Here is a 141,779-nt window from a genome sequence, read left to right on the forward strand (position 1 = left end):
TAATTGCTGTTTTAAAGCATACTATTTGGAAAGAGAGTCTGGTACAAGGTGCACAGGTCAAATAAACACCACATTTGCTTATCTTTCAGAGTAATTCATTTTAAAGAAAAAAATAATTAGCCACAATCTGGAAGTGTTTTCTTTCAGCCTCGAGGACCTTTCAGCACCAGTCAGATTTCTGCATCTCCCTCTCATTAACATACTGGTAGATACAGATTAATTGGGCAAAAAGAACTTAAACCAAATTTGAAAACATTGACCTATATTTTAGGTTGGCTGTCTTGGTGTCCTCAGGCAGCTGTTCAGGCCTTACTGTGTTGGGCTGTGCTGAATGCATCAGAATGTTTTTGTATCACGTTGCTCACTATCTGGGACAAGTCCTTAGTCCCTGGGTCAGCCAACTCTCTCCTTGCAGGGTCACCTCATTCTCTCCCATGAAAAATAAATAGCCCAGAAACACAAATGCCCGAATCTGTTGGGTTTCTGCAGCCCCAGGTCTCAGCTGTGATACTCTTCAGCCAGGCAGTAACTCCATGGAAGCTGCTGTGCTTTGTACCTGAATGCATGTCTTCAATAACAGTGCTCAGCACATGCACCTGGTCTGAAATCTGTATTTCCCAACATCAAGGTATAAAATAAACCCTGAAAATCACCAAATCTGAATGTTAACAGGCTGTTCCCGGGGCATCATGGCATCCCTGTATCACTAGTGCTGAAGAGTAGGACTTTACAACACTGTTACTACAGGCATAGCTATTTATTGGGGTTTGAGACACTGGAAAAGGGACCCCTGTGCACATAAAAATCACAGTGATTTAGTTTAACACATTTTGTAAGTAAATTCTTAACAGATGGATGAAGCACCAGAAGGGTGACACAAGGGAGTCAGCAGGTGGACAGAGAAGCCAAGAACGGACTGGCACTGATAAGATTATCCACTCCAAATATCTTGAGACAAGCACAAGCTGCCCACACAACAGGCTGGCACTGACCAGATAAACAAGCAAAAGTAGCTGCAGCCCTCCCCAGCATCCTGCCCCAGACTCAGCTCCTTCCCACGAGTGATGCTGTGCAGAGACCTCCTGCTTTCTGATGTTACCTGTGCTGTTCAGCCTGTGCTGACTCCTCCAACCCCCCACGCCTCACACACAGCTCTTACCCAGGCCCAGATGCCACTCCAGGTGTGGGGCTTCACCTCAGTCCGTACCAGCAGCACCAGGTGAAGGGACCACCCCCTGGTCTGGAGGGCTGGCCAGGATTCAAGTCTGCACTCCTGCAGAACTGAATGGTTTGAAGGATATTCCTGACCTTCAGCCTCCCCTCAGAACAACCACATACAGCATGTTTAGGTTATTCCATGTACACAATATACTATGGCCCATATCAGGTCCCATTCACAGCTTTCCCTACTGAAAAAAAATTAACTTTTCCCTTCCCTGTAACATTATGTTTAAAACTGAAGGAACACTACATGGGGCTCCAGACCAGAGGAGCCCTTGTCTCCACTCAGCCCTTGTCATGAGTGCTGGACTCAGGCAGAGACTCGAAGGGCATGAGGCACAGCAATGGCCTGACCAAGAGGCAGGAAACTCACAGTGCTAACTGTTCAAAATAGACTCGAAACCTGCAGGGGAAATCAATCCTCTGGGTCTCTCTTCCACTGTAACAGTCACAGGTGGTGATGTAACAATTACAAATAAAACTCTCCATCAAAAACCTGTACTGCACACAGTGGTGCCTTTTAACGAGCTCAGCCTGAGGGGCAGCCTGTGAGCTGTTCCCCTCACTGCCTCATGTCTTCACAGATGTCTCCTGACAGGCCCTTCTACAGTTGAACAGATTGTTTGTGATGTCCTAGAGGAAGAGGAGCTTTGACTGGTGAAATGAAAATCCTAACCAGACCTGAAGGTTTGGTTTCTTTTGTAATCTTTGAAAAGAATCATTTACTCAAACTCATTTCCAGAGATTGTTATGTCCACATTGCACATCTGCAAAAACTCAAGGAGTTTTGCTTGCCAAGAGAGAGGGAAGAGCTTCCCACACTAAAATGCACCTGAAACAAGGTTTGGCTATCCTATAAACATTTCCTGGATTGAATCTAGCCTGCTGCCATGCTGTTCTGAAGGCAGTGCACAGTTCAATAACACCTGTCTGGGGTCACTGTCACTCCTGGTTGGCAGCCCCAAGGGTGCAGAGCTGAAACCACAGCTCGGACCATCCCAGGGTGGGGCTGCCAAAGACTCTCCCCTTGCTGCAGCACAACTTGCCTCAAGTTTTCCAGGCAGAAGGAGGCTTGGGAACAGATCACCAAAGTGAATTTTTAGCTGCACATTAAGATCATTAAGGTCTCATATTGCAGCCAGATGAGAACCATTAAACACCAGTGAAGTCACCCACAGGTCGGGTGCCTCAATTCATCGGGGCTAAACTACTGCTCACCATCAGTCTTCAATGAGGTGGTTTGGTCAGTGCACCTCACCCTTCTGGTTTGCAGACTTACTGCCTTCTCATGGCTCCTTCTCCAAGACTTTTTGTCCTGTTTTCTTTATTTTTCTTTTTTAGCAGAAAAACTGGCCTCGGATGCCTAAAATGCAATTTGCAGCCACAAATTATTCACTATTTTCAACATGATTGTGAGAACATTCTCTGAGGGACAATAGAAATAAATAAATAACTTTTCATGGTGCTGTAGGGACTGATTTCTCCCCTTGGCTGAGTTCTCTGCATTCATTTATTGACTTAGTTCTCAGTGACCAAAGCACTCATTGGCTTCAGAACACACCACTAAGATGTGTAAGTTGAGTGGGGCCAAAAAAGGGTCAAAATGGGCTAAAATGTTGCTAGTCAAGGTCTCCAGAAATGACTGGCTGCTTTGTGTGGTCAGCTTGCAACTTTTTCTACGTGTCATTTTTCAGTATGCTTTTTTCTTGTTTGTTTGTTTGTTTGTTTGTTTGGAAATGGTGGCCATCAAAATAATTATTTATTTCAAAAGAATTTGGCTTCCCTCTTTGTGCAAGCAGCGTTTCCACAGGATATGAAACATAAGCAAGTGTTTAACACAAGCTTTAATGTACACCAATACCTGAGAACTGAGACACGAGCTGGAAATGCTACTTGTCACCACTTGGGGAAGAGTTCACTGGCCTGGCCTCTCGCAGGGGCTGGAGTGGATCACTGTGACCACTGTGATCACTGTGATCACTGAGTCTGGAAGCACCACGTTCCCAGTGCTCCTGTCCCAGGGTGTTCCAAACCCCACACTGGAGGTGCAGGGAAAAGCTGATCCCACGAGTACAGGCAGGAGCAAGGTCAGCATCAGCTTTTGCATCTGATTAAATCAAAAGTGCCCCCCAGCAGTTTGTGCCTGGGCAAAATGCAGCACCAACCCAGCACCTGAACTCACTGATTTCTGAGCACCACAGTAGTTACATGAAGTGTCACTGAGGGTCTCGCTGGACCAGCCCTTCCCAGCTGGATCTCTCCACGGCTCCAAGACCACAGCCAGACAACACAGGCAGAACAGCCCCTCAGCCTTGGCTCAGAACAGTGGCAGAGAACAGAGAGCAGCCTTCAGCTGCTGCACAGTGCAGGGGAGTGAGATGGCACAGAGGGAAAAGTCAACCAACTGTGCTGCCAAAGATAAGCTGCCAGGACAGAAGTTCATCCTGGCACCTGTGCTGGGCATGCAGGGAAGCAGGGAATGCTTGTGGGAGGCTGGAATACACACCTTTGAGATGACAAGCCTGTCACTGCTTCCAGCCTTGGAGATGTGTCTGCTGGGATTGCGGCCAGGGATGCCATTTAATGGATTAGAGTTGAACATGTTAGTGGTGGACTCACCAGGGCACCATCCTTTGGAGAAAGAAAAAAGGAGGAAGAATAAACATTAAAAAGAAGAAACCTCTGTAACCACTGTGATGGGCCAAAGCCCAGCAGGATGTGTGCTGTCCCTGCACTGTGCAACACAGCATTGAAAGGTAAAAAAAGAGACTGTTTTTACAAGATGAAAGTCAATGGCTGGAGATCCCACTGCACAGTGACCCACGGTGTGGAGCCCCACACTGCTGATAGTGCCACTGGCACTGCTGGGCAGTCCTGGGTGGGCAGTGCCCACCAGCCAGGGGCTGGGGTCAGGGACTGAGGGGTTGCAGCAAAGACCTGGCAACTTCTCACACTGCCAAGAGCGAGACAGACAAGGAGCAAATTCCCAGTACACCACAATTGCAATGTGTTCCAGCTTTTACTTAACACCTAAATCCCAGCTCCCAGGAGGCAGCATCCTGTATCAACAATAATGACTAAAACTATAGAAAGTCCTTAAAGAACTTGCTAATCAGTCTCTTAATTGAGGCTATCTGTTTCCCTTTACTCAGAGACAAATTAAGCAGGTTAAAGCAGCTCCCAGCAAACATCTGTTGAAGCAAATCAGAACTAATGACAAATACAACTGAGTTCCCTTTGTGGTTGATTTTTCTCCCAACTGTACCCATAAACAGACTGTCATGAGTTGTCAATCCAAAACAACTTCACAGCACATTCCCCTACCCTCACAACATATTGGAATCACAGAATGATTTAGGTTAGAAAAGCCCTCTGAGACCATGGAGTCCAACTGCTATCCCAGCACTGCCAAGGTCACCACTAATCCATGCACCCAAATGCCACATCCACACAACTTTAAATCTCTGCAAGGGTAAAGACTTCACCACTGCCTGTGCAGCTGTGCCAGGGCTGGACACAGGAAAGAAAGTTTCCCTGATATCCAACCTAAACCTCCCCTGGTGCAGCTTGAGGTCATTTCCTCTTGTCCTGTCCCTTGTTCTCTCTGAGCAGAGCCCAACCCCAACCTGGCTCCCTTCTCCTGTCAGGGACTTGGAGAGACTGTGAAAGTCCCCCCTGAGCCTCCTTTCCTCCAGGCTAAGCCCCACCAGCTCCCTCAGCTGCTCCTCATCAGACTTATGAAACCAGACCCTTCCCTGGCCCCATTGCCATGTTCCAGCCCCTCAGAGCCCAACCACTGGATCATGTCCAACCTTTGAGTCCACCTTCCTGACAGCCCTTTGATCAAAGATGACCATAAAGTGAAATGCTCCTCTCCCCACCTGGACACGTTCACTTGAGCACTTGCAGACACCAAACCCCTCCCCTGCCTGGCACTGCCTGGCAGCTCTGGCTGCTCCTGCCCGGGCAGGTCTGTGGGGCAGCACCGACACGTGGCCCTCCCAGGTCAGAGCCAGAGAGACGTCAGGATGTGAAGCCTTAAACCACAGTGGGTGGGGAGGTGTGTCCCAGTGCCATCAGTGCCACGCTCCTGTTCTGCAGGGAGCCTTCCCTCTCCACCCCAGTGCTGCACACGTGCCACGCTGCAGATGGCTCAGCAGCCCTGGGCTGCCCCTCACTTGGGCAGCAGCAGCCAGGCAGGTGCTGCAGTGGGAACTCTCCAGCTGGCCAGCAGCAGCCAATGAGTTTTCTGAAGGAAAGCAGCAAAATCCCAACACCAAACCCAGTAAGAAAGCACAAGGCAACATTGGCACTGCTCAAGAGCTAATTGGTACCTCGGAGAGCCATCTGCAGCTCACCATCTGGGCAGACCTCGGAGGCATTTCAAGAAAGGTACGTTCAGCCCCACATGTACTGGGCAAGGCTCTTCCCTGGCCTCAGCACTACCACCCTGCCCCATGTGCTGGCAGGTGCCCTGGCACACCGTCATCAGCCTCCTTCCCTTGGAAGCAACTTCTCCAGATTCAGTAAATTAGAGAGTCTCCTTGACACTGATAGACAAGTTGTCATGGAGCTGTTTCTCTAAGGGAGCTGCAGAAGGGCTCTGCCCACGTAGCTGGCTCATGACAAACAGCCTGGGGTGTTCATTTGCTTGCTTGCTGATTACTTTGCCCACTAATACCTTTGCTCTTCATACCTGCCCTGCTGTGGCTGTGCAGCACTGGGTCCAACACGCCGCAGGACAACAGCTGTTCTGACAGAAAGAAACTCAAACAGGCACCAAGATCAGAGACCTTCTGCAACAGAGTCTCTGTTCAGCAGACAGCAACACGAACATTCCCCAGCCCAGGAGGAACTTCTGCAGCACCTCCAGCCTCCCAGCAGCTCTCCTTCCCCACAGGGCAGTGCTGCCTCTGTCCCAGCTCAGGCAGCCAGCTGGGGCCAAGCCTCCCCCGGGGCATGGCCAATCTACATGGGTACTCACCACTGCTGTCCCTCATGCAAAGCCTGGCCTCTCAGGCAGTTGGGGATATTCCTTGCCCATAACCACTCACATAAATTTTCAAACTAGACAGATGCCCAGCTTAAAAGAAAGTTCATAAAACACTATATTAATAAGAATTAAATGTATTTCCAGAAAACATAAGCCTTGAGAAAATCCCAGTGGGCACCTGGCTGCACTTCAGGAGGCCAACATCTTTTACATCATGTCTCTGTGACAAGATCTATCTGCCTTTCCTTAGCACACTGGTACAAAAACCCTGATAAAATTCCACAGAAAATGATGGGAGAAAAATCACATTCAGAGTGGATTGGCTTTAGTGAATACCAGCCATTGGACCTGGAAGGTTGCTGAGACCACCTGGCTGCCAGCCCACAGTTCAGTCCAGAGCAGTGGGGGGGGACAGCCCAGGCATGAGCACAGGCTGACCCACAAATCCAGCCAGGGCTCTCCTCTGCCAAATGGGATGAACTTATCATACTCACAGGCTGATAAACTGGGAATCTTATGGTTGGTTATTGCTGAAACAAGGTCATTCGAATCTCCCATCCATTACAGAATTCTGGCATTTACATTTTAATAAGTTTTCCTCTTCCCTCCATGTTTCACGTGTGCAGATGGATCTGACACATGCTACTAACCACTTTTTTGTAGATGTAGGTTTGGTGGTTTTTTTTTTCCTTTTCAAGCAAGAAAGCTGCTCTAGGAAATCTAATGCATGAGTTGTGTGTCCTCCAACTTCCTCGGTGCCAAGTTCCCAAGCAAGAGCCATCAGGAAGCTTTCAACCGTATATGCTCAAGACAGAGATTTTACATATAAAATAGGACAGAAATCCCAACGCTGGCCCAGCCCAGCAGGGAGAGGGGAGGCTGTGGGCACTGCTGGCAGCACTGGCACGGCACCACCTCGCTGTTTGGCAGAGCTGTGGGAAGGGCAGGAGCCCGGAGCATCATGTGCAGCTGTGCAGCAGGAGGGCAGCGAGAGGGGCACCGGGGAGCAAGCTCAGGGCTCCCTCTAACTGCACAGCCTGCAGTGAAGCAGCAGCAGAGCCCTGGTCAGGCTGGCACAGCCCCAGCCCAGCGCTGTGACTTCTCATCAGGGACCTCCCGCCAGAAGGAACCACTTCCAGCACCTTCGAATCTGAGCCCAGAACGTTCTGTCTTCAGTTACTGTATTTCCTTAACAAACACAGAAATTCAGAGGACGATTCCCTAACCAGTCTCAGCTCTTGCCAAGACATCCCAGCAATCCAAGTCAGGAATGTCCCCACCAGTCTCGTGCAAATGCACCTTCAGGCTGGTGCTTGAACATGAGCTGAGCTCACCTCTCCCTTTCCTGGGAGAACAGAGAGGGAAAGTGCTGGGAAGCAGGAACTGATCCCAGTTCTGTTGCTGCTCTGGGGATTACCTCAGAATGCAGCCCTGCTGTCTGGGTGATGATGGAGCAAACAGCGAGTGGGGATGCCTGGATGTGACTCCTGCAGGGACAGGCAGAGCAAACCCTGGGGCTCTGCTGGAAAGGGCTCTGGGCACCCAAATCTCAGCTGGAAATAGGCCAGAAAGGGTGTTCCAGAGACAGGAGTCCAGACAAGAGAGGAACACCTTTTTCTTTTGATCTACCACCAGCAGAGCACCAGACTGACTTCATGCTGCTGTTGTGTCGTATCTTCCTCCTCCTCCTCCTTCTCCTCCTTCTCCTCCCAGATGTGAGCAGGGAGGGGTCTCAGTCACCTCAAACATGTATCAGTGACATCCCACCTTGACTCCACAGCTGAGACAGGATTTCCTACAGTCAGAAGCTGCTTGGGCATATCAAACTGAGCAAAATAGTAAGAGAAAATCACTTAAATGGCAGAAATTCCCTAGTTGGAGTCTCTGCTGGGTCTTATTACAGCCTCCATGTCTGAAGAGTTTTGTATTATCATGTTTTATAGAACGTTGGATAAAGGTGAAAACAGGAGAAACAGTGAGGAAAATGATAATAACCCCAGAAAAAATGACAAGCAGATTAATGATCAGACAACCGAGTGAGTTACAGATTTTAAATGGAAGTTTGGTTTAACTTCTCCTATTCTCCAGACTCACAGGTCACAGAATGTCTCTTGGGTTATCTGAAATATTTGATTGTTGAGTTTTCCAGAAAAAGACGAAAAATACTTAGTTCTACACTTATCCAAGAGATATTCTTTTACCTCCACAGTGAAAATGCAGAAGATGGAAACTGTGATTCAGTTCCAGTACAGCACAGCAGCCATTCCATCTCCCACAGAATGGTAAAAGGGGTTTTGGCTCCATGAGCCATCCCACTGGAATGATGGGGCAGACGTGATGTGTCCATATCCAGTACTTTTGATGGATAGAAGTTAATTAGAAGTTCTGAAACAATGAGACATACAATTTTTCAAATATGATTCATCCTGCATCTTCACTACTCTCCTGAGGGTCATTTTCATAGTAAATTAATCTCTCTAATGTCAGATTGAAGTTATCAGCAGTGACACTGTGGCCACAGTGGTGGCGGCAATCGTGGCTGTGCTGCAGAGGTGTGGGGGTGGTGCTGATGATATTGAGCCTGACAACCCAAAAAATTCACTTAAAGTAACTCAAATGACATCAAATGCAACAGAGGCTCTTTCAGTCCATGGCTGTGTCTCTGTCCCTTCGTCCTGGAATGGACGGAGATAACGCCACTGAACTGCCCTGCTCCACTCCAGAGGTGCTGCTGGAAGTGCTGCAACAGGGACAGAATCCCCCATTCCTGCTGCCCCCAGCTGTGGGGACAGGATAACTATTCCTAGGACTCCCGATGGAGGGAGGGAAGGGAGGAGGGGGTACCAAACCAGCTGGCAAACCACCCCTGGACCTGCCCTGCCCACGCTGCCTTCCCGTGGCTCCACAGCAGAGACGGGCACTGGCGCTGCTGAGTTAGGCACGATTGTCTGTAGCTTGTCTTCAAACACCAAGTGCTGCAGCCAGAGCTTCTGAGCTGTGTTCAGCTGGGCCATGTCAGCAGTCACAACATGCACTGTGAGCTGGGAAAATAAAATACAGTGGGTAGGTGTTCTGACTCCTCAACAGCCTCTGCCTCAGAACCACCATTCTTTCATGGAGCTCTAAGCCATACCCTGAATAAATCCTGGAAGTAATTTTGCCTGCTGCCTCCTTGCAAGCAGGTTACATAATATTTAATATTTTTCTTGGCAAGATGAACTTCAGAACTGGGTTGAGGCACCCTTATTTTGTATGACATCAAAATTCTACATTTGACCAAATTTTCCTTTTTTTGGCAAGTACTCGTGGCAGGAAATTCATTAGCCAGGATTTGCAAAACTGGAGGGAAAAAATCAATATTAGCACAGGTAGAGCAAATTCATTTGCTGATTAATGCAGGGATTGCTGGTGTTTTCTTTACCTCTAGTTATCACTGGCAATACACAGGATGTGGCCACTGTTGAACCTCAAAGCCTTCGGCATCACTCACAAACCAGGCTGAAACCATGGCCAGGCTGGGACTTCACTAAGGCCAGGGAGGCGTTTTGCCAAAGAATCCAATTTTAACACCCATTAAAAATATATGACAGTTGCAAATAAGACATGTGACATTTTCCCCCCTGCATTTCCTGTTTGAGTGGCAGGCTGTGTCCCATTCTCCCCAGTTCTCACCTCTCCCAGGGGCAGCAGCACAGGATCCCTGCAGATCTCTCATGGTCTGCCTTGGTCAGATGTGGGACCTCCCTGGGCAGCTCAGTGTAGCCCTGAGCTCCTGTTTCCCTGCTCAGTCACCTGTGCCCCCCACAGCCACAGAGACTGCAGCCCTGGGGTCAGCACCGTGCTCTGGCAGGGGTGGGGATGTGTCCATGTGGTGTTATGAACCTGCCAAGTCAGTGAATAGACAGAGGTGCTGGGGGTCCAGCCAGTTCCCCTTGCAGGAGTTTATTTTATCAGGCTCCTGCTGGCAGGGTTGGCAGTGCCACGTCAGAGACTCCATCTCCCTCCTGGTCTGAAAGGGTGATGCCAGGAAGGCAGTGGAGCACCAGCACCATGATCACACATGCAGAGATATTTCCACATTCAGTGCCAGAAACTTCCTGGCAGCAAATGCCCAGTGGACAAAACATGAGCAAACCCAACCTCTCCCTGTACCAATGTGCTGCCCCTCAATGTGGGGCTCAGCAAGATCTGATCTAAATGAACACTAACTGAGACATTGTGCCTGTGTGGGGACACTTATTCAAAGCTAAAATTCTCATTTGCCTTAATTCTCTTATGAATTGTAGTGCAGTAAAGTGGCAGCTTTCAGCCTTCATAGGATTTGGGGATACCCAAGAGCTGTTGGGACGGAGCTGAGCCCCCCAAAGCTGCACGTTGCTGTGGGCAACCAGCTTCTCTTGGATTTGCTTTCTGAGCAAGCCCCAGGGCTCCTGAAACAGAGCCTGGAAAAGGGCTGGCTGAGGCAGAGGAAAGCCACAGTAGTGCTGCAGGGCAGGAAGATGAGGTGAGGTGGCACCAGGTCCGTAGGCAGTGGGCAGCAGGTGGCAGACAGACAGCAGAGGGTAGCGGGCAATGGGCATCCTGAGGAAGCCACATGCCCGCAGGGATCTGTCCTGAGCTCCACTGCTGCTCCTGGAGGACTAACTGAGCCATCCTCAAACAGGAGCATCACCTCCCTGAGTGCACTGTGTGACCCTGGACCAAGGGGCACGAGGAGCCCACAAACAGACAGGTGGTCAGAGCCCTCACCTGCACAGCACCCTGGGGCTGGGGAGCAGAGCACTCTGTGCCTGCCAAGGGCAGCAGGAGCACAGCAAAAGGGAACATCGGGACAAAATCCTGGCAGGCCAGAAGGATGCTGGGACTGCAGAGCAATGCAGCCAGAATGATCCTATGAGCCTGGAAAGCACTAACAGAGAAGCTGCCTGAAACACAGAGCTGTGGTGCAGCCTCTGCTGTTTATAAAGGTTTGCACTTCCCAAAGGGCTTTACTCGGGGTGATCCCACACCCCAAGGCAGGATCACCCTCCCTCTGTTCTGCTGAGCACACAGCCCTGAATGAATTATTGAACTCCTCATTTGCTGCACCCTGGGTAACAGCAATCTGTGTGCTGAGAGGACAACCTGCCAATTCCTCAGTTTCTGTGTGTCTATTAATGTGGCACACTGAGCACACACACATCAACAGCCCACAGAAACCCTGTGTGCTGTACATCATGCAAAGCAGAGAATTGTTACAAAGAGGGCTTCCCCCATTTGTTACCAGGTTCAATTACTGCGCCACTTAACCTCTTTTACTGCTCTGGTCCTTCCTGCTCCACATGAAAGCTTTATTGCCAGCATACAATGATAAAAATATCAGCTAAAGCCTGAGACTGCTGAAGAGTTTTGGTTTCAGAGCTGAAGTAGAGGAGCACAGCAAGAGTTACTGAATGGGAAGGAAGTCAAGATGCACCGTGCTGGTGGTGATACATCTTCAATGCCATTGCAGAGGACAAATTAACTCCCAAATTTAGCTGAAAGTGAAACTTTTGACCTAGCTTGTCTGATACCAGCACAACACAGAGAGGTTCAGCATGCCCAGGTCCCCCAGCACTGCACAGGCAGCTCAGTAGGAGGTTCTATTTTTGTTTGTATTTGCCTTAAACATCACACATATTCAAATGGCTGGTAGAAAATATGGCCACATCTAATTTGTTTCCAGGAATCAAACAATAACTTTCATGCATGCATCAGGAAGCAAGACTGCCCAGGGCACCTCCTTCTCCTGCCCACAGCATATGAACCCACACCCCCAGTATCACCACACCCCCCCCAAAAGCCACTACAGGGGCCCCAGGGAAGGGTCAGCCCCAGGCTGGTTTTGTTATCAGGTGCAGTTGGGCAATTAAACACATCAGACATCAGCACCACTTGAATCATACTAGTTTGGAACAGTCACTATGGCTTGGTCCTACATAAAAAAAAGCATGGAAAAACTTCAGCAGACTCAAAGTAGCACCAAAATTTCAATCTGATTTTGTGACCTACATGCTGTTCCTTGATTCTCTTATAGACTTATTCTTCCAGAGATCTAAACTGGCATTTAATGAAGTGCATTCAAGGGAAGCAGTCAGGAGGGACTGGGAGACGTGACTAACCTGGGATGTGCAAAGCACAGCTGACACATGGGATTGCTCATGTATGTCATGCCAATGGCACATGCAGGAGTCCTGCTGGATTGTAGCAACACACTGAACCCACCTGTCCAGAGCAGGCTGCTCCTAAGGCTGCTCTGAGCAAGGATGTGCTGCACGAGCTACCCCAGCCTAACAAGGCACAGCCCACACAAATGCACCAAAACTTGTTCCTTAATTTGAAAGGGAAATGCATTCAGTGAGATACAGAGGCATGTCATCAGGAGTTAGGAAAACTATTCACAAAAGATCAAATTTTTCAGTATACTTACTCAGTCACACTCTGTCTTTACTTATAGAGAAGAGAAAGATCTACGGATTTGTTCGACACTTCACTTTTCACAGAATAACATAATAAGTGAATTGATAAGTAATGAAAGCATTAACTGTCATGTAAAGATTATGGTTCTTATAATTTAAGGTTTATTTCTCTGTCCCTGTGAATAATGTTAAGATTTCTTAAGATTTCTCTCATGAATACCCAAGCAGTGACTGATAACATGAGGACAACTGCTCTGGTTGGCCAAAGCAATTCATTACTAACCATGTCATTAAATCTAAATTTTGTAACTACCTTAAGTGACCTTAAGTGCTAAGCAAGAAGGTAATGTTTAGGTGTGGTTAGAATAAACATGCATAAAAGTATCCCCAAACCAGATTACCCATACAAACAAAAAAAAAATCAGAACTCATTGGAGTAATACTGAGATGCAAAGCTGCATTCATTTTTTGTGGCGTGTTCTGTGATGGGCTCTAATAAAGGTGTGATTACATCCAGAAATATGAATTTATAGTTCTCATTTCTTGATAAAACAGCCAGGAAGGCATTAATAACAACTGAGGATCCATCAAAATCAGAAATGCTTTCTGAAATGGGGATAATTGAGAAACAGAAAACTCAACGCCTACAACAAATAGTTCTTAAGGGAGAGCCATTATTTCTGAAATGTGTTGACTGTTATCTAATTAAATAGAGGAAAACATCTCAGTGGCTGGACTCCCAGAACCCACTGCAGTTGCTGTTCAGAAGTGCTCATTAGCGAGAGGAGCCGTGTTGTGTTGGCACAGCTTGTGTGCCATTGGGAGCAGCTCAGTGGGACTCAGTGACATCCACCCCTTGGGAGACAACAGGCATTTCCAAGGGGAGCAAAACCTGGAGACTTCAGGGCTGCATAACCAGCCCAGCCATTTAACAGGGATTGTTTCTCTCGCTCCCATTGGAGTGGCTGTGGAATACATTACTCACTGTTTGCACGGGTTGCTTGACTGTGCTCAGTGATGTCCCGGACGTCTGGGTGTGCCCAGTAATGACAGCAATGGCCACCCTGTCCCCTGCTCTGCCAGGCAACGTTCCACCAGTTCACACAACAACCTCTGACAGCCCTGGCTGTAGCTGGGGCTAGTGAGAGATTAGGGGGGCCCTGACAACAGGAAAGTGCTGCTCAAATTTAAGTCAGGTCAGCAGTAATTGCTCTGTGCTGATCACCAGGCTCCTCCCAGCAAAGCCAAGTCTGTGTCCTGCCCCCTGTGCCTGCCCCTGTGCTCTGCACAGGCAGAGCTGCAGCCACATCCTGAGGAACCAGGCTCTGATGTAACACCATTCCTGCCTGGTTTGCCAGTCCAAGCTTCTCATTTTCCTGTCTGCTCATTTTCAGCATCACAGCTCTGTTTAACCTGACCCCACAACAGCAAACCACCGTTCCAGACACTGCCCAGCACCACCATTCCCACCGAATCCACACAACGATCACCTGAATTCTTGGGAATCCAAACTCATTCAATGCCCCTCGAAGATTCAGTTAGTCAAGGTGGTGCAATATGTGATCTACAGGATGTGACTGATGTTGAATTGACTACAAGATAATTAGATGCTAATGTCACCTTTGTGTCAGGATGACAGGAATGTCACCCTCTGCCACATCTGTGTAATTTCTGAGTGACTGTGGTGTCACTTTGGAGGTTGTTTAAGGTACCTGATGACAGGATTGCAGGGTTGCCCAGGCAGGGTGGGCTGTTTGGGTATGAGCAGACCCCACAATTGCTGGAGGGGCGTCTGTCTCACCTACCATGTCACCAAGCCAACAGCCAGGGGTGAGGGCATGAATTCTGGCCTCAAACATCTTAGTTAATTGTCCCCCTGAAGAAAGAGAGCACAACCTGGGATATTCTTCTACAGTGCCTATTTAGAAGCCAAACAAACACAGAAATAGAATCCCAGACTGGTTTGTGTAGAAAGCAGCCTCAAAGCTCATCTCATTCCACCCCCTGCCCTGGGCAGGGACACCTCCCACCAGCCCAGGGTGCTCCAAGCCCTGTCCAGCCTGGCCTGGGACACTCCCAGGGATGGGACAGTCACAGCTTCTCTGGACAAATTGTGCCAGGGCCTGCCCACCCTCATAGGGAAGAACTTTTTCCTAATCTCCCATCTCAGTGTACTCTCTGTTGGTGTGCAGCCAGTCCCCCTTGTCCTGCCCCTCCAGGCCCTTGTAAATAGTCTCTTTCCATCTCTTTTGTCAGCTCCCTTCAGGTGGTGGAAGGCCACAACCAGGTGCTGCAGCCCCAGAACCCCAACACCAGCCCCAGCCAGGGGGAAACAGGAAAGCCCAGAGAGCAATGACCATCTGGTGTGACAAGGAGAGGCTGTGCACAAGGAATTCCACACCATCTGCATGGAACTCATGTGGATAATTCCATTTCTGACTCCTCAGAGAAGCAGCTCAGCATTGCAAGACTGCAATAAAAGCCTTCAATGGCCTCTGCAGCATCTGAACCAAGGCCAGCTCTCACCCCAGACAATGTAATGAGAGGGTAAATGAGAGTTCAGCACCCACCACGCATCCATCCCTCCTGCTTTTATGAGATCCAATATGGAAAAACTGTTCTTGTCTCTACCCAAACCCAAAGCCATTTTAATCTCAGTTGGATGTTATCAGCCATGCTGTACCTATCGGCTCTTTGACACAGAATCAAAGAAAATACTCAAAATAAAAGTAGGCAGAATACTATGAGAGAGGAAGAGGTTATCTCTAAAATATTATTAATTTTAAACACACAAAGATACTTCAGAATCCCCTTTCTTTTTTTTTAAATAAAGAGTTGTTGCAGAGAGATGTCCAATTCAGAGAAAAGACCATCAGGAGGAAGGAGTCCCATGGCCTACAACAGACCCATTCCCACCTCCACTGGCCTTCAATTTAATTGGAAAGTCAATATTGGTCTTGGTGTTTTAATTATACTCTGGAAAGTTTCTTAGTTAGGGACATTCAGAAGGGATATGGGCACTCAGGAGTGCCAGGGGCATTTAGAAGTGCAGACAATCTCTGGCTTGAACAAACCATTTTCCTGTGCTCTGTGAGATCTGGGCACATAACCCCTGATGTTTCAATGCCTTGTACTGGGAATGCTACAGACAACCCCGTACTGAAAGTGCAGCTTTTGAGGCACCAAATGGTTGAATTCTGACCAGTAGAGGTCAAGAAAATTAACGTTTTTCTTTTTGCAGCTGTGCCAGGAGTTGACTCAGAGTTCAGCACTGCCTTCCCCAGCACAGACACAGCTCCTCTCACACCTCCCGCTCCCAGGGACGTGGCCTGTGCCTGCAAACTCCATTTATCCAGGCGAGTGACCAGTTAGGGACATAATTGCCACTTTATATTCACTCTCAGCTGGAGCTTCTGAGTGCTGGGCATGTTCAGAGGCTTGACACTAAAACATGCAGAGCAGTGCATTAAGGCATCAAAAAGGGTAACTTAAAAGTCATTGCCATGGCTACATGACAACTTATTTTGCAGTATAATATATTCTATGAAATATGTATGATCCTATCTAATACATACCATTTGTTTTTAGCATTTCATTTCTGATAATAGCCTTTTAATGATAATCATGGTCTTTTAATGATTGTAATAATTAGACTCTTATAAATCAACATGTTTTATGTTAAATATGATGAAATCCTTTAAAAATATTTATTTTCCTCTGCACTTTAAAAGGTGCTTTGCTCTTTTGCAGTGTCTGGAATCTCTTGAGAGCCACATTAAAAAGTCTTCCTGAAGGCTCATTTCCCTCCCTGGCTGCCAAGGGCTCCTCATGCCTCTTTCTTCTTCCCTTAAGGATGTGATAAAGAGGAAAAAATCAAACATCAATTGTTTGCATCTAAAGTGTAATTGATCACATTCTTCATCTTTTTATTAACCAGAAACCATTACAGGACTAAATCTTGGCAATGAATTTGTAAACAAGGGGCTCAGAACATCAACATAGCACTGAAGTTGCTCCATACCCATCAGCTCCCAGCCTTGTCAGCTCCAGGGTGCCCCTAACATCAACAATAGCTCTTTGTAGAATTTGCTGCTTTTTTTTTTTTTATCAGAGCCAATATTAGGCAGCTTTGTGGCCTACAACTTCCCCTTTCTCTGAAAAACACACATCCTTTTGTCTTTCTTGGTAAAAAATATTGACAGCTTTCAGTAGGGTCTTATATCCAGAAGGGAAACCTCATCATTCATTCAGTCTTGCACGGCACCAGATTACACAAGGAGGTTTAATTAGACAGCTAACACTTATTCAGCTATTTCAACATGACTGCATTAGACCTTTATTAAGGACAGGACTGGGAAGAGAGAGAATTATTTGTATTTCTTTTTACTTTTTCCTAATTTTAAAGGGAAAAGCAGATGCTGTGAAAGTGTTTCCACTTATCTGCCCACTGATATGGATCTGACCCATCTCCTCTGTTGGTTACAGAAAAGTAAGATTAGTACTTTTCCGAATAAATAGGAGATTCAGCAAAAAGTTTGAAGTGGGCAGCTCTGTGCCTCATGCCTCCCCTGCTGCCTGTACCCCTGGAGCCTGCCCTGCACCCCTGGATCCTCCCCTGCTGCCTGTACCCCTGGAGCCTGCCCTGCATCCCTGGATCCTCCCCTGCTGCCTGTACCCCTGGAGCCTGCCCTGTACCCCTGGAGCCTGCCCTGTACCCCTGGATCCTCCCCTGCTGCCTGTACCCCTGGAGCCTGCCCTGTACTCCTGGATCCTCCCCTGCTGCCTGTACCCCTTGAGCCTGCCCTGCATCCCTGGATCCTCCCCTGCTGCCTGTACCCCTGGAGCCTGCCCTGTACTCCTGGATCCTCCCCTGCTGCCTGTACCCCTGGAGCCTGCCCTGCATCCCTGGATCCTCCCCTGCTGCCTGTACCCCTGGAGCCTGCCCTGCATCCCTGGATCCTCCCCTGCTGCCTGTACCCCTGGAGCCTGCCCTGTACCCCTGGAGCCTGCCCTGTACCCCTGGATCCTCCCCTGCTGCCTGTACCCCTGGAGCCTGCCCTGTACCCCTGGAGCCTGCCCTGTACCCCTGGATCCTCCCCTGCTGCCTGTACCCCTGGAGCCTGCCCTGTACTCCTGGATCCTCCCCTGCTGCCTGTACCCCTTGAGCCTGCCCTGCATCCCTGGATCCTCCCCTGCTGCCTGTACCCCTGGAGCCTGCCCTGTACTCCTGGATCCTCCCCTGCTGCCTGTACCCCTGGAGCCTGCCCTGCATCCCTGGATCCTCCCCTGCTGCCTGTACCCCTGGAGCCTGCCCTGCATCCCTGGATCCTCCCCTGCTGCCTGTACCCCTGGAGCCTGCCCTGTACCCCTGGAGCCTGCCCTGTACCCCTGGATCCTCCCCTGCTGCCTGTACCCCTGGAGCCTGCCCTGTACTCCTGGATCCTCCCCTGCTGCCTGTACCCCTGGAGCCTGCCCTGTACTCCTGGATCCTCCCCTGCTGCCTGTACCCCTGGAGCCTGCCCTGCATCCCTGGATCCTCCCCTGCTGCCTGTACCCCTAGAGCCTGCCCTGTACCCCTGGAGCCTGCCCTGCATCCCTGGATCCTCCCCTGCTGCCTGTACCCCTGGAGCCTGCCCTGTACCCCCGGATCCTCCCCTGCTGCCTGTACCCCTGGAGCCTGCCCTGTACTCCTGGATCCTCCCCTGCTGCCTGTACCCCTGGAGCCTGCCCTGCATCCCTGGATCCTCCCCTGCTGCCTGTACCCCTGGATCCTCCCCTGCTGCCTGTACCCCTGGAGCCTGCCCTGTACCCCCGGATCCTCCCCTGCTGCCTGTGCCCCTGTGGAACCTGCCCTGCACCCCCTGGATCCTCCCCTGCTGCCTGTGCCCCTGTGGAACCTGCCCTGCACCCCTGCCCTGCACCCCCTGGTTCCTGCCCTGAACACCCAGGGCAGCAGATTGACCAGGAGAGGGAAGAAGCATCTCAGCCTGACCCAAACCCAACACATTTGGTCAATCTATGAACCCATTATCATGCACCCATAGATAGCTGAACATTTTTAATTAAGAAAAACTCAGTTTAAGCAATAATTACAGCAGATTCCCTCTCTACAGTAACAATGGAAGGAGAACATTATCACCACTGCTCGTGGCAACAACTCGAACAAAAATGGGTTAGAGGGGAAAAATCATAATTAGGATGAGACATGCATGCCTGACTCTGAAAGAAAGGTTGTTCATGCCTGTTGCATGAGGGAAATCGCTGAGAAGGGCTCAGTGGGCCCTGGGCTTATCTGCCAGGCTCAGGATGCTGCCCGTGGGCACTGCCACCTGGAGCAGCCCCAGGCTGTGACAGGAGCGGTGGCAGCACCAGGAGACAGCCCCTCCGAGCAGGGGTGTGAGATGCACCTCACCTGTATCCAGCAGGGATCCTGGGGCAAACAGAGCTGGGCAAGAGCACGGGCATCCCCTGGTACTCTGCCCTGGGACTGCCCCACGCCACTCCCCTGCAAACAGCCAGAAGGGCAGCACTTGGCTCCCTGCCTGACTAGGGGCACCACAGATCCACAAAAGCAGAAGAAAAACTCTCTGCTTTCCCTGTTTCCTTCCCTGTCTTTGAAGGAAAAAATTCCCAAAAGACATTTGTGCAACCTGTAGACAGTAATATATTTATAACAAATAAGTGCAACAGAAACAAAAGCGATGTATTAAAGAAGTGCAGTATTGAAAAGGGAAAGTGCTGGCAATGAACAGAAAATAAGAACATTGAAACTGCTGCCAAGAGCAGTACAAAATAATCATTCCTGTCTTCCTGCATCATCATCACTGTTCAGGGAGCACATCTGGAGAATGCAAAGCACACCAGGTTTTGTTACAGACCTCTCATTTCCATACAAGCACAAAGCTCCAAGGTCAGGCCCCAGGGGGAGTCAGGAATTGGTGTCAGGGTCCCTCCGGGTCGGGGCCAAGGTGAGCCCCAGAGCTGAGCCACAGCCTGAACTCCCCACACTCAGCACAGCCACCCAAGGGGGATCCACAGGTGGCTTTAAATAGCCACTGAAAAAACCCCAAACATTAAAAAAATACCAAAAAAGTAAAAAAAAAAAAGACATGAAAACCCCAAACATTTCACAGATGTGTTTGCTTCCAAGGAACTTGGGCCCAATCATATCTCTATCATCACTTTTAGAGTAAATCCTGGGTCACAGGCCATCATGTTCCTGTGGGAACAAACTGGACCAACACCCCTGTCTTGCTCTTCTGTGTTTCAGGCTAAAAAATACTCTACAGTCAGAGATTTTCTCCCATTCACTGCACACACTACTGGAGTCTTTCTTCTGAACTCCTCCACTCTGCTTCTTATTAGCCAATTTTTTTAAGGATTGACTAATGGCAGGACTAATAGTCATCAAATATTTGATTATTACAACAAAAATAGAAACAAGGCACATGACAATTTAAGGATCATACACTGGACTTTTGCAAGGATTTCCTTCATACTTTCTGAAGAATTTTACTTGGTTGGGGTTTGTTTAGGTTAAGGAAGACTGAATGTATGGTGCCATCTTCTGGACAGTATAACTTAATCCACCAACAGTTAACTGTTTTTCCCAAAAAAACTGGACAGGGGGAATGACTTTACTTTCCTACAGTTCATGGAATCCTAGACTGGTTTGGGTTGAAAGGGGCCTTAAAGCTCATCTCATTCCATGTCCAGCCACAGGCAGGGACTCCTCCCACCAGCCCAGGGTGCTCCAAGCCCTGTCCAACCTGGCCTTGGACACTCCCAGGGATGGGGCAGCCACAGCCTCTCTGGGCACCTGTGCCAGGGCCTGCCCACCCTCACAGGGAAGGATTTTTTCAAATGTTCCATTAAATATCTCCTCTTTTAGTTCAAAACCATTCCCCCTTGTCCTATCACTGTCTGCAAATGTAAAAAATCAGTCTGGCTCTTTTTTATAAGCATCTTTAGGCACTGGAAGGGGCTCAAAGGTCTCCAAAGAACCTTCTCTTCTCCAGGCTGAAGACTCCCACCTCTTCCAGCCTGTCTCCAGAGCAGAGGTGTTCCAGCCCTTGGAGGAGCATCTCCAGGGCTTCCTCTGGACTTGCTGTAGCAGCTCCATGTCCTTCCTGTGCTGAGGCTCCCAGACTTGGGCACAGCACTCCCAGAGCCCTGCAGTGCCAGAAGGGTGCCCAGGCCTGGAGCTTTCCCCATTAAAATAATGCAGGTTTTTGACACTGGAAAACACCTCTGTTTACCACGGGTGACCATGAAGCACATGAGAGACAGGGCAACAGTGTCTAGAACTGACCAGCACTAACTGAAACACAAGGCATGATGCAGTAAAAAGTGCTTACAGAAACCAGAGCTGCCTGCCTACAGCTGCCCCTGCAGTTTCAACATTTCTGAAAGCACAGCACTGGGGGAGAAAAATCCTGTCTTTCATAGAAATTTAGGAAGGAAACAGCAGAGGATGAGACACAAAGATGGAAAAGGGAAGTAAAAGGAGTCCTTCACTGGAGTGTTCATTGCTGGCAACGACAGCCAAGTGGTTACAGAGGGAATTCAGGCGAGAGCATCCAGAAAGTATCCACACAAAGAGACTGGGACCAGCAGCAAGGGGAATTCCAAAGCAAGCTTTGGGAACAAATCCTCTTATGCTGCAAAGGAGCAACATGCAGAGAGAGAATATGGACTGATGGAAGCAGGGTCTGGGCAAACATTTGGCCTAACACTCTTTAAAAAGGGAATTATCTCTGCAGCACTCGACAACTGGGACACACTAGGCATGATTTAGCCTTAAAAGATCATTATCAGGTAACTTGATTTACTGGGAAGAGAAACACAAACTGTAGCCTGAACAATTCAAGAAAAAATAGGACCAAGAAAACCATCATGAGCAAGTAGCTATTAACAGGTAAACTACAGAGACTGATTTCCTCTGAGCAGGAAGGGCTCTGGAGAGCTCAGCCCTCAGCACACTGTGCTGCCCTGGCAATGGGAAGGACAACCCAGATCCTCCCATGAAGCCATGAGGGTGCTGCCCTGGAGTGCACCCCTCCCAGGGAAGCACAGTCTCCAGCTGATGGAACCACAGCCCTCACCAGAATCGCCATCTCTTGCCTGCACATTTGTCACCACCCAGTGTTTTTCATCACTGGGATGTCCAAGCTGAGGACCAGCCCCAAAGATGCCAAGGGGCCAGATGCAGAATGCACAGGGAAAGGCTTCAGTGACTGATACGATCAAACTGTAGGACTGAAAAAGCCAAATTACAGTTACAACTATTTATCACTGAAAATTAGCTGAGCGTGTCCTTCAGGGAACTGTAAGCAACTTCATACTCACAGGTACAGCTGCTCAGTGGGACAGATAGATGATAAATAGATGATAGGATAGATAGATAGATAGATAGATAGATAGATAGATGATAGATAGATAGATAGATGATAGATAGATAGATGATTGATAGATAGATAGATAGATAGATAGATAGATAGATGATAGATAGATGATAGATAGATGATAGATAGATAGATAGATAGATAGATAGATAGATAGATAGATAGATAGATAGATAGATGATAGATAGATAGATGATTGATAGATAGATAGATAGATAGATGATAGATAGATAGATGATAGATAGATGATAGATAGATAGAAGATAGATAGATGATTGATAGATAGATAGATGGATAGATGATAGATAGATAGATGATAGATAGATGATAGATAGATAGATGATAGATAGATAGATAGATAGATAGATAGATAGATAGATAGATAGATACATACATACATACATACATACATACATACATACATACATCCTTTTTCTGGGCTTGCTTTATTTATTTCTAGCAGGTTCCAATGTCTGTTTCATTCAAACATACTGCCCCGTGGGACTCATTAGCAGTTTAACAAACTGCCTGGGTATAAACACATGGCAGATAAAAAGACAGAATTTTAAAATAGTATATGTATGCCTAGAAAAATAATCCAGGTGAAGGATGAAGGGTGTCAGGGAAGTGCTCGACCACATCAAACAGTGAAAACATTCCTGAGATGGACTGTTTAAATATTAAATAAATACTCAGAACTTCTGTAAATGTCGAATAGGAAAAATGATGGAATGCCATTTTTCCTAATCTGTTCCCACTGTAATTATGGACTCTATACTCCAACTAAAAAGATCATTTATCTTGTGCTGAGCATTTCAATTGCTTTATCTCCAATAAATTGCAGATGTTACCTTTGATGGGTAACTAAGCCCAGCACAGGAGCTGCAGGCATGGCTGATGTGCCTGGAAAATATTTCACTTTTGTCTTAATTTTTTTAATAAAATGTTTTATCTCTATTTTTGTGAAAGCTTTTTTACCAAAATATATATTGCTAAAAAAATTAATTGATTCTCTTCTGAAAGAGTAATTTTAGTGGGGGGAAGGCTATTTACGGGCAAATAATCTGAACTGTATTCATTTTTTTAATACCATCGGTGTAACAATATATATATCAATATCTAGTACTATGCTGATAACAGCACATATAAGTTATCTTTCCATGAGCTGACCTGGGCCCTGAAGGAGGGGTCCTGCATCCTGGCCACCAGCATGCAGTGGGGACACTTCCACAGACACACAGAAAATTTATGCAAAATACACCCAAAGCATAAGTAGCTACATGTGTGAGAACTGGGAAACTAATCAAGTGGAGACGGCACTAACGAGGGCTGGCAGCCAGGAACAATAGCTGTGCCAGCTGTGGGGACAGAGGGGAGGGGAGAACAAATCCCTGGGAATGGAGGGGGGCCAGGCACTGCCAACCCTGGGCACAGAACCAGAGAATTCCAGAATCATTCAGGGGGGAAAAATCCTCCGAGATCATCGAGTCCAACCTGACACCCATCACCACCTTGTCAACTAGACCAGAGCAATGAGTGCCACATCCAGTCATTCCTTGAACACCTCCAGGAATGGGGATTCCACCACCTCCCTGGGCAACCCATTCCAATGCTTGTCAACCCCCTCCATGAAGAAATTCTTCCTGCATGGCACAGTCCAGAACTGCACCTGGTTGTAATTTGCAACCTGAACCATGTAGGCATTTCCTACATATTTTTGAGAATTCAAAATCCAGTTCTAAGAAAAAGGACCAGTAAGGTCACAGATTTGCAATACTTACTGTATCAACACATTTGATTCACCCTGAAATACCAGATATTTACTCTTCTGGATGGGATTACAGGAACTCTGAGCTAAACCAGAGACTACGCTATAGCAATTTTTTGTTGCTGCTGTAGTCAGGCAGAGCTGAGTAGGGGGTCTGGTGTTACAGGTCCATCGGTGCTGAGAACAAGTGGATTCTCATTGTGCTTCTGTGAGAGCTCAGCTCAGGTTACAAAAGAGACATCAAATCTCAGCACTTCCATAAATATTCAGAGCCCGGGCATGTTACATCCGAGGCATTGGAGGGACTCGGCTCTCCACTGGCCTCACAGGTCACTGCTGCTCACACTGCAGGTGTGGGAAACCTCTTCCTGGGAGAGACACACAGTTTGACAGGGTTTGGTGCAATAACCATGCCTGTGCTTGTTTTATTACTGCATTACTCTAGTAAAGCAGGGAGTGAAGGGATACCTGTTTAGGGATCAGTCTGGCTCGGGCTGTGGCCTGTGTGATCACAACAGTGCAGTGCCAGTGCTGTGGGCCCTGTGTCAAGAGCAGCACTGACAGCAGGTGGGGGAGCCCTGGGGTGTTGGGTCCAGCTCCCAGTAAAGAGAGACAGGGACATACTGCACAGCCCAGCAAGGGGCCCCAAAGACGAAGGGACTGGAGCATCTCTGCTCTGAGGAGAGGCTGGGAGAGTCAGAACTGCTTTACTGGGGCAGAGCAGGCTCAGGTGGATCTCACCAATGTGTACAGACACAGGCATGAGGGGACAGAGCCAGGCTCTTCAGTGTTGCCCAGGGCCAGGGCCAGAGGCCACAGGCACACACTGGCACACAGGAGGGTCTCCTTGGACAGACACCAGGAGACACTTTTTCACTGTGAGCTGATCAAGTACCACAGGGAGGTGGTGGAGTCTCCAGTCTTGGAGATACTCAGAATCCACCTGGACATGGCTCTGGGTGGCCCTCTCTGAGCAGAGCACTGGTTTGGGAAACCTCCAGCAGTCCGCTCCAGCCTTGACCAGTCTGTGCCTCTGTGACCATCTCCTACATGTAGTCTGTTGCAGTCAGACTTTCCCAGAATTCTCAGAAGGGTTCTTTCCTCTCTTCACAGAGTTCTTAGAAAGGAATGTTCTGCCCAGTACACGCCCGGGTTCCAGCCGAGTGTTGCTACCCCTCAGTGTCCCGTTCTGGTTTAACAGTGCGGCACAGGGAATTTTTCCTGTCACAGACTGGAGCTGCACTTGACTGTTAATTCCTTTATCTTCATCCCTGACATAACGTCTTCATGTTCAGGAACTAAGTAACTCGTGTAACGACTGCCCCTGTGACTGTTTCACAGGGTAACAGGAGTTCGCAGTGCTCATAATAGTAATGAAGAGAGTTAAATCTTTTTGTGCAGCTAAAACTAAGTGAACCACCATGTGCAAATATTTAACATTACTGAAATGTTAGAAAACTTAAGAAAACCCATATTTGAACTCCTCAAAGCTTATTTAACGTATCTCAGATGCTGTCAGCAACAAAAAAAAACATCAGCTGCGTGACTGCTGCCAGCCGTTAACATACAAACCCCGGTGATGCCTGCGATGAGTTAGAGTGAGGTCCGCACACCCTTCCCAGCCCCGCCCCGCGAGCTCCGGTGCCCCGGGGCAGCACCAGCACGGGGGTGTGGGCAGGGCAAAGCTCAACGGGAGAGCTCGTGTGCGATTTCCTGGATTGTGTTCCTAACGGGATTAACAACCCGAGTATTCAACTCCTCCTGCTTCCTGTGAGACTCGGAGCGCTCCCGGAGCCGCCGCGCGACAATCCCCGCCCGCAGCGCGGCGGAGCCACCTCTCCCGCACCGCCCCCGGGCCGCCCCCGCACCGCCGGTGCTTCCGGGCCGCGTTCCGTCGGCGGCAGCGCCGCTTTCCGCTCCGGCCGCCCCGGCCATCCCGGCATGGACGAGCACAGCGCGGCGCGGCGGGCGGACACGGGCCGGCGGCTGGCGCGGTTCGCGGCGCTGCGAGGTGGGATGGGCGGGCAGGGGCGGCGGGTCCGGCCCGCGGAGCGCTCGGGGCCGTGCGGGGCTGCGGAGCCCCGGCGGGGTCTGAGCGGGGCCGTCCCGCAGGCGCGGCCGCCCGGCCCGGCGAGCTGTGGGACGTGGTGGTGCTGACGGCGGCGGACGCGGCGCAGGCGGGCGCGTTCCGGGAGCAGCTGGCGGAGAAGCTACGCCGGGGGGACCTGCCCAGGGGCGTCCGGTACCTCGTGTGCCCCGACCCGCCGGGGCCGCGGATCGGTGCGTGCGGCCGGCCCGGGGCTGGGGCTGCGGGGGGCGAGGGGCTCCGTGCTGCTCACGCCCCCGCGGCTCCTCCCCGGCCATCGGGACCGGGAAAGGCTCGGGGTGTCCGGACGGGGCTCGGGGTCGGGACCGGGAAAGGCTCGGGGTGTCCGGACGGGGCTCGGGATATCCGGAAAGACTCGGGGTGTCCGGACGGGGCTCGGGGTCGGGACCGGGGAAGGCTCGGGGCGTCCGGGCGGGGCTCGGGATATCCGGAAAGGCTCGGGGTGTCCGCGCAGGGCTCGGTGCGGCTGTAATGGGCAGGAAGGGACGGTGACCTGAGCCTCCATCGTGATGCTTGTGACTGAGCTTGTACTGGGGAAACTGAACAGCTCCCCAGAGTGTGTCCGATGGATACAGAATAGCACTGACTCGTGTGTTTTAGAAATTCACGCTTAACCTGATTGTTTAAGCAGTTTGATTATTTTTAATATATGACCCAATGGGCAGCAAAACCCTGGAAAAAACTAGTATGACTACCCGTAGTACTCTCCTGGAATTCTTAATTCCTGTTCCATTTGAACAAAGTAACTGATATTAGTATTATTTGCAGTGTAGAGTAATAGGCAGAAATTAATTCTCAGAAATCTGGCAGGTTTAACTTGTAGAAGCATAAAAAAGATCCCAAGCCACTTCCTCGTATCACAAACCTTCCTTATTTCCATACTGTAAATGTCAGAAGTACTTCTGAATGCTGCCTTGAAACCACTAGTGAGCTTTTCTGTGACCTGTTTCCTACAGGAGCTGGTTTTTATGGCTGGGTCGTGGCCTGTTTAATTGATTAAATGCTTTAAATGTTTGGGCTGTGCAGAGGTGACTGAGAGGGAAAACCAGAGTTTTCCCAAGAGCTGTCTGCTCAGGATGCCCTGCCCTGGGAGAGCACAGACTTGCAGAGGAACTGAACTGTCCATCAGCTGCTGTGCATGATCTCACCAACCCCAATAGGGTGGACAGGCTGTCCCATCAGCGTTGGTGTGGCAGGTTCCAGCTGGGCACCATCACACCTCACCTGGCAGAGCAGATGTTATTGCAGCTCTTCTCACACATGCTAAAATACTTCTTTCTTTAGGAAATGGTGGATCAACTCTTCATGTTCTTCAGTACTTGGAAGATCTCTATGGTGATCAGTGGACTTCCTTCACTGTGCTGCTAATCCATTCTGGTAAATTCAGTTTTATATTTCTCACTCTGAAACTTTTTTTCCTTTCCTTAAAATAATATGATTGCAGAGGAGTCAGAGTTCCAAAATATAGTTCCCTCAGAAAAGTCACCCTGATGATAATTTGAAGTCAGGTTGGTGTTTAGAAGATGTTACTGTCACATCAGCATCTCTTCTCAGCACTCAAGTTGCTCAATCAAACAGTGAGAAATAGATGTAATTCAGAGTGTCTGATTTAAGATTCTGCCTTGAAATACCCATCTAAGGAACGTGGCCCTCTCTGGGGGGACCCTGTGCTCCTTATCCCTCTGGGTAGGCTAGTACTTGCCCTCTTATCCTTTTAGTCAGGACACTTCCATAAGTGGAAGAATGTCAGTTCTGTAGAGGAGAAAGAAACCAGGTGATGTCTCCTGATCAAACCTCTGCTTATTTGACTCATCTCTGGCTTAAAATTCCCATCAGGAGTGTGGGGTCCTCCTCTTTTCCAAGCCAAAAGGAGGAGTGATTTGTTTTCAACATTTCAGCAACAAACAGCTCTGAAACAAATTAAAGGTAACAAAATCAATCACAATTTTCATAGCTATTTAAGGCAGGCTGGGTTTTGGACTTAAGATCAGATCTGCTTTGGGAAATGTTTGAAGCAGAATGATTGATTTCTTCACATCTGTTATTCTTTGAAGAATACTTGGTATGTGACCAAGCTGAGGGGTTTTTAGTGCCTATGTGAACCTGTATAGTTCAGTTTTTTGCTTGCCTACATACAGTGTGTCTGTGTAACTAAAATTGCCTTTCTCTTCAGGTGGTTACAGCCAGCGTTTGCCAAGTGCAAGTGCCCTGGGGAAGGTCTTCATGGCCCTGCCATTTGGTGATCCCATTTACCAGATGCTGGAGCTGAAGCTGGCCATGTACATCGACTTCCCCTGTCACATGAAACCAGGAATCCTGGTCACGTGTTCGGATGACATAGAGCTGTACAGCACTGGGACCACAGAACCCATCCTGTTGGACAAGCCTGGATTTACGGCACTGGCTCACCCCTCGGAACTGGCTGTTGGGACCACTCACGGGGTGTTTGTGTTAGATCCGTCCAGTTTTTCCGGAACAGGAGGACTGGAATATGCGTCCTGCCAACGTTTCCTGCACAAGCCTGACATGAGGACGATGCGGCAGAGCGGTGCAGTGTGTGTGAGGGGGCATTGCTCCCCTGGGAACCACAGTGGGAGGGGGCATTGCTCCCCTGGGAACCACAGTGGGAGGGGGCATTGCTCCCCTGGGAACCACCACAGTGGCTCGGGGGCAGCCTCAGAGTTTGTGTACACTGACAGTGTATTCTACATGGACCACCACACTGCAAAGCGGCTACTGATGTTCTATAAGCAGATGGGTGTACTTTGCTGTGAAATAGATGCATATGGAGACTTCCTCCAGGCCCTGGGACCCAGGGCCACTCCAGATTACACCAAAAACATGAGTAATGTCTCCAAGGAGGAGTCGGGGTTGGTAGAAGTGCGGCAGCAATTGTACTCCCTGCTGCAAGGAACTGCCCTCAATGTCATAGTCCTCAACAACTCCCAGTTCTACCACATTGGGACTACTCAGGAGTATTTGTTTCATTTTACTGCTGAGAACAAACTGAGGTTTGAGCTTGACTTGCTGCCTGTGGCTTTTAGCATTTTTCCTGACGCAGCCAAGACCTCGGATCAGTCAAGTGTCATCCAGAGCATCCTCGAGCCCAGATGTGTGATAGGGCCTGGCTCTGTCATTGAGTACTCCAGAATTGGGCCTGAGGTCTCAGTAGGGAAGAACAGCATTGTTAGTGGGTCCTACATAAATTTCAGTGTAGACATTCCCTCAGACTGCTTCCTGAGTTCAGTAGCTGTGAAAATTAAGGATCAAGTTGAGTATGTCACCATGGCTTTTGGTGTAGGAGACAACTTGAAGAACAGTGTGAAGGTGCTGTCGGATATACAGTCACTCCAGTTTTTTGGAGCCAGCTTAGCAGAATGCCTCGGTCTCTGGGGTCTAGAGGCTTCAGACCAGCTCTTCTCCAGCAGGAACACAGGTCTGGGGCTGTGGACTGTGAGGATTTTCCCTGTTTGTTCTACTCCAAGTGAATCCATTAGGCTGTCGCTGCAGATGTTGCATTCTGTGCAGCACATGACAGCTTTCAAACTGAGCAGCTTTCAGCTCTTGTCTGTTGAAGAAATGCTTGCCTACAAAGATGTAGAAGACATGCTGAGGTTTAGGAAGCAAATTTATGATGAAATCTGTCTACAAAGAAAAAAAGAGAAGTCAGACTGTAGAACGAACTGTACTTGAACAAATCTCCTGTTTTCATTTGTGGATGATTGATCACTTCCCAGCTTGTAAGAATCCCAAGGAAAAAGTACACAGATCATTTCTCTAATCTTATTGAAGTAAAAATAAAGGAATTGCATTAAGAACGTTGTTGTAGCATAACACTAATAATGCAGCAAATGCAGATAAACAGTTCTTTTGATAAAAGGAGTGAAACATTTCAGATCTGAAAGCACTAATTGGTGACTTTTGTGGGGTTCTTGTTCCTATGTCTTGTAGTCCTTGTCAGTGAGAACATGATGCAGAGCAAATTAATTAGAAAATTGACAGAAAGCTGCTTTAAAAACTTTTACAGGGTATTATTACCTCTAGCAACATGGAATAATACAACAATAACATGTTTCTCTGTTTTCCTGCTGCCCTTTTGCAATAGTTTCAGGTAGAGGTAAAAATTATTAAAAATGCTTTTATTTCAAGACATCTTGTCTTAAGTATTAATATTTTTCTCTTTTATTTTGTAATATTTTTATTCTTTCCTCTTTCATCAGAAGGAAAAGGCCTAGAGATCATTTTCTCCCTTGTGACCCATATTTCTGGGGTCAGCACCTGTCATCAAGACATAGTGATTTATTTTCTTTACTGGTCATTGTTTGGAAGTTGGCAGTGGCTTTGGGCAATTGCCATCTTTGTTACCCACAGGCTGACTGATGTGTGCCATGAGAAAACCTGCTTTTTGTATTTCTCTAAGCTGAACTGCTTGGAGTGAGGGCTCACCCTGCTGCAGGGTGGTGGAGCAGAGCATGGGACAGGCTCACTCTTGTGAGCATTGTGTCCTCAGAGAAACTCAGCAGTGTCTGTTCCCTTTTGCCCTTTATTATTAACTTTATTACCCTCTGCTAATAAAGGTAGTAATAAAGTCCTTCTGTTTCCAGTTTAGGTGCCCAAGATCCAGCTCCAAGCAGATAGATCTGCTATTTTTAAGAACCTGCTGTACAGTATAAAGTGTGATTTGACTGCAAACGTGATGGATCTTTTTCTCTTGCATTTATCTGTGGGTTTTCATGTTTTATTTAATGTTTCATGATGACAGTATTTGCCTTGTTGCTGACTGAATTCCCAAAGGGCACCTCACTGTGCCACCTACGAGGCAGCAGCGTCACATCCCCTGAGCATTTCCTGCCCTGCTTTAACCTGCACCAGGTTTCTTCCTTGTTGATAAAGAAACTTCCCAAGAGACAGAGTATTTTTCCTGAGGATTTCTTCTGGACAAGAAGAAATACGAAGGACTAGATGTGGAGGTTGGGAATTGCTGTGGTTGACTTCAAAGAAATGAGGAGAATTTCTGAGCAAACAGAGGTTCTAAAAGTCATCATGAAATACTAGTTAAACAATGGAAACGGCAGTAGGCTTGGGAACACTTGGACATAAGATAAATGCATAAAGTCACAAAGTAGAAACAGTCCTAGAGCACAGAATTGTGGTCTGCATCTCATCTGTGTGCATGGTTGTTACACAGTTTCATCTCTTGTTACACAAAACAGTTTCGGAGAAACAAATGTTTGAAACAGACTTTGCATCCTCAGCTGGAGAGAAACTTTGCTCAGCACGGGACTCTCTGGGGGTTGCTGAGCTGCCAGGAGAGCTCTGCAGGTTTTCAGGAACAGCAAAATGCCTCCTTTTAACGTGATAATCCACTTTAACTGTTACAGCTGCGTTTGTTCCGAATTCCCTGAGCACCATGCCTTGATTTCATTAGTGAAAGCAATCTGGATATACATAGGAAACGGATTGGCTTCTGTCATGTAAGTATTGGGAAAAGAGAATGAGGAAAAACTGTGACTGAATAGCTTTGGGAAGAGGTTGGGGCAGGCTGGGCCAGAAGAGCTGCATTCCAAGACAAAAAAGGCACAGGGTGTTCTCCTGGTGGTAGCCCTGGACTGGCACAGCTGGCCCTGGGGCAGTGGTACCCTGGGGCAGTGGGTGCCCTGGGGCAGTGGGTACCCTGGGGCAGTGGGTGCCCTGGGGCAGTGGGTACCCTGGGGCAGTGGGTACCCTGGGGCAGTGGGTGCCCTGGGGCAGTGGTACCCTGGGGCAGTGGGTGCCCTGGGGCAGTGGTACCCTGGGGCAGTGGGTGCCCTGGGGCAGTGGGTGCCCCGGGGCAGTGGGTGCCCTGGGGCAGTGGGTACCCTGGGGCAGTGGGTGCCCTGGGGCAGTGGGTACCCCGGGGCAGTGGGTGCCCTGGGGCAGTGGGTACCCTGGGGCAGTGGGTACCCTGGGGCAGTGGGTACCCTGGGGCAGTGGTACCCTGGGGCAGTGGTACCCCGGGGCAGTGGGTGCCCCGGGGCAGTGGGTACCCCGGGGCAGTGGGTGCCCTGGGGCAGTGGGTACCCTGGGGCAGTGGGTGCCCTGGGGCAGTGGGTGCCCCGGGGCAGTGGGTGCCCTGGGGCAGTGGGTGCCCTGGGGCAGTGGGTACCCCGGGGCAGTGGGTACCCCGGGGCAGTGGGTGCCCTGGGGCAGTGGGTACCCCGGGGCAGTGGGTGCCCTGGGGCAGTGGGTGCCCTGGGGCAGTGGGTGCCCTGGGGCAGTGGGTACCCCGGGGCAGTGGGTACCCCGGGGCAGTGGGTGCCCTGGGGCAGTAGGTACCCTGGGGCAGTGGGTGCCCTGGGGCAGTGGTACCCTGGGGCAGTGGGTGCCCTGGGGCAGTGGTACCCTGGGGCAGTGGGTGCCCTGGGGCAGTGGGTACCCTGGGGCAGTGGGTGCCCTGGGCTCTGCCAGCCCACCGAGGGCACTGGGACAGGGCAGAGGAGCTGCTCGGGATGGTTCAGGGCTCCCCTCCTGGTGAGCTGAGCTTTTTGTGCAAAGCTGTGAAGGAAATGATATCCAGCCCCAGGAGAAGCGCAGGGAGGATGTCAGGAATAAAACATTTAGATCTCAAGGCAAAGGTTTTAATGAAGAAAAAAAGTCTATTGTAATGGATTTACCAGGTAAGAAATGCTGCACTGCTTTAAGCCTTTATGCCACCTCATGCTCTCCTCTTACTTGGAATATTTGTGTCTTAAATTTAGAAGGTGGATTTTGGTCAATATTAGCCCTGGGTAATGTCAGATTTACTCCACAAAGATTGAAATATCTGGATTTGTACTATTTTTCATTTTTAAGCTGCAATTAAGTGTAATGAAAAATACTATGAAAAACATTGTAAATTACATTTTATTTATACAGAGCTAATTAACTGGGTTTTTTCCATATGTTTTTGTCTTGCATGTTCACAGACATTCATGGACTCCACAGTGACACTGAACACTTCTATGTGTATCAGCTTCCACTAATTTCAGCTAAGCCACAGGTAGTGTTCCTTTGCCTGTTAAATTTCTAATGCATCTGTCATCCCTGGTGCTCTTTCTTAACTCTCAGTGAAATGATTGTTGTGGAGTTGGAGATTAGAAAATGTATGGAACTATTTGGAGGAAATGGGCTGTGCTGCAGGGACTGTCTGTGCCTGGGGGCTGGTGGTGGTGCTGGCACTCTGGACATCTTGCTCTCATGGGCTGGGGCAATTGAAAAATTAAAATGCACATCCACTGCACCTTGGTGAATTTTGTCAAGGATTTGGTAGACACAAGGCCTGCTTTCTGCAGGCTCCTTTGTGAGGTTTAAATGCTGAAATGTGGCTTTAACCCATCAGCCACAGAGAGCAGCTGGTTCTGTTGAGTTTTCTGTATCAGCTTCAGACCAAAATCCCCTGTTTAATGGAACTCTTTCCTGAGTGTCCCCATTCCTGGAGGGATTTAAAGGCCATGTGGTTGTGGCACTTGAGACACAGGTTAGTGGTGGCCTTGGCAGTGCTGGGGAAACAGTTGGGCTCAGTGGTCTCAGAGGCCTTTTCCAGCCCAAATCACTCTGTGATCCCACAGTTCTGTGTAGCTGTCTCTGAAGTGTGTATGTTTTTAGCTGTAACAAATTGCAGTACTTGCAGCAAGGGCCGTGTTACAGAGTGATCAGGCTCTTACTAAACTCAAAAAACCTGCAGGCCAGACCCTTCCTGCCAATAATAATCTTCATCTGATGTACTCGAGCTGTATATGGATTTTATCTGTGTTGCATTTGCATCTCCAGGTAGTCTTTGTATTCCACATTCTGCTGTTAATGTAGATGACAACTATTTTCTCATGCAACCAGCTGGGATAAACATGTCCCAAGGAAATTGAGAGACTTGAGCAAGGCCAGCCAGTAAACCTTGACAGCAAGATCATAATATCTTTAGGTTGCTGTTTTCCAGTACTGGGTTCTGAAAACCAGACCACTGTGGTGTCCTGGCCCGTGATTTTCCTCCACTCTGAGTAATGAAAGATGCTGTGCTGACAGTGCTGGGCAGGCAGGAACCTCTGAGGACAGGAGTCATCTAGCAAAAGCTGGAGCTTGATTTTAGTTAAGCCTCACAGTTTCCCAGGTGGATGCAGCGTTCATATGTCCCCGAGATCACTGCCAGCTCCATCCATCCCAAAATGCAACTCAGCCTGGTACAGTCTCAAATAAAGCAAGATGAGTGTTTACTGGTTTTATTCATGTCAGCTTTCTTTATTTAGATTTGCTGTGTAGTGCAATAATAGGGCTCATAATGAACATTGTTGCAATGATTTCCCTGAGTGCCTTGAGCACACCCCGCGGTGAGCAGAGGGTTGGCCCTACTGTCTGTGTTGCAGTGAAATCACCAGGGTTGTTTCAGTGACCTCTGGGGCAGGAAACTGAAATCTGAGGAACTGGGCACTTGAAAAAGAGCACAAGGGAAGGCAGCTGAAATAAAAATGAGCAGCTGAGAGGAATCTGTGCCAGGAGGATTTGGGTAGCTAACAAAAGGAAATAAGCTCCGGGGATCAGCTGGATCTGTGGACAGTGTTCGTGCCTTGTCAGGGTGTTTGTGCTGGAGCTCAGCATTTCCAGCCTCTTCTCGTTCCTAAATCTCCAATGCAAGAGCTTCATTTTCTGCTCTCTGCACACGTGGAACTTGAGTCCCTGTGCAAAGGTCTCTGTGGTGCTGTGAGAACAAAAATAGCAGAGCTGTTCTGCTGTACACTCCATTCTGCTGCCATGGAGGAGCCACTGCAAACACCTGTTCCCTTACAAGGCTACAGAGCTCCTGCACTTTCTGCTTGTAAATAGGTTTTTTCTTTTAGCACCATTTCGTTTCCTGTGATGTGTCTGAATGGCACCAGAATGGCATTGAAATTTATAGGAACAATGTACAGCCTCTCCAAGGAAAGGATAGATGTGGATATGTTGTATTTGTTGATATGTTCTAATTGATTTGAAATAAAGATAATTTCAAAATAATTGCTCCTGTGAAGCATCCCTGGGAAGGACATTTAAAACCAAAAACAGGAAAAGAGCTATTCACACATTTCTGCTCTAAGAGTGGCCATGACAACTGCACGTTCCAAACAAGAAACTACAACAAAACTTATAAAGGTTAATCAAAGAAATTTGTACAGCTCAGTATTTTGTAAACATCACATCTGAACAATTTACTTTCTTTCAAACTTAGCTCATGATGTTTCAGTGTTACTTGTGGAGATGTTTATTCAAACTGGCCTCACAAGCAGCACAGTTTCTCAATCTTCTCTGTTTGCAAACAGGCTCTGCAATTATTATTCCTTTTTGTCTTTCCCCCCTCCTTGTCTCTGTTCTTGTGCAGCTGCTTCCCACAGCCCAGGATGGGAATGCTCCAGAATTGCCCTGCTGCCAGCAGGAGTGGAGCTGGTGGGGTGGCAGGGCCAGCTGGCTGGGTCAGCTCCAGAGCTGCACCTCCCAGGGGCTTCCCTGAGTGTCCTCCCTCACAAATGGAGCTTCACCCACACCAAGGTGTGCAAAGAGTGAGTGAAAATACAGTGTGGGGATGTGGGGATCAGTGCCAGGCTGGTGCCTTTCTGCAAATGTTTGGTCAAATGTCACAGAGCACATGGTCACAGCAGTTCAAACTCTGCTGGAATAGATCCTTGGATTCATGTGTAAATTTGTGCAAGTGGAAGGATGAGCTGGTAGTGCCAGGAGCTGTTGGGGCACTGAGGTTGTTACAGTGGGATGCAGCACACAGGAGGTTTTATAGATGTGTGTTCATTAACACAACTGCTTGCCTGAAAGCCTCCAGAAAATCCTGCAAACTCACACCCAGAACAGGTGCCAAAGTCAATGAACACCCTTTAGATTTATCTATATATAAATAGGTGTGATATTTGCATCTCACTTTGTATTGTAGGTTGCATTCCTAAAGGCCATGCCCAGATGCTCCAGTGCCATGCCCTGTGTCAGTATTCACTGTGAGCTGAGATCAATCCTGACCTCCCCAAGCTGGGGAGCCCCAGCACTCCTTGGGATCCTCACAGCACACTTGGGATTCAGCCATTAAAGTTTCTTTTCTCCACAAAATCAGTAACAAGCTGCCAAATTGCCATTTCCCACCAGTTTTAACTGTTGACTTCATCCGTTCAGCATATGAAGGCAGATGTTTGTGTGGGAATAGACAGGAGATGTTTAGGCAAGCTGAGCAGGTGTTTCTATTGTTTCAGCCCAGTGGACAGCACGGACTGTTTTGCTCTGTGCCATTGTTGCATGACATTCCTCTTGGCACAGGGTTTATTTTTAGCCAGAGACTATCACAAGTATTTTTCAGCAGGACTGTCACTGCCCCTGAACAAGGAGTCATATTACTGCAAGAACCTTGCTGAAACAAAGAAGATATATTGGACAAATGGGAAATTATAAATCTAGACCAACCCAGACTTGCACGGGTAACTAATGTCACTTTTTTACAGGCAATGTGCCCCCCATCCCTCGGCAAGGAGCAAATGGTATTTCAGGAGAGAACTCATTGCTGCTTTACTCCTGAGTTCGAGGCTCAGGTATTGTTCTTGACTTAACTCAGACACAGGCTGTGAAAGAAGGCTAAAAGCTACTAAACTAAATTTCTTTGGGGAATCGTGTAGGATCATATTAACTTAGATTATCATGTTGATTTAACTCGTACTTCATTAGAAAAAGCTTTACACTTCCAACTGTTTTCTGCTGTGTGTTTATTTGGGAAATAAGAGCTAACAAGTGCAACCTGAGCTTAAGTGTTCTCTTAAATATTATTGAATGTTAAAATCTTTCTGGTAGGAATACTTACTTATGAGCTGTTTCTGAAATCCACGTGTATATGTGTCTGCATTGGCTGCAGCAAGAACAGTTTGATGGCTGTAATATTTTAAATTTAATAGAAGTATATCTGAAACTATACAACAGGATGTTTAATAATCAAGTGGTTTTGAGTTTCTGGGTTTTGTGTGGTTTGAGGTGTTTTACCAATCAGGAGTTTTTGTTGTAGATGAATGGAAGAAGAAAGTCAGTGAATCCTATGCCACAATCACAGAGAGGTTGGAGGATGACCTGCAAATCAAGGAAAAGGAGCTGGCAGAGTTGAAGCATGTTTTTAGGTAAACTATTCTGGGAACCTGTTTATTAATGTCTTTCAAATAAGTATTTGCTACCAAACAGTGTTTTCAGTTTCAGATGTTTCTTATGGACAGAGTTTCTCATGTATGGAATGCATGCTCCTGTCTATTTTTGGGAATACATCATCACAGGGCTGGGCAGAGCCCACAGCAGAGTACCAAAATTAGTGGCTGCTGATTATTAATGCCAGTATTTTATAAGAAACACCTATATGCTTTTGTAAATGAATTAGCTTTAGTGGGATGTCTGGTTTTGTTGTGCACTTCTCAGTTTTGCTGATGTGTTTCTGCAGCCAGGAATATTGCTGAAGTTTTACACTGTAAATAAATACAAAAGCAGTGGATTCAAATTCAGGATTGGAATTATTTTCTCAAGGTAGCACATGCTCACATTCAGGTTCACCTACCCAAGCAAGACTCTGGCCTGTTCATTATCCTCAAAGCTCCAGTGCAGTAAACTCTGGGTTACAGACTGGGAATAAGTTGAGAAAATGATCAGACAAATCATTTCAGACATCCAAACTACCTGAAAAAACAGAGCATTCTAATCAGAAACTGATCAAAAGCTCAGAAAAGCCAACTTGGCAATACAAATTATTCCTCATGCTCAGTTTCAGCTGCCACAGCTATCACAGTTTGAGCCACGGGGCTTTCTCTGCAGTGCATTGGCCACTTTGGCTGTGCTCCAGTTCAGTACTTGCCTCATTTTAACCCTGTTCAGTAGTGAAAGTGATCATTTTAACAAATTGGAGCCAGACTACTCTTTATCTTAAATAAACAAGATGAAGGAGTATATGGTGAAAGTGCTGAATTCCTGAATTTGGCATAAGAATAAATTAAAAACTCCTTTCAAGGTTAGCAGAGCTTGGTAACTCAGCTCAGTCAGGCCCAGGTGAGTCTCAGTCTCAGCCAAACTCTTCTTAGCCACAGAGCCTGGCTCCTCTCACCAAAGGAGTAGGAATTAGTGATTCTGGTGACATTACAGTGGAAAAGCTTTTTTTTTTAAGTCAGCCTTGAGAACCTTGAGAAATCAGCCAGTGATTTCACTTCCCAAAGCTGCCCTCACCTGTGTGGATTGAGTTCACTCTGATCTTTTAAGTATCTAAAATCCAAATATGGCTTCTTGTCTATAGGAAAAACTCTTCTACAGCAGCAGTGATTGGTTTTGGAAAACTCTTCATTAATCTTTAAAAAATTCAGGACTGAGAAAGTGAATGGTTGTTGGGAGCTGAGCAAGGAAGGTCATTTCCCTGTAGGAAGTCAAACAAGTAGCTGGTGAAGTCCCTGCTCTGAAGGTGTATAAAAGGACAAACCCTGGCAGAAAAACAAGCTGTCAGCTTCCCTTTTATACCTGGGGGATGCATGTGCTGGTCAGAGGGAATTGTCCAGTGCCACAGAAACAAAACAACAGTTCAAACAGTGAAGAGTCAACACATCAGTAACATGGCACTGGCTCTCGTGGGGTAAAAGGTGTCCCTGTTCTGTGCTGTGTCTCACAGCTGTTTGTGCAATGCTTCAGTAAGGCTGCCCTAATAATAAACTCACAGAATTTCTTTTCCCCAGAACATGCAACAAAGTCCAAAGGAAGGACTTAGGAGGGCACTTGGATGAAGCTGGGCCCTCATCACAGTGATTCCAGCTAGTTCTTATTTTCAATACAGGCCTTTCAATTGAAGCTTTTAATATATAAAACTTTCCTTGCAATATTTTCCCACAAACCCGTGAAAATTTTACAGTTGATGAGAACTCTAATTATTAAAATTGAGTATCGTTAAGAAAACAAACTGAAACAACTGTAAACTTGGTGTAAATTCAGCCTTGTGTCTAAAAAAAATTATTCTGAGATTTTTTTTGAATGTTTCCCAAATGCAAGAAGCTGTGCTGAAGGATGAGAGAAGTAATCATCTGTAAAATCCCTTTTTCAGCTCCGACGAAGCCTTTTCCAAAGTCAATTTAAATTACCGCACGGAGAACGGGCTCTCGCTGCTCCACCTGTGCTGTGGATGTGGGGGTAGGTATCTGAAACAGGATGCTTAAACACTTTGTTTGGGTGATTACTGATTTGTTACGGCTGGTAGCTGGCAGGAGCACTGTATTTTCTGGGAATTTCTCAGCTGGAGGATTCACAGGATATATTTTATTACTTGCCTCAAGTGAGCAGTCAAGCCACCTGATTCTCTGCTTCAAAATCACACAGGAGCTTCTTACCTCCTCCACACTTTCTTTCCTGGAACTGACTTTGTTTTCCACTTTTCTCTCCAAAGGCAACAAATCACACATCAGAACTCTGATGCTGAAAGGGCTGCGCCCATCTAGGCTAACAAGAAACGGATTTACAGCTCTGCACTTGGCAGCTTATAAGGTAAATTGTTTGGAATCAAAATGATGGCAGGAAATCAGAACTGAGCAGCTGATTTGTGTGAACTGTCTGAGTTCAGTAGTGGTTACTTCTGGTGAAAATATAAATTACACATTTATGGTGCATGAGGAAGAGCCCAGGAACAGGAATCAGCGTGTGCTTTTGCAATGTCATCCATGGGACAGGACACTACTTTGGAATTACTGATTGTCCAGTGCCCCCATGATAACAGGACAGAGGCATTTTTAAGATACAGGTTTTAGTATAGCAGGAGACATGTCTGGTGCTGGTACAAACCTTCTCCCCTTCCTGTGCACCCTGAGCCCCTGGGCCACAGCTGGTCCCTCTCTGCCAAGGCCAGCAGTGCCACAGCCAGGGAGGCTGAGGTTGGTCCTGCCCAGTTCAGGTGAGAGCTGTGTCCCTTTGGGAGGCTGAGGTTGGTCCTGCCCAGTTCAGGTGAGAGCTGTGTCCCTTTGGGAGGCTGAGGTTGATCCTGCCCAGTTCAGGTGAGAGCTGTGTCCCTTTGGGAGGCTGAGGTTGGTCCTGCTCAGTTCAGGTGAGAGCTGTGTCCTTTTGGAAGGCTGAGGTTGGTCCTGCCCAGTTCAGGTGAGAGCTGTGTCCTTTTGGAAGGCTGAGGTTGGTCCTGCCCAGTTCAGGTGAGAGCTGTGTCCTTTTGGGAGGCTGAGGTTGGTCCTGCCCAGTTCAGCTGTGAGAGCTGTATCCCTTTGGGAGGCTGAGGTTGGTCCTGCCCAGTTCAGGTGAGAGCTGTGTCCTTTTGGGAGGCTGAGGTTGGTCCTGCCCAGTTCAGGTGAGAGCTGTGTCCTTTTGGGAGGCTGAGGTTGGTCCTGCCCAGTTCAGGTGAGAGCTGTGTCCTTTTGGGAGGCTGAGGTTGGTCCTGCCCAGTTCAGGTGAGAGCTGTGTCCTTTAGGGAGGCTGAGGTTGGTCCTGCCCAGTTCAGGTGTGAGAGCTGTGTCCTTTTGGGAGGCTGAGGTTGGTCCTGCCCAGTTCAGGTGAGAGCTGTGTCCCTTTGGGAGGCTGAGGTTGGTCCTGCCCAGTTCAGGTGAGAGCTGTGTCCCTTTGGGAGGCAGAGGTTGGTCCTGCCCAGTTCAGGTGTGAGAGCTGTGTCCTTTTGGGAGGCCAGGGCTGGTCCTGCCCAGTTCAGCTGTGAGAGCTGTGTCCTTTTGGGAGTCTGAGGTTGGTCCTGCCCAGTTCAGGTGAGAGCTGTGTCCTTTTGGGAGTCTGAGGTTGGTCCTGCCCAGTTCAGGTGTGAGAGCTGTGTCCTTTTGGGAGTCTGAGGTTGGTCCTGCTCAGTTCAGCTGTGAGAGCTGTGTCCTTTTGGGAGGCTGAGGTTGGTCCTGCCCAGTTCAGGTGTGAGAGCTGTGTCCCTTTGGGAGGCAGAGGTTGGTCCTGCCCAGTTCAGGTGTGAGAGCTGTGTCCCTTTGGGAGGCAGAGGTTGGTCCTGCTCAGTTCAGGTGAGAGCTGTGTCCCTTTGGGAGGCCAGGGCTGGTCCTGCCCAGTTCAGCTCTGAGGGCTGTGTCCCAGGAGGGCTGTGGGCTGTATCTTTCAGGACAATGTGGAGCTGCTGACGGCGCTGCTGCACGGAGGGGCCGACATCCAGCAGGTCGGGTACGGGGCACTCACCGCCCTGCACGTCGCCACCATCGCCGGCCACCACAAGGTACGTCTCTCTTTGCTGCACAGGACTTATGTAGGGGAGTGCTAATATTAGCAGGTCATTCTATTTTCCACTGATGCCTTTCAAAATAACACTCAGGACAGTTTAAGTACAGATGGATTTTATTTAACTTTTTTCTGCATTTTGGGAAAACCACATCTGTGTATATATTGTCTGCCATTGATCCCATGTCCTGAGCCCCTGCTGAGGTTATGGAGACATAAAGGTGCTCAGAACCTGACAAGGATAAGCTCGTTTACTTCTGAGTAGTTTTGAAAAGTCCATTATTTCTTCCTTGGGAATGATCATATCTGTATCAGAAGCATCTCTGTAAAAATGAAGTGGGACTCTATAACTCATTTGGTTCATCTGCTGCTCTGGGGACTGAGGACTGCAGTCCAAGTGCAAGCTCTTGCTTTCCTTCTTTTTATAGCTGTGAAATTTTCAGTCAGATTAGAAGCTCCTCTGCTAGATTAAATAGCTTGTTTTGTTCACAATTTCATTAATATTCACAGAATATGGAATATTTTTTTCAATGCCCCCCTAATAACTAGAATAAGTTTGAGAGGAAATCAATTTTTGGTTGTCTTCCTCATTCAAATAAGGTAAATAATTATTTATACCATTAAATAAATAGCAGAGATATGCACCCCAATCTATGCAACATAAGTTTTTACTGCAGGAGAGGACTGACTAGATTTTAGGAGAAGGAGAAAACTGAGGAAAAAATCTTGTTTTTCCCCCATTTCCCTGAAGAGTCAGTCTATAGCTGCTGCTCCATCACCAGACCTGAAAGCACTGAAGTGATCAGTTCTCTGGGATGAGGCCATCAGTGTCAGTGGGATGCTGCATCTCGTTTGAGCCAGTGTGGTATATAAATATTTCATGTTCTCTATGACTTAGGACTGTGTTTTACTTCACCAAAAATATGCTGTTACTGATTTGACTTGTTAATGAAAATTGCAGTTCTCAATGGGAAGAATTAAAATTTAATGGAAAATAAACCAAAAAATCATGAAAAACTAATGAAAAATTATAAAAGAAACTTATTACCATATTAAAAACCTCCACAAATAAGTTCTACATCTCTCATTAAATCTGTTGTTTTGAAAACATTAAATGTTTCAAGCCCAGTGAGGTAACTGCTAAATAAATAATGCATGTGCCTCATCCACATTCATGTGTTGTCCAATGTGAGCACCTTGAAAAGCCAAGGTCACTGCCTATTTCATGGTGTAGATTAGGTTGTCCCTCTGAGACTCCAACACCTGCAGATGCAGGAGCTGCACTGGGGGTCACAGGCAGGATGAACCTGTGCACCTCAGTGGGTGCCCCTGCACAGCTGAGGGCCTGGGCTGAGTCTGGGTGTGCCAAGGACCTGCTGGGGACAAGGGAGCGAGTCCCTGCTCAGGGATTCTGTGGATATTCCAATGTATGTCTGTACAGAGGCTGACACTGAGCAAAGGCCTGAATTCCTGAAATTGTCTGCTCGTTTAAATTTTACCTGCTAAAAAGTCAGTAATCACTGTTCTTGTTTTCTTAGAGGAGTTTTTATCCCTTGCCCTTGTCCAAAACAAGGTCCCTATGTCTGCCTCATGCTTTAACATGTTGGCTCCTTCTACCCTTCAGAGTGACTTAATAAGTTGTCTTTGAAGTGAACGTCATTGACTTGAGCCTTCAGAAAGACTCTGAATAAACCTTTCTTTAAGAAAAATTCCAAAGTGAGAGTATTGTACAAAGTGTTCAAAATATCCTATTGAATTAAAACTTGGTAGTGGCAGAGGAAGGGGAGCGTTTGCTCCCCTGGTTCTCTGGCCTGTGCTGTGGAGAATCCAGCCAGGACACTGCCGGCTGCCTTTCTGACCAGCCCTCCCAGCTTCTCTCTGGAGCTCGGGAATGTCCCCTGGGTTATAAGCTGCACCTTCCCTCACAGTCTGTCTCCTGAGGAGAAATTTTTTTTTTCAGTTCTGCTGTAAGAATTCAAAGCTCTTTTTGCATCAGAAATTTCCCCCTTTGTTTCTGAAGTATTTCTATCCTTGAACATGCCTCCAGCACCCCCCTACTTGTGATGCCCATGACAGCTTTCAGTGCTTTCTAAGACTCCTTTTTCCTTTCCTAGAAAGAAATCTTGTCTGAGAGACTATCAAGCTTGTCTCTGTTCCCCTCTCATCATTTACCCTTGAGTGGAGTTTGCTTAATGCAGCGCACACAGTTCCCTTTCTCAGGAGATCACAAAGCAGCGAGCACTGCCATGGCTACAGCCTGGAAAATGTGTCAAAATTCATCTGGTTTTATGTTCATCATCAGAGCTGGATCCACATCACTCAACACCGTTTTTTCATCTTGAAAATCCATCTTGAAGCTTGTAGATGAATCTAAATTTTGAATTCCAGCTTCCAGAGAGATTAAGGAGAACATCCCTGAGTGTGTTGCAGTCTCACAGTTCCCACCTAAATTAAAACCAAGCTCATCCAAAGAAGTTTCAGGCATATTCATGTAAAAGCTACTGGTCCAAATATCTCTTTTCAGAACCAACAGCTGCAACATCTGTTTTATGATGTTAGTTTGCTGAAAAATGCCTAAAACCTTGCAAGCCACTAAACCATTAAATCCCAGGCTAACTGGCTCTGTGTTCCCACCTCTGGCCCTCCAAGCTACCAGGATATTAAAAACTGTCTGGCTGTGGCAAGCCCAGCAGAGGAAGTCAGTTCTGTTAACAGCCACTTGTGTTAACCAAATAACTGAGTGTGCTGTTGATTTACTACCTGAAGGCATTCACACCCATCCAGTGAGTGCCTGTTGCTGAGCTGTCCTTCAGCTGAGGGAAAGGCCAACAGCTTCCCCAAGGATCTCGGGGGATCTTTCATAAAATTTTTACTATGCAGGCAAACTCTTCTTTGAGATCCACAGCAAAACGATGCCAATGCATGTGAGATTTAGCAAGGGAAATTCTGACTGAACATCAAATGGGCAAGGGAATCACACTGAGAATGGGGCAGCACTGAGAGCATTCCAGGGAGGATGCAGAACTGTCATCCTTGGGAATAATCAGACCTGGCCCTCCAGGGGAGGTTGCAGCTGATTCCATAGAGAGGTGGTTAAAACTAATGGGAAATGGACATAGTCAAATATGTTGGGGAGCAAACCTTATGCAGAAAAAGTATTTCGGCAGTAACATGGAAAAAAATATTTTTATTTAAATAGTGTAAAGGAACAATCCCTGTACACTGATGTTGCTTGGGAACAGTTTGTGTTCTCTGAGCACTTGCGAGTTACAAGGATTGGAATGTCTGGCCCTGTTGTTGCACGTAACGTGATTTGAGGTCTCAGCCTAGAGAGCAGGTGACAGACCTGTGTGTCACCCCAGCTGGCACTGGTGGGCATCCTCGGGGGGCTCTCAGTGGACAGGGACAGATACACAGAGAGTGGCACAGAGCTGGCCACTTCCCCACCCTTGTCAGCCCTTCCTGTCTCTGCAGAGGTGCATCCCAGTTCCTCACTGTACTGTGGGTGACTCATGGTCCAGTATTTTTCAGCATCATTAGACTCAAAAATTAGCATTCTTCAAAATGCTGAAATAATCCCTGGCATAAGAGCTTCGTGTGCCCAAAGGCTCCCTCGTGCTTCATTAAAATGAGCAGCCCTTTGGCTTCAGTGAAGAACCCAAATTGGTTTCATTCAGGCTTCTATTTTGGCAGCTATGCAGCAAGGCAATGCTTGAGGGTTCATAGATGTCCAGGAAAAACAGACCTCCTGAAGGGCCAAAAATAGGGAAACTTGAAGGAAAACACTTAGGGTCATTTATGGAAGTCAAAGAACTATTATTTTCTAAAATACGAGAAAATCTTTACACACTGAGGGGATTATGTTTGAGGATTTACTTTCACACATTTAAATTTAAAAGAATGTTTCCTTTTGTGAGGCATTTTCACATCTTAAAACTCTGATATATTTACAGCTCTTTGTTCATAATGGCTAAAAGAAAATTAAAAGTTGTTTTGAGAAAACCTAGTAATTTCTGTGCCTCTTGCTTCATAAATCAGTGTTTTTACTGGCACACCGATTTTCAGGCTTATTTATAAAGCATCAGTGACATTCAGTGTTCAGTTAAAGTACTGTAAGTTAATCACTTTTGTGTGCTCTGTGTGCTCTGCACCTTTATATGTGCTTGTTTGGGGCTTTTTGACTTTTTTTAAACTGGTGACATGAGATTTCAAAGTCCTCTTTTGCCACTGACCACAGACACACACACGTGTGTGTACACACAGTGGTGCTGACTGGAGTTTCCTGTTGCTTTCCTGGCAGGCTGTGGATGTTCTCCTGCAGCACGGGGCCTTTGTGAACGTGCAGGACGCCGTGTTCTTCACCCCCCTGCACATCGCTGCCTACTACGGCCACGAGCAGGTACCCGGGGCAGCTCACCCACCTGGGCAGGGCACACAGAGGCACCCACGGCTTTGGTGTCAGACGTTCCTGCTTGACGGTCCAGAGGGCTCTTCTGTGCACAGGCTTACACTAAAGTTACACTCTGTAGCACATCTCTGGTTGCACTACGAGTCTGGAAAGCAAAAGGAAGTTTCTACACTTCCATGCTCTGTAGTAGATCCCAGGAAAAACTGGGGGTTTGCCCTTCAGACTTCTTGAAGCAAAGGCTTTTCTAACAAGCTTTGATAAGCAGACTTGGCCCCACAGGCACTTTCCATCTGCTGCTCATTCACCACAGGCACCAGGGGTTGCCTAAGGAATGTGAGCATGCTTTCTGAACCTCTCCAAGGAAGTGAACATCACTTCCCTGAAATAGTTAGTTGGCAATTCTGTCAGTTTTCCTTGGAATTCACAAACTTTTCAATTAATGGAAAATATGAGCATTCAGAGAACAGGATTTCCCCTGAGGTGCTGTGCACACATCAGTGCAGCTGAGCTTGTTCCATCCACACAGATCACAGACTTACTGAAACATGGCTTGGAGTTCTGACCAAAGCTGGCACTGACCCCCTCAATTCTCTTTCTTCTGTGTATTTGTCAGTGCAATTGAGACATGGCTAATGCACAGCCCTGAACAGCTCTGTTACATGAACCGTGGTGATGGGTCTGTTTGGCTTATGCAAGTCATTCCCTGTGCCTTGCTTTGGCTAAAAGCCTTTTGCTCTGGGGTGGTTTAAAGTTTCAAAGGATGACCTATAGACAGAGTGTCTGTTCCATTCCTGTGAGGTGTCACTTTGACTGCATTGAGGAGTTGTCCAGGAAAAGCTTTTGGAAGCAGAAGGTCCAGATGCACCAATGAGTGGAATGCTCTGCCCTGTGCTGGGTGAGCCAGGGATGGTGTGAGTGAGCAGGGGTGTCCCTGAGGTGCTGCTTTTGTGTCTGTGCACCTTGTCATGCAGAAGAAACTCCTGTGGGCTGAGGTTAGTTTGCTCTTTTGCCACAAGCCACTGCAGAACAGTCACAGTCCCATGAGATGGTCCTAAAAGCTCCCGTGGTGCTCTGGGATAAGAGGTTGCTCAGGCAGGAGCCACAGCTCTGGATTTTGGGGACTTAGAGCATTTCCTTTTTGGTGTTGATTCACCGTAGAGAACATTTTAGAGAATGAATGAGCATTTGCTTTTGAGAATTTTAATATTTTTATAGACATGTAACTTGAAAATTAATTTTCTATTGAGTCTCCTCTCCCTGTTTTAACTTAACAGAGATGCCCACATGCAGTATTACCCAATGCAATACTGTATCTGTTTTTCTCAAAGTTTTATTTTAATATGATATTTTAATTAACCTTAATCAAATATTTAGGTAACCCACCTCTTACTGAAGTTTGGAGCTGATGTGAATGCAAGTGGTGAAGTTGGGGACAGACCTCTCCACCTGGCTGCTGCCAAAGGCTTTCTCAACATCACAAAGCTCTTGATGGAAGAGGGAAGTAAAGCTGATGGTAAGAAAAGATATTTAAACGTCAGCTCTAACACTGTATTTTGTAGACAGAGTCTCAGTTTCCTACCACATACTCTGTGTGTGTGTGTGTGTATCATCTTTGGACAACTGAAACCAAAAAAGAGCAGTTGGAGAGTTTGTCTTATTTAATTATGCTGTCTTGTCATCTCACATGTACTCTGTTTGCAGTAATAAGTTAGAGTGAAAAAACAGGTGCAAAAAAAAATTAATATTGTTATACAGAGATGGCTCATCTTGAGACAATCATCCAGGCAAGGAGGAACATGTGGCCATGTGGTGGGGATCTGCAGTCAAAGGGAATTCGATGCACAGGGAACTCGTGAGTGAGGTACAGGTGAAGAGGTTTAAGTCAAAATTATACAGCAAGTAATTTAAAATAATTCATATGGAAGTTGAAATTCCACAGAAAATGGAATCTTCTTAGCCCATGCTTTATTATGCTGCACAAGCTTCAGGCCTTTCACTGGGGGCCATTTGCTAGCAGAGAAGGTGCCTCTGGAGTCGTGCTGGGCTGGACAGACACAAAAGTCTTTCAGCAAACTTTGGGAGCTCTGTGAGAGTCAGGAGGCTGCATGTTCTTTATCCAGGTGGCCTCACAGTGATGTCAGTCAGGGTGTGACATTACACCTCACTGCTGTATATTTTGCACGTGTTGCAATTCAAAATATTTTCACTTGTGCCTGATGTCAGTGTGCCACTGAGGGTTCTGCTGACTTCTTACTCTTGCTCTGTTCCCTCCCCTTTTGCTGTTTCAGTAGCACTGAAGGCACAAAACATGTCACACTCCAGTCTTACTCTTCCATTGCTGTGATGCACATCAAATACAGTGGTGACACATCCCACAAAGCCACATAAATGCTAAGACTTAAAAGTCACATTTTATGCATATTGTGATTATTATTCCAGAGATTCTAATCTGTACCTGAAGGAATCCTACAAGAAAGATGGAGAGAGGCTATTTACAGGGGCCTGGAGTGACAGGACAAGGGGCTTCAACTTGACAGAGAGTAGGTTTAGATTAGATATTAGGAAAAAATTCTTTCCTGTGAAGATGGTGAGGCCCTGCCTGGCACAGGTTGCCCAGAGCAGCTGTGGCTGTCCCCTCCCTGGAAGTGTCCAAGGCCAGGTTGGATGACGCTCTGAGCAACCTGGGCTGGTGGGAGGTATTTGTGCCCATGGCATGGAGCTGGAATTGGCCAATCTTTATGGTCCCTTCCAGCTCAGGCCATTCTATGATTCTATGAAACACTGAGCAATATTAAAAATATTTGAAAATTAATTTCTTATCCTCAAAGGCAGAAATGTTTTTTGGAAAGGAACTGTACATTACTTGGAAAAGTACTGCTCTATAATACATCAATTTACCACGTTCTCTGTGAGTCCTGCCTGCAGTCACATGTCCTCCTCATGCAGCAAAAAAGCATAAGGGAAGCAGCACAGTCAGGTCTGTATGAGCTGTTGTCAGTAGTGAGTTCTGGGAGCTGCAGCCTTGATGTGTGTGCATTGAGCTGATATAATTATAATAAAGAGGAGAAAGAAGAGATGTTCACTCACCATAACAAGGCAGTGGGAGGTTCACTTTCCATCAGAGATCTTATCCCAGAAAGACAGAATCTGGGGCACCATTTCAGGTCCTTTCCTTTGAAATCAGAATCTTCAGCTCAGGAAAAAGAAAAGGTAGTCTGGAAGCCTGAAGTCTTTTGCTCTCAAAGAGCACACTTTGAAACTTGCTATAAATGCAGCAGCAGAGGAACAGGTCTTCAATGCCCAGGAATGAAAGGAACTGGGGAAAGAACCTGAATAAATTTGGCAGTGTTCAGTGCAGACCAGTAACTGAGGTCACAAACCTGAACTATTTCTTTTAACACAGCCTGACTCGTTAGCTCTGAGGCCACAGCAACTGAAGACAAGCAGTGACCACCAAATCAGGCTGAAAAGGTCAGAATGCAGCTGAAATAAAGAACATTTTCAGCCAAACAGTGGCCAAAGTTCTTCAGACCATCTACAAATTATGAGAAAAACAAATAAAAGTGCTGCCTATGTGTGTCATGGCAAATGTCCAAAATTCCTGTAACTTTAATTAATCTTGTGGCCCACAAACTTCATTAACTGATCCCACTAACCTTCCAAGCAGTCTTGTATATAAGAAGTAAAGAAAAGGAAACTCTTTCTCTTCTCACAGAAATGGTGCACAAAGTAGACTGGGTTTGTCATTTCTATAAGTTACAAAATCAACCAGTTATGGTTGTTCTGTCTTTAAACATAGGAAGAACTGCACTGAGAATCACAAAAATACATGCAGTCTTTCAAACCAACTAAAGACCTTTTTTGGATAATGAAAACAGTATTTGATGGCATCTGTACCAATGGAGAAACTGTCTAGAGCCTGTCCAACCTCTGCAGGACAGACGAAGACAGAGCCATGTAAGGTACCTCCATACCCATTTCTGGGGCTGGAATGCAACTGCCCATCCCATGAACAGACCAAAGGCTCCCTGGCAGGGATGAGGTCCAGGACAGCTGGCACTCACCCAAGTTCCACCTGCAGATCAAGGATCCTCCGGGGGCACTCCATGCAACCACACCAAGAATAGTTTGCTGCTACTCCTGGTAGATTCCAGTGTTTCTGTGCTGCCTGGAGGTTCCCAGTCATGTTGATGTTATTTTCCTTTTGCTTTGCAGTTGCTCTTTCTAAGGGTCATTTATAACTCATGATCCATTCATGGAAAGCTTCATCAAAACATTCAATAAATTTGCTGCTGGAAGGAAGCAGTTATACCTCAAACAATAGGTCCATAAATATTTTAGCAGGAGGTTTCAGAATGTAGAGGCACAACACATAAAGCTTTACTAAATATACTGTGTTAAGTGTAAAATCCTTTCTGTGGTCTCTTTCTGGGTCAACTGGCAGTGAATGCTCAGGACAATGAAGATCATGTTCCTCTGCACTTCTGCTCTCGATTTGGGCACCATGAAATTGTGAAGTTCTTACTGCAGAGCAGCTTCGAAGTGCAGCCCCACGTAGTGAATATCTACGGAGACACCCCCCTACACCTGTGAGTGCCCTGGAGCAGCTTTGAGGTGGATTTGGGGCTCGTGGGAAGGCTGGTGTGGCTAAAACTCTGTACTGGCTTCCTCTTCAGTGCCTGTTACAATGGGAAGTTCGAAGTTGTCAAGGAAATAATTCAGCTCTCAGGAACAGAAAGTCTCACTAAAGAAAATATATTCAGTGAAACAGCTTTTCACAGGTAAGGTGTTCAAATGCCATTATAAATAAAGCTCCACTTGCACACACCTCCAACATAGCACACAAAATTCCTGATATCTCACCAGCTGCCAGGTCAGGGGCAGAGCAGAGAGCGCAGCAGGGAGGGTGAGTTTGTATCGCGAGATACAGGAGAGGGCATGGAGTAAGAGGCAGAACCAGTAAATGAGGAGAGAGCAAGTGAGAGTGAGACACGTAGGGAAGGCACCAGGTTTGCCAACACCTGGATGGACAGTTGTTCCTCTCCTTGTCTAGTCTAGGAGCTGATTCCCCCTCCTGTTCCAGCAGGATGCCTGCTGGAGCCAAGGACTCTGAATGAGAAACCAGGAGGCAGAACACGATTGGGTCAGGATGCTGCAAGTTTGTTAAGGGCTATTTAAGAGGCACTTTGCAACACAGACTGTTTGCACAGCTGTGCAACATCCATTTATTCAGCAATAATTAGAATGTTCCTGGAACAATTAAAGTGAACATGCTTTGGTGGATTAATTGTGCATTTGCACATTTCTAAAGATCCTTTATTACTGCATTTTTATCTCTGTGTAATTCTTTGTAAATTTTTGGCTACCCAAAGTACTTCTTGTATGGACTATAGCATTCATCACTCCCTTTACTTCTGCAGTGCTTGCACCTATGGAAAGAACATAGAACTTGTCAAGTTTCTTCTTGACCAGAATGTTGTAAGCATCAACCACCAGGGAAGAGATGGGCACACAGGTAACGTCACTGCTCTGATGGTGTATGGGGGCATACACAGCACTGAAATGCCAGTGCCATACACCATAAGAATATCCAGGATAATTGTATTACCAGCACTCAAGTACCTCTCAGACAGAGTTCAACTTTTTTGAAATACTTTGACAGACAGGCACAAAAGTGATAAGACTTCAGTGAGGATGTGTTGGGTTTGTTAGCAAGTATATGAGTAACAAAACCTGGTGTGAACTGTTCATCCCAGAGTGAGGCTTCTAAGTAGTGTTAGAAATTATTCTGCAAGGAGCTGGGCTTCTGAGACACTGTGTCTGAAGGGCTGCACACTCCCTGTGCCCATTAAAATGAGCTACCTTTGTTTTTACTTGCTTTTCCTCACGTGCAGAGTCATTAAATGTGGTTTGTGGGTGACAGAGTAGTTGCTGGCACGTCGTGCAGAGGCAATAGATTTCTTCTTGTAGCCTTGATGTTTAATTTTCACCTCTTGCCTCAGGAATATTTTTGACAACATGTTCCTTTATCAAGGCAATCAGTCTGCACCCTGCAGCTGTTGGTGCAGTCCCAGTGCTGTTGGCAAGTTGTGCTCCCCACACTGCTCTGCTGTTCCAGGGCTGCACAGCGCCTGCTACCATGGCCACATCCGCCTCGTGCAGTTCCTGCTGGACAACGGAGCTGACATGAACCTGGTAGCTTGTGATCCCAGCAGGTCCAGTGGAGAAAAGGATGAGCAGACCTGTTTGATGTGGGCTTATGAGAAAGGTATTTCAATTTTCTAGTTTCTGCTACAAAATCCATAGGAGTCGTGCAGGAAGGAGCCGGCAGCATGGGAAGGGAATGGCCCTGCAGAATAACCCTCAGTGCCTGCAGACAGAGCTCCCACCACCTGCTCTCCAGGGCCTGGCACAAAGCATTATAAGACTCAGTCCTTCAATTTTTCTCAGATCTCTGCTAAATGTCGGGTTAATCCAGCACAAACTCCAGGAGAGGTGTGTTTCTGTGCTGCTGAAATAGTTGTCTGCAGCAGTAAGTGACAAATTTGTCTGGGTTAGGATTCCAAAACAAATTTTTTAGGCACTGGTTTTCCTTGCAAGGTCCACTGAAGACTATTGTCAACTTCCATTGCAGGATTTCTGCAGCAAGTTTTTCCTTAGCTGTATCTCACATTTTAGGAGTAGGTGGACTTATGAAAATTACATGCTTGTTTTTACTGGCAGAAATTTCCCATATTTCTGCAGTTAAGAATCACAGTAGGTTTCATGTCTTTGTTTGCATATTTTATAGGCATGTTGCACAATTTTTTGAAAATCCCCTGATTTTGTATAGATCAAGCAATTAAAAGTAAAGGCTGTTGATTTACCTGCCAGTCCTTATATTTGCTCTTTCTTTCCTAGGTCACGATGCCATTGTGACCCTCCTGAAGCATTACAAGAGACCTCAGGATGAATCCCCCTGCAATGAATACTCCCAGCCTGGAGGAGGTATGGGCTGAGGAACCACCTCATTCTCTAACCAAAGGCCTGATCCAGAGAACACTGAAGTCTCTGGAAATGTTCCACCCGTATCAGGGAGCTTTGGGTCAGTTTAGTCTGGAACAAATAAAATCAGTGTCATGCGATTCACCATTTTCCAGGTATCCTTAATTTATGTCAAAAGTCTTCCATTATCGTAAATTAGAGTTGTCAGCTCATGTCACTCCTAGAAAGAGGAGCCCAAAGCTGTGAGCTGAAGATCAGTCCCTGTCAACCAGTGCTCACACCTTTCCACATCCTGAATGCCTTGCACAGCTGTTCTCTTTCTGCTGTTTAGTCCTGATCTTTCTTTGATTGCTGACATTTTTAATTTCTATACTCAGCCCCATTCATACCTTTTAATATCTTTGGGTATCTAATTTCCCCTTGGGAAGAATTTATTACCCTTTTTGCTACAAAAGGACTCATTTGCATTGGTAACTAAAAGACAAGAGCCAGGCAGAGGAATTAAACCAAACCTTTGGCCATGTGTTGGAGCACTGCCTCAGAGAGGATGAGGATGCTGGGGCTGGTCCAGGTCATGTACTGCTCCAGGTGTGGAAACAGGAGGGGCCTACAGCCTCCAGCAACATCAACCTGCTCCTGCATCCTTTGGCCTGCCCCAGGTTTCGGTGTGTTGGAGCTCAAGTGTGTGTAAATCTTTAGTGGACTAATGTTACGTGTGCATCAGAAACTGTTCTGGCCAGCAGTGAGCACACCCAGGGACATTCTGGAATGCTGATTGTTGGAAGGACAACAGCAGAGCAATACAACGCCCTGATCTGCTGTGCCCCCCACTCTGAAGAAAATTAACTGTATCCCAGCCCAAACCAGCTAACACCTGATGTGTCTGTGTGTTTATTTGAATACTCAATCTTTATTTTTCATTCTTTCTGCCATCATTGCCTCATTAATTTATCAGAAACTTCTGATGTTGTTGATCTCCATAAATATCACTCTGTCCTTTATTTCAGATGGTTCCTACGTGTCAGTGCCATCCCCTCTGGGGAAGATTAAAAGCATGACAAAAGGTATTTGCAATGGCGAGGTAAAGTTTGAACTTCTGTGGTCTTTTTACCCAACATATTTGTCAGCCTAAACATTCTGCAAAAGATTCATTATTCCTGGAATTTTCATTGTTCCTTGTTCCATTTTCCTGGGATAATTTTAGGAAACAGTATAATGACAATTCCTGTATTTACATTATTTTCATTTACTTTAAAGAATGTATTTATTTTTATTTCTTTGAGAAAGGGCTGATGTGAATTAGCACTAATGAGATACCCACTTACCCGTGAATGCAAAAGTATCAGACTGAATCCCACAATTAAATGCCTGGATTATCTTTTCAAGGATAATTCTGTTCAAAAATATTTTGTCTTACTCTGAAACAAATACAGATAAATATTTGTATTTTGAAATATTTTCTTTTTTAAAATTTTTTGTGGTGGTTTCAATTTACCTCTTTAAATGTTCACTCTGGGTATATTCAAATCCTTACATCTTGTACATAGCAGCATTGAAATGTTCCCTTTAGAAATATTCTGATAAACTTTATAGTAATAAACCAAAAAGATAAACATGATAGAGACATTTGACAATTAAATTTAGTTTCAAAATTTAGATTCCACATGTCACTAGAACTCAGCTCTGGAGTAGCATCCCCAGCAGCAACAATCAGCACTGGCTGCACAGAAAAAGGGGTAATTCTCCATGGAAGGAATTTTGTGTACCATCTCCTGGCAGGGCAGAGTTTGGGGTTGAGGGAAAGGGCTCATGGCTGGTGGTGCTGCGGCCAGGAATGCCAAGGTGGCTGTGGCACTGCAAGGGTTTGTGTGTCCCTGGGGTTTGCTGTGCTAATGCAAGAATGGGAACAGGATTAGCAGTGATTAACAGGGGAAAATCAGCTGTCTCAGTGTGAGAGTTCTGAAGTTCAGGGCTTGTATGCTCTGGCCTCCCCTGGCCCATGGTTTGCAAACAGAATGAGTGTTTCTTTGCAGAGAAGGCTGATGTGCTGCTGCTCCGGGCGGGTTTGCCATCGCACTTCCACCTCCAGCTCTCTGAAATAGAGTTCCATGAGATTATCGGCTCAGGTACCAGAAGGGAAGGTGCATCCTCTTTAGATGTGTGGTGTCCATAACAGACATCTCTGTGCTTATTCATTTTAAATAATTTCAGGTTCTTTCGGAAAAGTCTACAAGGGACGATGCAGAAATAAAATCGTTGCAATCAAACGGTATGTTTGTCAGGCCTTTCCATCCCTTGTCCAAGGGCCTGGTCTGAGGTATTAAGAAAGCCCATTTTTTATGGTATTTTACAATACTTTTGCCTTTGTTTTCTCTCATGTCAATGTTAAGCTATCGAGCCAACACCTACTGCTCCAAGTCTGACGTGGACATGTTCTGCCGGGAGGTGTCCATCCTGTGCAGGCTGAACCACCCCTGTGTGATCCAGTTCGTGGGCGCCTGCCTGGACGACCCCAGCCAGTTCGCCATCGTCACCCAGTACATCTCGGGGGGGTCGCTCTTCTCGCTGCTCCACGAGCAGAAGAGGTACCCCCATCCCCCTCGCCCTCTGGTCAGCCTTCCAGCACAGAATGTGGGAGAGCAGGGAATCTGTGCTGATGCAAATATGCACTTCAGTATAAGGCAGCAGAGAAAGGAACACACTAGGAAATGCTGAGCTTTGGTTCAGTTTATTTGGTGTATGAGAGAAATCGGTAAGTAATCACAAAATTGTTATTGTCATTATTTTACAATATAAAGATTTATATTACATAGATTATATAACATTATTTTGTATGTAAAACAATTTTAAATTTCTATGATTTACACATAAGAATAATTTACAGACAATTTTTCACTGTGTATTAATTTTGAGTATTTTTTTTCAACATACAGAACTCTTGATCTGCAGTCTAAATTAATCATTGCTGTAGATGTGGCCAAAGGCATGGAATACCTTCACAATCTCACACAGCCCATCATACATCGGGATTTGAACAGGTCAGTGTCTGTCTTCAACCTAAATACTCAGAGAACATGAAGGCTCAAAGACACAGGGACCTCCACAGACTCTTGTAGCCACGTCATGTCTCATTAGTACTGAACTGGAAATAATCTCTGAGGTTTTATACAAACTCCTGTGAGTCACAATTGCCAAACCGTGATTGCCCTTGAAGGTGGCAGTTACTGAAAAACACCATTTTCCTGCATCTGTTTCTCTGGGGTTTCTGAATTTCCATGTGTGAACGCTCCATGTATTTCAGCCCAGCACCTGCTGTCAAAGGGTACTTTGTTGCTTTCCCTCCTCCCTTCATTTCCTTCCTTTGCAGTGTCTGGAAATCTCTCCCTGTAGCCACCAGTTTGTGTGTTTCTTGATTTGCTTGGCTGGTTTGTTGCAGCTACAGCAGCTCTGACTGCTCCCCCTGAGAACTGAGGCTGGCACTGGGCTGGGCATTCGTCACTCCCTTTGGTGGTGTTTGAGTGGGGGCACTTCAGTCTTTGCTGTCCACAGGGAGAAACCCGTTCTGCTGTTCTAGCTGTGAGAACAGGCTCGTGATGAGCATGTTTCAGCAACATGGGGTGAAATACCCAAACTGCATTGATTGCAAGACTGGAGATGAAAATGATCCTTTTGCTAAAGGCAAAACATGCTCCTTGGCTCTGTCAACCCTTGAGAGCAACAGGCATGCTGGGATGGCATCCTGCACTTTCCTGAGTCTCCTTCTCCTCCCTGCACTGCTGCCCAGTTCCTGTTGGCCCCCAGCCCGTGGGCTCTGGGGGAGAGCCTTGTTTTGAGGCTGCAGCTCCTGCCTCAGCCGTGGTGCAAGCTGAGAGCCCCGTGCCTGACTCTGCAGCCTGTGGGACTGGCCTGGGCAGCCAAGGCTCAGACTGGGGCAACCCGTGGGACTGCCCTGGGGAGCCAAGGCTCAGACTGGGGCAACCCATGGGACTGCCCTGGGGAGCCAAGGCTCAGACTGGGGCAGCCTGTGGGACTGCCCTGGGGAGCCAAGGCTCAGACTGGGGCAGCCAAGGCTCAGACTGGGGCAGCCTGTGGGACTGCCCTGGGGAGCCAAGGCTCAGACTGGGGCAGCCTGTGGGACTGCCCTGGGGAGCCAAGGCTGAGACTGGGGCAACCCGTGGGACTGCTCTGGGGAGCCAAGGCTCCGACTGGGGTAGCCAAGGCTCAGACTGGGGTAGCCTGTGGGACTGCCCTGGGGAGTCAAGGCTCAGACTGGGGCAGCCAAGGCTCAGACTGGGGCAGCCTGTGGGACTGCCCTGGGGAGCCAAGGCTCAGACTGGGGCAGCCAAGGCTTGGCTCAGCTCCGTGGTTAAGACCTCATGGCTCAGCTCCAGGCCTTGGTGGCTCTTAGAAGAACAATTCTGCACTGAAGGATTTTATGTAACATTTTCCACAAAGGAAAACCCAAAGCAGTATCTTTCTAGAGAGCTGGAAAGCATGTAATTGCCCCACAGACCTTTTACAGATTGTATTTGTGAGGGTCAGAAGATAATGTGCTGTAGGGACACTGCTGTCATTGATGTATGCTGATGTGAGCAGCTCAGCTTCTGAAAATTCAGGGTGAGAGACAGAGTCATGTTTGCAGCATGAGTCTCAGCCAGCCCACAGGCACAATTACCAGATGAAAATCCTTGCAACCACTTAAGAGAAAGACCAAGAGTGAAATTCCATGTTAAGTTTTGCCAGTGGCTTCACAGGAGCCTCATATTTTTTACCTTAAATTTTCACACGGCTCATAACCCCTTTCATGAGTTCTGAAATCTAATGCACCACACATAATGCACTAAATAAATCTGCTATGTAGCTTGACAGAATGGAGAAGGAAATGAATCTTTCATGTTCTGTACCCTGGAAAAAGGGTTATCCTTCCATTTGGAGAATAATTGGGAGCTTTATTTTGCTTTTCACTTCTGACAGCTATCAGCAATGGTGACGCGTATCAGCTTATTACTCCTTACACCGTGGTGAGGGATGACAGCCACAATGATTAGAGCACTTTAATAAAAAAGAGACCGTTTTAGTATCAGTTTAATTTGAGCCATTACAGCTGAACGTGGCTGGAGCAAGCCTTTCAGTGACTGACCTGCCTTTGATGGCTCTAACTATCCATCAACACCTCTGAAAGCCACTTGGTGAGGGAGATGAAAGAGAGGAGGCAGCCTGGTGGTAACGGGGACAGAGCCTGAGACTCCTCTTTGTTCAGACATCCCTTGTGAAATCTTAAAATAGCTGTTGCTTTTCATTAAACACACAGCCTGTTAAAGGCAGAAGGATCGTTCCATGGCCCTGATCCCTGGGAAAGGGACCTGCTGTGCCCGTTGCTTGCCATGGGAGGGAGAAGCCTCCATGGCTGGCAGACCCAAGAACCACGTCCTTTCACAAAGGCAGGATGATTGCACACTCCTCATTCTTCTCGTTTCCTTCATTCCGTGGTTTCATGAAGGGAATTAAGCTTGCTCTCACCATTGCAATCCCTGTGTGACCTTAACAGAAGACAATTAATTTCTGATTCTGCTGAACTCGTTGTTAACCTTCTGCCCACTCAGCTCAGCTCAGGGTTTTTTCCTGTATTTCTCAAAACAGAGGCTTAAGTGTTTCTTTCTCATCTGAGGTTTTCAAGTGGCATTGAGGCAATAGCAACATTTTGAGCTGTAAGTTTCAAGCCTGATTTCTGTGGGCTGTATTTGTTACTGTAGAAAAGAAAACTCAGTAACTGTAGCATTCACTGGAGATACAAGACTGACACCCCCTGTGTCCTGCCCTCACGATGTCCACCTGTGTGCTCAGCACCAAAATGAGCATCTCAGCATTGTTTGTCAGATTCTGGGCCAGGGGAGGTTCAGGTTGGGCATCAGGGAGAATTTCTTCATGGAAAGGGCTGTCAAGCATTGGAAGGGGCTGCCCAGGGAGGTGGTGGAGTCCCCATCCCTGGAGGTGTTCAAGGAATGACTGGACATGGCCCTCAGTGCTCTGGTCTACTTGGCAAGGTGGTGATGGGTCACAGATTGGACCTGATCATCCTGGAGGTCTTTTCCACCCTTAGTGATTCTGTGAGTCAGTGCAAGAGTGACCCAGGCCATGAGGAGACAGGGCCTGTCCATTGATTTCTCAGCTTCTCAACAAAAAACTGTCAACCCAGGTCCTGCTTATGCCCTGACTTGTCAAGTCAGATTTATTCAAGGTCTGCACAATCCTGGAAAAGGTTGAAGTTGAAGGTAGGGCTTGATGCAGTTCATTGACATTGAGACATGGGGATATTTTTGTAGTTTCTGACAGAGGCCAAACTTGAGTGAAGACCACAACACTCAGCCCAGGGTGCAGCCTTCAAGAGTCTGGTTCGGCTTGTGTTTGATTTATATTTTCATTTGGCATATGATGGGGATCTCAAAACAATTCCCCAGTTCATACTCAAATCACTTCAATATTCTGACAGAAAGTACATATGGGAGCTAAAATCAGATTGAATATAAAAAAAGTCATGATTACATTTTTATGATTAAATTTATCATCCCAAGGGCTGGGTTTAGATGAAGCTGGAAATCTTAAAGACAGTGATTTGTGGGAGTCCTGCTTGGGAGAGCTTAAATTTTTCTGTTCTAAAACTCTTTTCTGGTGAAATTTGTGTTCCTCACTTGACTGTTCCTGTGTTTATCTGCAGCTCTAATATGAGCAAGTTGTGCTTTTTGTTGAGACCATCAATAGCACTTTCATTTTTTTCTCCCCATGTAAGCCCTTGCTGTTTTTTTCATTTCTTTTTTACATGTACATTCTTTTGAATTCACTTGGATCAGTCAGCATTTGATAAATATCCTGTCAGCATCATTGTGTCCACACACCTACAGTCTTATGTTGCAATTTGCTCAGCCCTTCCAAAGCAGAATCCCAGATCCCAGAATCCCAGAATGTGCCCGGCTGGAAAGGACCCACAAGGACCATCGAGCCCATTCTTGGCCCTGCAGAGACCCATCCCCAGGAGTCACCCCCGGGGCCTGAAAGGGTCACCCAAGTGCTGCCTGAACTGTCAGGGTTGGCCTGTGACCACTGCCCTGGGCCTTGAAGGTGCAGTGACTGGGGGAGGGAAACCTTTGTCCAAAGAGGTTCTAGACTCTTGTGACCCAGTTAAAGCATCTGGTGAGTCTTTCCCCATCTTCCCACTTTGTTTGAAAACCTGTGTTTGTGTTGCTGATTTCTAAAAGTCTCAGTCAAAGGTTTGACTCTGTGGTCTTGGAGGTCTTTTCCAAACTTAATGATTCTATAGTTTTATGAAATGGCCTTTTTTCTACTTCCTTTTGTGTGTTTCTGCTGAAAAGTTAATGAGTTGCTGTAACATCCTTGAATCAATAAATCAATTTTCAATAGATTCAATATACACTTCTCCTACTAAATGATGTTTTGCAGTAGGCAGAAGATATTTTTCCTGCATGATCCTTTCTATATGAACTCTTCAGATCTGCTCCTTCCCTTCTATACACCAGCACAAATTAGGGGTTCCCTCTGTGAATTTACACCTGCCTAAGCCTTAGAAGAGAAAAGAATCAGTCCAGGCAGTTTTATTTGAAGGCCATGGCTGTGTTTATATTCAAATAACGTCTTTGTCACTTTGTACACTTATTTAATAAACTATTAGACTTGGTGAATAATTAATTACAAAAGCTGTTTTGCTCTGGTATTGATTAGAAGGTTTGGATTTGCCCTCTCAGAATTAATATACACTTTCTAACAATAAATACAAGATGTAGCTATAGGTATTTAACTACCTAAGCAGGTAATTTGAACTCCTCAAGGATTTATCTATGACTCAAAAACTGTTACATTTTCACCATCTTTCAGACACTATCAAGCAATTACCTGTAGTTTTTTTTTCCCCAGTCACAATATTCTCCTGTATGAGGATGGTCATGCTGTAGTTGCTGATTTTGGAGGTAAGGAGCTTTTATGAAACATTTATAAATTAACCCCAAATTCTCTAAAACTAAACATGTGCTGGCTGAGAGGATCCTGCAGCATTGCACTTATATGTAACAAGCTGTGTGTCTGTATTGGCCTGATAGTAACTATTTTTCTTGTTCTGTTTCAGAATCTCGGTTTCTGCAATCCCTGGATGAAGACAACATGACAAAACAACCTGGGGTTTGTTTCTTGTTTTGTTCCACATAATTAATGTCAAATATCTGAAATCTGCAGCAGAAAACAATGCTTTGTAAGGTTGCCTTGGGAGCTCTATTGTCCCGTTTCCTTTCCAAAGAGTCATTTTTGGTCCACCCTCCTCCACTAATACACATATTTGTTGGCAGGTGATTCCTTTTCCTATCAGGGAATCAGTTCCTCAACACTGATTCCCTCATTTCACAGTTCTTTTCTCCATGGCAGCCTGTTGCTCACAGTCAGTTACAGACAGTCGTTGTTTTGAGTCCACATCTGTCCTGTGTGTCACTCCATGACCAGGAATGTTCACATCATCCTAACTACTCCTGTGGGATGGGGTGGGATGGGCGATGCCAAAGGATGGGTAATACCACACCAGGGCTCTGCAATCAGCACTTTTAACACCCTGTAGTGGCACTTCCTGTGTGAGGAATGAGGGCTCCTGCTCAGCCCCAGGTCCTGCCAGGCCTTGGTGCCGTCCCTCTGAGAAGGACTGACCTGAGGAGGACTGTCCTACCCTGTAAAGGATGCAGAGTAAGGAACCAAGGCACAGGGAATCTGGAAAATCACCCCAAACCCATCACCCCAGGGAGAGGCCAGTTCCTTGTGAAGCTGCCTCAGAACTGGGGGCCTGCAGGGAGCAGTGAGACCCCAGGAGAGCAGCCTGGTGCAGCTGCCATCAGCTTTTACTTCTCCCAGATGGAGCAACCGTTAATTCCTATTATATGGCATATATGGTATTATATGTATATATATCAGACCTTATGATGTGGTTTCCAGGCCTGGGGGCCAGAGTGGTTCTGCTTTTATTCCCACACTACTCTCACGTTTAAGTTCTGCCCAGCCTGGCTCTGTGGGGCTGGCACAGCACGAAGCCAGGGCAGTTACGGACCATGTGCAGTAACACACTGACCAGATTTTGCAAGCCAGGTGAAAATATCTCCTGGCAAATTTCCAGGTATTTTATGGAGTGATGGAGGTAGGAATAAAGAAACCAAAGGAAAGCAAACATACAGAGACAGGGCTAGATGCAGGTGTGAAGAAGCAAACACTGCTGATGTGTGGCTGCTGTTCCCTGGTGCACAGAACCTGCGCTGGATGGCCCCCGAGGTGTTCACCCAGTGCACCAGGTACACCATCAAAGCTGATGTCTTCAGCTATGCCCTGTGCCTCTGGGAGCTGCTGACAGGGGAAATTCCATTTGCTCACCTGAAACCAGGTAAAATGCTCCATGAATTAGTATTTTAAATTTCTCTGAACTAGAGAAGTGTAATTTTAACCAATAGCTTACTGAAGTGTGCTATAAGTGCTAAGATCCTGTATTTGGTGAAGAGCACAGAACTATCCCTTTAAAATCATGTATATTACTCACTGCGGATCTACATAACCTACAATTCCTTATCCAGGTCTAGGATTAGGAACCAGTCACTCTGACTGCAGGCTGTTTTGTCTCCCCCACGGGTTTTGGGATTGCAAAGCCATTCCTCAGTACTTGTCCTTATGCACCTCAAGAGAGCAACCACAAACTAGGGGGGTTACCAACAGCACAGTGACTTTTCCAGGCCTGCATTTGGCACAGCAGAGATTCTGACCTCTGGAATTAGAGGTCCTGAGTGCTGCAGGACATGGTCAGAGCCAGCCTGGGTAAGGAGGGAGGGCTCAGGCCCCTGTACCAGTGAGCCTCCACTGCTGCCTGTGCTGTGGCTGCAGGTGCGTCTGAGCCCATGGGGGTGGGCAGCTCGCTCTGCCCTCAGTCTGACTGGAAACGCCTCCTTTAAGCCCCCCCGCCTTTCCCTGCTGGTTGGATGGCTCAGTGTGCTGTGCCTCCCTGCCAGGTGTCCCAGCAGTGGGCAGTGTGTTCCTGGGATCTGAGTGCAGGGACTAACAGTCTCTGTGGCTGTCCCCTGCAGCGGCAGCAGCGGCAGACATGGCCTATCACCACATCCGCCCACCCATCGGCTACTCCATCCCCAAGCCCATCTCGGCCCTGCTGATGAGGGGCTGGAACGCCTGTCCTGAGGTGAGTGCCCCTGGCAGCAGAAAACAGGTATGTCTGCTCTGGCTCGCCCTCCCCAAAATCCCAGTTTCCATGGGAAGGGTCACTGCAGAAAGCCCCCAGACAGATTAATAGGGTGTGTCAGGAAATACAAGGGAGCTGGTGAATTGAGAAGGAAAATAAATTGACATTTAGCCATTCAGTGAAACCTAATTAATCATGTAACTATGATTATGACTTATTACAGTGTGAGTAGAAAACTCCTTGCTGCTCTCAGACTTTCGTAAGTAACTGCTAATGAGAGCATGTAACACACATTCAGGTTAAATTTATTAATAAGATGTTATAATAAAGTGTTGACTTAAACAAGCACTGAGATGGATGCAGTCCCTGTGTCTTGTCAGCATTCCTACAGCCCACTTAGGCCCAATAAGGAAAAACTATCTTTTCAGAGTCACAGTGCACTTTGCTACCCACCAGTGATGCTTCAATATCACTTCATCTTGCCAACATTTTAGAGCTTCATGAGAGAATTGTAAAGAAAGTGATAATTGATAGTACAATCAGCCCACAGATGGCCAGAACTTTGCACAAGATGTGAGCAAAAACTTGTTATAATTATCATTGTTAAAGGTGTTTTGCTTCTGTTCTTTATTAAGCTTTCTTTCATGGATGGCAGGGCTGCTGGGAGGGCAGCAGGGCTTTGGCCCAAAGCCCTTAAATCAAGTCTGCCCCTTGCAGGTGGTTCAGGACAATGTGGTGATGGGAATGAGGAGCTTATTTAGCAGTTATGTCATCAAAGTATTCCCAGCCTTCCACTGTCCGACAGTGCTGTAATTACTGCTCCAGTCACACCTGAGCGTCCCAGGAGGGCCGAGCTGTGAGCTTGGACAGGGCATGGATAGGCTACTTGTCACTCCCTGCTCTTGCCCAATCCTGTCCCGAGTGTGGCCTCCACAAACCCCTGTGCCACATGAAACACTCGGAGATGGACACACTTCTCCAGGAATGGGCTGGGCAGGCAGTGGCAGCAGTTGCAGGACAAGGGGAGGAGGAGGACAGCTGCACAGGCAGGTTGGTCAGGAGCTTGTCTGCTGCTCGTCACTGCTGTTGCTTTGTCCAAAGTCCTGTTCATGGGCAAAGAGGAAGCCAACCTAAAAAGCAGAGCCAAGAATTTATGGATAGTATCTTTGTAATCTTATGATCTAGTCATTATTAGCTCAAATGTAATTGTTACCAAAAAAAGATTAATTTCAGTTAAAGTTGTTATACACACGGCTCTTAATTTTGTAGCTCAGCACTGAACTTGCAGTTCTCATCAGATTCCCAAACAGACTGACAGCAATGCCATGAAATTCAAAGAAATCCCCTCCCAGTGTGTCAGTCTGTTCACAGCAGATCTGCCCCCCGTCCATTTTTAACCCAGCTCTGTTTTTCCTATTGTATTCCCAGGGGAGACCAGAGTTTTCAGAAGTCGTCACAAAGTTAGAGGAGTGTCTGTGCAATATTGAGGTGAGCACCTGGTTCCCAGCGTGGGGGTCTGTGTGTGTACCAGCAGATGGGAGTACGAGTGGTGACAGGGACAGCACCAGCAGCTGAGGACAGCAGTGGCTTTGGAGCTGCTGGAAAAGTTCAGGGAAAAGCAGAGGACAACTTATGGGAGAGATGAGGAAGGACTTGTAAATATGCAATAACAGTACCGGGTTTATTTTTTTTTTAACCCAGTTAATGTCTCCAGCCTCCAGTAACAGCAGTGGGTCCCTGTCCCCCTCGTCCTCCTCGGACTGCCTGGTGGCCCGGGGCGGGCCCGGCCGCAGCCACGTCGCTGCCCTGCGCAGTCGCTTCGAGCTGGAATATGCCCTGAACGCTCGAGCCTACGCTGTCTGGTCACAGGGGTGAGTAAAACTGCCCAGGGAGGGAGAGAGGCTCTGAAAGGCTCAGACTGAGCTGACTGAAGGAAGGAAGCTGTGCTGCTGGGAGGTGGCGTGGCAGGACCAGGATTGAGCTCTGCTGGACCTGTGCTGTCACCTGTGCCCATTACAGACTTCAGGGACAAACTACCTGTCAATAGGACAGTGGGATTGGTCCGTGACTGGAAGATAATTCCACAGCCTTTTTCCCCAGAGAAACTTATTTGCAGGAACCTTTTAGCAGTGATGCATAAAATACATGGCAATGACCCTGGACTGATGCCTGGAATTGCTTCCACGATGGCAATGCAGAGATATTTGTGAAGTCCCAAAAGGGGTATTTGAGGGCAATTACTCTGGGAAGAGTAACTGAGTGTCAGTGTGCCTGTGGGTCCTGCTCTTGCTTCTCAACTATTTCTTCTTTTGGTTCACTGAACTGCTGTGGCTGGACCCCACACTGCTGTCTTGTGGTATTGTCCTTTCTTCCCACTTTGGAGAAAAAGCTCCTGTAGTCTTCATCAGTCTTACCTAAACTGACACCTCCTGTTTAATTTGCAGCACTGGGCAACCCCCTTCTCAGGGCCTGTCCCTGGATGACATGAGAAGGAACTTCCAGTACCCACCTGTTGACAAAAATGGTGAGTTAAGGCAGAGGGCTCCTCTGGGGACATGCAGAGGGATCTTCCAAGGACATTCAGGGGGCTCCTCTGGAAACATACAGGGGGCTCCTCTGGGGACATGCAGAGGGCTCCTCTGCCACAACAGATTGTTCTGCTGCCCTTGGCACTGCAGGGAGGGGGACGGGAGCGCTGCTGCTGTGCTGAGCCATAGGTGACCCTCTCTCTGCACCTTGCAGGGTACGTGTCAGATCCCTTGAGCACCATGAGGTTCCAGTCCTGCAGCAGCAGTGGCAGCTTTGAGGAGAGCAGCTGAGGGAGGGACTCCGCCTGCCGCCATCCTGGCCATTGACCCACAGCTCTCGCTGCACCACCAAACCCAAAGAGTCACACCAAGATCCCTGAACAGCTTTAGTATTGATGGCAAATATCCCTGTGCTGATTCTGCTTTAGCATCCCCCTCTGCTGACATGCCCAAGGGCTGGGTTTTGGTGGTGTGCTGCTGTTCTGTAACATGGGAATGCCCACAAGGAATGCTGCACTTTCATCTTGGGCACTGATACCATGATGAGATGAAAGTAAAGTGACATCAGTTATATTTCAGAGCTCTGAGGCAGGTTGCTCTCAGCTTGGATGGCCCTGAGGCAGGGGGCTGTTAGCCCACCTGGCTGGGAGGTGCCTGGGAGGCACCAGCCCCATCCCCATCCAGACAAAGAGCAGCCTGTCACCCTCACCTCCATCCACCCACCATGGGAGCTTGGTTCTTCCTGCTCCCAGCTTCTGAACCAGACCTGGTCTGGAGTCCCCTACAGCCCCAGACACATCCCGTGTTCCCGTTCCCTGCTCCATAGGTTGGCCCAGCTCCCCAGCACAGCAGCCCTGGCCACAGTTCGTCAGGGCTCTGACCCTTGGGTGCTCTCCTGCACACTCATAATATGGATATATCTGGGTCCCCACCTTCCCTGCATCCTCCAGACATCCATGTTTTCTTATCCACTTGGTTTGGTTTGAGGGATTGTTTTTTCCAAAGAGTAGGAGCTTTTGTTCAGTTGTTTGCTTACAAAAAGCAGCACAGAAACCCCCAAACAAACTTTAAACCAGAAGGAACTTGTGTAAAATTGTGTCATAAAGATGATAACATTAACACAGTTAAAAGTGGCGTTCTTGACTGGAAGCAAATTCGTGTCAGGGTGCCATTGCAACGGGCACCCAGTGCCACAAATGAGCCCTGCAGCAGCAACTGAGCATGAAGAATTAAAAAGAGAATAGAGGCAGGGCAGGAGAAATTGAACTATTCCTCTAGAAGCAATTATAGAGTTAATTGTGCTGTTACTTGCTGGAGTCTTTTTAAAATTAGCAAACTGTATTTGTAATCCTGTGTAGATGCCAAAGCAGAGGTGCCTCCCTGGCTGAGTGGGAGTCAGAACTCACCGTGCTGGGCAGGGCTCTGTGGGTGTTACTGAGGATTTGTGTTCCTACAACCATGACCCCTGAAGCAGGTCTGTGATGAGGCCTTGGGCAGTGAGACAGACCTGAGCTGTGACTGTATGGTGGGCTCTGCTGATACTCTTCTGCCATGCCTGCCATTAATTCCACAGTTCTGAAGCAATAAAAATGAGGAAGATTGCACTTAGCAAGGCTTAGAGGTGGGTTTTCATTTGTTTTGTTTCACTTGCTGAAAAGTTGAATGGGGAAGAAGGAAAAGCAGAACTGTAAGTGCAGCTCTGTTAAAGCTCTCTCTCATCCACCAGCCCCTGGTACCAGTCAGTGGTTCCCTCTGCTCTGCTGGGCTCGTGTGCCAGATGCAGTTCCATTTACACCAGCAGCTGCTGGGATAGTGAAATGTCAGGATAAACACACAGCAAAGCCTGGGATGGGGCTTGCCAGACCCTGTCTGCAACCTTCCCAGCCCTTGTAAGAAGTTGGGATATTTCCATGGTGAGGGTTGGAACAAGAGGAGTTTTAAGGTCCCTCCCAGCAAACCACAGCAAAACAACATCCAGATTTGTCTGCAACTGGAGGAAATTTGCTGTTCTTTCTAGAAGAACAAGCAAGGTTAACAGTTGGCATTCTGTGAGGGAAGAGCTGCAGAGCAGAAGGGAGAAGGTGTCTGGGATGCTAATGAAAATTCCCTACCTGACCCTAATTGACCAGATGTTCCATAGGGTAGAGCCACAGAAGCACAAGCTGATGAAGAAGAGTGAAACAGCATGATTAGGTCTCATTCCTTGATGTTCACACCAGCCAGAAACACCAACAGGGCAGAAAGGATCCACTGTCATATCTGAAAACTCAGTTCCAGCTCTAAGTGTCTTAATTTTTTCTTACAAATATCTCTGCACTCTGCCTTTTTCCCTCGCATAAAGCAACCACACAGTCACTCTGCATTTAGTGACTCAGCAACTGGGCCTGCAAAACAGAAAACTAAACTGGGTGAGAGAACTAAAAATGGAGCAAGGGAGCAGATTTCGTGTGCACTAATACCTCAGTGTACTCACTGAGCTGCTGGTGTCATCCCTGAGCACCTCCTCAGAACATAATACATGGAAACAATACCAGAAAGCAAAACTTTTGTAGTTTAAAAAGCTCTTTGCAAAGTCAATTGCTTTCAAATAATTTTACTGGTAATTAAAATTACTGGCTTCATGAAGAGAACAATGTCTTGGTTAATTGGTCTCTATAGAAGAAACATCAGGCTCAGGGGGAAAGCATGTTTCATAGGAATGATATGTTAGTAATACAAACAAAAATTCTGAAAAATGTAAATTACTGAGTAGAACATGCTCCAAAGCTGTTTGTGGGAGTGCAAGTAGTCTGTGCTGTTCCCAGAGAAGCCTGAGGAACCCAGCACACCAAAATATTTACCAAGTATGAGACAGTGAGGATTCTTGCCCTGCTTTGGAGATCTGCCAGTGCCTGTAGTGGTATTTGAAATGGTTTAACATGTCAGCAATAGATGATCTGGATGAAAATAACTAAAATAATGAGGTGTCCAACCAGACAAGGGCTTGGACTGCAGGCTGGAGTGAACCCAGCATTTCTGCAGCACACGTCCACTGGCATGGCACAGCATGGCATGGCACAGGACAGCCAGCACAGGACAGAACAGGGCAGTCGGCATGGCACAGGACAGGGCAGGACAGCCAGCATGGCACAGGGCAGCCAGCACGGCAGAGGACAGGGCAGTCAGCATGGCACAGGACAGGGCAGGACAGCCAGCATGGCACAGGGCAGCCAGCACAGCACAGAACAGGGCAGTCGGCATGGTACAGCACAGGACAGGACAGCCAGCACAGCACAGAACAGGGCAGTCAGCATGGCACAGCACAGGACAGGACAGCCAGCATGGCACAGCACAGGACAGGACAGCCAGCATGGCACAGGGCAGCTAGCACAGCAGAGGACAGGGCAGTCAGCACGGCACAGGACAAGACAGCCAGCATGGCACAGGGCAGCTAGCACGGCAGAGGACAGGGCAGTCAGCATGGCACAGGACAGCACAGGGCAGGACAGCCAGCATGGCACAGGGCAGCTAGCACGGCAGAGGACAGGGCAGTCAGAACGGGACAGGGCAGGACAGCCAGCATGGCACAGGGCAGGACAGCCAGCATGACACAGGGCAGCTAGCACGGCAGAGGACAGGGCAGTCAGCATGGCACAGGACAGCCAGCATGGCACAGGGCAGCTAGCACGGCAGAGGACAGGGCAGTCAGCACGGCACAGCATGGCCAGGTTGCCCTGCAGGCTGGGCTGGCACAGCCCTGCCAGGCAAGCAGAGGAGCTGGTCATGCTTGGTTTGTATGGCTGAACCCCAAAACCCATCAGGCAATTCCCAGCAAGGAAACTCACCTTGCAGCCCTTATTTCAGACAGACAGATGTGGTGCCCACACGGTGCTGCCCAGCTGGTGCTGCCCACCACCAGCATCCCAGTCACTGTCTGCGAGCCACCATCCCACATGCCAGGGCTTGGTGCCCAGTTCCAGGAGCTGGACTTCAAAACCTTCCCACACTGTGTCCACATTGCACAGCGAGCATGTGTTTGAACTGGTGAAATGCATCTCTTCAGCCTCTGGGATATCACCAGGTTCCAGCTGTGCGAGACACATCTGAGGCACAACCATCAGCAGCCAGTGACAGACAGCTGAGGACAGCTGGCAGTTCAGGGAGTTCCAAAAGCCTTCCTGATGAGCCAAGAATGAGTTTTGCCAGTGGCAACACTGTTGGATAGTTTTCTTTCCTAACATATGCTCACTTTATTAATTAGTCTTTTTTTTTAATGCTGCACATCCTGTTTTTTTCTAAGTGCCATCTACATTGCACTGTGAAGTTGATTTCTAATTAGCACTGATAGGAGAGCAGAAAGCACCAAGGGAAACACTTCCAAACCTACACAATTGTCCATTTCCATGGTTTTGCTTATTGCCAAATTTCTGCCTGCTCAGATGCCAGGGACACTAATGTTTTGAAAGTCCACATCCATGTTCCTAACCACAGGATTCCTTCCCCCAGTTGTTAGAACCACATGCACAAGAGCCATTTGTAAATATTTCAAGAATGTTAAATAATGAACTGTCAGCTTTGCAGTTCCTTACAATCACACTGCCCTGTTCACCAGGGCCTTCTCTGATCCCCTGGGTCTCCCACAGCCCTGGAGGGGCTCCCAGGGAATTCTGGCTAAGGCAAATCCCTACATCCCCATCTGTCTTTTTTCATCTGTAACCCTTGAATTGCCACTCATGTGTCCAAACACTCAGGTGCAGCTGTGCCAACAGCCCTGCATGAGCTTTGTATGGGTACCTGCCCAAGGCAGCTTTAGCAGCACAAACACTCAGCCCAGCATCAGTCAGTCCTTTGGCAAACAGAGACACACACCACAGCCCAGGCCCTGCTGCACTGGCAGGGGTTATTCCTCCAATTAAACCATTTGCAAAAATTGAAGGAGCTGCACAGACTGTTACAGGTGTTTAATAGACCCAAGTGAACATGCAGGTCTGGGTATGCACACAAAAACCACAATCCCCTGAGAAGGTCCTTAGCACAAACGTGCACAGACTGAAGGTACAAATGCAACTGCCTCTAGTACATGAGGGAACACACAGCAACCACTTGGTCACACTGGAGTTTCCACTCATGCATATTGATCTGAAGTGACTCACAGCACCAATCCACTCAAAATCCTGCTCATTTCAACCTCATTTCCCTACTTAAAAATGCAGTTGCAGTCCCCACTGTGTGGGGCCGAGTCTCCTGCACCCACTGTGCAGTGCCTAGAGGCTGCTGCATACCCAGCCCCAGGTGCCCAGCTCAGGAGGGTCTCAGAGGGCCCGTGGTGGTGCAGCAGAGCTGAGAGGAGCCTCAGGCAGCACAGAAGGGCAGCCACTGCCAGGCTGAGACAGCTCTACATTGGCTACCCTGCTGCAGCCTCCGCCCAGGGAGTCACTCCTGACTGAGACCAGAAAAAGCAAAAGACCAGGCTTCATTAATTTACAAATACTTCTTAGAATTGTTCTAACATCTTTCAACACTTCAAAGTGTCAAGAATGCCCTGAAGTGTGGCCAGCAGCAAGCATGGATGGATCCCTGAGAGGGAAGCCCCCATGACCTCCAGCACACAGGGAACTGTGAATGCAGGAGGGGTCCCCTCCCACCCCATGTGAGGCTTCCTCCCCCCCGCCCCCCGATCCTGCCACTCCACACCTCTGCTGAACACCTGTGGATGCTCTTAACAGAATCAGCCCAGTGACATGCACAAGTGCCCCATGTCACAGCAGTGAGGACACAACCCAACTGACAAGAGGCTGCAGCTCAGAAAAGCAAAGACACCCCAAAAATGACAGATACACTCAGATATGGGCAACCTGTACAAACACACACAGCACATCTCCCTTCAGCTTCCTGCCTGCCTGCAGGAGCAAGTGATGCATGGGGGAGGAGGGGAAGTTCAGCCAGTTCCTCTGTTTTTTGGGAAAAGCAAGCATGACAGCTGTGGAACAATCCTTGTGATTGCTGTCTTCATCATTCTGAAGGAGTGCTCTTTCCTTGGCTGGCAAACACAGGCCTGTTTCAGTTGTCTGCTGCACACTGAGGAGCTGCTATGGTGAAATGTGACAGGTGGCTGTGGCTTTCACGGAGTAAACAGAGGAGTGATATCCCAGCTGGCACAAACTCACAGCTAGTTGTGTGAACGCTGCAGGACACAGTACTGGGGAGCTGTTGAAAAAGCTCAGAGCAGAGTTTCTTCCTCATCCTGGGGCTGTTCTGCAGATACGATGACTGGGTCTGAGTTTGCACTGTCCTAAAGAACAATGAGCAAATGATACAGAAAATGTTGTGAACTTGGAGCTACTGATAAACTGCTGTGACATCTCCTACAAGCAGAGGCCAATGCACCAGCAAACCCGAGTGCTGATGCTGATGTAGTGCTGCCAGGGCACACCCAGTGCCACAGAGCTACGGCAGGCTGGGTGGGGGCAGCTGCTCGGCACGGCCGGAGGGGAGAGAGGGCGGAGGGGCTGCGAAAATTAGTGCCACAGCAAAGGGATTTGCACGGAATTTTGGGAACAGGAAACAACGCAGCCAGCCACCACCCAAAAGGATTTATCATCCGTTGTCCCAGCTACCAGAGCAGACACTGAAGCAACGGATAAGGAATGGGCCAGCGGTGCATCCTCTGCCTCTGCCAGGGTTCAAGCCTGTGGGAGTGACAGACCTCGCAGGACTCACCTGACAGGGACTGTGGCTCTCCTCGCCCACGTCGGCGGCTCCCGGGCTCCCTCCGAGGGGACCGTCCTTGCCCTGCTGCCCGGCCCCAGCAGCGCTCCCTGCGCTCGCCGAGACACCCACTACCTCGCTCTCTGTCGTGTTTTCACGAGGGCCCGACTGTTCTCTCTCTGCTTTCACTGCCGTCTGCTCCGTCCCCTCCTGCCGCCCGTCCTTGCCTGCCCGCTGTGTCGGGGTGCCCGGGGACAGCCCCTCGCCCCCTGCAGCCGCTGTCCCGCTCGGCTCCGCTCCCCCATGCCCACGGGCAGGGGTGTTTTCTGCAGTGGGTTGCTCCCCAAGGGACACGGCTCCTCCGTGCCGTGGGGACACTGTGCCCCACTCCCGCTCTGCCTCGGCCCGTGCCGGCTCCGGCCCCCTCTCCTCGCCCCGCAGCGCTGCCTCCTGGCTCAGCCCTCGCCCACCGACCACAGCTCCATCGGCCACTCCTATCCTGTTCCTCCCAGGCTCCGGGGTTGCCCCCCTTCCTTCGGCTGCCACCTCCTCTGCCGCTGCCGTTCCTGTCCCGCCCTGTGCCCCCAGAACTGCCACTGTCATCCTCTCCTGTGCCACTGCCCCTGTGGCCGCCCCGCCCGGTTCTTGGGCCAGAGCCCCTCGCCCCTCCGGGCCGCCCCGCACGGCGATGGCCACCAGCCCCGGCTCCCCTGCTCGGCCCGTGCCCAGCCCCGGCTCCCCTGCTCGGCCCGTGCCCAGCCCCGGCTCCCCTGCTCGGCCCGTGCCCAGCCCCGGCTCCCCTGCCCGGCCCGTGCCCAGCGCCGGGGCCGCCGCCTCGCCTACTTCCCCCTCCCCGGAGGGGCTCCCCTTTCCTCTCTGTTCTCCGCACCTCAGCCCCCCCTCCATCCCCGCTGCCGCCTCCCTGGGACCTGCCGCTCCATCTGCGGCCTCCTCTCCACCTCCTGCCCCCTGTGCGGCCGCCTCTGCAGACCCTCCCGCCGCCCCTCCGTTGGCTTCTCCTTCCACCGCTCTCTGTGACTCTGCTTTGCTGCCCACGGACGAATTTCCACTCCAAAGTGTTTCTGCCGCGCCATCCTCCTCCTGCACTGCCGGGGTCTCCTCCACCTGATACGACCCTTCATTGACGGGATCCTCCCCAGTAGCCCCCACTGCCCCTAACCCGGTCACTCCTTCCTGCACAGGACCCTTGCCAGGCTCCCCTGGCACTTCCACCATGTCCTCCGCTCTCCAGAGAGCATTCCCTCCCACCGTCCATACCTGGCCACGTTCAGCCCCTGCTGTTCCTGCGGCAGCTTTCCCAATCTCTATCTGCTCTTCCCCTGATTCCTTCAACTGGGAAAACTCATTTGGCTTTACAAACCCTTCTACTCCAGGCACTGCTTCTCCCGTTTCGATATCCCCTAATGCTTCCAGGAGAGCCCCAGCCTTCCCCACAGCCTCCTCCCATTCAGAACTGTCTTCCTCTACAGCCACTTCTCTGTCAGGGCCAACAACCCCGACAATCCCTTCTCCTGCCAGGTCGGCATCTTCCACAGCCTTCTCTCCCTCTGCCACGGCATCCACCCCAGCGCCCTTCCCTGCAGACCCTCCCGCCCGCAGGGACTCGCCTGTCTCCGACACTGCCTCACCCAACTCGCCCTCTGCCTGCAGCCCTGCCGCTCCCTCGGGGCCTTTCTCCGCAGCCTCCTCCTCCTCTGTGCCCCTCACGGCTCCCTCCTGCCCCTCGGACACAGCCCTGTCTGCCTCTGGGCACGACAGTGCCCCAGCTGACCCCTCTTCCACCAGTGCCGGCTCTCCCAGGGCTACCTTGTTCTCTGTCTCCTCCACCAGCCCCTCCTGTCCCCCAGGTGACACCTCTGTGCTCGACTCCACTCTGTCCCGTGTCCCCTCTCCTTTCAGATGTTCCTCTGCCACCGTGCCTTCCTCCGGTGTGGATTCCTCCAGTTCAGCCCCCGTGCCTGCCTGCAACAGCAAATCTCTCGCCCGTGCCGCTTCTCCGGGCTCTTCGCTGCCCGCACCTCCTCCCGTGGCAGCGCTGTCCTGCTCCGGGGCTTGGCTCTGCCCGACCACCTGCCCTTCTCGCACTTCTTTTCCTGCTGCCTCCTGCACATCATGGCTTCTCCTTCCTTCTGCCGAGAAACTTCCATCTGGTGCTATTAGGGAATAATCAACATTGGCTTTACTCAGCACAGTGTCAGTGTTACATGTTTTACAGGCTTAGTGTCAAAGATGCCATCTCTGCCCAGCAATGAGGGATAACAGCATGGGGACCGGTAGAAAACTTGTTCTGCTTCTTCTCATCACACCCCTGGGTTCTGATTGCATCTTTAGTGCTGCTGTCCTGGCAACTGGCACAACGAATTTAAGAAAACAAGTTAATGCGAGGCCAGCTTTCCCCTTTGCCAGTCCTGCCCGCCCTGCCTGCTGTGCCTCCCTCCCTTCCTGCCCAAAGGGAGATCAGGTGTGGGTATGAAACACCTGTAAGCTTGACAGTGACACTCAGGAAGTCAGAAATAGGTGGTAAATTGCTCTTGTAGAATATGCACACACACGAGGAAGAACACTCAGCTGTTCATATTAAATGAGTAATTGCTTCCTGTGGATTCTTTAATTACACTGGGGAATAACACAGGTTTGATTCCTGCCCCTGGGAACTAAAATGATTCCTGAAGAGGCCCCACTCTACCTGGAAGCACAGGGAACCTCAGTATGTTTATGCTTTCCCTGGCTATTTTCCTGAATCACAACCAGTTTTTCATGGCCTGGGTTCTTTGACTAGAACCATTTAACTGCCAAAAAAGCATTAATTATACGTGACTACAGAAATCAACTAGTCATCACTGAACTTCATACAAGTTAGGAAAGAAAAAAGCACAAGGAGGGTTTAATAGCCAAAGGAAAGGGCAAACACTTCTGTAAAAAGACTTCAGATGAGTAAGATCTAATCCTTGTCTCTGACTGTCAGTCAACCTCACCTCCACTGGCATCATGCTCTGTGTTTGCTGTGTTCTCTGTTTCCTCACTGGCATGGCAATCACCAGGTTCAGGGTCAGAATTCACAGGATGATAATTTCCAGTTACCTTTGCCATTTCCTGCTGGACTGGTTTGCAATCTTCAAAAACTACCTCAAAGAAAACGGGAAGCAAGAAAGGGAAACCATTAAGGAGAAAGAGGGGATTAGAAGCCATCCAGCCATCTCAGCTTGGTTTAAAATAGTTTTAAATTTATGTTTAGACAAAGCCTTACACTGGAAACAGTAGCAGAAAAACACCAAGCCAAGGGTGTGTTCTGAGTGGTTTCTGGGCTCACAGCAGCACAGTGTTTCAGCAGCAAACAGTGCAGCAACATCGTGTGCTGCACCATGACTGAGCACAGAGGGACGTGCACCAGGCACTCAGAGCTATGCAAAGGGATGTACTCACCACTTCCTTCCTCACTCTGAGGACACTCTTTGTTGCCATTCTCCCCATTCAATATCCTGCTTTCCCAAGGCACCGGAAGATGTTCCTCCTCATCATTCGTGTTACTTTCTCCTGACCCAGCCTGTTTAAGTTCCCCATTAACTTCAGGACTTTGATGCTGCATTGCCATTATATTTCCATTAAAAAATCCATTATCTTCCCTTGCTGTTAGATCTTCTGGCTTTGCCTCTCTTGCTTCATCTAGTCCTTTCTTTTTCAGTGCAGAAGTCTTCCAATTTTCCTCCATTCTGAGCAGTTTTTTCTCCCTATTCCGATTTCCATACTGTGCATGTGCTGTGTTAGCAGATACTCTTTTGGTATCACACTCCTCTTTACCACTGTCTGTCATCATTTCAGAATGAGAGTCACCCTCAGTGCTGCACTGAGTGCTGAAGGATGAGAAAGAGTCCGCAGGTTTCCTCTCTGGAAACAGCAAACAGCACTTTGGTTCAGTATTTGTCACTAAACATTTGCATTCACTGGGCACTCACAAAGGACAGAATTTCATCCAATAGCAATGTCTGAATTGCACCATCTGAGGATATCATGACAAAATTCTAGTAAGTGTAACTATAAGAACATTGCCCAGATGTATCAATGATTAAATCCATTTAACATTTTTGGGGTGAGTTTCTGATAGTGGAAATTAACCAGATCATCAATCACACAGAAATATACCTCCAAAAGCACCTTTAAGTAATTACTCAGAAAGGCTTTAGCACAGCAGCCTGAGCTCTGCTTGATAAAAGACTTCAACCATAGCAACAATCCTTCAGTGCATTCCTGTTAACTCACTGAGTATTAGAAAGATCTCCAAAACCATAGGTAAACCATTCTGGTCAAACTGTTGTACCAAGAAACCTCACAGCCACAGTTTAAAGATTCCCCCTCAGGATACCACTCCTCTACCATGGAAAAATCCAAGGGAGTTCCTCTCTAGACCTTTGCCCTCAGACAATGTAATGATTTCTGAATCACTGGCACAGCCAGATACATTAGGGTCATACTCAGGGCCATTAAAGACAGCACTCCTAAAACCCAGGATGGCCTGCCAGGTTTCCTGGGACCCCTCAGAAGGTGAAAAGGGTCACAGCTTCTTAGGTGTGAGTCCTGCTGACATGGGGCTACCCTGCCAACCTGCTGCCTGGGTCCATCTGCATTGCAGCACCTAAAGAGCTCAGCAAAAGCCCACCCTCCCACTGTCAGGGGCTGCCTGCAGTTCAGTGGCAGGTGTAAAACGAATAATAAAAAACCAGCTGTCTTTTATCTTGTCAGTAGGAATGGCATGGGCTTCTCTGTGCAGACCCACCATTCCCACTGGACACACACACTGTAAAACATGCATCAGGTCAGCTTCTCTAACCCTCATTATGAACAAAACTAACCTTGCTGATTATTCTCAGAGTCCCTGTCAGAATATCTATCACTTTCATCTTTCTTACTGCCAGATATGTGCAGGGCCTTTATTCCACTCTCCTTTCCATAGTCTAAATTATGTTTTTTATCATCCAAGGATGACTCTGACATTCCATTTGTTTGATCAGCAGCCTGTCCCTCTTCATTAACTTCTTCATCTGCTTCAAAATCTTCATCATACTCTAAAATAGAAGAATTGTACAATGAGACAGGAAACAGAACTCACAACTAAAAAAGTTCTTTTTAAGCAGACAGAGGTTAACTTCATTAATCTCCTTTTGCCATTATATTTGCTCAGTCTTCTCTTTGCCATGAGAGAATCTAAGACCACAGATAGAAATTGTAACAGCACATGATCATAAAAAAGCATCATGGTCTTCACAGAGTAGCAACACTGCAGAAAAACTCGTGATTGATGCACCAAGTATGATTAATACATTAAAACAAAACCAAACAAAATAATAGCCATGGAAAGGACAAAAAAATTAAGAGCTGGGCAAACTCAGAAATTAAATGAAAGAGTGTCTTACTACAGGAGAAAAACTGGTTTTGATGAAAAAAATTACAAGCAATCAAGAAAGCCAGAGGATGGATTGACATGGCTAAAGAGCAAAGAAGTGTCTTACAAACTCAATGAATTCAATTAAGCCCAGCCAAAGGGTGCTGCAGAGGCACTCTGTTGTAAACTGCTCTAAAGTGCTCCTTCAGGCCCAGGGGAGATCCCAGAATAAATGAAACTTCCACAGAATTACCACTGTTACATCCACATGTCTGGATTTCAGCCAGGCACTCGCCCGACAAGCTGTGACATCTGATAAATAACTTTGCTTGGATCTGTAGATAAGGATGCATTGAAGAACTCTGCCCTTCCCTGTTGCAACCATGCCTAGCAGAGACTGCACACACCAATGTGATGTCAAGCAAATCCCCAGTTTATTCAAAAACACAGGTATATATGACCTCAAGTGACCCCGCCCCAGGTGCCGTGGTCTGACTCCAACTGGTTGAGGCTGGAAACATGTCCTTTTAAGGTGAAAACGAAACCTGTGAGGTGGTCACTCAGACCCACCTGAATTAGAGGCTGCAACACTTCCTCACCAAGGCTGCACTATGCACATCCCAGGCACCAGCACAAGAGATGGCAGTGATTCCCACCCAAACTCCAGTCATTCCACTGCTGTCAGGGGCTCCCTGTGCCCATGGCAGCGAGGGAACAAACCTGCCCCATGCAGGGGACTGTCACTGCTGCCACACAGCTGTCCCTCGTGGCCATCAGGCCTCACCTCCTTTCTTTCCATCAGGGCTTTTAATGTACTGAAGTGACAGAATGCCAAGGGCAGAAATGAAGAGTTCCTGATGCAGAACCAATTAGGCAAATAAACAATTACCCAGACAATGTCAACTAAGGGAATAAGGAGATTTATTTTCTGTATTAAAAATCAATTGATATTCCAATTCTAGTGTTGGCAGTGAAGCCTCCTTAGGTAACTGTCAGGAGGGCAGGAGGAAAAAGGCCTGATTAATCCCAAACACACATCTGGCAGCTGAGCAGTCACACTGCAGAACTATGAAAGCAAAAGTAGAAATAGGAAGCAGGAATTAAAATCCCTTTCTAATGTGACTGCCTCTGAAGAAGACTATGATAAAGGAGTGAGTGAAGGCAGAGGCTTGACACCTCTTACTCAGAAGAGAAGAACATCTTTCACTAGATCAGGTTGCCCCAAGCCCCCCTGCCAGGGATGGGGCAGCCACAGCTTCTCTGGGCAACCTGTGCCAGGGCCTCACTGTCCTTCCTTACTCACTTTCTTGGCTCTTGCAAACCATCTCATCCTGTTGCTTGGCTGAAAGGAGCCCCCCTAATTCTATTGCCCAGACACATCACATTTCTCAAGCCTCAGGCAAAGTCAGAGGCCTACAATCCCATTCCTTCTCCAGAATTGTCCTCCCGTCTTTCTCATTTCTCATCCCCTGTGCATGTTTGGGAATACTGTACCATTTTTACTGATATCTTCCTGACTATCTTCACTCTCATTACTAGACTGGTTTGTCATTTCTTCTTCTCTGTACTCCTCTCCAGTCTCCAGTTTTTCTTCAAGGGTTTCCACACTTGCTTCATGACCCGGTACAATGACTAACACTGAATTTTTCACTGATTTCTGCTCAACACTGCTGTTACTTGGCTCACTGTGCATGGCATATTCCCAGGAACCCACATGCTTGTCCACACGGTACTCGATCTTCCTCTTGGGAGGGGGTAGCTTCTTGTCCAGGCCCATTGCAATAATGCATCTATAAAATAACACAGATTGGGAAATACCACATTTTATTTCCTGTGGACAATGGAGAGCATCAGACACAGTGAGTTCAGCTCGTTATCAGCAGTGAAACCAAGTAACCATCTGCCTCTGCAGTATTACAGCAACTCATATGGAGAAGCACCTTGAAACGCCAGAGAGCTCCCCTGACACAGATATAGTTCTTCCTTGAGGGAGAGTTAACTCTGTCTGCACTTATAGGTGACAACTGACATACAAACAAATTAAACCCATTATTATTATAAGTCATACTGCACTTGAATCTGTACCAAGCATTGACTGTGAAGACAGAACCTCTGAGAAAGGCAGACAAGCTCCAAGCCAGATGTGTTAGATCCAGATCCTGCTGGAACACCCGGTAAAGTGGTAACCCAGGGTTTGTGCATAAGGCAGGGGGGTTCTGAATTTGTCTACTGGGTCTAATAACTGTGGGGGAAGAGGGAGATTGAAATTGAATAATTTTCAGTTTCTGTTCTGTTTTCCTATCTAAAACAAACTGCTGGAAAACAAAGCATTTTGAATGAGTTGTTGAGACTGCTCCTCTTGCATAAAATGGAGTGCCACGTGGTTGGGAGGCCCAGACAAGAGACCAGAGTTCCTAATCCTGATGGAACATTAACTGGCACCAAGAGCCATTTATCCCACCCAACACCCCCCACGAGGGCCAGGACACAGTGCTGTGGGTAGTACGTGGGGTCAAATCTGCAAGCAGAGGGTGAAACTGAAACTGGAACTTTAGCTAATCCTAAACTCTCAAGAAAAACATCTTTTCTTCTCCGACAACTATGTCTTAAAATTTCTTCTCCCCCCTTAAGGTTTGATTGCAATTCCCCTCACATTCCAACTGTCTCCAAACTACTGTAAAATATCCCACAGTCATTCAGGCCAGAAATCTTTTCATTTTGTGGGCATAAAAAATAAACATGATCATTTCGGAAGAGTCCTACCTCTTAATGCTTTGTTCCTTGTGTTTTCTTCAGCAACCTTTGAGATATTGAAGCACTTCTACAGTACAGAAATGCTAGATCTTGGACAGCAGAAAACTCTCAGAGCAAGGCTCAGAGCATGGTACAGAAATCACTGCAGCAAATCATCGTGAGCCAAAGCCCTGACCCACTCAGGAAAATCAACTGGGACTTCTGTTGGGAACCAGAGTAAGTATTCAATATGTGTCAGTGCATGAAACAGACAGAACTGCACTTGACCTGAAGAGATGTGAAAGTAGTTGCCATTTATGAAGAAAATCAGCTCAACAGAGATGGGTTTTAAGGCACCAGAGAAGGTCAGCTGGACTGACAAGGGGTAGGAAAATAGAGATATTACTAAGAATAAGAGGGAAAGTGGGACAGAATGGGCAGGTGATTCAGGAAGGAATTAATCAACTTTTGAAGACTATATTAAATTCAGAAAATTCACTTAAAATCTTTCTAGAAATCACACAAAGCTGAGATTTGGGCATTTCCTAAACTCTATAGCCACCATATCCATTCTGAATTCAGATGCTTTTCACCTCTTTGAACATGCTAGATAATACATTTACATAAATCACATCCATTGTTAGACTGGAATAAAAAAAATATGGTACAATAAAGTAACATTTTTTTCTTAGAATTCAGTTCTTATCTGAAGGAACTTTGTACAGGTCTGGGGAGAGTCTCTTGTTCCAACTGTATGGTGCTCTTTTAAAAATTATTTATTAAAAGATGCAAAAGTTTTTTAATTATCCACATGTCCAGAAGTTTACTTGTCTGTCCTGAATTAACAATCACAGAAAAGAAAGGGTTTATGATAATTAAAGCTTCTTGGCAGAACCACAGCTGTTGGTCACAGCACTGACTTTTACCCTAACTCAAGACCCTTCTGCACAGATTTGGTTTCTGAACCATGGCCAGCATCCAGTGCTGCCTTATTGTGCAGCCAGGGATGTCACAGCAGAATCCCATCTCAGAGGCAGAGCTGTTTGAAAATAAATTACACACAAAAAAGCCTTGGAAAATCACAGCTTGATATTTGCTTCACTGCCACTTGGGCCAGAGACATGTGGGTGGCACATGAACCCCACCCCACAGCCACTGCCCCATGCTCAGCCACCTCCAACAGCCCAACACAGCCAGCACCAACACTGTCCATGCCATGCACACAACACAGGGAGGCACAGGAAACCAGCTGTGGTGGCACCTTTGGAGGTGACACCCTGACAGGTAACCTCAATGCTGCACAGTACAAGGGGCGCTGAGAAACAGAGCAGGTTCCACAGAGCTGTGGGGAGCCAGAAACAGGAACAAAGTGAGAAACTCTCTGAAAACCAAGTCCTTGTGAGCAGAGTAGCCATACTGTAGCCATACCTGTAGCAAGGAGATGCTCCCTCCACACTGAGAAACCTGAAGTATCTGTGTCTGCCCTGGAGCCTGGAACGCCTCTGATGTTTGTACTCACAGCAGCAACTGAGCCTCTCGACTTGCATCCCGTTGAGAAAAAAGGTGAGGCTGAACGGGAAACCGTGGTGCCTCCTGGAGGTGAACTGGAAGGTCTCTGCCATAACAGAAAGAAAGGGTTCAAAGGAAAACATTACACTTCCCTGTCAGCCTGGGGTTATTGCCGTATCTCACCTGCATCAGCACATCACCCAGCCTCCTGTGGCCAGGCTCTGGGGTCATTGCCCTCCACACACACAGCCCGGGCTCCTGCCAGCCCCCGGGCCCCAGATGGGCACAGGTAGGACAAACAAGGGAACACCCTGTCAGTCTGGCCACTCACTGCTACAGCAGAGGAGAGACCAGAGCCTCCCGGCCATTTCATTTACCTGATTTCCCAGAAAACAATTCACCTTTTACTGGTGTGATGAAATTGCTCTCATATAAAAGAGATAAGAAGTGGGCTCCCACTATGTACTTTTTACTCTGGAATAATAAGCAGCAGGTGCTGATGTACTGTAGCAACTCAGATAAATCCTATTTAAGGAAAGTTTACTGCTACAGCTACTCTATTAACCATACATCTCTACAGAAAATTAATCTAAGCTGAAGTATTGTTAAATCAGTTCCCTAAAATCCTTCTACCATCATTTGCAATCATGGAACAGTAGATCCAGATTTAGAGTGGAGGCAGACAGTATAAAAATCCTTGGATGCAGGTATCTTGACTGAGTTCAGCTAAAATATTTTTGTTGTCACAGCAAAGTTTTAGCAAAAAAAAATGTTGCCAGAATCAATATGAACTCTTTGACTCCATCCTTACCTCCTTCCAGCAGCTTGCCTTTGTAGACACAAAGGTTTTCTCCTCCACAGTGCTGCTGATAGACTTTGATTTCATCCCTGTAATCACCATTATCATGAGACAAATGCACATTCTTTCCTAGGTAGACCATGGTGACAACAGTGTTGCTGCATAACGGGGACTTGGGGAACCCTCCAGAATTCTGCAACAGGAAACACACAGAAATGCCTTCAGCTTCCAGCTCCAACAGGGAGGAACAAAAAGCTCACACCCATGCAGCACACACTTGAAGCTTCCAAGCTTTTGGAACAGGCACTGAGCTGCTTAAATTGAGAAGTGTTTGTAACATGCAGAGGGGCAGGGAAATATTTCAAACTGAAAACCTATTTCAGTGAATAGCCCCGAATTGCAGGGACCATGTTTAATAAGCCATATGATCCCTCCCAGTCTGGGGTTCCTGCAATTCTATCTACGGGAGTCAAAACGCTGGAGACAGAGTGTAGTCAATGCAGTGTTCATACACTTGAGGCATTTCACAAATCCCTGGAGCTCTGGTGCCAGCTATGGTCAGAGGCATGATAGGACTGACTGAAGTGGAAGGTTCTATGCATTTTTGTTCAGCATCTTTTCTCTCCCCAGTTAGTGAAAAATACCAAATGTTTTAGTTTACAGAGGCATGCACAGCAGTTATCTATTTTAATAGCTGTAAATTTTCTTTATGCAAACTAGACATGCACACTTTTCAGCATTAGGTAAACACACCAGTGAGGAAGGCAATACACCTGAACACAGACAGAGATAACTTACCTTTGTCAGAAGTTGTCCTGTGTCATTCGATGCAGTGGTGGGACGAAGCCGCCTCGCTGAGTGCCCCCCACTCCTCCCTGCAGGGACAGCCCTGTCCCCTCTGTGCAGGCGGGGCGGTGGCACTGGCACCACGCGAGGGCTGACCACGGGCAGCTGGTATGGGGATACACCAGTCACATACTCCACTGAATTCAGAAGCCTTAACTCACTCCTCTCCCCCTGCAAAAATATTTTAACCAGTTGACATAGGTTTTGCAGAACCAGCTCCTGGGCACATGGAACTGGCCATGGTCTGACTGCTTGGTACATTTAGTAGCACAATTCCTTCTGGAACAGCTCCTTAACTTGGGGCCTGCAATATGTTAATTAAAACATTTCTGTGCTAAAATCCTTTCTTTTAACTTGCAAGGCAACATGCAGATTGATTGAAAATGTGCCCCTCAGAGATACAGACAAGACTGCAAACCAGGCCCTGCCTGCAGCCCTGCAGAGCTCTGATCTCAGACAGAACCCTGCACAGCCCTGCAGCAGCTGCTCTCACAGCTGGAAACACATCCCAGAGCACCAGAGCTGTCCCTGCTATGGGCTTAGCTAGGCCTAAACTTAGGCTTTGATTTTAGAGTAGGCCTCCAGTTATCAGCTGACAGCTTACTTCTACTGGCCAGTGGTGTTCCATACCATATTCTGATGTCACAGCAAGTATAAAAACATGTGAAGGAGGGATTTAGCCAGTCCCCTTCATGGCTGGGTGCTGAGCAAACCTTCTATCACTGTGCTGGAAGTGTTAGGCCTTGCCATCACTTCCCAGCTCTTTGGTTCGGGAAGTAAACATTTTTTTTGTCATTTTTTTCTCCCCTTTTACCAGTTTTCCTTTGGGGGAGTCTGTTGGGTGTTTTTGTGGGTCTGGGTGGTTGGAATCTGTATTATTTGGGTAAAGTTGTTGTATTTTTCCACATTTGTATATATATGTGTTATATCATATTCTGTTTTTAATTGTCTCTCTTCTGTATAAAAATAAGAAGCTTACCATTTCAGGTTTTGGGGGTTTTTTCAGGTTTTTTCCCTCCTCCTTTTCCCTTGGGGGGAGGCTCTGACTGTCAGTGTTGGGCAGTTGGCATTTTGCCAGCTCAACCTAACACAGTCCCATAGGAACAACACTTGGCATCTATTTTACAAAATGGGGTTCAAAATGCTGCTTCTCCATCTGAGTGGAGGTTTAGTCCTCCTTCAGAATGAAATGCAAACAGAAGTCTTAAAGAGCAAGTTCTGTAAATGCTTCATGCTCTTGCATCACCTGATTTAGCTGTTTTGTCAGGTGTGAGCATTAAAGAAACCATTAAATCACCCATAATTTGAGTAAACATAAATAGTACTAGCAAATTCTTGCAGAAAGAATTATGATCATCCCAACATAAAGCAACTGCAGAGCAGAAGGGACCTACTCATACAGTGACTGCCAGTCAGTGATAGCAGGTCACAGTCCCACTCCAAAATCTTCCCACCCCACGGAACTTGTATCACAAAGCCAACTACATTATGTTTTTCTAGAACAGAAGACAAGTCCAAATATCACTTGAAAGTAACAGTGAACACATCAAGATCATGTTTGACTCTCATTCTCTGAACCCACTGGCGTGACTTAGTAGGAGGAATGGTTAAAGGAAGGAGTTTTTTGCTACCTTCAGCTGTAGATGAAGATGAAAACTTAAAAGACTTGTAAGTGAAAATATTCCAGAGTTACTGATCTTAAGCAGAGGTTTGCCTCCCTCTTTTCGTAACAGAAAATTTACATAGAGAGAGAAAAGTTTGTATACTGAAAGATTTTGTACTGTAACAGATAAGTCACAGTATTTTTCCTCACTGTGATCAAGAACTGGGTATTAGACCAGTAAGACAATGTCTTGAAAATTAAGGGAAAGTGCAAAAGGAGAGTTCAAATAAAAGCTGATGCCATTGCAAAGGCATGTTCCCTGCAGCACACAGTTCTGGAACTACAGTATTAAAGCAGTATTATAAAACTGCCAGTAAAATGCTATTACTTTCAGAATGAAATGCAGCCTCACCCCCTGGGCAAACTGCTGATCCCACTCCAGTGTGTGGCCCTTCTGTCGGGCAGCCTTTGGCACAGCCCCTGCTGCAGCCTGGCCACGAAGGGGCCGGAGGTGAAGCGGCAGCTGCACATTCCCCGGAGCTGTATTTGGATGCCAGGAACTCTGCAGAAGGGAAAAAACAGCAACAGACTCTCAGGATAACTTCCAGTGCAGAGCAGCACCATAAAGGGAAAAAAATAGCACTGATGAAGATATCTGGAAGCAATGACTGATTCCAGGTACCTCCAGGACATGACATTTTCTAGGCTGCCTCCAAAGAGCCAGACCCCTTTAGGCACCTCTAACTAACCATCCAAAACTGCAGCGTCCAAAACAACTCTTGGCCAGAAATACAGGGCTTGCTACTGTTCTTCACCGTGCAACCTTGAAACAAACACAATGAAGTCACAGGAACTGAAGCAGTGTGCTGGGGACTTCAGCACATGGACACTGAGAGAGTGCACAAAAAATGCCTATTTTTGTTCAACACTCAGCTTTTTTCTGACCTTTTTATTTCATCTGGTCCTTGTATATCCTTCAGAATACCAAGTTAAAATGTTCCAGCCTCACAACACAGTTTAACTGAGGTAACTCACCACTTTAGAGGGTGCAGGCTCCTTGGGTCGACGCTGATGAGCAGGATGTCGACCACCATAATCAGCTTCAAGTCCAGGTACCCTCTGTATGGGGAAAAGGTCATTCAGGACTTGAAAGTCTCTCTTCAATCTGCACCAATTATCATTATTGATACAGAGAACCAGTTAAAACCGAACTATATAACTGACCTTTGACCTTAGGCTTTAGTATCATCATATTTTTCAGAGTATAGTAACATTCCTTCTTTGCTGTTAACAGAGAGAAAGCCAGAGCTCCAGAGCACAGCTCTCTGAAATGAGCTCCAGTTTGACTTCATCCCTTCAACTCTGAAAGACCTCCACTGCTTTCAGGACTTTACAACATGTGTAACCCTTTCTACCTCTCTAGTATTCAGTGATGATGCTCAATGCACTGATACCAACTTATCTCATGAGGCAGCTAAAAGGGAAAGATTGAAGCAGATTTATCAGAGAGCAAAAGTTTTGTTTGGGTTTTTTCTGTTCTGATGTGCCATTCCTGCAACACTGGCTTCTGGAGATTCCTTTTTAATGACACAACCCTGCAAACAGGAAATCACCTCAAGTGATAAAGGATGGGGCCCTCATCTGGATAGTCAGTGCTCTGTATAAGCACAGATGTCACAGGTCCATGTGCACATTTCCAGCTGTCCACATTTCCATGATAGCCCATGGAGAAGCTGGTGACACTCACCCATTGTGAGCGACCTGCTCTTTCTCCAGCCACTAAAGGATGGAGCCCACTACGGTTCCTTGGACCGAGTGGTGGATGTGGAGAATGCATGGGGATGGCATCTTCCACTGATCTTCTGAATTGTTCCACCTGAAAATACACAAATTTATGTCTCTGGGGCACTAAATACTCTAGTAGTGATGTCTGAGCCTCATTACGTCTCTCTTTCACTGGACAGCAGTGATGATCAGCACACCTGATGGAACACCTGGTTAAGGAAGGAAAGGAAATCATGGGAGAATGTGAAAAGACAAGTGAAAATACTTGTCCCCAGCTCTGATTCATTTTCCTGCAGGTCTCTTTCTTTTTAAATTTGTGTGCATCTGCCTCTTCCCTGCTCTGACTGTGTCCCATCTCCACCTTCCCTCCTCATCAATACCCCACTGGGGTAACTGCCCCACTGGAAACAGATAGCTCTGTGGCTCAGCCTCCCTCGCTCAGCCATCAGCCTTCCTCCTTTTCTTCCAGACAAGCAACCCAGACAAATTCACTGGTTGTGTGAGGCAAGACTGAAATGACACCACTGGCTCCAGCCAGGCCCCTGCAGCCCAGCCCAGCAGAGCACATACAGATCAGGTATCTGCAGGCATCTCACTGAAGGAAGCAGTTCTAGGTTACATTCCAAAATTATCCAAGTGCAGGATCCGTCAATAGGGTGCTGGAATTGCTGCTTCCACAGGGTGACTTTCTACCACAACACCTCTGCAACTCCCATAGTAACCAGTGTCTTTTAGGAAAATCTCCTCCTTTCTTTGCCTGAGGAGCTCCTTATTAGATGTATTATTTACAACTTAACAGACCTGACATTGTTTCCCAGATGCTCTAAGAAGCAGCCAGCTTCTCATGGCACTCTTTTCAAAGCATTCTGGCTCCTAATACAGAAAAAAAAGGCAGATCAAGTTTCTACCAAAAAGAGAAAAACTTCTCCCATGCGAATCCAAATGACTTCATGGGGAGAACATTGACTTCTGTGGGATTTCCATGACTCTAGCTACAGAATCAAGCAAAGTGAAGGCTCCTGAAACCTCTTTTCATTACTCACATGCCAGTTCTGCCCAAATCCTGTGGGGAGGCAAATGACTGAACACCCGAGCTCAGTGCTCAGCAGCAGTCAAAAGCACAGAGGGTCTAGAATTACTGGGAGGAGAATGTATCTTGAATTATTCATCTTGCTTTGGTTGCCCATTTCAAAACAGAAATAGTTGAACTAGAAAAGGTGAAAAAAATTGCAACAGTAATGAGAAGCTCAACTCAGAAAGATCCAGACTGAGGGTCTTCAGCTTGGAAAACTGAGAAGGAATATGAAGAAGTTATGTAAAACTACAGATCTTTTGGAAAAAGAGAACAGTTATTAACTTTTTCCTACCAAGAACAATGGAGTATCCAATGGAGATATCAGACAGTAGATATATTAATTACTGTGCAGAAAAGCAAGGAGGTACCATCTCATACAACCCATTATTAAATCTCCCCATGAAGAACACTGCAGAACCAGAAGAGTAACTAGATTCAGAAGCAATTAGGTGCATGAATGGAAGTTCCTGCACTTTTAGACAGAGGAAGAAGGAGATGTAACCTGGGGCAGGATCGCCCTTTACTTGAGTGTTTCTTGTACTTTTTCATAAACATCAGAGACAGAGCATTTGGCTCAATGAAACTCTGGCCAGGCTGTGGCTGTTACTCAACCCTGGGCACAGCTGCCAGGTGCCATCAGCACCCAGCAATGCTCAAGCCTTACCTTGACTTTCTGCACCTTCTCCTTCTTTGTGGAATATTCAAGTGTCTGTTTTATTTCCAGCTGATGATGACGCTACCAATGTAAAAGGAAGAGAAATCCCATTAATGGCCATTATCAAACGCCAGCAAAGGGAAGAACACTCGTTTCTGTCCTGTTTGTCCCATGTCTTCTCCCTGGGCTGGCTCATGAGCCCTGTAATAAAACTACTATGGAGAGAAGCCATTTACATTTCACCTGTGTATAATCACACAGCCAAGGGAACAACTGCGCCCTGGTAAAGTTGGTAAAGTTGTAGGGACCAACTCCACCCCAATACACCACAGAAATGTGCCCAAATTTTGTACTCAGATGATAAATATAAACATGTTCAAACACTTTTGTTTTTATTATGTTTTTTTTAAGCAAAATAGCCCTGTGAATATCATTCCATAGTGTGAGGGCTGCTGAAGAGCAGTGAGGGAGCCTGCTCTCGTGACAGCAGGGTTTGACAGTGAGCAGCTTGTGCAGGGAATTCTGTGGGGAATGTCAAACACAGAGACTGTCCTTCTTCCCAGCAGAATGAGAGTCTTCCAGGGGAGCACGAGGGCACATATGGAAAACAGTCCAGTACAAGCTGGCTGTCAGCAAGGAAGCACCTGAGAAGGCCCACACACCCACAGTAAGGGCAAACCTCCATGTCAAGGACTTTATGAAATATGGCACGAGCCAGGCACTCCTGGACGTATCTCTGGTGGTCCTTCCTCATGGCATTGAGACGATATTCTTTCTCAGGTATTATTCTTCCACTCCTTGAGATCTGTCATACACAAACATAATGTTACTGAAAAGCAGAAGATGGAATAAAGCATGTTTTGAACCAGTGTCGTTTCCCAGGAAGACACTTTCTCCTCCTGCTTAGCTACTACCTCTGCCCCTGCCATGGTGCTGGAACTCACCTTCCAGCACAGGCCTGTCTGTCTTTGACCCCACAGCCCCCCCTGCAAAACGGAGGGAGCAGCAGCCACAGTTATAACAGCCAAGGGCTCCACCTCATTCCTCATGGGCCACTGCCCTAGGGGGTGGAGGGAATTAAACAACTTACCTTTCTGCTGCTAAGAGCTGCCTCTGCCTGTGCGAAACAGTCTCACCTAGGAGTGCATCAGTGTTTTATAAAATGTTCAGCACATTCATCTTTAGCAAATCCTTCAGTTTTCCATTAAATATTTTTGAGAAATAACACTGAAGCTATTTAAACAACCAGTTAAGTCAAAGATGTTTCCATTTCTGTGTAAAAACTCTGAGTGAATCAATATGATGATGTATTTTTGCAAACTGAAAGACTTGGCAGAGGGAAACTCCAATGAGCAAAAATAAATACAGAACAAAAGCATAAAAACATTCTGAATTGAATGCTGCACTGAGAGAAAATTTTCCATCTCACCAGTCCTGATTTCTGAAGATGCCGCCTTATCCTGGCATTGCTGAAATATCCAACCAGGTGTTTGTCCGTAAGGCTGTTGTAGGTTGCAAGAAATCTGCAACAAAATCAATACAGGTGTTTATAATCCCCTTGACTGACAAATTATTACAGTTCAACAGAACTACCCAATAATTTGCTGCACAAAATGCTACCTTGGTGAGTCACACCCCGTTTGGTCAGATAAATGTCCATTACATTATGTAAAACCAACATCTTTTGGTCTCCACAAATCTGTATCAGAAACAAGTGAGTTGTACGTAAGGCAGAGCAGCTCAGTGTGGAACCACTGACAGCCCAGCCCCAACAGGCTCCACCACCACCAGCCCCCACAGCAGCCCCCGGGGTGACACACCCTGACCTTGGGCATGGCAGTGCCACTCAGTGTCTGACACACCCTGACCTTGGGCATGGCAGTGCCACTCAGTGTCTGACACACCCTGACCTTGGGCATGGCAGTGCCACTCAGTGTCTGAGCTGGATTCCAGCTGCACAGACCCAGCTCCCCAGTCACTCTGCCCGGGGCCCTCTGCTGGCAGGGACACCTCCCACTGCCCCAGGGTGCCCCAAGCCCCATCCAACCCGGCCTTGGACACTCCCAGGGATGGGGCAGCCACAGCTGCTCTGGGCACCTGTGCCAGGGCCTCACCCCAATCATCAAGCTACCAAAAATCAGAGCTTCCAAAAACTGAACCTTAGATGTGAGAGTTGAACACAAAAACTGAAGCATCCATAATCAGCAGATATGTTTTTAAACAGTTCTTAGCACAACTGTATCTTACTTCCTCCTCTGTAAAACAGGACAAATAATGAAGTGAGTGAAAACAGGCTGCAGTTTGTAATACTCTAAAACCATTCACATTTGTACAATCTACACACTCAGGTACATCTTGCATAATACATTCAGCCAGACCTTTGGGCTCTGTGGGCAGGATATGCTTTAGTTACACAACATGAGAACTATCTCTTTTGTTCTCTTTGGCTGTAGATTTAAATGCCTCTACACATCTATTATATCCCTTTCAGTTGGATAATTCAGTCAAATGTCTATTGCCGGGCTGAGCTGCCACACACAAAAACATACTCAAGAAAAGAAAGAACAATTTCTTTTAAAAAAGGAGATCATGCATTTACAAGAATTTTGTGTGGGTTTCACAATAACCTCACAGGTAAGCTGCCAACAATAAATTAAACTTTAAACAAAGAAGCAATGTAGCTTACCCTGTTATGCCTGCTGATTCAGCACTGGTACTCTAGCAACTGCTCTGTGCTACCTTTTTAATCCAGAGTTTGCATTTGAAACCACCAGATTCCACCAACAGTGCTAACTACCAGTAACTGCATGTCTAGGCAGAGGAGAACCTTCTAATTCCTTTTCATTACTTCCTTGCATCTAAGATTTCCTGGACCACATAACTAGTTAAAATGCACCTCCCACCTAAGCACAGTGATGTGGCACCTTCTGTTGCACAGACATCTCAGTACAGGTATTTTGTTATTTAAATTACAAATAACCTGACCCTTGAAAATGCTGAATCAAATTCAGACTTCAAAAGGGGCCTTGGAGGAAATAAGGAAATGTGTTGGGCCTGAACCAAAGCCCATTAAAGCACTGGAAGGAATGCCAGAGGGCCCCCTGGGGTTTGGCTGCTGCCCAGAGGAGCCCTCGGGCCAGCCCCGGAACCCTCTGCAGCCACAGACACCAGCACGGCCAGTGCCTGGGAACGGCAGGGACACTCCAGCAAAGCACACTCTGCTCCCTGCTCCCCCTGGGCTCTGCTCTGCATGTGGCATCAACAAAATGGGAATGGAAGTTCTTGTCTGGGCAGTTTAGTCCCAGATTCCAACACTTAAGTACAACACAAAAACATCACCTCTGAAACCTCTCCAACAGGCAGAAGTGCAGAATTGACAAAATCTATGTTAGAAAAACACATAGCAAGGTGAAAGCACCAGCCTTAGTCATCTCTATCCAGCCTGTGTGTCACAACTAACACATCCCTTTCCTGGGGACTCCTGAGACTCCTTTTTCTCTGCCCATTTATCCAGGTCATTCTTCTCTCCAAAAATTCCGGGGTTTTATTAGAATTGCAAACAATTTTCCTGGCACAGAACACAGACTGACTGATCTGTACTTTCTAGGAGTAGGCCTGAAGCTCTTCTTAAGACAAGGGTCACGTTTGTTTCTCTGGCATTACAGCCAGTGACAACATGTCACTGTCAGGTCACTCATTTTGTATTTACAATGATTTAGAATTCTGTGATGCTGTGATCATTGACAATATTAACAGCACCTTTGTTCTCAGCTGGCAGCTCACCCCAAGCACTATGCTCACAGCCAGTGCTGCATATCATGATGATCTGTAAGACCACTGTCACTTGGCTGGAAGGGTAAGAAGACAAAAGCCAAAGCCAAAGCCAAAGCCAAAGCAGGCATCCTAAGTGTTTTGCAAATCAAATCTTCACGGTTAATATTTCACAGTGCAATTAAACCAGTGATCACAAAATAAATGATCTGAAAGAGCACCCAGGTGTGTCATTGCTTGGCAGAATCCCAAAGGGGCTGTGGCCTCTGTGTTGTCACAGCCGGACGGGCCCCAGGCACAGCCGGACGGGTCCAAGCACAGCCGGACGGCTCCAAGCACAGCCGGACGGGCCCCAGGCACAGCCGGACGGGCCCCAGGCACAGCCGGACGGGTCCAAGCACAGCCGGACGGGCCCCAGGCACAGCCGGACAGGACCAAGCACAGCCGGACGGGTCCAAGCACAGCCGGACGGGTCCAAGCTCAGCCGGACGGGTCCAAGCACAGCCGGATGGGCCCCAGGCACAGCCAGACGGGCCCCAGGCACAGCCAGACGGGCCCAAGCACAGCCGGACGGGCCCCAGGCACAGCCGGACGGGTCCCAGGCACAGCCGGACGGGTCCCAAGCACAGCCGGACGGGTCCGAGCACAGCCGGACGGGCCCCAGGCACAGCCGGACGGGCCCCAGGCACAGCCGGACGGGCCCCAGGCACAGCCGGACGGGCCCCAGGCACAGCCGGACAGGCCCCAGGCACAGCCGGAGGGGCCCCAGGCACAGCCCGATGCCCCCAGGCACAGCCCGATGCCCCCAGGCACAGCCGGAGGGGCCCCAGGCACAGCCGGAGGGGCCCCAGGCACAGCCGGAGGGGCCCCAGGCACAGCCGCTGCTGCTGACCTCTTGTGAGACCATGAGCAAGTCCTACCATTGCTCCTTTACTCAGAGCATCACCCACTACACCAGGATGTGCCAAATTTTGTCATGGAAACCTGCAGAGATTCTCTGTTTCTCACGATTTGTCCTTTATGTCACTCGGGGAAGTCTGAATTCCCTGAGCTCACGGCCTGCAGGTCGGCAGGGGCTCACCCGCAGCCCCGGTTCCGCAGCCCCGGCCCCGCTGCGCCGAGGGCGGCCTTACCCGAGGGCAGAGCCGGGCCGGGCCCGCGGGGCATGCGGGGCGTGCGGGTGTGCGGGGCAGGCACAGCCCTCAGCGCGGCCCGCGGGGAGAGCCGAGCGAGGCCCCGGCCGGTCACCATCACCACAGAGCTGAGAGACCGAGAGCGACTGCGGCCGCGGCGGGGGCCGCTCGGGCAGCGGCATCGGCACCGCCCGGGCACCGACACCACCCGGGCACCGGGACCGACCGAGCATTGTAACCGCCGGGGCACGGGGACCCTCCTGGCACTGGCACCGCTCGGGCACAGGGACCGCCCGGGCACCGGGACCGCTCGGGCACCGGGACCACCCGGGCATCAGGACCGCCCTGGCACCGGCACTGCCCGAGCACCGGGACCCTCCTGGCACAGGGACCCTCCTGGCACCGGGACGGCCCCGTACCCCGCGCCCCCCGCGCCACTCACCGCGGCTGCGGGACGCTCATGGCGGCAGCGGGTCCCGGAGCTACCGCCGCGTCCCAAGCGTCGCCAGGAGACGGAGAGAGCCGGGGAGGGAGGGAGGGAGGGACGGAGAGAGCCGGGAAGGGAGGGAGGGAGGGACGGAGAGAGCCGGGGAGGGAGGGAGCGAAGGATCCGGCGCTCCGCCCGCCGCCTCCGCTGCCCTGCGGCGTCACGGAATCCCAGCATTGTTGGGATTGAAAGTGACCTCTGGACATCACCCAGTCCGACCCCCCTGCCCAGGCAGGGTCCCCTGGAACAGGTGGAACAGTGTCCACGTGGGTTTGGAAGGTCGCCAGAGAAGTAGACTCCACACCCTCCCTGGGCTGCTGTTCCAGTGCGCTGGCACCTCCATTGAAAGCTCTTCCTCATATTGAGGTGGAACTTGTGTTTTGGTTTATGGCCATTACTCCTCCCCATCCTGTCGCTGAAAAGTCTGGCACCGTTCTCTTCGCAGCTGCCTGGGAGGTTTTTATACGGATTGATGAAATCCCTTCCCAGCCTTCCCAGGCCCAGCTCCCGCAGTCTCGCCTCTTCAGAGATGCTCCAGACTCCCATCATCTTTGTGGCCTCCACCTCACCCTCTCCAGCAGCTCCTCGTCTTGTCCTGAGAAGCCCAGAACAAACACAGCACTCCAGACGTGTCCCCAGGGGACATGGGACAGTCCCGGCCTCGGGCAGCACTGGGGCTGTGGCACACCCGGGCTGTGGCAATGCCAGGGCAGGGGAGGGGAAAAGGGGGAAAGGGGGAGAGGGAGAAATGGAGAAAGGAATAGAAAAAAATGAAAAGAAAAAAAAAGGGGGGTTGGAAAAGAATGATACGGCAAAGGCATTTTCCTACAACACAGACCCACGAACTTAAAAATGCAGCAGAAGGTGACAGGATGTATTTCTGATACAAATCTTGATTTCCATCTCTCAGTACAGATGACAGGAAGCTCCAAAGTGTGCATGGCAATCGCCACCTGATTTACTGAAATAACTGAGCTAGAACAACCCTTCCCTGCTCCTGTTTTTCCCTTCTTCCTGCAGTTCTTGAGAGTCCCAGTTGAAGGCCAAACTCACAGATGATGCTTCCAGGGGCCACAGAGCAACTGATCCAAGTGGACATCCCTGTGGAAGAGGAGGGCCAACCTTTCCCCATGATGCACCTGCCCTCAGGCCTTCTGTGGCATCATCCACCCACACTCAATATTGATCTGCCTTCTGTAAAGAGAGCAACTATTAAGAACATCAATATTGTCTTGATATTTTATCTTTCCAACCCTGTAATTAAAGTCTCATTAACTTATTGTACTATCCTGCAGCACAGAAGAAGTCAGGAACAGACACAGGGACAATTACAATGGAGAGGTGATGGCAATTTAATGGCTAGAAAGCATAGGCAGTATTTATTTTGGGCACAATGAGATTAACTAAGAGCAGCTGTTTTTCAGAACAATTTCACTCTTTTTCAGAAACACACAGAACAGCAGTTTTCAGACCCTGACATTGTATGCAACTCCTTGCTTTGAACCCCAAGCCAAGCCTCTCCAGCAGATGCAAAGGAGATGCCAAGAGCCTCTGCAACCTTTCCAACCACCCATGGCAGTGCCAAGCAGGCTGCCACTGGGAACAACTGCCTCCGAAATCCCATTCAATCAAACAAGGAGAACTCAACAACCTGACTGAATTATTCTGCCCAATTCAATTGTCTGAGATCCCCATCCTTTTCTGCATGGCCAAGGGGCAGCATGTCCCAAAAAGAGCAAAACCAAGCACTCTCCAGGCTGACATTCTCTAGATGGGTGGCTTGCACAGATCAGACACACCTCAGTCCTACATCATTAGTTCTATTCACAGTCTTTCTTCAAAAATTAAAAGAACCCCTCCCATTTGTACAATACATCAGAAATGGACAGAAATGGACAGAATAAACATTAGATGACATTCCTTCAGGAGTCAGTCTCAGTCCTGCTGTGCCATTCTGCCAGATCACCTGGCAGAGAGCAGCTGCAATGTGTTAACACAGAACTGCTCTGACACCTTCTGGTGACAAACCCCGTGACAAACACGGCCCTTGGGTACAGCAGCAATGAGGAACAGACCAGAGAACTGTTCTGAATTTCACCTCTACACATCAGCCATGATGCAGACGCAGCACTAAGCAAGAAAGGAGACACTACAAGCCATCAGCCTCCCATATCCCCTGACTAAATTAAAAGGCTGAATTAAGAATAATGTAATATTTAAACACAGAGTATGAGGAAAATCTATACTTTTATATGCACATCATCTCCATGATCATATCCTTCTTTAATCATTACTTTTAACCTCTATTTAGTACTTCAGTATTAAAAGGTGTTTTACTTCCTCTAACAGCATTGTCAAAAGGAATAGCAGGTTCCAAACACACCACCACTGCTCAGGCTGCATTCTGCCCCAGTGAACAGAAACAGCAGCTGAGAAACTACCTACCCACATCCCTTACACCAGGTGAATCACTCTTCAACCTTCATATAGATACACAGCTCCCAACTCCTGTGGGACAAAAAAGAAAAGAAAAAAAAGCATGCAACAAACAAGGAAACCAGTTACCTGGAGGGAGGGAGGAAGGAAGGATCCCGCTGCACCCAGAGAGACAACAGGGCAGGGACCACATGACTGCCTTCCCACAGCTGAGCCAACCTCATCCTTCTCCCCCCAGCAGCTCTCACTGAAACTCTAGATTGAAATCCTTTACTCTAGAAACACTCCATCTTCTTCCCTGGCAAAACCATCTGTTGTACAATGGATCTAAGGTTTGTGTGAACGAGACGCAATGAAATACCCTGTGCTGGCACAGTTACCCCACACTGACACCTGCACACAAGCACCAGTGCTGAGGCTGTGCCCTGCCCACTCCAGAGAATACAGCTCAGGAATTGCACAGGAACTCTCCATGCCACAAGAGCCATGCAGGCCTGCTCTCCATGCAGCCAGGGACCCAGAAGACTTTACTAAAGATCACAGGAAGAACTGAAATCCTCATGGCCAGCCATTTACCATCCAGGAACCATTACCATCAGTTCCAGAAAGGCTAATTACCAGCATGCAGCTCCAGAATGACGGTACCTGTAGGTGAGCCAGGACACTGTCACCTCAGACCTTGAGGCAGGTACAGCCAAGTGGAACTGCTTCTGCTCACAAACAGTTCATGTTTGAGAGATTCTGCCCATCTTTTGAGCTGGAAAGTGAACTATTATGTCAGTAAAAGCTTTTATTTCAAGTAAATTGTGTGACAAAATTTGAGTTGACAGATTATGTGGTTAAAAGAATTTACAGTTCTAATTAATGCCCACAGTGAGTTATTTAATTGTATCTGTAAGCAGCTTCATTCTGCACTACCTACAGTGGCCTCACTCTGCCTTCACACACAGCATGATAACAAACCCCACCTTCCCCTGCAGCACCATCCCACACCAGCAGAGAAAATTTATTATTTACACATCAGTCAAAAAGGCTTTATTACTTTACAGTAAATGAAACTCTGCTCATTACAAAAAGAAACAAATTGTTAATTAATTCATGTAAGTGAGCATTTTCTGCTACTGCCAAACCTGATCAAAAGTATGTTTATAACATACATTCAGTGAACCCTGTAAGCAAAGGTGCAGTTAGGGCAGCTATGAAATAAATGGAAAAAGGTGCTTCTTTACAGAAGGAGCACCATCTTCCCTCGAGCACCACTGCTACAAATAATGTCTTCATGAGCCTTGGATACCTTCTCCAGGGGATATTCCAAGCCCACAACAGGTTTCAGCCAGCCAGCTTCTATGCCATCAAGGAGTGCTGTGGCACATTCCTGCCTCTCCTCCTGCATGTAACAAACAGCGTTTACAACAAGCTCTCTGCATTTTAGAACAGCATTGACAATTTATGCAAGTATTAAGCCTAATTCCAAAACCCAAAAATATTTTACTATATTCTGAGATTGAGTCAAGCCATAAAGGAATGAACAAACAAGTTAGTTACAGTGAAATGATGCTTTAATCCCTACAAAGGGTTTTACCTTGAAATAGAGAAGTGATGGAACAAGCCAGGGAAGCATACTTTAAAATGAAAATGTTTCTCACCTCAGTTGCAAGAAACAGACTCACTCCAATTATGCTTGACTCCTTGCTCATAGTGTCTCTTGGGTTTATCTCAATGCGACCTCTGCAGCCCACAACCTGCCCAAAGAAGCCCAAAGTAAGAGCTGTTCCATTGTGATGCTGAATGCACAGACTGAGGCAGTGAGCAAACACCCACCATCACCCTCCCTGCTCAGGGACACAAACACCCACCATCACCCTCCCTGCTCAGGGACACAAACACTCACCATCACCCTCTGCTCAGGGACACAAACACTCACCATCACCCTCTGCTCAGGGACACAAACACTCACCATCACCCTCTGCTCAGGGACACAAACACCCACCATCACCCTCTGGGCAGGGACACAAACACCCACCATCACCCTCTGGGCAGGGACACAAACACCCACCATCACCCTCCCTGCTCAGGGACACAAACACCCACCATCACCCTCTGGGCAGGGACACAAACACCCACCATCACCCTCTGGGCAGGGACACAAACACCCACCATCACCCTCTGGGCAGGGACACAAACACCCACCATCACCCTCCCTGCTCAGGGACACAAACACCCACCATCACCCTCTGGGCAGGGACACAAACACCCACCATCACCCTCTGGGCAGGGACACAAACACCCACCATCACCCTCTGGGCAGGGACACAAACACCCACCATCACCCTCCCTGCTCAGGGACACAAACACCCACCATCACCCTCCCTGCTCAGGGACACAAACACCCACCATCACCCTCCCTGCTCAGGGACACAAACACCCACCATCACCCTCCCTGCTCAGGGACACAAACACCCACCATCACCCTCCCTGCTCAGGGACACAAACACCCACCATCACCCTCCCTGCTCAGGGACACAAACACTCACCATCACCCTCCCTGCTCAGGGACACAAACACTCACCATCACCCTCCCTGCTCAGGGACACAAACACTCACCATCACCCTCTGGGCAGGGACACAAACACTCACCATCACCCTCTGGGCAGGGACACAAACACCCACCATCACCCTCCCTGCTCAGGGACACAAACACCCACCATCACCCTCTGGGCAGGGACACAAACACTCACCATCACCCTCCCTGCTCAGGGACACAAACACCCACCATCACCCTCCCTGCTCAGGGACACAAACACCCACCATCACCCTCTGGGCAGGGACACAAACACTCACCATCACCCTCCCTGCTCAGGGACACAAACACCCACCATCACCCTCCCTGCTCAGGGACACAAACAGTCACCATCACCCTCCCTGCTCAGGGACACAAACACCCACCATCACCCTCTGGGCAGGGACACAAACAGTCACCATCACCCTCCCTGCTCAGGGACACAAACACCCACCATCACCCTCTGGGCAGGGACACAAACACTCACCATCACCCTCCCTGCTCAGGGACACAAACACCCACCATCACCCTCCCTGCTCAGGGACACAAACACCCACCATCACCCTCCCTGCTCAGGGACACAAACACCCACCATCACCCTCCCTGCTCAGGGACACAAACACCCACCATCACCCTCCCTGCTCAGGGACACAAACACCCACCATCACCCTCCCTGCTCAGGGACACAAACACCCACCATCACCCTCCCTGCTCAGGGACACAAACACTCACCATCACCCTCCCTGCTCAGGGACACAAACACTCACCATCACCCTCCCTGCTCAGGGACACAAACACCCACCATCACCCTCCCTGCTCAGGGACACAAACACCCACCATCACCCTCCCTGCTCAGGGACACAAACACTCACCATCACCCTCCCTGCTCAGGGACACAAACACCCACCATCACCCTCCCTGCTCAGGGACACAAACACTCACCATCACCCTCCCTGCTCAGGGACACAAACACCCACCATCACCCTCTGCTCAGGGACACAGACACACCATCACCCTCCCTGCTCAGGGACACAAACACTCACCATCACCCTCCCTGCTCAGGGACACAAACACCCACCATCACCCTCTGGGCAGGGACACAAACACCCACCATCACCCTCTGGGCAGGGACACAAACACTCACCATCACCCTCCCTGCTCAGGGACACAAACACTCACCATCACCCTCCCTGCTCAGGGACACAAACACCCACCATCACCCTCCCTGCTCAGGGACACAAACACTCACCATCACCCTCCCTGCTCAGGGACACAAACACTCACCATCACCCTCCCTGCTCAGGGACACAAACACCCACCATCACCCTCCCTGCTCAGGGACACAAACACTCACCATCACCCTCCCTGCACGGGCCAGCAGCTGCAAGTCAGCATCCAGGTTTACATTGGAGAGCATTTCTATGATGATATCCACTCCCCCTGGCCCTGTGCACTCCTGTACAGGACACAGGATGTTATTTCAGTGCTCAGATACTACCATTTATTTCAAATGCCACAGAAAACATCCATTTTACAGGTTATTGTTCAACTTTTCAATACAGCCTTTGTACTACAGCTGACAGCTAATGAGCTGAACTGTAGCATGTTTTGCTGTGCTGACTTATGGTGTGCTCCCACAAAGGAATATGCTGAATGAAAGTTCCAAATGACACTGCTGCTGAGGAAAGCTCTGCTCTCCCAGCCTGGGAAAGTTTTACCTTGTGTAGAAATTAAAAAGGCAGTAGATTATTGCTCCTACATAAATCCCCATTAAAATCTTCAGTAAACAACTGTTTATTTGTTAGTACCTGCATCCCCCAGCCCTGACATCATGCCTACCTTAATCCTCTCAATGTAATTTGGGTCTCTGTGATTAAAGGCTTGGTGAGCACCATTTCTCAGGATCACATTCATGCCCTCTTCAGTTCCTGCTGTGCCCAAAACCTTCAAACCACAGGCTCTGGCAATCTGACATGCTGCTAGTCCCACCTGAGGGAAGGAAAAAAAAAGAGGAAAAAGAAAAAAGGAAACTATTTTGCCTCTTTCTTAGCATTTGAAATTTTAATTATTCTACCAGCAACCTGGAACTTCCCCATTTAAAAGCTGGTCTGGTAACAAGTGTTTTAGCCATAATAAGTAATTTGGATCTTAAAGTCAGCCAAAGAGTCTTTTAAAAAGAACAAATAGTTACAGAGGCATGTAAAAGTTTTGAGCCTTTTTAATAGCTATCAGCACTTGATATAAATGGATGAAAAATGTTTTCTATCTATCAAAGCTGAGCCATGTATTTTTTTATACAAAGCCAGGGCAATTCTCTTCTCTCAATCAGCTGCTATTGATACCAGCATTACACACTGCAAAGAAGATCTGCTGGCACAAATTTGATTGACACCACTTCTGAACCTTTCACAAACAGATTAAATGATCTCTTTCTAAAGCAAATTCTCAGTGTCTCCTACCAGCTTTGGACTCCAGGAAGAACAGAAGCACTAAATTTAGTTTATGAAAATAAAAAGAAGCAATGATGGTGAATGACATTCTAGTATCTCAGAATAAGATCTGAATTCATCTTTTTGTTGTCTAACGAATAATTAAGGAAACTTTGCCCATTCATAGCAGCAGTTTGGTACATCAGCAGAAACTGAGCAAGAAAAGGCATAGTGTGGGAGATAAATTAAAACAGAATGACATGTGAGAGATCTAAAATTAGATTGTCATGTAAAACCAAAGAAAACTGTAAGTGCAATTGCACAGTATTCAGTCACAGCTTTATCCATTCCAGTGTCTCTCCTTGTGCAACTGGCTGTCAGCTCGTGGGTAAAAACATCCCAGAAATGAACAGTTGCCCTGCACCACTGATTCCTTCTCAGAGGACTGAGAACAACTGGCATGTATTGGGAAATGACAGCTTTCTGTTATCAGTTTTGCCTGAGTCAGACCTGTTACAAAGCTTCCAGACCAACCTCCACCTGTTCAGCATGTGACCCTCTGACTGAGGACCTCACATCAACACCTGTGCAGTCTCAGTTACTGGGAATAATGCTGTTTGCTCTAAGCAAGTGTATACCAGAGCATCTGAAATAAAAACCTAATTTGCTAATCCCTTTATTGATCTAAATATGACCACACCTCATACCCCAGGCAGATGGCGAGGACAAGAGCCGAGCATTCCCTTCACCTGCCTCCTTGGAATACTCACCCCGCCACTGGCACCGTGCACCAGCACCCTTTCCCCAGCTTTGGCACAGCCTCTGGGTGGAGAACACAGGGAATGTTGGTGTTGTGATTGCAGTACACACAGGCTGGCTGAGCCCCAGGTGCAGATACTGACATCAAAGCTCATCGTTCACACAGCACTGTTTACAATACATGTTCCCATTTCTGTTCCAGTTTATGGTTAAACAGGTACCATAAGCCTTTTGGGGGAGAACAAGGAGGCAAAATGAACCCTGTAATTGATGACATGAAGCAACGTGCAGCCAGCAGTCAGAGACAGCCTGGTGCTGAGCCTCGGCTTGGGACCCTCCTCCCCAGTCCCAGGAAAGTGAGGGCTCTGCTCCGTGGCACCTGGCTGCTTAATTAGGAAATTAGAACTATCCCTGCTTTTCTTCTCTGGCTAAAATACCAGCGAGTACTGAAAGGGAGCCACATGCTGTATTACATGAAGCCTTTCCAGGTCTGTTCTCTCAAGAAGAAAGACTTAACAGGAAAACAGTCACAGTCTTCTAGTCACAATTATCTGACAATTCCATCAGCATAACAAATTTAAGTCTTTTTTAAACGTTTCCCACTCATTGGTCTCCCCATTTACAGAACAGTGAAAATACAAACTTTGGTTTTTTAGAAGTTAAAACTGAAAGTGCAGGAACTTGGCTTTGGGGCCTTACCTCTGGAAGAGGGCCCGGTAGGCAGTGAAATAGGGCACTGCGAGCGCTGCTCCCTGCCTGAAGTCCAGCTTGTCTGGCAAAGGGAAGACTCTGTTGGCTGCAGCAACTGCATACTCTGCATATCCTCCAGAGACTGTTTCAAGGGTGAAAACCCTGTCCCCTTTCTACAACAGAGGGAGAAAACACATAGAAATCAATCACTTCCCTTCCTCTTGCCTTAATAAACATTAAGGACCAATTCACAGAGGTTTAGGCTATTGCTAACAGCTCTCCATTAAAAATAACCAGTTGTATTTGTCATGGACATTTTTCTAAATGCTGATACATACCCTCAATGAAATACAAATCATATCATTCCATATACTTAATTCTAAGTGTCATAATTAGAACTCAGCTCTGCAGTGCAACACACAAATGACTACTATGTCATTAATATGAACCTTAATGAACTCGAACACTCAGGAATTCCATCCACAGATTTCAAGTGCAAAACCTCAAAAGCTTTTATGAACACAAAAGAAATGTTTCTAAATTATTTAGTTTAAATGTGGGAAAACACATACTCAATATACCTGAAGACACCTCTGTCTGTCTCATTCAAGCCTAGAGCATCACAATTGCCACAGGAAACAAAAAGCAAACACAGCAGATACAGCAAACTGCTGGTAAGAAAATGATTCTTCTCTGTAGATACGAATCAAATCACTCAGGTCTCCCAAAATTGTTACATAAACCCCAAATCAGGAAATTCCAGCACAATTTTAACTACAATTTTTATGTTTGTTTGGAACAACCATTTAGTGACTCGTACTGGAGAATAGATTTGAAAACTACATAAATGTCAAAAATATATTTTAGCAAACCAATATTTGCCTTTTCCTGTCATAAGACTTTCCTCCTGAGAAATCCCAGTAAAACTACTGGACTGCAGCAATGCAGTATTTGAACAGTTTTAACAACAAATACATAATGGGGCTTTATCAGTAAGCAATTTCCACTTCCAAAAAGACTTTTTACAGAAAATTTTTCAGTTCTGCATGAAATTATTACCCCCTAGGATGCAATCTCGAATATTTCTGCAATGCTGAAACCTGACTTTTGTACACCCAAGGTCACTGCTTTAAGCACAGACTGCAGTGTCTCTTGAGACCTCTGTGCTCCCAGAGGTCACAGCATTCCCCACAGTCCCACCCGCAGGCTGGTTCGTCAATGGGATCCCTCTGGGTGCTTTTGCCAGCCCGCGAAGGGGATTCCCCACTTGAACAGATTACATGATTATGAGCAAAGAATCAGGTACAGCAGCACAGCAACCACCCAAAGAGGACACAACAGTGAACTAAAGCCCAGTGAGTAAATACCTTGAATGCAGTCACGTGATCCCCAACACCCTCGATCACCCCGGCCACGTCCGAGCCCGGGGTGTAGGGCAGAGCTGGTTTCCTGGCATAAGTCCCAGAACGAATATATGTCTCAACAGGATTTACACCACAGGCATGGACTTTAATTAACACCTGCAAGAAAAGATGCTTCTTAAGCAATAAGTAAAAAGATTCACCCCTTGAATTCACAGCACAGCATCTCTGTATTTTAACTGAATTCCCAAACAGCCTCTGCGATAATCCAGTGTCGAACTGGAGCTAATTGCAGGAAACCCTTGATGTGGAATATGTAGCCCACGGACACTGAAGAGCCCACAGTTGACAAGCACAATATCTCAGGGAGTACGAACGCACTGATTAAACCTTATCTCCATAGGAAGAGTTCTGGTTTGTGTCCCTCATTCTGTCCTGCGGGCACCTGTTGGCATTCGTTGCTGTCGTTTCCCTTCACAGAGCTCACATATACCTGGTTTTCTTTTGGAACAGGAACTAACACATCCGACTGCAGTTTAAGCACGTCAGGGCCACCAAACTCAAACACTCTGACCGCTCTCATCACTCTCCTGGTGGCTGCCATGGCGAACGGAGGATCTGGGGAGAAACACAACAGTAATATCGCCGGTTCGTGCTCGGGTCAGGGAGAGCCCGAGCCCCGGCCGTGCCCGGCGGAGACCACCCGGGACAGGGCACAGCCCGCGGGGCCGAAGGGCGGCTCGGCCTCGTGATAACGAATCGATCCAGAGGGCGGGGAGGGAGCTGGGACGGCCGCGGGGCCCAAAGCCTTCCGCTCAGAGCAGCCCCGGCAGCCCCGGCATGGGGGGCCGGGAAGCACAGCAAGGGCCGAGGCCAGCGGGGGCTCAGCCGGGGGAACCGGCCCGGGCAGGACCGCGAGAGCGCTGCCAGACCCAGAGCGGCCTCAGGCGGCGACTGCGGGTCCGCGGCCCCGACACGACCCGGACACGGTCCGGACACGGCCCGTCTACCTCGGCCCGGCCCCTCGCTCAGTCCCGCCCGACACGCGCCCGTCGCCAGGCCCGCCCCTCACGCGCCCGTCCCTTTCCCGTCCCGCCCCGTTCCCGTTCCCGTTCCCGTCCCGCCCCGTTCCCGTCCCGCTCCCGCCCCGTTCCCGTCCCGCTCCCGTCCCGTTCCCGCCCCGTTCCCGCCCCTTTCCCGTCCCGTTCCCGCCCCGTTCCCGTCCCGCTCCCGTCCCGTTCCCGCCCCGTTCCCGCCCCGTTCCCGTCCCGCTCCCGTCCCGCTCCCGTCCCGTTCCCGTCCCCGTCCCGTCCCCCTGCGCAGCTCCGGGACCGTCGGGCCCGAGTGAGGGGGGGGGCCGCCCCGCCCCGGCGCTCGGCCGCGCGCGGAGGTTTGTCCCTCGCGTGCCGCCGTCCCCGCGCCATGGCGGCCTTCGCGCGGCGCAAGGCGGAGCGGCTGGCGCGGCCCGACCCGAGCCGGAAGCGCGCGCTGGACGCACGTGCCGCGGAGCTCGCGCGGCTCCTGAACGGGCGGGAAACGTTCTGCACGGCGAGCTCGTGCGACGGGAGAGTCCTGGTGCTGGTGCGGGACACCGGGATACGGGGCCCGGGATGACGGGATACGGGGGCCGGGATGACGGGATACGGGGGCCGGGATGACGGGATACGGGGCCCGGGATGACGGGATACGGGGCCCGGGATGACGGGATACAGGGGCCGGGATGACGGGATACGGGGCCCGGGATGACGGGATACGGGGCCCGGGATGACGGGATAACGGGATGGGCCGGGATGACGGGATACGGGGCCCGGGATGACGGGATACGGGGCCCGGGATGACGGGATAACGGGATGGGCCGGGATGACGGGATACAGGGCCCGGAATGACGGGATAACGGGATGGGCCGGGTCACCGGGATGGGTGGTTGGGATACCGGGATGAGGGTCCCGCCGCTCCCGCTGTTGCCGGCGCGTCTCTGTCCGTGCCGCAGTTCGGTGCCAGAGCCGGCACACAAAGGATTGCGGTGCCCGGGCCGGGCGGGCTTGGGGCAGGGTCTCGGGGGGGCTCGGGGCAGGGTGAGGCGTGAGGGGCAGGGTCTCGGGGGGGCGCTCGGGACAGGGTCTCGGGGGGGCGCTCGGGACAGGGTCTCGGGGGGGCGCTCGGGGCAGGGTCTCTGGGGGGGGCTCGGGGCAGGGTCTCTGGGGGGGCTCGGGGCAGGGTAAGGGGCTCGGGGCAGGGTGAGGGGCTCGGGGCAGGGTCTCTGGGGGGAGCTCGGGGCAGGGTCTCCCGGGGGGGCTCGGGGCAGGGTCTCGGGGCAGGGTGAGGGGCTCGGGGCAGGGTCTCTGGGGGGGGGGCTCGGGGCAGGGTCTCTGGGGGGCGCTCGGGGCAGGGTGAGGGGCTCGGGGCAGGGTCTCTGGGGGGGGGCTCGGGGCAGGGTGAGGGGCTCGGGGCAGGGTGAGGGGCTCGGGGCAGGGTCTCTGGGGGGCGCTCGGGGCAGGGTGAGGGGCTCGGGGCAGGGTCTCCGGGGCGGGCTCGGGGCAGGGTGAGGGGCTCGGGGCAGGGTGAGGGGCTCGGGGCAGGGTCTCCGGGGGGGCTCGGGGCAGGGCCACTGTCGCCGTTCGGAAGGACCATTTCTGCAGAGGCAGCAGATCAAACCATTCCCTCCTTTCTGCCCCTCCCAGGACACGGACGGGGCGGGGGTCCAGAAGAAAAACTGCCGGTGGCTTCTGGTAACACATGGCACGTGTGTCAAGGACGATGTGGTAAGAGCAGAGCATGATACAGGTTCTGTATTTATTCATTGCAGTGCCCCTGGTGTCCTGCAAGACATCCTGTGGAGTGTTTATTCCTGCTGCTAAAATGAATTGCCACTCTTCCAATATTCTTTTCTTTAGGAGTGTTGCTTAATAAATTCTTCAGACCCAGTTAAAGAGAGTCCTTTGAAACTCGTGTCTGAAAATTACATTTCTGAAGAGAAGAAAGTATTCCCAGCCCTTAAGGTTTCTCTGCCCCAAGACAGCACAGAAGAGCAGATTAACTGTCCCTGTGAGCTGTGCAGGATGTCAGACACTCAGCACACTCACAGATCCAGGAAAAATTGCCACTAGCCTCTGTCTTCTGGCAGAACTGAGGGGTCTGAAGGCCATTTCTTCAATTTTATAATTATAAAGTTATTTCTTTTTTTCTTGTCTTGTGGGTTTATGCTTGTGATTTCAACCTCTGAATTTGTGTTTATAACTCTTATACAGAAGGCTGCCCATTGGTATTTGAGCAAGGATTAAAGTGGGGTTGAGTATGTTGGGCCATGGATTTAATCTGCTGACCCTTACAAAATTTTCTGAAATTGAGGAATGTACTTCAGCAACTAAATGATTCCAAAGAGCAGTTGGGAAAAGAACACCAAACCCTACTGAGGTTTCACTTGATTGCAGCAGAACAGTCCTTGTCCCTTGCTGGTCTGATGGTGTTGATTTTTGGATGTATGAAGAGAAAACAGGAAAAATGAAGCACAGTTTTTAATGTCTGTCTTGCCATGGATTTCTGTCAAACCAAATCAGTTTACCAAACAGAATCATGGAAATCCATGGAGTTTCAGGGTATTGTGAGCAATGAAAAGTTAAAAACAGCTGATCAAACCTGAGTGCTGGGGACTCATTTGCTGCATTTTTGGTGCTTGTTTCACACACAAACTAGCCCTTTTTTTTTCAAGAACAGTACACACTTGCAGTGTTAATATCAATGTTTTGGTGCATTTTCCAGATGACAGCACTAGAGAAAGCCACTGGAGACGTTGTGTTCAAGTTTGAACCATTTGTTTTCCACGTGTTGTGTCGGGAGCTGCAGGATGCACAGCTGCTGGTAAAACCCCCTCAAGCACAAGGACTTGGTTGTTTTGTTACATTCCCGTTTGTAAAAGTATCGGCTCCTGGGTGAGCTGCAGCACTTAGGAGCAGTCCCTGATGTGTTGTGTGTTTTACAACTAGGACAGTAAATTGAGCTGATGAGAAAAATACAGCTTTAACTTGGTGGAGATTTTGGTGTACTTAGAAAGCAAAACGACTCCCCTTCGAGCTGGGGTGAGCTGCCCACAAAACATTTCCCAGGGAGCCTGGGATGTTCTCGCTGGCTGAAAGGGATGGATTTTAGACATTACTTTGCTGCCATCCAGGCCATTTGTCTCCCTTTTCAATGAATTGAGTGGTACCTTTGTGTTCTGCTTTTCCAGCATGACCTCAGAGCAGCACGTGCCGTGCAAGGCTTGTCCGTTCCCTCGTTAGCACAGGAGAGCTGATGGGCTCAGTGTACAGAGCTGCTGCTCACACAGCTACAGCCATGTGGCACAACTGCCTGTGCTTCCAGCAGTTCAGTGCCAGGAGAGACATTGTGTCCCATCTGCACCGATGGATTCAAACAATCAGGATCCACCGTGGGTCTCTGAAAACCACCCACAGTTTTTGGGTTTGATCTTAAAGACAATTTAACTATTTTTGTATCAGTCTGAGGAGATGGTTTTGAGTAAGTTTTTTGCAAAACTGAGATTGCAAGTTGCATTGCAACCCATCCATAATTATTTTTTGCTGTGAAAGTGTACAAGACTTTTTTAAGCACTTCCTTGTTCTGCAGCATTCAGTGGCTGTTGATTCTGGATTCAGGAACTCCGGCATTACAGTTGGCAGAGGAGGAAAAATCACAATGGTAAGTACTCTGCTACTGTAAAGGTTGTAACAAAGTCAGATCATTACATCAACCTTGATTTTTTACAAGCCAAGATCCAGCTTGTGCTGAACAGCTGCCACAGGGCATGCAGCAGCTTACCCAGTTTTTTTCCTGTATTATTTAAATAACCTTCATAAACTAAAAAACTTTATTCCAGATAAATCCTGTGGTTTTTCAGGCTGTCCGGAGCACTCACTGCTTAGAAGTTCCATTGAGCCACAAGGGAAGATTGATGGTCTCTGAAGAATATATTGACTTTCTGGTACACATAGCCAATCAGAAAATGGAAGAAAACATAAGGAGGATTGAGAGGTTTGCAAGATTATGCCAGTTCTGCTCATGACATTGAATTCAGTATCAGCTAAAACATTAGTAACCACTGTCTTCTCCTTGCATATTTTGATTATATTCCAAAAGCAATAGTTTCTCAGAGGAGTTTACAGATCCTGAGCAAACATACAAAAATAGTAAATACAGAATTGTTTCTTTCTAGATTCCACAAAGGCTTGGAGTTGGCTCTGGAGGCTGCTATCCCTGCAGACACCTTGGCTCCCAAGGGGCCAGAGAAGAGCCACTCTGTGTACGTGCACAGGAGGAAGAGACGGAGCACTCGGGAACAGGCTGATCCCAGCAGAGAGCTGGAGCCCCAGGATGATCCTGAAAGCAGTCTGGATCTGTTTGCTGAACCATGATATAGACTAAGGCATTTGAAAGCAAATGGCAAACTGATTGTAACGCCCTTTGTAAGAGGCTTATATGCTGCTGTGCTCTAAGCAGCAACACTCCCAGGGACACTGACCAGAAAAAAGGTACTTTTAACAGAATGGTGAGCAGGTGTAATGCTGCTGGACACAGAGAACAAAGCCTTAGAATGTTTGGGGTATTTTTTAACTCTACTATTGAATTAACAAACTTTTACTCCATCTGTCAGTTGTCCCAGAAAAAACAGGTTTGCTGCAGTCTTTGGCCACATTCTCTGTGGCAGCATTTCACTTCCAACTTCCTGGGTTCTGCAGAGCAGAGAAACTAAAACGGGGTTGTTTGCCCAGAAGGTTGTTACTCCCTGCAGGATCTCTGCAGAGCAGCATGCACCAGCAGCACAGGGCCAGCTGTTTGTCATCTACAGAGCACACCTGGGGCAGAGGTTAGGCCAGAACAGCTGGAACTGGGTACTGCTCCATACTGGTCTCAGCCAGGCACATCCAGATCCCTCCTGGCCGCTGCACCAGCAGCTGCTGTTCCCTGCTCTTGCTGTGTCTCAGACTCCAGCCCCACTGTGTGTGCTCCAATTCCTGTGGCCACTGGCCAGTCAGTACCATTTTTCCTTTGCCCTTTAGCCAGCTCTGTGTGCCAATGGCCCCTTCCCCTCACTCTGCAGCCACCACCTGGCCACAGTCACCCCCAGGGCTGGGTTGGGCTGTGAACCACTGACTGCAGGAACTGTTACATACCAGCAGTGCAGCACTGTGTGCATTCCTTCTTGTGCCACTGGTGAAAGCACTCCATGGTCATGTATTTTTCAGAAAAATGCTGAATGTGTAAACCTACCAATCTGTATTTTGTGACTGAGGCATCACTTACATTGCAGAGCCAGACTGACTGAAGGAGATGGTTTATTTGTGCAGGAACTCCCAAGCCATGAAGGCTGGGATGTCACTGTTTCCATTACATGAGCCTGTGTGTTGGGGGCATTTTAATTCCTCTGTAAAAATTGAACATGCTTTATGGCAGCCACATGGAAAAGTGATGGGGGCATTCAGTAGATTCTGAAAGACCCTATAGGCTGTTTCCAGTTACAAGTGTGCCAGAAGAAAGGAACTGGAGCCTCTTGTGCATTTGTGTTGCTGACTTTGAGCTCAAACAGACTGGTGCTCTTGATTTTGTTCTGCTGGGGGCTTGAAACACCTCAGCACATGCCTGGGACGTGCAAAGGGGAGAGGCCAGTGCCTTTCTGTCCTTCTAAGTTTGCAGCCACATTCAGCAAGGTGCTGGGTGGCTGGCAGCACAAGCAGCATGTCACAGAACATGCTGGTGCTGCTGGTTTCTTCTTCAAGGGAGGGGCTGGGGACAGATATTACAGACTGAAGACCATCTGTTTGTGAGATGGAACTTAAATGGAAACCTTGCAAAGCAGCCCTGTGTGCACTGGTCTCAAACCTCGTGTGTGTTTGGGAGAACTAACCCTGGTTCCACTCTGACTGAATACAGGGGAATTATTTCAAACACTTCAAAGCTGCTGACCAGGAGAGGGGTGAGCAAAGCCGAGTCTCTCCACCTGTGAGGCAGCAGGCAGGTGGTGGGAGCAGCCAAGGGTTCCACAGCAGGGCAAGGGACAGCAGCTCCTCAGGTGTGGAGACTTGGCTTCTGCTGCAGGCATTACTGGAGCAGTGCCAGGGCAGGGGCTCGGGTCAGACCTTTGCAGTCACCATGTTTTACAGACCTTGCTCTGCACTCTGAGGCTCAGCTGCCTATATATGCTGAACTGAAACCCCAGGGCTTCCCTCAACCAACTGCCTCTTTGCAGAAGGGCCTTCCCAGCCTGCTGCCTTGGCCAAGTGCTGTGAGGCCACCTGCTCTCCCTGTCCCCATCCCCACTGGTGGGAGTCCCACTGTCCTGGCAGGTCCCTCCTCACTACCCGGGGAACAGCTCCTGCACACAGGAGGTAGTTCTTGCTCGTGGATTTCAAGGAGTTTGTTCAGAACAGTCCAAACCCTCCTGAATGTGGCAATTCCCAGAGATCTGGCTCTGGTCTGTTTGACGTGGGTCAAGGGACTGACAGCACCAGCACCAGCCATGAGCAGTGCCCACAGACACCACTGTCAGGTCTCGTCGCATTTGAGAAGGGAAAATCAGCACTGAAAAATCAGAGGTGCAAAGAAACTGTATCAAGCTTCAAGCTCAGCCCACAGAACCCACATTCCTGGGGCAGAGGAGGCCTGTTCCTGAATCTGGAGCAGGTTAATTCCCAGTCTGTACAGTTACCTGTGCAAGGTGGGAGAGAGATCACAGATACTAATGGTGTGTGTAAACCAGGACCTCGGTGTGCCTTCAAGGGCAGAGCTGTGGAGTTGTGTATTTGCAGGAAAGGGTATTCAGTGCAAGTAAATTTTTGGGGAAACTTCTTTTTCAATTTTACCATTTTTTTTTTCAATGCAATTGAACACAATAACGGCCCAAACCCTCGCACTGTGTAATAGCAGTACTGGATTTACAGTCTTAGAAATAGAGTTTGTCAGAAACTGATGTGTAATACAATCCCACAATCCTCTGAAAAATGATACAAAATTCAGGAAGATTTTTTGACAGTCTTAACATAGAAATGTTACCCTAAGTGTTGACATCTTTTTACTTTATTCCCATTATCTCCAATGGTTGAAGACTGTTGGGGACCTCATGCAAAAAAAAAAACAAAACAAGACCTTACAAGAAAAATAAACAGCCCCATGATTCTCAGGGAAAGATCACGCAATTTTGTTACTTCAGTGCTTAAAAGGTAGAACACTTTTTACAAGGTTTATCTGACTTTTTTTACACCACATCCAGGGTTGCAGAGGATGCTGCTGAGGTGGTTTCACCACCCTGCAGCCACTCTGGGAAGGAGCCCACCCCCAGCAGCACCTACTCTGTGCCCCACTGCCCTTCCCTGGCCCTGCACTGGGCATCGCCTCACCCCAGGCTCACCCAAGTTACACCATTTCTTTTTAAGATTACTCAAGTTGTGTTTAATTTCCAGCTGCTATAAGTGATTGTCTTGGGCTGTAAATGCCATCTGCAGCTGCTGAGTGCAGGCAGCCAGCAGGCAGAGCAGCCACAGACAGTGGGAAGCAGCACCACTAAAAAGGGGATTCTGAGGGTCGTGGCCAGTAGAAAATCCACTGATAAGCAACCAGACTCTAAACCTCGCAAATCTTACCCATTCGTAGGGGTGCTTAGCCACTTAATTAACCTAAAAGGTATTTTCATCTCAATTTTCATATTTGCTCTTGCTGTGTCAAATTTTTTTAAAATTACAATTTCATTCCCTGTGCACTCAGTTGTTGGGGGTGCAGGGGCAGGGGCAGATGGGGTCATTCACTCCAGCAACTGATAGTCTTTTCTCATCGTAGCATTTTGCATCCCCGCCAGGAAACCACTCAAGTCAGAGCCACAGTGTTCCCAGCTGGTTGTTCCACAGGTTCCAAGCCAGTTGTGCTCCCAGCACATCCAGGCACTTGGGCACAGTCACTTGACTGATCCACCAGGATAATTCTGTACATGCAAATCATAGTGTCATACGCACCAGTGTTCACTTGAAATAGCTTCTCCCTCTGAAACTCAAGTACTTAAATCATTTTGCAAGAGCATGACAGTAACAGCCACAGAGTGCAGTGAAATCAGTTTCCACGTGAGGTTAAACCCCTCTGGACAGGGCAGCTTCCCAGCTCATCCTCTGCTCCTGTCAGGGCTTGACTTGAATTTGTCCGAGTCCATGCACTTAACAACAACATACAATTGTATGAAATTCAGTCTAAAATTTTTTTAAACTATGTCTATTGAACTAAATGTGCCATGTACTGGTAGCTTAGCAGCTCTTTGGTACTTTTGGTTACTGAAAATACTCAACTATTTTACAATATCTTGTCAATTCGATTTTACATAATGGGATATTTGGGGAAATGTTTCAGTTCTGCTCTACCCATAGCTGAGAATACCCCGGTGCATCATGCTGGGGAGGCTGAGAAAGAGCCTTTGAAAGAAATGTCGAGTATTTAAAAAAAAATTAGGTAATCACATGCCTGAATTTCCCGAACTGCCCACTTAATTTCTTAATATGAAGAGAAACTAAAGCCTGTATGAATTGCTGTCAAACGTGACAGCTGTGCTGTGGTAGCAGGCAGGTACCTGGGATCAAAGTCAGAGAATCCTCAGCTCTTTTTTTAAATCAGAAAATACCCAAATTACACAAAAGCTTTTATTCTGCCTTCTGGGTGCAGTTTATTTGTGGCACCGGAGCAGATACACTATTTTGGTCAATTTTATACTGGAAGAAAAAACCTTACTTTGCTTTCGTTTTCTGCAGGATCCCTTGAAAAGAGAAATATTTTCCTCAAAACTAAGTTTTATCGTTATTGTAATTGGGGTTTTTGCAAAGGAGTTTTGACAGCTCGTAGCCCGGTTGTTGGATGCTCTGCCCGACTGGCAGAGGAGCCCGGCCCCGCAGCACCGCGGGGCTCTGCCCCATCAGGCACCGGCGGGCTCGGCCCCATCGGCACCGCCGGGCTCTGCCCCCGCAGTCCCGCCGGGCTGTCCCGCAGCCCCGCCAGGCTCTGCCCCATTGGCAGCGCCGGGCTCTGCCCCCGTAGCCCCGCTGGGCTCTGCCCCATCAGGCACTGCCGGGCTCTGCTCCTTCAGCCCCGCCGGGCTCTCCCGCAGCCCCGCCGGGCTCTCCCGCAGCCCCGCCGGGCTCTCCCGCAGCCGCACCGGGCTCTCCCGCAGCCCCGCCGGGCTTTCCCGCAGCCGCACCGGGCTCTCCCGCAGCCCCGCCGGGCTCTCCCGCAGCCCCGCCGGGCTCTCCCGCAGCCCCGCCGGGCTTTCCCGCAGCCGCACCGGGCTTTCCCGCAGCCCCGCCGGGCTTTCCCGCAGCCGCACCGGGCTCTCCCGCAGCCCCGCCGGGCTTTCCCGCAGCCCCGCCGGGCTCTCCCGCAGCCGCACCGGGCTTTCCCACAGCCCCGCCGGGCTCTCCCGCAGCCCCGCCGGGCTTTCCCGCAGCCGCACCGGCCGGCGGGCGCGGCGCGATCAGAGCCATCCGATCGATAGTCGGGACATCCCCGCACTGGCTCGGGGATTCTGGCAGGGTGGGGAAGGTGCCGGCACCACCCGCGCTGACAGCGGGTGTCGGTTCATACGGCACCAGAGTTCGCTCCTTGAGTAGCAGAGTAGGATTTTTCGTTTCTCTAAATAGTACATAACACATTCCGGTTTACGGGATTTTAACACGATCCAGGGACTGCAGCTCTCCGCGCCCGCCCGGCCCGCCGGTCCCTCCGTGGCTTCGCCCCTCGGTGGGCGCCGGACGGCGGCGGGGTCCGGAACGGGGGTCGGGGCCGGCGGGGGCACCGAGAGGAGGAACGGAGCGAGCGGTGGGGCCGCCGGCCCCGCTGAAGCCCCCGCGCTCCTCGCCCCGGTGCGTTCGGGGCCCGTGAGCTTACCCAGGGTCCGTGAGGTGAGACATCGGCTCTGGCGGGGTCCGCACTGACGCTCGGGTTGGCAACAGGAGCCATTTAAGCTGTCAAGGAAAACACGGATTTCCTTGGGATGACCAGCAATTCTCCGCTAATGGAGGTATAAATGGTCCCATCGCTTCCCAGCTGCCCGTCCCTGACCGATTCTGCATCGATGTTACACGGACAGCACTGCTCTTTTATAATCTGCTCATTTAAATATTTTTGCATAACATTGCTTACAAAAATGAAGGAATATTTATAAGTGAAATGCACCCAGAGTGTATGCTTATAATCCACTTTTTTCATTATTTTGCACCTCTCTATGGCTTTGTTGAGAATTTTCTTCGATTGAACGGAGCCTGAGCCTGGTTTTGTTTTCTCTCAGGGGGTGAAACACTCCCCTTAGAAATACTGCTGGCAGCGATGGAAAAGTAAAATCCAGTAGGATTTTACATAGAGCTCTGTGCAGGGTCTACTTGTTTATCTTGTACAATCTTCTCCTCATAGTGACTGACAGGACCCAGGAACATGCTGCTTTTGGAAAACATGCAGAAATGCTGCTGGTAGTTCCATATGGATCAGAATTTGGCAACAAATGTGCAATATTAGAAATTGTCATATTCTCCTCATTCCTGTTACCTGGATATGAAAGTTCAAATTCAAGAATGTGTTTTCACATCCACAGCACTCTCGGGTACTATTAAATGAACTCCGTTTAATAAAACACATTCCATGTTACTATTTTGACTGAAGCATTATGCTTCTTGTCTTGCAATAAGTAGTTCGGATTTCACTGGGTCAGTGAAAATTTTTGAATCAGTCTCTTTCCAAATCCTATTTAAAATACAGATGTAAATAACTGTGGCACAGATCCCTACACAGCACAAACCAGGAATAAGGGACACAGTGCTCCACTACAGCTGGTGCTTCCGTTACCTTCGGAGGCAGGGAAGGAAATTGTGTTATCCTCTAAACACACTGATCGTCCCCTTCACAAAACACCTCACATCCATCCAGTGAGATGATGGCATCCCATTTTGTCCTTGATTTACTGAAATAAGAGCTATTTTGATCACTAATATCTGCTATTATCAAAACACTATCATGATTTCCACGGATTAGATAACGCAGGTGAAGCTGTGCACAGTCTCCCCCAGCAAACATCCCCCCCGGCTCTTCTGCTCTGTGTCATGTTGCATCTGTCTTTAAAAGCTCTGCCACTGAGAGCTGGGGCACCAGACAAAGCTGCAGCCCTCTCGGGTCATGGCTGGAAGGCACATTGCCCAAGTCCTCCCGTTTCAGTGTTTTCTCTGTACAAAATCCTAGAATCACAGAATCATTTCAGCTCAAAAGACCTCCAAGATCGACTGTGATTTGTGTGTGAAAGTCACAACAGACTCGCAGAATAAATATTCATATAAATACTGAAATATTTACAGAGGCAGTTCTCCCTGCTTGAACCAAGTAAATAAGTGCAATAAACAGCTCAGCTACCAGGGTTCCAGACACCTGGCGCTTCCCATCAGGATAACCTATGGATTAAATGGTTAATGTCTCTCTTCCTGCGCCAGGCAGTCCAGGCAGGACTTGGGCAGCAGAGCTCCAGTTCACTGGCTGGGTGGCCCCTGATTGGGGGAAGCCAAGGCCAAGGTGGCTCCATTGTGGGGCTGCTTGAGCAGCAACCTCTCACTGAACCAACATCCCACCATCACCCAGCTGCTGGCACGGGTGCTCCTCACCCTTTCCTTTGGGAAGTTCCTAAGGCAGAGGATTTTCCACTCCAGGAGCGCTCACACAGGAGCCCCTGGGCTGGGAACAGCGTCCACGTTCATCACAGCCACGGCTCCCACCACAAGGCTCTAAGCACTCTACAGTGTCAAAGGGAAGAGCTGTTTCACCTCTCTGTGCTTCATGTAAACTTCTACACCAGAGCCCCACAATCAGAGGATCCCTCCGGACTTTTCTTTCTTACATATTTTCACTGTCCATCACTTCCCTTCTGGTATAAGATCTGGGAGAAAAGGGGTGGTGGTAGTGGGAGAGCAGCAGTAGGAAAAAAATATCTGACAAACAGCAAGAGCCTCCCAACACCCCCTTAAAATAATGACGATTTACCAAATGGTTGGGAAGTTGTTATAATTCCTTTTCCAAATTATTACTCACCCTTTAGATTAGAAATGAGGGCAGGGTTAGCAATCAGCCATAAATGGTAGGATTTCTGAAGTAGAAGCACTTGTCTGATTGTGAAGTGGAGGCCATTATTGCCTTGATTGAGTCTTTTTTTTTCTTTTTTTTTAAGCTTGCTTGATTTGTGGCTGAGAGCACACATTCACCAGTACTGGGAGCAATCAGAGCCTTCCCTGCTCTTTCTTTGCTCAGCGATTTAGGGTCCACTACTTTGGCACAGCTGCCACCTTTTAGCCTCCATCAAGCAGAGATATTTTTAAGTGAACTGCATTTTGTGTTTGTCTTTTCTTCTCTGATGCCTTTCCTTCCTCATGCTTTTTCTTTCCTTTTTTTTCCCCCTTCTTTTTTTGGGTGTGGGGCAGGGGGAAGTGGGATGAATATCTGTGAAAATATTGTGTGAACTTTGGTTCCAAGTATGAAGTTGAAAGAAGGCAGCTGAAACTGGCTGTTTGTCATCTGGCTCCACACACATATCAGATCTGTAGTCACATGAGAAATAGGGATAAAGTGACTTGTTCAAAGGGCTGAAGTCAGCCAGAAGCCCTGATGGGTGTCTGGGCACTAGGAGTTTAGAGTTTTGTTTGCCTGAAAACCAGATTTGAGACAAGAACTTGTATTTATACAATTCCTTTCCAGAAATCATCTGTTTTGTTGGCATATTCTACTTTAGAGCTCTTCCCAAACTGGCTCTAGAGATAAGCAGCACAGCTGAGGGCCTGGTGCCTGGCAGAGCCTGGGGCTCAGCCTGGCCCCCAGTCCACACCCAGGAGCAGCCAATGAAGCCAGTGCAGAAGAGGCAACAGCCACAGCAAGGCCACCCTGCTCCAGTCCAACCACAGAACTCACCAGCACCTCCAGGTCAGGAGCACATCAGCATATCTGCAAGAAGATACAGACATCAATCTCATTCCTTTAATCCCTCTTGCTCTAAAATAGCTGAATTTTGCCTCATTGTCCGTTTGCAGACAGGAACTCTATGTCAGCTGACCCAGGAAAACACACCTCCATGGGCCACTGGCACATCCCTAAAGCCACGCTGAAGGGAAAGGCACCAAATCCCCAACTGCAGTGGGCTGACAGGTCCTGGGAGCGCAGGGCCCAGGTGGAAATGCCATGTAATGCTGTATAATGTGACACAAGGTGATGTGGTGTAATGAGGTGCTGCATTACAAGAGTAGTGCTGGCAATTGTGTGCATAAGCAAGAAGTGTAATAATAACAGAAGTAATATTTCCTGGTGCTGGAGACTGCACATGCAGAAGAGGTGCTTAGTGCAGGTCTGTAACTCCCCTGTTTCACAGCCATTTGTTTTAAAAAGTGTCAGTTTGGAGGGTCTAGTGCATTAAGGAGAACATCAGCCACACAACCAGTTCATCTCCCAGGCCACCAAGCAAGCCAGTGGGAATGAGGGAATGGAAGACTCTCAAAGAGAAAGTACTTTAGAAAAAGGAAGCATCTGTTTCAGCATTAACCAGGAAAACTCCACTTCAGGCAGGCTCAGAAGGAATGTACAGTGAAGCCAAAATGCAATTACAGATATTATTTGCTTTCTTAAACCTGTATTTGGGGCATGTTCTTGCAGAACATCTACATGTGCTGTCCTCTGAAGGCAGCACCAGGACACAGTACCACAACCCCTCAGGAACAAATGGGAGAACCAGCTCTGCAAAAGCCACCAGGGGTGTGACTCACCAGTGATGACAAAAGGCACATTTCTGCCAGGACATCACAAGCAATTAAGAAACCAGCCTTATACCCAAAACAATCAGAAAGTTGTGCTGCACTCTATTTACCTATTTAATAAGCACAAAGAGTCCAAAGAAACTGCACAGGGCTGCTGTGTAATGAGGTGGGACAAAGACAGAAGAGAGCCTTTGACTTCAATTCATTATTTATAGTGGGTATTACTGATATCACTTTCCTGCTGAGAACCATTTTACTCCCACTGATCCCAGGGCTGAGAACCAAACCCGTCCACTGACTTTCCTTCTACTTAAGACAAATGTGCCTCATTGCACTTGCCCATCCAAGCAGCTTGCCTCATCCGTAACAGGAGCATTTCCCTCATTAATTCCATCTGTTCTGAGCTCCACTGGTTTCTAGGGAGGATGCAGGGAGTATTTGACCCCATCTGCATGCCCACACTCACCAGTGAGGTGTTTGTTCCCTCCAAGTTGGCAGAGCAGCTCTAGGAATGGAGAGCCAGACCCCACACAGTTTATCTCCATGGCTGAGGGCTCAGGAAACTGGCAGGGAGCTCTGACCACTGGCTTTGTAAGTTGTCCTAACACATCTATTACAATCATACCAACAGAGCTGAAGAAGATGCAACATTATTCAAAACCTGACCCAGAAGAGTTGTCCTTGTCCATCTCTCCTGTCTGAGGTAAGGAAAAGTGCCAGCAAGTTTGGTGTGACCAAAGTCACCCAAGTGCAATCAAAATACTGAAATGAAGCCAGAAATAACCCTTCTGTCTGCACCATCCCCCTGCCCTCCCACACAGTGTCCCACACCCATGTCCCATGCCCTGTGCCCATGTCCCTGCCATGCCCCTTTCCCTCCACAGCCACTCTGGGATCAGCACTCGGAGCTTCACCCACGTGTGTATTTTCTCTCTCCCCATGTACTCCAGCTATGCAGCTGGTCTGGCTCAGATTCAGCAAGTCTCTGGATCTATCTGTTTACTTGCAAATAAATCTTAAAGTTCGTAGTTGTTTTGGCCACTCTAAGTCAGTCCATATATGACCCAGTGAAGGTTGCTTGCTGCTGAAAACTTGCTTCAGGATGGCTCAGACTTACAAAGCTGTGCTGCAGCAAGCTCTCTAATCCACATTGCCTGAAGCAAGACCAGATCCAAGGAGCCAGATTAAAAAGTAGACAAACATTTTAGAGACTTAAACATGTGTGGTATTGTAAGGATTCTTGGAGAGAAATAGAGTGAAATTCTCTTCTTCCACAAAGCACAGTTTTCACTTATCTGCCTTTTTCCAGAGGTGGAAAGGCCAGAAAGGGGATGAGACAATGTTTGGGAAGAGGCGCGTTCCTCCCAGCATGTATTGGAGCCTGGCACCCAGCTGGAATTTCCCCTTGCTGACTCCATCCATGAGCAGCTTTACGGGAATGAGCTCTGGGTGGGACAGGGAAGAAATTGCTCCAGCAGGTTGTGGCTCTTTCTAAGAACATTCTGTTTGGAGCTGCAGAGGGGCCAGGTATTGAAACCAGCCCCGAGGGAGAACTGGGGACAGGGAGCAGCGACTGTCACAGCTCCAGGCTGGCCCTGCCTTTGCCACAATCCCACAGGGTGTATCTGTCCATCTGAGAAGAACCTTCCATAACTGAAAAACTGTTAAATTTCTAATGTTACATTACTAATCCTTAGATAACATTTCAGCTCAAATGAAATCCTGGGGCAGAAACAGTGGTCATTAGTTGGTACAACTATCTAGTACTTTTCTAGTGAATTTTTTCCCCAAATTTACATTTCAGGAGAGGTTTTGTTAAAAACAAACACTGAAAATAGTTGATCAGTTGCTGCCACCCATGAGCCCACTCAGAACTCTCTCTGGGTGTATTTTGTCAGCTCTGAGCAGTTTGCCAATGGAGTGACTTGCTGGACCCACATGTGTCTTGTGCATTGGACAGTTTTATGAACTGAAGGGTGTTGCTCTGCAAGGACTACGAAAGGGAAAGGAGATGATCCGTTTTTCACATAGATACCCCTTTTCTGTGACTACTCATCTTTCCCTTCCATCAGGGTGCTGTGATTCCAGCCACCACAACAGGCTGCCAGCACAGGACAGGTGAAGTTCTCCTGGTCAGCCCTGGTCCAGCAGGAGGGAGGGATGTGTGTCTCCTTCCCCCCTGCCCCTGAACTGAGCACATCGGAGTGCAGTTCAGAGCTGTCACTTCCCATTATCAGCTCCATCCTCTGCAGCGCCTGCACCCCCAGGGCAGGGCTGTGCTGCAGGGTGGCAGCCTGTCACCAGAGCTTCCAGGGACAGGGATAACCATCTCGGTACAAACTTGACATCTATAAATTGATTACATAAGTGGGCAGTGGTGGTCCTTTCAACTATGCTCCTTTTGTTTCAGCGTTACAGTAAAATTACCAGCAGCAGTTTACAATTAAGGGAAATAATAATAACTGTATATGCTTTCATCTACACATACAATTACAATAAACTGCATGCTTTAATAGGATTGTGAAAAATCTGTGTTTGACCTCTACAAAAAAGTAAACATTCTTGTTCTGGATACTATATCATTATCACAACAAAGGGAAACTCCTGAAATCTGATGATTTAAACATCTGGAGAATGTTAATCACTTCAAAATGACGGATGTTTTTTATTTTAGCTTTTGACAGACACACTCTTTTCATAGATAGATGATTATTTACATAAATTACATCACCAACATGGGGGGAAAATACAAAATAACTTCAAAGGATAAAGAGCTTAATTAAAAGGAGACTTTTATATTTCTTGTTGTAGAACACAGAATAAATAGAAGAATTTGCAAGGGGAAAAGGTAACTCCATCATTTTAAACATGATGTAGTTGGCTTGATTTAAGTTTTTCACCCCATGCACAAGCTTTGAGGTGCACTTTGCAAGGGGCTGGGTGCAGCCACGTCCCTGCACCAGTGGCCCAGCTGCCCCTGCCCTGGGGAATGGCTGGGCTGTGAAAGGGGCAAGGGGCCGAGGGGCAGCTCCGGTTCCAGCACCTCTGCAACAGCTCTGCAAAGGTATTGGAGCCACTCTGACCAGTGCCTGCAGCCCCCACTGCCCTCTTACCAATAGTTCCATACAATATAAAGCCACTGACCTCAGCAGAACTATCCCCAGCAACTCAGATTTGCTTGGGTTCTTATATATAAGTAGAGCAAATAATGGTAAATATATAATAAATACATAATACACTCTGCATAACACAACCCAGTGTGTTCTATGGAACATATAAATGTCCACAGAACAGGCCAAGGTCATCAAGGGCAGGATTATGGGATCTTACGGATCCGCCAGTCCTGTGCCCAATGTCACACCTCAGGAAGCAAACTCAGCGTGCCCCTCCTTGCCACTGTGCATGATGAGAACAGCCCCAGCTGATCCAGCTCACTGTCACCACACCAGCTGAATTCCTCAGGCTCTGGAATGGCTGGAATTGGCCACACTGCAGTGTGGCCCTGGCACAGAGCCCGCTGTGCCAACATGGGCCGATGCTGCCCCAGCCCTGCCGAGTTCAGCTCATCCTCCGCCACCTCCTCCCGCAGGCTGAGCGGCTCTGCACCCTGACCTGAGCCAATTTGTCTTCTTTCTGGCACAAATGTCATCCAAAAGGAAGCTATTAAGTCAAGAAGGTAATTCTGCAAGAGCAGTCCACTCTATAAACAGAACTTGACCCAGGGTAATTTATTTCTAGTCCTGCACAAAGGGACTCAAGAGGTACAATTGATACATTTCAGGATCTAAATACTCCAGCAAAGGCCAGAATGTAAGAATTTTAGACAATATTTGTGAGGAGTTTTCTATACTACTAGAAACTGAGAAAAAATTGCAAAACAGCCTTTAAAAAATGAATCGATTTGGTTTTCTGCATTTAAGAGGATAAACATGTGCAGACAGTGGAACTTGGTCTAGAGTTTTGTTAACCCTCCCAAATGTATTAAAATACACTGATGTCCCCACATTTAACAGCATCACAGAGGAGACCATTTGCTGCCTTAATTTTTTACCAGCATTAAAGACTGCTTAAAATTGGAAATAGTTTTAAGAAGGGGTGAAACTGTGAAAAAAAAATGAATTCCTGCTTTACAATGTAGAAAAAAATTAATTTGGAGTGCAGTAGGAGGCCTGTCTTCCTTATTAATACTGAATTAATGTTTTGCTTAGCCGGAACCAATTTCCTTACCCAGGAGCAGTTCTCAACACATCAATGAACACAAACAATCAGCTCTTCTCACACCAGGTACACACACAGACACCCAACAGCTGGTGGGAACAAGCTGTTCCCAGAGCCCTCAGTGGCCAGGACCCCTCCACCCTGGGCAGGGGGACAGTGCCAGCTGTGCTCTGACATGGCATGGGCTGGACACCCTTCCAGGAGGGGCTCTCAAAAAAGAGCCCAGAGGTGTGAAGGCAGGAAAATCACAGGGATGAATTCTGCAAAGAGAAGCTGGGAATAGTCCCTGAATTGTGTATGGGAGGGCCTATTTTGCAGTCAGAGGACAGCTAAAGTTTGTGGTAAAACTACAGGCAGGCAATGCTGTCACAGTTTCATGGATCAGCAGATTACACAGGGATAATGTCACACATTCTACATCATCAAAACCATCTTCAGGTGTGCAAATGTATGAAGTGGTTAATTGTATTTATATTGAGAAAGCACATGACTTTTCAAGCCATAAAAAGCAGTTCTCTTTGCTGCTTGGTATTTACATTTACAGTAAATAACTCGCTTTTTAGAATACCAGCATTTGAAGTTTCAGGAACTCTGCGGTATGAGATGATCCCTTGCTGGCTGCACCTGGGCCCAGATGAGCTCATTGTATACACCTCCAGCCCCATTCAAACACTGCCTTGCTCTGCTTGTTTTCACCACTGAAACCTGCTTGGATGGGGCTGACAAACACAGAATCTGCTTTCTGTTCTTGCTCTTGTCACCCAAAAGGGATTTTATAACACACTGTATATTATCAACTTACTTGAACATGACTCATACTAATGAGACCAAAAAGCACTTTAGTTTACTTATTTTTGACCACCCCATTGCTTTTGGGTCCCCCACTACCAGTTGGAAAGACTTCTTCACATTTTGTGCCAGATAACTGAGTCTGTTTCTCAGCATTATTCATACATTTTTCCCTTCTTCCACATTTTCCACTTGAAATTTCAAATTCTTTTCACAAGGGGTTCACTTTGCTGAAGCTCAAAAACCTCCTGTTTCCTGTCCAAACTTTTTTCCTGACACAATGAAATGAGCTGTTGATCATTTGGGGTCTGTTTCTGATGGGATGCCTCACATCACACACATTTTACAGCCTGGCACAGAGTACAAACCTCTATTTAACACACAACACAGTTGTCACGCTGTGCTGGACACAACCCCAGGTAAGGACAGGGCAGGTCCTGCAAACTCTGACTTCAAGGAAAACCCCCCATCTTCACTTCATGGGTCTGTCTGCAAGAAAACTTCTATATTCTGCATGAGGCAGCACACAGGAGGGAACAGATCCCTAGACAGCTTTCTGCTCCCAAAGGAGATGCCCAGAAAGGTGCCCATCAGAGGGGATTCTGTTTTTATTAGGTCAGCCCAGTGAAGGCGGAAAATAAGTTACTGATCCCAAAAAACCGACTGGTACACAAAGAGTTAAAACATAACACACCAATCTTTGCTTCTGAGACTCTGAGAGATCCATTTGTTCACCTTTGGTTCCAGTTTTTTTGGTTTATATCAGACAGAAGAAGTAACTGTTTCTTAGCCTGCATCCTTCCAAAAGAACAGGCAGCAACTAAGGCTGAAAATTCCTTGTAATGGCCACAAATTACCTTGTGAGCAGACCTTTAGTGTTAACTAAAGCCACCTACCACATCCACTGCCCAAGTGCCCCTACAGCCTGCTCAGGGCTGAGAAAGTAATGCAGTAAAGGAACATGTATTCCCCAGACAGCCATGTGACATCAGTGACCAGCCACAGGAATCCACAGCTGCATGTTGTGTTCTTGCTCATCTGGCTTCCTACAGACACAGGGATTTACTGGTATCACTAAAAGCCCACTGCTGAAATTCCAGTAAAATTGGTGGAATAGGAGGTATGGTGGTATGTTGCTAGAAAAACGGGCCATACACAGGGGTCCTAAAATTCTGTAGTTCATTATCATCCAATTGAATGTAAAAATCTGCTGAAGTGCTGGGCAGCTTGTTGCCAGTTTGTGCTCTGAGAGAAGAGCACAGCCATGGTGGGAACTGAGCTCTCAGGACCTGTGACTGCCAGCAAAGCTGCTCGGACGTGCCAAGAACACCAAGACCATTGTGAGTAACTCTCTTGGATGCTCACTCTTCACCTGCACCTGAAGGACTGAATCCTGAGCTGTCAGCAGGGATAACTCTGTCAGAGGGGGAGCAGACACCTGAGGCTGGAGCAGCAGGACAGAACGAGGCACCCTGAGCAGCCCTCACTGCTCCTGACTCTCCATCCACAGAAGTTATTCCTGGGAGTGACACACCAGCTTTAAATGCTGACTTCACAGGAAGCTTTGTGCCATTGGCAACCACAAAATTGATTGTTTCCTTTGAGTTGCTGATGCCTAATCATAAACATTTCTAGCTTCACATTTTCCTTTGAGCTTTACTGACACAGCTGTGACAAAACCCTTGGGGTTTGACCAGTGTCCCCCAGGAATTCTGGTGCAATTCTTTAACTGCACGGCATTCACACCACAGAGTAATGAACTTTCATTCAATAATACTGGATTTACTGCTTGAATCTGTGATTTACTGTTGCATTGCCCTTCTTTCCCAGTTTTGCTAATTTTTGGGGGTCTGTAATGTATCACTGTGGACTTCTTCAGCCTCTACAGAATCAAACAGAAAACACTGTGCATGCACAGCTGCTTAGGGATAGGATGTATAACTACTCCATGTCAAAAGTGTTCAGAGAGTTACAGAAATGACTTGCACTATTTTAGAGCTGGAACCAATAAAAAATTCGGGGTAGAAATTTCAAACAGCCTGAAGTGCCAAACATGTTCTTAGATATCTTTATAAATCTCTCAGCTAAGGTTATAATTCACTGAAGCCAAACAGCACAGCTCCTTTGAGCAAGTCTGTCAGTGGCAGGCTCATGGCAGCCTGAGTCTCTACACATCTTCCCTCATCCCTCCCTTCATTTTAATCTAATTAGGGGCTTACCTAACGCAGGCATTGAGAGATCCTGGGATTTCCACACCATCCAGTTGTTCATTGACATTAAATTTAATCATTCTGGGAAAGAAGATGAAGGTTTCAGTCCCCTGACTCTGGAGTTATCTGCTGTCACTGACTGATGGGGATCCAGGTCTGCTGATCTTCAGGGCACACGGTAAAACCTGCCTCCTCAGCCACATTCTAAGAAGAAATCTTTGGACTGACCTTGACCTTTCTGTCATGCACAATTTCTAGCAGATGTTTTTTCCATTGTCAGAAAGTGGTAAGTTGAAGTTTTTCAGGAAAATCAAGAGGCAAACAATAAATATAAATCAGTCAAAGTGGCATATGGAGATAGAAAACCTGTCTCCAAAACTGAGCTAAAGACCAAACAACTCAGCTGTGCCTGAACAATGCCAGGCAGCTCTATGACTGCACAGCAGCCTCAGCACCAACTCCAAAATTCTTAATGTTGACAGAAATAAATGGTTGGAAGGAAAGAAGACCAGCTTGATGATTTCAATTCTCTGTCTTCACAATCTGCAGCTTACTCACTGGACTTTAATTAGTAACCAAAGCAGTTCTGGGAGCATCCCCCAATTACACAGCTTTGCCCACAGTATCTTCAGCTGGGCAATAAGGAAACAGGGAAAGGACAAGCAAACTGATTTTCAAGGAAGGCAGCAAAGGAGAGATCTGAGCAAAAGCAGAGTCAGAGGGAGTCATTTGGGTTCTGGTAACTGCAACTCATTACAGGGAAGTGGAACAGCCAGGGCTGTTGACATTGTAATTCAGTCCCAGTACACTCTGAGAACGCTCTTAGTAGTTCTCAACAAAAAAAGTGCAATATTAATAACCCTGGGTAGAAATGATGTCAAAGAAATCAGGGGTCCTGGCAGCAGCACAGTAACTCTGGGAAGTGTAACTATTCCATGGTAAAAAAATGAGAAGGGAGAGGCAGAGCCTGAGAGTTCCCTGGGGCTGGAAGCTCCACTCTCAACTCCACGGTGCTTGTCCTGTGCTTGGAACAGCAGCACAGGACACAGGGATGGGCAGGAAAACTGTCCTGATGAGCTGATGCTCAACCCTGCTGGGGAGAAAACAATAATAAAACAAGAAAATTCACTGTCGCAGAAGCTTGGAGTGAATGAAAAATAGCAAAGGCAGACTCAGACCCCTCCTTGGACCCTTCCCTGCACGGGCAGCACAGTCTGGGGCCTGGAGGAACACCCAAGGGAAAATTAGTCTCCTGCAGAATTAAATAGCAGGGAAATTAATTTTTCACAAGACAAATGTAAAATGAAGGGTGTGAAAATTAAAAAAGACAAGAAATTGAACACAGGTTCTTACTCAAATAGCTGAGTCCCAAGTCACCTTTTTTAAATTTGGTTATCATATAGAAGAGTCATGTTATTTTCAGTGAGTTTCCTATCAGACATGCCTCAGATTCTTCCTACAACTGATAGTACCCATCAGCTCTTCACACCATTATTATAATAATTGTTTGGAATTCTCCTTATTATGTTGCTTGCAGGGAATAGAAAATTAAAGTAGCCCACAAATCAGCTGGAAAAATGCATTTTAAATGTACCAGAAGTCAAATCTAAAGTGACAGGCACAACAACACTCCCCCTCTGTGGAAAGCATGCAGATCTTCACAGCTATAGATGAGGCATTCCAGAACTGTTTGTTCATCAGTTTGTGTTTAAATACTATTTAAAAATATTAAAATTGGAGCTGGGTCAAAAGTGCTCAGCAAAATAATTGCAGTTCTCTCCATTTCAGATCACGAGCCCTTGTGCCCCCTTCCTGCTCCCCCAGTGCTGGTCCCAGCCAAGGTGACAATAGTGCCACCCAGCAAAGGCCTGGGGCATCCCAGGAAGCTTCACATCAGTCTCCAACTGCGACATGGGAGAGTTCCCAGTGATGCAGAGGCTGCTGAGGAGACCTGGGGGCCTCAGACCCCCTGGCACTGGATGAGACCATCCCTGGACCTGGGTCAGAAAGTGCTTAAGGGCAAAACCAAAGCAGAAAATGTCACAAACAAATATTTCTTTTGTTCCCAAGCCTTAGTGATCTTTTGCCTGACAGTAACAAGGATGGCCCTGAATTCTTCCAACGCATTAGCAGCTTAAATCAGTGTACCAAAACCAATCAACAGGCAACTGTGACACAGCACACCTGCCTGGGTTACAGAGTCACAGTCCTAAATCCAGAGTGTGGTGCACCTCCACAGGTTGGAGTCTGGCATCAAAACACTCCTGTTCAGGTCAGTCCTTGTGCAAATTGAGGATGGATGGTGGTTTTCAGTGGAATATCAAGATTTTGTTATTTTGATGGAGAATGTGCTACTGGAGCAAGCAAAAGTAAACTGCAAGAGTTCCCTGGATACATAAATAAACATACTAACACAAGCAGTTCTATCATGGTAAGTGCAGCAGGCCATTGAACGGTCTCATTCCTGCTACAGGGAACACTGTGACCTTTAGGGTTTTAACAAAATCAGTTTCTGATGACAGTATAAGTAAATGAAAGTAAAACAGGTTTGTAATTGTAGCCGAGGCCTCAAACTTGGGAGAATTTATTTCTGTCTTTTGATTTCCTGTAGATACTCTGTGTGGCTTTAATATAGACCACATTTTTGGGTGCTCTATTTTGCCTGTTTTTCAACCAGAAAACCATAGTTGCCCTTTTAACATGAGCTTTGAGCTCAGAAGGTGACTGTGATATGCCCAAAGCAGCAGGTAAATCACCTGCTGATACAGCACCAGACACTTCTGCCTCACCAGGTCTCTCACTGCCCAATGCTCTGTGAAGGTGAATCCAGAGCAGAGCCTCAGGTGGCTGCTCTGCAAGCACCAGCCACTGGAACTTCTCAAGGGGGTCTTTGAGGGAGGCTGACCTTTTCCAAATCCTGTCCAAACTATACTATTGTCATTGATCCCTGGGTGCCAGTGGTGTGATGGAGCCCCATGGGTGCCAGAGCTGTGGATCTGTGGGCAGAACCAACCCCAGAGAAACTTCCAGCCAGACACTTACAAACACTGGGGTTTGAGCTGCAAAAGCAGCTGATACCCAACCAAATACTGCAATCCATTATTACTGCTACTCACTGCAGATGGAAACAGTGTGAGCTTAAACTTTTCACACCACATTTTGACTCAATACCTGCCAAGGACTAGAGCCAAAATTCTGTCAAGATTCTTCTTTTCAGTTTTGATTTCTTGAGAAAGAATCTGAGGGGAAAACATGACTAGGACTCCTTTAAGCAAATTAAAAACTTATGCCGTCTTACAAATATAAGTAGAAGAGATACAGAGAGTGAAAAGAAATGTCATCAAAATCCCAGGATTCAAACAGTCACAGGGATGTGAGCAATTCTCTGGTAACCCTAAAGCTGCATCAAAAGCAAGCAGTGAGCCCCGGGCAGTGTTGCCAAGATGATTACCCAGTTCCTCTCGGAAGTTTCCATGCAGCTCATGTCATACCTGCCCCACGCTCCGTGTTCTGCTACAGGTGAAAGGAAACTCAGCCATGTGTTCCCATTTTGATTACAAACCCAGCACTTTCCACTCATTCCTGGATGACTTAATCATGCTAGGAGACTGAGCAAAGCTGACAGATGAACGTGAGCATAAGGAATATACAGTTGTTAATCTGGACCTGTCCTCTGCACTGAGGGACCATGAACTCCCACTGCATTCTCCCAGGGAATGCAGGGAGACGTGATGTGGTTCCAGGGCTCAGCTAGAAGCTGCACAACTCACCATGTTTTTCCTTGTAAAACCCCTAAGAGTTGTGGTTGTGCCCCATTTTGTAGAAGATGAATTGAGACCTAACAAGTGGCTGAAGAGTTGACCTGAGTGCACACAGATGTTGTGCCACAGCAGGAGACTGAACTTTGGTGTCCAGTGTCTTTGGTTTCTTTGCCAAACACAAGCGCTTCCTCCACACCCTATCAGTGCCCAAAGGCAGATGCTGTCTGGTGTGAAACAGCAGAAAAGCAGAGGCATGGCATGCCTAAAGCCCCGTTCCAGCTCTAATCACCCACAGCCCAGCTCAGGCTGGTGCCCAGAGCCCAGTGTGGGGTTGTCAGGGCCAGTGACCAGAGCTCCTTCCGAAGCTGGACTACTGCAAGAAAGGCAAAGGGAGGTTTGACCTTATTTGGGATTTTCCATCCAACATCTATTACCATGTAGACCATAACACTCAGTATCAAACTGAGATCTCCCAGCAGGCTGCTGATGGAGTATCCCAGGCCCTTCTCATCCCTTGGAATGATAGCAGATGGCTCTACTTCACCACTCAGATGAAAGCCCAGGGGTTTAGAGGCATTTCATCTCTATGCAGCATGTTTGAGCTTTTTCTTTACCAGTGATGACTATTCAATAAAAGTTTGTAACTGCAACTTCATATCCACAAAATAAATCAGTTTTAACTGCACAGTCTAAGTATGTGAGTGTTCTGGCAACCAATTGAAAACAGATAGGTTCCTGCTCACAGCTCCATGGCAGTGAAAACCATGACAAGCTGAGGAAGGTATGTTTAGAAAGGAAAATCTCACACCAGTGCTCATATGGAAATGATTTTTTCAAAACATTGTGGTATTGCAAACCCAGCTCAATAAACAGCAAGGTCACAATAGCATTGTTCATCATGGCATCTCCTGTAAAATTCAATTTATTCATCATTTTTGACGGTCAGGTCCCTATTTGCTCTTCCATATTAAAAGTTAATAACAGCTGAACAAAAGAATCATCCTCATCACCACTAATTATTTCTAAAGGTTCTAGAACCCTGGAATTAGGCTATACACTCCCGAGTGCTGCAACCTTACCTATAATATAGTTGACTAAACAGCAACATGGAAAATTGCATACTTGCTACTTACAGCAACAAAAAATAACGATTGTATTAGTTGGCCCCAAGCCTGCCAGTGGTTAAAAACTCTTTGGACAGTGCTCTTAGATATATAGTTTAACTTTCCAGATGCCCTGTATGGAGTCAGGAGTTGGACACGAGGGTTCTCACAGGTCCCTTCCAGCTCAGGACATTCTACCATGCAAATGTGTCAGTTTAGAAGGACATAGAGTGTCTTCTTGAGAACCTGTGGAGGCTGATATTTCTATGGCTGGAGACAAAGCCATGATCAGGCACGTATTTTTAACTTAAGAGGCAGGAACAATTACACAGAAGAAATTCCTGAGTGAAAGCTACATTTGGTCCAGTTGGAGATTACATAAATACAAAGTGACAAAAAAGATGTCTCTTCCCATTATGCAGCCCTGAGCAGGGTGTGAAGGCTGACCACCTTTGAGTGGCTGGGGGGATCCAGAGGCTGGCTGGACCGCCTGTCAGCCATCAGCCAGACAGACAAGAGGGGACAAACATTCCTCTGATCAGGGTACTCTGGCTTCTGGTGCACTAGGGAAATCTTTCAGCCGTTGCCATGCCAACCATCCTTTTGTCTTGCACACCCTTATCCAAGACACTTTATCTGTTTTCAATAGTTCCTAATCCAGGAAAAAACTTAAGAATGTGCTTAACCTTAAACACATACTAAAGCCCCAAGGAAGCAAAGAGACAAGCTTAGGATTCAGTGCCAAAGCAAGGAGAATGATCTCAGTGGTTTGGGAAACAACGTTGTGGTTTTGCTCTTCCCTCTCTTGCACAGAGAGGTGAACACTGGCTGACTCCCCAGAAGAGAAGAGAACATGCTCCAACCTCTCTGCTCGCATCCCAGGAGCTCCAGATGTAGTACCTGGCCACCCTCTGGGCCAGCAAGAGTGTGTGCCACTGCCAGCACAAAGCAGGGCTAAATCACACCTCACTGTCCTTTGTGAGCAGCACCATTGGCATCACTTCAGTGACTCATTGCTGTTACTGTGCTTTTATCACAAAATGCATCAGCCCACGAAGTCTTGGGTGGGCCTTGAAAATGATCAGGGACAAGGACCAATATGGTGCTTGAAGACTGGGGACATATTGCCAGTGAACTTAACCTGCAAGAGCTATCGATGAGAGGAAACGACCTCAAGTTGTACCAGGGAAAGTTTAGACTAGATATTAGGATAAAGTTCTTCATTGAAATGTTTGGAAAGCCTTAGCACAGGACACCCAGGACCCTGGGGGAGTTGTCATTCCTAGAAATGTTCAATAAGCATGTGGATGTGGCACCTGGGGACATGGTTTAGTGGTGAATATGGAGGTGGTGCTGAGTTGGTGGTTGGATCTGGTGATCTTCTAGAGGTCTTTTCCAACCTTAAGGACTCTGTAATTCTATGATTGGAGTTTCTTATCCAGTAATTGTAAAAACTCTGGTTTTGCTGTATTTTTCATTCAGGGAGATCATTACTGAGCAAGGAGATGGTGCCACAGTGGGAGAGGCAAAAGGCAGTCCGAGGAGCAAGAAGGGCTGGCTGTGCCTGGTGAGCAGGAGCCATTAGCTTCCCCTACAGCAGAAAGAGGTAAAGTATTGCTGATACCAAGCAAATCCCAGGTGTAACTGAGCTGGGCTCCCTGGGAGGTCTGAGCAGTCATAGAACTTGTTGCAATGACAGGCAGGTCTCACACCAGACTTTCACACAGATGCTCACACATCACAGGCACAACCTCCAAAATTCAGCTCATTAGTGCCCTGCTGGTCCTGGATGGCCATTTTTGCCTCAAATATACACCGGTCATCTAATTGGTTAGCAAATAATCAGCCTAAATTTTGGTAAGTCTTCAAGTGGTTGCAGCTTTCTGTAGTGAGCAGAGTTTCTAACAGCTCGTTGCTGCCCTTTCACTGACATGCAGAACGAAACGTGGGCGAAGAGCAGGGAATAAACCAGGGACCTCCAGCACTGGGGTGGGCCAGGGCTGAGCACCCTCCAGAGGCAAACCCACCCCCTCTGCAGACACTCGGGGATCAAGCAGTTCCTCCCCATACATTGTGGCAAGCACTTACACACCCCACGAGGGGCCATGCTCACTGATAAATACCAGATTGCCTCAACATGGTTGTTCTGCGGCTTAAATTTCTTGGCAAATGCAGCTTTTATTAAAGATAATGAAGCATTGTTTTCTTTGGGGTGAGTCACTGAGCTGCATCATGTTCTGCCTTTGCATTTTGGAAGATCAGTATGATGATACCAGGGAAATATAATAATTTTGATTACCACAGCAAAAGCAAGGGCAGCAAATGCTGATCTTAAATTTCACAATGCACGTCTATTATTACTCCCATATTAACAAAGCAGAGTCCTGAACATGTTCATTTGCTACCCCAGGTTCCTTGGGAATATTGGAATAGCTATTGCTCCATCCCACTTGCTAGATACTACTACAGCTCTGGAGTTCACCAGCTCACACCAAAGTCATACTGACTTCAGGAAACTGTTTGAATATTTCAGCCAATTTTCCTCTGGCAAGAAGTAATCCCTTGTGAACAGCAAGGATTAAACTCCATCTTCTATGGGGTCTAAGCATCTTTTTAGGCACTTTTTCAGGAACACCATGTTGGAGAAGCCAAGATTCATAAGCAGTCTTGTAAAAGAAGCTTTTGCATCACCAGTAAAAGCCTACAGGAAGTGAACTGAGACTTTGCTGCCATTTAGTTACTGGAGCCAAATGTTCATCCGCTTTGCAGCAGTGAGGGCAGGAGTCACCTCCAGGTCCTCAGGGGGAGCAGACACTGAGAATTCAGGGCACATCCACCTCAGGCACAGAGGCAGCACTCCAGGGTTTGGGTTCGCATCAGAAATGCTACTGGCACGGGGTTATGGAGCTGCTATGCCAAAGCTGATGCATAAATTATTTGCCTTTCATTTCTGTTAAGATTGCTGACTAATTCCCAGGCAGATGTGGACATTCTGGGCTGTAGATACACTAAAGTCCACCTCGCTCAGCTCAAGAACTGCCTCAAAGTCAATGAAATAAGCTTCTTAAGAGCCTCTGAAGATCTGGCCCTCCCTTTTCATTTCTATCTTTAGGTTTACTTGGTTGAATTTCTCTTAATTTGCAGATCTTGTGCCTAATTGCAAAGGTCAAAATCTGCCTATTAAAGGTAAACCACTGTGCAGCTTTGGAAATTATGAAGCAGCCTTTCAGAGTCTCATAGAGGCTCTACTGGAGCATTTTCTTGAGATTTGTTCACAAATATTTCATTCCTTGAGAAGAAAGTTGCTCACTTTGGTGGCTAAATACGGCTCAGACCTATGAAACCTGGACAAAATATGCTAAGTCCAAAATAATAAAGCATTAGATTTTGTTCTAATTCCATTCAGATTTTCTGAAATTTCCATGGTCTGACCCACAGCCAATAAAAGAGGGCCATGACATCAGTGTGAGAAGCTGCTCCATAACTTGACAATCAGGTGCAGCTAAGAAAAGAATGAACCTCAGGACTATAATTCTGGTTTGCAGCACAAGTAGCAGCTCCAACAGTGCAGGACTCGTGAGCACCTCTATCCCCAGCTGGGGCACTGCCAGAGGGTTGTCATGGGCAGTCTCAGGCTTGGGTCCTTCCTCTTGCATGTTTAGATTTCAGAGGGCTTTAGGGCTTAACAAGTCCTTGAAACAATTGGCCAATTGTTTGGGGTTTTTTTCAGGTAGCTAGAAAATGGAAACTGGAAGGAATAATCTTCTAGAAAAATAATTATAGCTGTTCTTAATGATTATTAAAAATATGAAGACATACAGAGGAGTTAGATTTCTTCTGGAAAATTATTGCTTCTCTCTAAAATACATCTGTGTTTGTGACAAAGCCTTCCAAAGTAGTCTGATTAATTCCCAGAAGATGAAACCAGAAGAATTTCTCAAGGGATTGGTTTCTAAAGCTCATTTTTATCCCTAATACTCATGATAAATTATTTTTACCATTTTCTGAGTTTCAGGCTGCCACAAACAATTCAAGCCACACTACCAGAATAAAACACTTTATAGATTATCATTCCCATGAAGTATTTCGATTATTTTAGTCAACTAAACTTAAAGAGAAAAAATCAAAAGGGAAATTTTTCTGTGGTTTAAAGGTATATTCACCAGATTTCAGCTCTTGTCATTGTCTTGAGATAAAGCTATACTCATTAATTTGAAACAATTAACTTCAACATATTTGGGTTGAATTTGGATCAGAGACCTGGCAGCACCCCTGGTAGGGAATTACCCAGGTACACCCACAACATTACCCACAACCTTATTTGATTTTCACAGATGTACAATGACTTAGAGGTCCACAGACAATGCTCATGCCTTTGAGATACCCCAGATTTATTTAATTTTGCATTAAAGTACAAACATTGGGCTGCCACAGCCTTACCAAGGGCACCCCAACAGTGGCAGCACTTAACACTGAAACCCCAGTAAATACTGGGATGTCCTTTGTGACAGAGAAGAGTGCAAAAAGAAAGGATAAATGGGTCATGAATTGTTAAATGCTGCCATTTCTTGAAAATGTGTGGCTATGCAAAGGCCATTTGTTAGTAAGAGGGACTTTGTAAAAGGACTCTTCTCACTACCAACTTATTTGAGTATGAACTTTGTAGGTCTACAGGGTACGGTCCCCAACCTCTGCCTCAGGAGAAAATAAGTCCTTCTTGCACCGCTACTTGATGTTCTGGACACCCACCCTCTTGCCTCCCCAGTCCCTAAACCACAAGGCAAGGTTACATTTCTGGCTCAGTGCTGCCTGGTGTTATCTTGGTCATGAACAAGTCACTGTGGTAGAAGTATTCACGAGCAGTTACCATGCAGCAGTGTCCAAAACAGTGCCACAGTCCCCTAAACTTGAAGCAGGAAACAATTGTTGCAGTGTTGTGGCATATCACAAAAGCAATTCAATGTTGTCAGCATTGGATATTCTATTTTATCCTCCAAACCTCAAAAATAGCTCCAACAGTTTCAGTCTGATAGCATAGAAATGTAATTTAAATGCTGTTAGCTGATCACACATCATTTGTGAAAGAACTCTAGATTAAGTGATAGGGCATTTCTTGTTAAATGACATCCAACTTATGGCAATAATCATAAAATATGACTATGTAAGTGTTTAGTGCAGATCTCAATTGCTAAAGGACCAATTCCAGCAAGAGCCAGAATCCCCCCAGAGGATCCCCTTGCTTGGGCACCAACATCTCCCCCTCCTCTGGCTGTTCTCTGCAGCAAGTGTTCCACCAACACACTGTAATTCCACACCTGCCAGGGGCACTGACACAGAGCCAACTGTGCCAGCACTGGCCCAGGGTCATGGCACCAACACCTGAACCTGCACACACAAAGACTTTACTCCAAAACTCTCATCTCAGTTTTTGTTGACGTGGCAAAACCCCACAGTATCACACAACACAGTAAGGGAGCCAGAACAAGTATCTACAGAAAATATTTGCAAAATAATTTTCACTCATGGCAAAACCAAAGAAATACCAACTCCCACAGTGCACACAGAGAGTGACCAGGCCCAGGAATAAATTTCTATCTTTGCATGCTCTCTATACTTGTATTTTCTGCCAAGATTTTTAGAGAAATGATTATATTTAAAAATGTGCTGATTCATCAACAATGATTTTGTATGTAGGGAAAAAGGTCAGTTATGAGAAACTCCCACTTTCAATATCCAATTCAAAATCCAGTTTCAATAGGCTAAATTAAAAGTTCTAACTTTTTACTCAGTTTTTTACTGTGAAAAAGTAATCACTTTTTCATAAATTTAAAAAAATTTAATATAAAGCAAAAATTCCTAAATTCAGAATAAAATAATTTACAATATTCTAAGCAAGAAGTTACAACGGACTGCCTTAATTTTTTTGTTTTCAGTTCTTCCTCATATCCTCACAGTATAGCTAATAATATGGATAGTGATCTTAAGTCTTTTTCCCAAATTTTGCCCTGCAGCATCCCTCTGAGTACCATCCACAGCTGTCAGAGCTCTCTGCCAGCACCACTCAAACCAATGCAGAGGCTCAAGTGGAGCAGGAGGTCGAGCCCAACACACTGAGACAGCCACAGCCCTGAGAGTAACAAGGCTGAGGACTGACACACAGTTCCCATTCCAACTCTCCTTAACTTATTCTCTGCTAATGTTCCATCAGGGCATGGCACACAGCCCTCTGAAACCTCCTTTGGATCTAAACAGGAGTTTATTTTATCTCCCTCAAGCACTCACTGGTCACTCAGTAGCAGCCTTGTGCCAATGCTCACTAAGGAATGTTGTCTCCATCCTTGCTCTCCTCCATCCTTGCTCTCCTTTCCCTTCTTCCTGCAGGGAGAACGGAGGGCCAGCTGGGCTTCCCAGGGATCCTGTCCCTCCTGGGGTGGCCCCTGCCATGGCCATGGCCCCTCAGAGCCAGAGGCAGGGCTGGGAAGGGGCTCCCGTCACTACTGTGTTCCTTGGGGGGAAGGCCATGGGCATCCGTCACCCACCAGCACCTCCAGGACATCCATCCCAGCTGATCCTACAAAGTCATTACAGCTTTATAAAATTATGCTGAGTTACTAGACACTGAGTTACAAGCCACCAGCAGCAACAGCCCAAGTACAGAGCACTAGACTGTCATTTGTTTCTACATTTTAATCAAGAAGTAAGTCCTAACCAGCCTTTCTTGTAACTCCCCACTAAAACAGCACTATGGAGGGTCTAACAGCATTCATGAAAGTTTCTTCATACAACGTTATTTTAAATAAAACAAACAAAAAAACCAACCCAAACAAACAAACAGAAAACCCCCTAAAGTGAAGGATGCATGGGATATGTGTTGCAGGTTCGTTTTCAAGGCAATTAAACTCCTTCTGCATTAAAATCTCCAGGTTTCTTTGCTCAGTAGAGCAGGAAAAATCCCTCTGTTCATAGGGGAAATGACAACTGTGATATACTTATCTATACTCGGTGTCTGTGAGGCACCCCAGTGCCAAAGCTCTCCTCCCACCCCAACCAGGCACCGGGAAGGGCTCTCCCACACTGCAGTACTGAACACACCCTTGGCTTCCCACAATCATCAGTAACAAAGGTTAGAAAAAAACATGTGAACAAATTAAATTAGGAAAAGGCAGTACTATAGAAAGGGTTCCTAGTCCACAAGATACACTTCCATGCTCTAACAAACATTTTACTTCCAAAGAACAGCAATCTGGAAAGCCCAGAATATTATGTAAGGGACATTGCCAACAGAAGGATCATAAAGTTAAAAAGTCACTCTTAATCAATGACAAATTTAGTACTTGTTGCTACAATTACAAAGATAATAGTTCCTTTATGTCAGTGCCTTTGGTTTTGCAGCTGTAAAATAGCTTTGAAATTCAGCATTTCAAGTAACAGAAATTAATAGGAGGTCATTTCTACCGGAGAAATTTTAGGGGCCCATCCTCTCTAATCATCATTAAAAACTAAATCCACAGGAGAAGAGGCACTTTACTGATTGTCAAGTGGAAGCTATTATTCATTTGATGAAGCTCTTGGCACAGTGCCATTTATTCTGCTGTAGAGCCTGCTGGTTGCTCTACTTCATCTCATGCAATCAAGGTTGTTTCTGCCTGCCAAGAGTTATTTATAGAGTGGGGGAAAAATGCAATATGTTCTCTTGCTTCTTTCAAACTTTCTAACTGAACAACTGCCTCCCTGCTCCCCAATGACATTTTTTTGTTTTGAGCCCCACTTGCATAAAAAACCAAAAGTATGTTCCTGGATTTCTTCTTTCTTAAAACACAGAAACAATTCCTGTGCCATGGACATTTTCACTGAGAAATCATCTGATTTTCTCCAGTTAAGATTCTGCATAGCTCTGGCAGCAGGCAGCCAGTGTCCCTGTGTGCCACCTCTCACTCAGTGCCAGCCACACCAGTGCCAATGGGGATGTGCAAAAGGACCTTCTCTGAGGGTCACCTTCACTGCTGCAACTCACCTGTACCTGCAGGGTAGGGAAATTGTGTTGATGAAGGGAACACTCTGCCTCTCCTCACTAAGATGTCAGGATGAGCATGTGGACAAGGCATTTGGGCTGAGAGATGATAAAGTTCTACCCCATAGCTTGATCCTCCAGGTCCAGCCCATGCATGACCCTCCCAGCCATGCAGAGTGTGCTGCTGTGCTGTCAGGGCTTTACATCCCTTCAATGCACAAATCACCAGAAATTCCTAAGCCAAATTTTAAAGTCTGCGTTTGACCCAAATAAAGCACAAACTAACATCTGAAAAAGAGGGAAAGTGAATTTCCTGCATGGTAAGAGTAGAAGTCTCACAAATGTTCAGGAAACAGAACTATCAATGTGCAATTGAATAATTTTCTGTGAAACTGAAAGCAAGTCATGGTCACCCCCACTCCAGAAAATCATGTTAGTCTTCCTTTTCCAGAGCTACTATCCAATCTCTCTTTAAACAGATACAGTTATTTCAAGTTTACTCGTTGCAGTTCTGATACTCTGCTCACACTAAATAGCACTTTATTCAATGGGTGGTTTCCCCAATATCACAATATTATTCCCCAAACTTACTGTCACTGGTATGCCCTTCCCACTTCACCTTAAGACTTCAAGCATAATAAACAAAGCACAACCACTGCACCAGTTTCCTTCACCCCTAGACCAACTCTAACTATTCCCTAATCAAGTCCATAACAAAATTTCTCTGGTGTCTGATTTGTGGATAACAGAGCAAAGGCAGAGGCAGGGAATGTGTGTGCCAGCTCTGCAGGTAAGCACAGAACCATTTGATTTGGAAAAGCCCTTCAAGACCACGGAGTCCAACTATTCCCCCAGCACTGCCAAGGCCACCACTAATGTGTGTCCCCAAGTGCCACATCCACATGCCTTTTAAATCCCTCCAGGACTAGGGACTCCAGCACTGTCCTGGGCTGACAAATTCCTTGTTTGGTTTGCAGACCTGGTCTGGAGACTAACAAAGATGATTAAACTGGCCCTATTTCTAAACTTTTAAAATGTTTTTATCTTTTAATGAACTTCATAGAAAAGAAAAGCAGATATTTGATTCCAGATCATAATTTCCTAAATAAAATGCCAACCTCATGCAGAAATGCTGTTTTCTAACGGGTTCTATTATCTTCCTTCTGACTAATATAAAATTTTATACAGTTTAGTGTATCATTAGTTAAACAAAATTCATAAGACATGTGAAGAGTGACTAATAACCAACTGCTATTGAGAGACTGCCAGGAAGTCCCTTCGGTAAAGAAAATGTCGAGCAATTGTTAGCCAATTTCCTAGAGATTTTATACGTAATAAGCAAAGTACAGTAGGAGCTCTTGATTTACAAAGAGCCCCTGAATTATGCATTTATTTAAGGACAAATACTGTAGGCAACATTTACACAAGTATGCAAATTTCATGTAAAATGCAGTTTGCATATGGTGCAACACCCAAGCCCCATATAAAACATGGAATAATTCCAGGGAAGAATTTCCAGCACAGTAAGCACTGCACAGCTTGATCGAGAAAACACAGGTTTCCAAAATAACCAGCAAAACTATTGTTCTAACTGTTTTGTGAAAAAAGATGTATAAATCACCAGGAAATCATGTGTGCTTTGAGGATTAGGTCTCGAAGCTTGTTTTCCCATTGGATGACATGCCAAACTCCAGACACCAAAATGGGTTATGCTGAAGAGCAAATACCAGTCATTAACTTTCCTGTGGTTTAATAATTACACCTCTTCCTGGGGATGTGATTAAACCACACACAGCATTAAAAAACAGAGGGAATTAAAGCAATATGCCTCAGAGCTGAGGAGTAAGTGAATGCGTAGAGTCAAGCAAAAGCTGGATCAGATGGCTGGCTGCGTTTCCAAGGTCGGTCCAGCACTGCAACACACGAATGCAATAAGAATAACATCATTACCAGATGTAGCAGCGTTCCCCCCTCCACAGGGGAATTGCAGCGTTGCATTACAGATCAGCACCAGGGCACCATGGCCAGCACAGACCTGACCCCCCACCAGGAGCCCTGGCTTTCCCAAGGGAAGGATGACTCCTTGCCAAAATATTTTGGCCCACTATTCGCTTCAGTGCTGGTACTGTGGGTTTATATTCCAGGGAAAAAGCACCTGAAATGCCTGGCATGGAACTGCAGCCCCTTAAATCCTAAATACAGTCAAACTGAAGCCTGTCGAAAGAAGCCTTAGGCCCAAGGACAAACAGCCCCACGCCACAGACAAACTGAGTGTTCTCTTCCACTTCACTGTGATTTTAGCACTGCAGTGCTAGAAACATTCCCAACCAGTGAAGTGATACTGCATTGCACTGTGATCCATGTGGCACTGTGAGGTTACACAAGCTAACGAAAATGTCACTTCTGAAGACCTCACACACTCTCTCAATTCCCCATTTTTTAGCTGTAGTGACTCCAGGAAATTCTCTTGACTTACTTGTGGGTGGGAAGTAAGAAAGAGGGGAAAAACAGTGTCTGTGTTCCTGCCCTTGCCTGTAAGACAACACTACACAGCACACTCTCCACGGGACACTGGCATCTATCAAAGCATCTACAAGGAAATAATAAACTCAAGTGTGATACTGGCAGAGGAGTCTCCAGCCCCTCCAACACATGCCTCACCCTCTGCACATTCTTCTCGGCCCACTTGCTTTCCAGCCCACAAACTCACCTTTGAGGCTGAAGACCAGCCTAGCAGCAGGGGAGGCTGGAGGTGGGAGGGCCAGAATTCTCCAACAGCCCTTGGCTCACATTAGGCAGCTCCACCACTTTCTCCAGTGAGAGCAGCTGAGGGTTATGGACTTGCTCTGGATCTGAGCTGGTGACTAGGAGAGAAGGGACCTTGACAGGATATTGTCTGCTGAGGCAACCTT

General features: G+C 47.6%; 5 protein-coding genes across 15 annotated transcripts; 3 read left to right on the plus strand and 2 right to left on the minus strand.

The window, feature by feature from the left end:
* Positions 1-25,598: 25,598 nt before the first annotated feature.
* Positions 25,599-30,312, plus strand: FPGT (fucose-1-phosphate guanylyltransferase). 2 transcript variants are annotated; one of them, XM_071565198.1, is made up of 5 exons: positions 25,599-25,834; positions 25,936-26,103; positions 27,215-27,307; positions 27,767-27,856; positions 28,104-30,312. In XM_071565198.1, exons 1-5 carry the CDS (start codon positions 25,765-25,767, stop codon positions 29,621-29,623), a joined length of 1,941 nt encoding a protein of 646 aa, XP_071421299.1. In that variant the 5' UTR covers positions 25,599-25,764; the 3' UTR covers positions 29,624-30,312. The 2 variants fall into 2 exon arrangements, with proteins under 2 accessions (XP_071421299.1, XP_071421300.1); XM_071565199.1 differs by lacking the exon at positions 27,767-27,856 and having other exon boundaries at positions 25,601-25,834; positions 28,104-30,154.
* A 5,970-nt stretch (positions 30,313-36,282) lies between these two features.
* Positions 36,283-67,895, plus strand: TNNI3K (TNNI3 interacting kinase). Of its 2 annotated transcripts, XM_071565195.1 has the most exons (25): positions 36,283-36,387; positions 36,963-37,071; positions 39,015-39,100; positions 39,354-39,451; positions 41,016-41,126; positions 45,429-45,527; positions 46,911-47,049; positions 49,981-50,125; positions 50,213-50,317; positions 50,957-51,051; positions 51,655-51,804; positions 52,437-52,523; positions 53,528-53,584; positions 54,554-54,646; positions 54,732-54,789; positions 54,911-55,105; positions 55,454-55,558; positions 60,447-60,499; positions 60,655-60,707; positions 61,809-61,941; positions 62,633-62,742; positions 64,171-64,230; positions 64,444-64,613; positions 65,187-65,266; positions 65,485-67,895. In XM_071565195.1, the coding sequence occupies exons 1-25, from the start codon at positions 36,348-36,350 to the stop codon at positions 65,559-65,561; spliced, it is 2,508 nt and encodes an 835-aa protein (XP_071421296.1). In that variant the 5' UTR covers positions 36,283-36,347; the 3' UTR covers positions 65,562-67,895. The 2 variants fall into 2 exon arrangements, with proteins under 2 accessions (XP_071421296.1, XP_071421297.1); XM_071565196.1 differs by lacking the exon at positions 65,485-67,895 and having other exon boundaries at positions 64,457-64,613.
* A 3,030-nt stretch (positions 67,896-70,925) lies between these two features.
* ERICH3 (glutamate rich 3) lies at positions 70,926-93,794 on the minus strand. Of its 7 annotated transcripts, none has more exons than XM_071565190.1 (17): positions 93,707-93,794; positions 89,790-89,883; positions 89,040-89,165; positions 88,370-88,441; positions 87,432-87,503; positions 86,593-86,721; positions 85,881-85,964; positions 85,258-85,407; positions 83,195-83,347; positions 82,409-82,589; positions 81,517-81,703; positions 78,850-79,145; positions 76,826-77,038; positions 75,402-75,863; positions 74,954-75,100; positions 71,970-74,131; positions 70,926-71,541 (listed from the first exon to the last, which is right to left on the minus strand). In XM_071565190.1, exons 1-17 carry the CDS (start codon positions 93,724-93,726, stop codon positions 71,470-71,472), a joined length of 4,620 nt encoding a protein of 1,539 aa, XP_071421291.1. In that variant the 5' UTR covers positions 93,727-93,794; the 3' UTR covers positions 70,926-71,469. The 7 variants fall into 7 exon arrangements, with proteins under 7 accessions (XP_071421291.1, XP_071421290.1, XP_071421289.1 ...); XM_071565189.1 differs by having other exon boundaries at positions 76,883-77,038; positions 83,195-83,413; XM_071565188.1 differs by having other exon boundaries at positions 83,195-83,413.
* A 3,163-nt stretch (positions 93,795-96,957) lies between these two features.
* On the minus strand, positions 96,958-105,083 carry CRYZ (crystallin zeta). Of its 2 annotated transcripts, none has more exons than XM_071564756.1 (9): positions 104,997-105,083; positions 104,480-104,604; positions 103,993-104,145; positions 102,635-102,798; positions 101,947-101,998; positions 100,587-100,736; positions 100,102-100,203; positions 97,834-97,929; positions 96,958-97,574 (listed from the first exon to the last, which is right to left on the minus strand). In XM_071564756.1, exons 2-9 carry the CDS (start codon positions 104,588-104,590, stop codon positions 97,413-97,415), a joined length of 990 nt encoding a protein of 329 aa, XP_071420857.1. In that variant the 5' UTR covers positions 104,591-104,604; positions 104,997-105,083; the 3' UTR covers positions 96,958-97,412. The 2 variants fall into 2 exon arrangements, with proteins under 2 accessions (XP_071420857.1, XP_071420858.1); XM_071564757.1 differs by having other exon boundaries at positions 104,919-104,997.
* Positions 105,084-105,152: 69 nt separating this feature from the next.
* On the plus strand, positions 105,153-110,580 carry TYW3 (tRNA-yW synthesizing protein 3 homolog). Of its 2 annotated transcripts, XM_071564759.1 has the most exons (7): positions 105,153-105,332; positions 105,374-105,567; positions 106,668-106,748; positions 107,746-107,844; positions 108,610-108,681; positions 108,881-109,014; positions 109,196-110,580. In XM_071564759.1, the coding sequence occupies exons 2-7, from the start codon at positions 105,409-105,411 to the stop codon at positions 109,392-109,394; spliced, it is 744 nt and encodes a 247-aa protein (XP_071420860.1). In that variant the 5' UTR covers positions 105,153-105,332; positions 105,374-105,408; the 3' UTR covers positions 109,395-110,580. The 2 variants fall into 2 exon arrangements, with proteins under 2 accessions (XP_071420860.1, XP_071420859.1); XM_071564758.1 differs by having other exon boundaries at positions 105,153-105,567.
* Positions 110,581-141,779: the final 31,199 nt, after the last annotated feature.

The sequence above is a fragment of the Pithys albifrons genome, chromosome 10 (assembly GCF_047495875.1).
Source record: "Pithys albifrons albifrons isolate INPA30051 chromosome 10, PitAlb_v1, whole genome shotgun sequence".
NCBI lineage: Eukaryota > Metazoa > Chordata > Aves > Passeriformes > Thamnophilidae > Pithys > Pithys albifrons.

Coding starts and splice junctions, on each gene's coding strand:
- TNNI3K (XM_071565195.1), top strand. CDS start 36,348: ATGGGAAATTATAAATCTAGACCAACCCAGACTTGCACGG. Junction 39,101..39,353: donor CCTGTGCTGTGGATGTGGGG/GTAGGTATCTGA, acceptor TTCTCTCCAAAG/GCAACAAATCACACATCAGA. Junction 64,614..65,186: donor TACGCTGTCTGGTCACAGGG/GTGAGTAAAACT, acceptor TTTAATTTGCAG/CACTGGGCAACCCCCTTCTC.
- ERICH3 (XM_071565188.1), bottom strand. CDS start 93,726: ATGAGCGTCCCGCAGCCGCG. Junction 88,442..89,039: donor ATAAAGTCCTTGACATGGAG/GTTTGCCCTTAC, acceptor TTACATTGGTAG/CGTCATCATCAGCTGGAAAT. Junction 86,722..87,431: donor CATCTGGGAAACAATGTCAG/GTCTGTTAAGTT, acceptor GTGTATTTTCAG/GTGGAACAATTCAGAAGATC.
- FPGT (XM_071565198.1), top strand. CDS start 25,765: ATGGACGAGCACAGCGCGGCGCGGCGGGCGGACACGGGCCGGCGGCTG. Junction 27,308..27,766: donor TGTGCTGCTAATCCATTCTG/GTAAATTCAGTT, acceptor AATTCCCATCAG/GAGTGTGGGGTCCTCCTCTT. Junction 27,857..28,103: donor AGCTCTGAAACAAATTAAAG/GTAACAAAATCA, acceptor CTTTCTCTTCAG/GTGGTTACAGCCAGCGTTTG.
- TYW3 (XM_071564758.1), top strand. CDS start 105,409: ATGGCGGCCTTCGCGCGGCGCAAGGCGGAGCGGCTGGCGCGGCCCGAC. Junction 105,568..106,667: donor ACGGGAGAGTCCTGGTGCTG/GTGCGGGACACC, acceptor TGCCCCTCCCAG/GACACGGACGGGGCGGGGGT. Junction 108,682..108,880: donor GAGGAGGAAAAATCACAATG/GTAAGTACTCTG, acceptor GTGGTTTTTCAG/GCTGTCCGGAGCACTCACTG.
- CRYZ (XM_071564756.1), bottom strand. CDS start 104,590: ATGGCAGCCACCAGGAGAGTGATGAGAGCGGTCAGAGTGTTTGAGTTT. Junction 104,146..104,479: donor CTGTTCCAAAAGAAAACCAG/GTATATGTGAGC, acceptor CTTTTCTTGCAG/GTGTTAATTAAAGTCCATGC. Junction 100,204..100,586: donor ATTACATTGAGAGGATTAAG/GTAGGCATGATG, acceptor TGTCCTGTACAG/GAGTGCACAGGGCCAGGGGG.